Source organism: Rhamphochromis sp. 'chilingali' (assembly GCF_963969265.1).
Source record: "Rhamphochromis sp. 'chilingali' genome assembly, chromosome: 19".
Lineage (NCBI taxonomy): Eukaryota > Metazoa > Chordata > Actinopteri > Cichliformes > Cichlidae > Rhamphochromis > Rhamphochromis sp. 'chilingali'.
In genome coordinates, this window is record NC_137946.1 from 3,694,318 (window position 1) to 3,816,213 (window position 121,896).

At 40.3% G+C, this 121,896-nt stretch overlaps 6 protein-coding genes and 2 long non-coding RNA genes across 11 annotated transcripts in view; all 8 read right to left on the reverse strand.

Moving 5' to 3' along the window:
• The window catches only part of mark4a (MAP/microtubule affinity-regulating kinase 4a), a 34,986-nt gene extending 12,689 nt beyond the window's left edge, over window positions 1–22,297 (reverse strand). Inside the window, exons 1-8 of one of the 2 annotated variants that reach the window (XM_080867652.1) lie at window positions 21,404–22,295; window positions 18,835–19,032; window positions 17,393–17,446; window positions 13,571–13,619; window positions 13,256–13,321; window positions 4,176–4,246; window positions 4,026–4,082; window positions 3,359–3,595 (exon numbers count right to left, since the gene is read on the reverse strand). In XM_080867652.1, coding sequence (XP_080723778.1) covers window positions 3,359–3,595; window positions 4,026–4,082; window positions 4,176–4,246; window positions 13,256–13,321; window positions 13,571–13,619; window positions 17,393–17,446; window positions 18,835–19,032; window positions 21,404–21,457 — 786 coding nt within the window. In that variant the 5' untranslated portion in view covers window positions 21,458–22,295. Of the gene's footprint in view, window positions 1–3,358; window positions 3,596–4,025; window positions 4,083–4,175; window positions 4,247–13,255; window positions 13,322–13,570; window positions 13,620–17,392; window positions 17,447–18,834; window positions 19,033–21,403 lie in introns of both variants that reach the window. The other variant, XM_080867653.1, reaches the window with a different exon arrangement.
• Window positions 22,298–39,448: 17,151 nt separating this feature from the next.
• LOC308387300 lies at window positions 39,449–43,044 on the reverse strand. Its single transcript, XR_013969919.1, has 4 exons — window positions 42,853–43,044; window positions 41,854–42,048; window positions 41,689–41,765; window positions 39,449–41,432 (listed from the first exon to the last, which is right to left on the reverse strand). It is a non-coding gene; the product is annotated as an uncharacterized lncRNA (long non-coding RNA).
• Window positions 43,045–53,718: 10,674 nt separating this feature from the next.
• On the reverse strand, window positions 53,719–70,163 carry exoc3l2a (exocyst complex component 3-like 2a). The gene is made up of 13 exons (XM_080866693.1): window positions 69,983–70,163; window positions 67,030–67,601; window positions 64,967–65,190; window positions 63,783–64,530; window positions 63,581–63,695; window positions 63,386–63,496; window positions 63,206–63,306; window positions 62,976–63,086; window positions 62,746–62,881; window positions 59,481–59,603; window positions 59,222–59,377; window positions 57,756–57,877; window positions 53,719–55,052 (listed from the first exon to the last, which is right to left on the reverse strand). The coding sequence occupies exons 2-13, from the start codon at window positions 67,575–67,577 to the stop codon at window positions 54,737–54,739; spliced, it is 2,811 nt and encodes a 936-aa protein (XP_080722819.1). The 5' UTR covers window positions 67,578–67,601; window positions 69,983–70,163; the 3' UTR covers window positions 53,719–54,736.
• A 2,498-nt stretch (window positions 70,164–72,661) lies between these two features.
• Window positions 72,662–81,778, reverse strand: ppp1r14aa (protein phosphatase 1, regulatory (inhibitor) subunit 14Aa). The gene is made up of 4 exons (XM_080867804.1): window positions 81,517–81,778; window positions 78,709–78,789; window positions 78,247–78,279; window positions 72,662–73,876 (listed from the first exon to the last, which is right to left on the reverse strand). Exons 1-4 carry the CDS (start codon window positions 81,751–81,753, stop codon window positions 73,694–73,696), a joined length of 534 nt encoding a protein of 177 aa, XP_080723930.1. The 5' UTR covers window positions 81,754–81,778; the 3' UTR covers window positions 72,662–73,693.
• Window positions 81,779–84,518: 2,740 nt separating this feature from the next.
• Window positions 84,519–89,975, reverse strand: dlb (deltaB). The gene is made up of 7 exons (XM_080866146.1): window positions 89,700–89,975; window positions 89,374–89,613; window positions 89,169–89,226; window positions 88,819–89,076; window positions 87,168–87,529; window positions 86,559–86,775; window positions 84,519–86,367 (listed from the first exon to the last, which is right to left on the reverse strand). The coding sequence occupies exons 1-7, from the start codon at window positions 89,748–89,750 to the stop codon at window positions 85,670–85,672; spliced, it is 1,884 nt and encodes a 627-aa protein (XP_080722272.1). The 5' UTR covers window positions 89,751–89,975; the 3' UTR covers window positions 84,519–85,669.
• Window positions 89,976–98,545: 8,570 nt separating this feature from the next.
• LOC308386699 (uncharacterized protein) lies at window positions 98,546–101,577 on the reverse strand. 3 transcript variants are annotated; one of them, XM_080866424.1, is made up of 5 exons: window positions 101,460–101,577; window positions 100,602–100,819; window positions 99,915–100,343; window positions 99,671–99,724; window positions 98,546–99,596 (listed from the first exon to the last, which is right to left on the reverse strand). In XM_080866424.1, the coding sequence occupies exons 2-5, from the start codon at window positions 100,726–100,728 to the stop codon at window positions 99,154–99,156; spliced, it is 1,053 nt and encodes a 350-aa protein (XP_080722550.1). In that variant the 5' UTR covers window positions 100,729–100,819; window positions 101,460–101,577; the 3' UTR covers window positions 98,546–99,153. The 3 variants fall into 3 exon arrangements, with proteins under 3 accessions (XP_080722550.1, XP_080722549.1, XP_080722551.1); XM_080866423.1 differs by having other exon boundaries at window positions 101,408–101,564; XM_080866425.1 differs by having other exon boundaries at window positions 100,602–101,537.
• Window positions 101,578–107,635: 6,058 nt separating this feature from the next.
• LOC308387610 lies at window positions 107,636–112,873 on the reverse strand. Its single transcript, XR_013969974.1, has 7 exons — window positions 109,693–112,873; window positions 109,066–109,161; window positions 108,876–108,969; window positions 108,674–108,785; window positions 108,428–108,581; window positions 108,183–108,310; window positions 107,636–108,069 (listed from the first exon to the last, which is right to left on the reverse strand). It is a non-coding gene; the product is annotated as an uncharacterized lncRNA (long non-coding RNA).
• A 370-nt stretch (window positions 112,874–113,243) lies between these two features.
• capns1a (calpain, small subunit 1 a) lies at window positions 113,244–121,368 on the reverse strand. The gene is made up of 11 exons (XM_080866915.1): window positions 121,236–121,368; window positions 120,213–120,269; window positions 120,078–120,114; window positions 119,886–119,978; window positions 118,499–118,556; window positions 118,301–118,365; window positions 117,199–117,267; window positions 116,674–116,752; window positions 115,537–115,653; window positions 115,380–115,438; window positions 113,244–115,271 (listed from the first exon to the last, which is right to left on the reverse strand). Exons 2-11 carry the CDS (start codon window positions 120,257–120,259, stop codon window positions 115,245–115,247), a joined length of 651 nt encoding a protein of 216 aa, XP_080723041.1. The 5' UTR covers window positions 120,260–120,269; window positions 121,236–121,368; the 3' UTR covers window positions 113,244–115,244.
• Between the last annotated feature and the right edge of the window lie 528 nt (window positions 121,369–121,896).

Here is a 121,896-nt window from a genome sequence, read left to right on the forward strand (position 1 = left end):
CCAGGTCATTCATGTTCATTACCAATAGTGACATATGTGACAAATGAAATATACATCGGTCTCTACCATTCCTTTAGTGGAGCTCTGGGAGGAGGGAGGCATTCATTCATTGCCAACTATTAAATTTGAGATAAAAGTTCTATTCTTCATTTTTTATTCAGCATGGCCGACTGCACGGAGTAATGATATTACAAACAGAAGACTGATGATGATGCCTTAGTGAACAAACCATCTGAATGGAGTCCTTCCATGCTGCCGAAAGTCTAGCTACATTTGCCACATCCTTTCCTCTGACAGCTGTTTACTTTGATTCTCCAGGCATTATGGTATGTCAAAAAAGATGTTGCTGAAACGGTAATGGCTGTGAACGGCTAAAATCTGCAAACATACACTAAATGAAACAGTAGATAAAAATCACATAAATGAGAAGAATTTTGAACAGCAGTCTTGAACTCAGCAACTTTGTACTATTGTTCAAACTCTTTTTAATTTTAGCAGTATGTACATATTTTTGGACATATTAAATAACTAGCCTGCTTTCTGAGAAATGCATCACCAACAAGAAGCACTCTGAGAGCCCAAACCTCCACCAAGGCAGCTCTCTGTCTGGGCAGTATTTTAATGAAATGGAAATAGAAATGGAATTGGTGAGGTCAGAGGTCAAATGTGACATCATATTTGGATGCAAACTACAAGGTGAAGGCCTGTTGAAATCATGTGTGACATCTCCAGAACATAATGTCAGCATAAGCAAATATGCACATTTGTTTTAACATTTATGATTCTTTTATTTTTATCACTTAGAGAAATTAGAAAACGTCTGAAATGCAAAACGCAAGAAAGATAATCGTGTGCTTGTTGTTGCTGCAATGTGGAAACTGCACAGAGTACAGCGCTCCACTTGCTGCATGATGGACAGACCAGATATCTACAACAGTTGTCAGCATTTTACAGCATGCAACAGTTTTTAGAGGCCTCAGTAGCTGAATGGCAACATTTATATTTGTCTATTAGCTGATTAAATATGGCCTGAATACACCACCATTTTAAATCCTATCAGTTCAGTAGTGTGATGGCTTCCTAATCAATCCTAACTCTTGTAATTAAATGCATTTTGACTGTTTTGGCATTTATGTCTGATATGTATGTGCCACCCACACTGTCTACATTTTAATAAACATGCACCAATCAGCCACAACACGGCTGACTGGTGTGCCTTGTGCTGCCAAAACCTCTGACATGTCAGGGGATGGATACAGGACCTCTGCGGGAGTCCTTTGGTTTCTGGCACTGGAATGCTACTTGGGCATCCTTTGTGGATCCTCCAAACAAGCATCTGTGGTTCAGGATTATTTGGTGCATTCAGAGGATGCTTGGCCAAATTTGAATCAGAGGATATTGCATGTTCAGTCAGCAGCTAATTGTCCTGTTTTTGAGTTATGTTTGAGGTATGGGAGGTGGTGTGGGATTTGGAAGTGCCAGGAGGGCTGTTTGGTCTGCAAATAACCCACTTCCTACCCATTTAGGTGGGTGGTACTAGTCAAAGTTACTTTCACATAAAGATAAGATAAGATAAGATAAGATAGAACTTTATTAATCCCTCGGGTGGGTTCCTCTGGGAAATTCGACTTCCAAAAAGCACAGCAACGACCGAAGTTACAGTTACATACAGAAGACGTTACAGGTCTGTGAGAGCCAGAGATTTTCCATGTTTGAGGTGACCAAATACTTATTTTCCACCCTGATTTACGAATAAATTCTTTACAAATCCTACCATGTGAATTCATGGATTTTTTTTTCACATTCTGTCTCTCACAGTTGAAGTGTACCTCTGGTCCAAATTACTGACCTCTGTCATTATTTTAAGTGGGGGAACTTGCACAATCGGTGGCTGACTAAATACTTTTTTGCCCCACTGTATATGCATCAATCTATCAATCGTTTGTAGGAAGATTCAGATAATTATTTTTTTAAAAGCTAGACATTTTAAATGAGAATAAGAAAGAAAAGTATTTCTTTGTGCCCCCCTTTCCCTGTTAATGCCCTACCGGCCCCCCTGGCAACACTTTGCTAGACCCGCCCCTGCACAGTTACCAGCTGTCAGCTGCTTAGAAAAGGATCCTGGGGTTATTTGTCTCTCAGAAACAGTTCATAACTTCCCTTCAACTCATTCATGTCACCTAAAAGGTACCCTGTTTCTCCATCACCTGTTCAGCTCTGATGATTCAGTAAGGACATCTCCTGGTTTTATCTTCATGTTTCTCTCTCACCAGATAACCAAACCGACATCATGACCAGCAGCTTTACAGCTGTGGCTCCAGCAAACATCAGCTGATACTAGAAATTAATATTAAATAAATTCTAACAACAGCTGATCAAGCTTAAACGTGCTGCTGTTGTTTAACGCGACCTCCGCTGGTTTCCTCTTTCTGGCGCAAGGTGGGCGATAAATAAACAAGAGAGCCGATCAGCTGATCATTGATCAGTTTCATGACTGAAGTAGAAACAGGAGAGGGAGGGGGGAGAATGAGAGAAGAAGAGGCAGCTGTGCAGCACAGACACAGAATAACTCCAGCTTTGTGTCTTTTTCCATTCTAGCTGAAGTCTGGGACAAACTGTTCCTTTTCACCTCAATACGAAACGCATGATATTTTCCCTGGATACGAGACGATTCTGTTTTTTTACGGGATGGTTGGCAACTCTACTAACTAACCTTATGAATAAAATAAAGTTCAACATCAGTAACATCATAGCACCCGCCCAGCTGTATATAAACTCTGTCAAGCTAGCTAGTACGCAGTACGAGTTATTGTAACTGACTGTAAAAAGTCAGCACAACGAAAATAAACTCCACCTAAACTTGGTTTATATCTGACCCAGATAGACTGCAGGTCATAACTTCTTACCTGAAGTTCAGTTCACCTGACACTCGGACCGGCGGCCGCCTCGGGTCTCTCCTCCTCCTGCGTCCCCTTTCCCTCATCCACCTGCTGGCCTCCACCACTTGCTAATGTTACTGAATCTGTGGAAGCTCCGCGATAGCCACCACACGAAGTAACGAATAACGAGCCTATCTAAATCCCAGTAACGATTAACGCGTTCCTGATTTTGGCATAATAACTAGTTACCGTGCTCGTTACCACAATAATAACGTAGTTACTGTAACGTGTTACTTAATAACGCGTTAGTCCCAACACTGGTAACTAGAAGATCAAAGCTATTGAATAAATCAGTGATTTTAATGTTGTTGCGTACTAATGCATGAAAACCTATTGCTGCTACAATAAACCACCAAGGAAAACTCAAGTATCCCCAGACAGACAAACAGACGGATAGTTTCCTCCAGCCTTCCACTTGCCTTCAGATTCTGCCCATCAAAGGGCAGCGAGCCGCTGACCAGCGTGTAGAGGATGACTCCCAGACTCCAGACGTCTACCTCAGGCCCGTCATACTTCTTTCCTTGGAAAAGCTCAGGCGCAGCATAGGGCGGTGAGCCACAGAACGTGTCCAGCTTGTTGCCCAGGGTGAACTCATTGCTGAAGCCGAAGTCGGCAATCTTGATGTTGGCATCGGCATCCAGCAGGAGGTTCTCTGCCTGACTCACACATCCATTCACGCAGAGGAGGAAGCAGAGACGGACAGCAGGATGGAAAGGACAAGGAAGAACAGGAAAGATGGATGGGAGAGAAAAGAGAGTACAATGAGAATAAAGTTGTACTGAATACAAAGAGTGCAAACAAGGAGAGGGAAGTTGCACTTGTGTGTTATCCACTAATGCACAAGTTCAACTGGGCATGACTTATAGTGTATATATGTCACTGTGCCCACTGTGCATTTGCACATTCTACCCTCCCATACACTCATCAGTGTGATTAAAAACCCTTTACAGAGACATAGATTAAGACTTGTCAGAGATTACAACTTTGAGTTCAGGGTAATCTGTCAGTGAAATAAATTTTCTAGTCCTAGACTAGCCTTAATCCCCCTCTGAAAGTTGCCCCAGACATTCCTCTGAGGTTCCTCACCTTCAAATCTCTATGGACAATGTTCTTCGTGTGGCAGTAGTGGACAGCAGAAACAATCTGTGGACATAGAAAGACAGACACCCTTAAAGTACCGACAAGAAAATGCAACAACTGGTGTAACGTTGACACCGAGAGGTAACGTATTCATACTTGTCGAAATTTGGCTCTTGCTTCAACTTCCTTCATTCTCCCATGAGACACGAGGTAGTCAAAAACTTCACCTGTGAGGAGCATATCAGCACATCAGTCAGGTAACAAAGCCAGAAGCTTTATGCTGTTAGCTAAGTAAACACTGCTGACGTACACAGTCAATTTTAATCACATCAGCAGCTTTTAATATTTAATAAGATGCAAGCACTGTAAGTTAATTTTAATATCCACAAATCATGTAATTGCATGAAAACATATAATAAACAAATAATACATGCAGACCAAAGGAACAGTTTGATATTTTAGGAAATGAACGACTGAGGCATAACAGAAGAGGGTAGCAGCGACCTTGGCTCCATCCGAAGGTGATGAAAATCCATGTGAGAATAGTTTTAAGGTTTATCTTGTTTGATAAGACCAGACTACAACTTTGGAAAGACTAAATAATACTTCCTTCTGTATGCTGAGGCGTTGCGATGCTACAGTACTAATAGGCCTGGTATGCACATTAGCTTAAAGTGGCTAAAATTAGCACATCCTCCTAAAAAGATGGCTGTCTGTAACAATGACTGGATATTTCTCAAAGATATTTTAAAATATAAAATGCATATACGTGTCTTGTTTCATGGTCAAACTGACACAAATTCACTGAAATGTATTTAATATTTCTGTTAGGCGTTCCCATTTGCTTGTGTGACCTGTATTCACATGGCTGCCATCTATGGCAGCCTCCAACTACTAACAACACGAAGGAACATCCATAACTACTGAAGCCATACAGGTCTGGTTATGTGGGCCATAAAAACTTGATAAAAGTCTTTTCTGCACCCTACTTCAATATCACAATTATCTCACTTCCCTTTTTTAGAGACAGAATACCTCCTGACGCCTTCTAACATATAATGAAATAACATAACAAACTGCTTAATCCTCAAAACAATCAAAACATTCAGTTTTAATACTTTCTAAGCTCTTTTGTGTGTGACCACATCTATGAAAGCAGAAGGTTTGGCCACTTTTTACGTGATATAAAAATGCCACATCGTGATATCATTGCTATAGTTAACACCATGTGTATATCTTCAGTAGTGTGCATGGTAACAAGGTAAATCTGGGAATATCTTTTTAATACCTAAAAAAAGGAGCTACTTCAACAAATCTGAAAGAAAGCACAGTACTTGGCAAAATATCCAAGAAAACTGTCCCTGCAGTGGAAAAAAACAAACATATTTTACCACTTGAGGCAAAAACACACCATAAAGTACAACCAGGCTATGAAGGAGGAAATACTAGCAGCTGGTGATGTGTCACCCAAAGTAAACATATGACTCCACTGAGCGTCCCTGGAGCACTCTCTAGGTGCGCCCCATACGACAGGAAGAGCAAACAGTGGATGGAAATTACTGATGCGGTGAGATGGAGGAAAAACAGGGCTTTATGCAAATTGTTAAAAAGCTTGACCGAGGATACAACATCAGCTGGCAGACAATACTTGTCAGTTCTATTAGGTGACAAAATTAAGCAACTCCTGAGGAGTTACAGGGTTTACTTGTTAAGTGTTAAGCAGTTATTTTATCATTTTTTACACATTTTACTAAGGAAAAATCATTTGACGGAACTGAACGTGCTTTATTGATGCACAGAATTCAATGAAGCTATTTGCCGATTAGACTGATGAAATCCCAGCGGTGACAGGGATTAGGGCCCCGTTCCCTGGAGTCTACACGCTGGTGGTGGAAATGAAGATGGATGCTTTGATAGAGTCTGAGTAACATGGGAGATGCAGAGATGGCAAGAAAGGTGAATTGCATGAAGGCCTCTGCGAGGGAGAACGATCGGTGAGATTTAAAGTAAGCAGAGCGGAGGCTGATTCGGCTGAAGAAGGCAGGCAGAAAGATGATTGGACTGGACCACAGCTGCTGCAATGAGCTTGAAAGCGTGGGAAAGTGGAAGTGATGCAATGCTTAGATTAGCCACCAAACACCTGGGAAGCAGACAGATGTGTGACTACAGAGCTTCCTTACTGAACGCATAAGCTTCATTTCTATTGGAAACACCACTTTTACACTTCCATTTGACTTATGCTGTGTCACAGGCAATAATACTATGTTACTACTATTACATTGCTCCTGCTGCAGTATTTCAGTAGATTTACACTTAAAATGAGTAATTATGTAATCAATGTCAGCAGGGAAAGGATGGAAAATGGATTGCTAGATGCAAGCAACAAAAATGTTCACCGTTTTCTTTCAATATTGTAAAAAAAAAAAAAAAAATCTGATCATATATTTTATTGACATACTGTGATATCATTTTGAATTTATATCATCTACCCCTTTTCCCAGGAGTGCATGCCCCAGCAAATTCCCCACCAGTGTTAGACAGTACAAGGCTGAGAGAAATGTGAAAAACAAGACCAACAGATTCTACAGGACTCAGTTAGCATTTTAAATGTTAAAGTTCAGTCCCAAAAAGAATGAACGCATGGCTTGTTTGGAAGGGTTGGCAAGAGAAAGCCTCTTTATTATAAAAAGACCATAGGACTTCTGGAACAATGTCCTTTGTACAGATGAGACCAAAGTGAAGATGTTTGGCCTGTCGCTACATTTGGAGAAAACCAAACAGCATATCAGCAAAAACACACTGCATCAGCTGTTAAGCCTGATGGTGGAGGGTTGATGATCTGTGCTTGTTCTGCAGCCACAGGACCTGAACAACTTGCAGTCACCAAGTCAACCACGAAATCCTCTGAATGCCAGAATTTTAGAGTCAAAGGTCAGTTTGTCTGACAGTTAACGTTAAAAGTGAGTCATGCAACAGAATAATGATCTCAAGCAGAAAATCTACAAAAGATTCAAAATGTTGCAATGGCTCAAAGTTCAGATCACAACCTGACTGAAATGCCCGAAAAAATCCAACATTTTTAAGAAGCGTGCACCAAAAATCCTCCACAAACATGTAAGAGATTTATAAAAAAGTCCTGCAGACAATGATTCATGAGAATTATTGCAGCAAAAATTGATTCTACAAGCTACTGAATCATGGGGTTTATCATGGGTTTTTCACAGGACTCCACATCTGCTTTCCTATATCTGCTCGAAAAACTAGCTGTAAATCTGTAAATATGCATCATAAAAATACTGAAAAACATAACCCAAGTCTGACCACTAATATTTCTCTACAGTAGCTTAGCTGTTGTTTTAATACTATCGTGTTTGTGCACTATTATGTACTCTTAAACATGCTGCAGGAAAAAGCATATTATGGCCTTCACAGGCATTTTACACCACTACGACTCCGTAATACTTGTTTTTTACCCCCTGACTTAAAGGCTTGTAAAAAAAACAAAACAAAACCCCACAATGCCTCTGACATTCGCCAAGGTCACAGTAAAAAAATGATATGGTCTCAGACACAACACAGAAAAATGGGATTGGTGACGAGAAATTGACACAAATAGAAACCAATGGACGCAAACAGGAAAGGGATAGTGTACAGATACGTGTGCTGGCGGGTATTAATGTGTCTAAAGTCTGTTTAAAAGCAACATTATTACTGCACTGAGGCTGCTCACTTATTTATGTTGAGGTCCCATATGCTATTAACTTTAAATACAGAGCAGCTATTAGCGCATAGCCCACAGCCATCTTTTTAAAGAGTCTGTCTATCACATATAGCCATAAAAAGGTTTAGGCACACTATATTCCAATATGTCATAGTGCCTGAACATGACATATGCATTTCTGGACAGCTATCACTTGAGTTCAATCGCCCACCAAAATTATTATATTTCACAATTTTAGATTAAAAGATGTGATACTGTAGTTTTGGTTATTTAGATGTTATTTAGGCTTCTTTAAATTAGCTTTGTTACAGAAGGAACGTTTCCTTTCATTTCTTTTGAGTTCAAGATCGACAACACTGCCATTTGTACTATACGTATAAGGTTACAGCCTTATAGAATAGGCTGCTTTGTTCTGCTAAGGTAAGCTAACTGACAACTGGGTCTCATAAGATACTGTGGAGATGAGAGTGGAACAGATTTTCTCACCCTAAGAATAACATCTGTTTTCAATTTTTTGAGGGTGTTAATGCAATAGCATTGAGGCACATTATTTATTGCTCATCAGATGTATTATTCTTATTGGGTGTGCCAGTGCATCAGCATGAAGGCACACTATTATTAGTCAGATTTACTGTTGAGTATGTCAGAACACTGAAACACTGAGGCACATTAGATATTAATAAGTCAGACTTATTTTTATTATTCTCCTTCTTCAGCCTAACTTTTTTTATGCGCGTCTCTATATCAGGATGGGAATGTAACGACAAATTTTTGCAAATTTGATAATAATAATTATTATCATTATAATGGGAGAGGATACTGAAAACGCAGAAACCCAGGCCCAGTAGTTTAAGTTTATAAACAATTTTGATTTTTTTCTGGTGTTTTCCTGCCACAGTGTGATGATGCCATCCACTGTAAATAAATAACCAGAAAAAAATGCTTTCTTTCTTTCTTTTTATTATACTTATATAAAATATTTTTTAATGTGAAGGTGTTTTTGTCCTCTTTTATCTAGTGTTTTTCCCATTATGGTTGGACTTCTCTGGTTCTCCCACCAAAGTCCAGCCTCCTGCAACTGCCTTGCTCATTAAGAGCGATTCGATTAATAGCAAATTCTAGCTGAAAACTCGGAAGTGCAGGGTGTCTTTAATCATAACTAAACATAAGCAAACATGCACTTTCATTGAATTTCTGCATGTAGCGACATTTTTCTAGTCAGGAATTTATTTTCTTTTAATATGACACCAATGCAGAGAGTGTCTACCAGGCACTGGAAATACCCCAGGAGCTATTGATTATTTTGTACATATTTTTACATATGTAGTGTACATAAATTCTCTGAATGATGAGAGACAACGTCAAAGCGATTTTTCAAATAGTGAAGAACAAATCCAGCCGAAGTGAATGAGTGTTTGGAAGGACTTAAACCCCTTGACACTGTGTTTCTATAATGGATCAATTAACTGAGTCTGACAGATCTCAGTCTTGCTATTGATATTTCTCAATGACCAACTTCAACTACATCCCAACAACATTTTTATCAAAAATACAACATAACATTGCCAAAACACAAGGTTATGATTTACTCTTTCTATTGTGAAAATGTATTATCGGCTTTCATGTTTGTAAAATTGGTTGTGCGCAAGCAAGAAAACAACAACTGTGTGGATGTAGCGCGCCACATAATATTAAAGCAAACCAGGAAGCTATTGTTTTCAGACTCATAAGGCATGAAAGCAGTTCTCACAGATGGAAAAAGTATAAATATTCCTCAATTAAGTAGAAGTACAAATACTTGTAAAGTTAAAGTAGCAATTGAACTTAAAAAGTGAAAAAGTAAAAGCTCTGAAATGTACTTGAAGTATAAAAGAAGGCGCACTGACATTTCATACTATGAAGCATCATAATAGCTACAGATCCATGGATTGCACTAGTGTGTTGCTAAAAAAAAACCTAAAACCTAAAAAGTTCAGCAGTGCCCGCACCAAGACTGAAGCTATTGTCAATGGTGTGATACTGCTACATTCAGTGGAAGTCACTCTTGAAGCTCTTAATGAAATCCAGTACGGTGGCATTTCTCCGACTTAAGTAACCATGGAACAGGGAAAATATTCCCAATCATACTTTGACTGGAAGAATGGTGGCGTGCAAACAAAATTAACTGAGGTTAGAAACGCCAAATGAGACAGCAGAAACCATTGCACAATACCTCCCTGGTACCTCACTATAATTTTTCTTATACAGATGAGACATTATTTCTGTAACATTATTTAATTCCAGAGGTTTTTAAGTTATTTTTTTTGCATTTGTTGACTTGTAAAAGCCTATATGACATTTTCTATTTCACCATTCATTAATCGCACAAAGAAGGCATCTTTTAAATATGTTAAAATTTTCTTTAAACAAACAGTATTATTAAAATTCTTCATGACTGGGCCAAATGTCCTCTTTTTTGGAAATCAAAATATGGTCACCCTACACTACTGACACACCTGAATCAACAAGACATAAGTTATTGATATTACATGAGCTATCAAGGATGATTACGGTCAATGAATCTAATCAACATTCTCATCTTAAATTGAATTTGATGTCTGATACCTGCGATATAACCTAACATTGACCATGAACACTAGCTGCTCCAGTCCAATATGGTACATTACTATAAACCTCACCACAGTTAGCAGCTAGCTTCAAGTTTCCAGTCTATAAAATGTCACTGAGCACTCCTTATCTTTAAAAATATTCTCTCTTCTTCCTCTCCTGCCCTGTCATTGTTACACATTTTTCTGTCTCTGCGTAAAGTTGTTTCACATTCTGTCTTTCCTGGGAAATACAGCCTCTGTACCGTTAGCTAACACACACCCTGTGTGACTAGCCAAACAGACACACAGAAAGCTAGCTTAGCTTTGTGTAAATACTAGAAAGGGGAAAGAGCCACTCTGGCTCTGTAGAACATACCAGCCATTGATTATATCTTTGAGAAAAATCCCTTTTTTGTGCATATATTAGATACATCAAGTCAAATAAGAAGGAAAACCAGGGTATTCTTTCAATTCCATCTGCTAAATAAGGCTAACTGGCTGCTACCACTTATATATATATTAGGGGTGCAACGATATTCGTATCGATATTGAACCGTTCGATACAGTGCTTTCGGTTCGGTACGCATATGTATTGAACAATACAATTTTTTTCAAATTTTTTTTTTTTTCAATTTTTTTTTTTTTTTTTTTTTTTTTTGTGTCCCGTTTGGATCTATAGCCATCAGAATTGTTGTCTTGAGGCCAAGAAAGATGCCAAGAGGATTTATTTTAAGTGGATCATCATATTGGTCCATTTGGTCCAAGCATTTCACTACATATCGTACTGTGTATGACTGTGTACGTGACAAATAAAATTTGAATTTGAATTTGAATTTGATTGACCTTTATTATAATTATGAATTTATTTTATTTTCAGTTGCAAACGGGACAGACATGACTGTGGGATAGGACAGGGGGAAAGAATGAAAGAAAGAGGGGGAGAGAAAGAAAGAAAACCAAAGGGGAGAAAAAAAAAGAACAATACAAAATTTGTAATTTATTTTATCAACTTTCCTTCTGACGATGCTGTCTGTGTTGAGCGCTCAGTGAATCTGCATTTGACTACTCCGCCTAGGCTCGAGAGTGCAGCCTAGGCGGAGTAGTCGAACGCAGATTCACTGAGCACTCAACACAGACAGCATGGTCAGAAGGAAGAGCGCAGGGCAAGCTAGCGAGACAGAAGTTGACCTCCCCACCCTCATTCAGATCTGGCGTTTGGAATTATTTTGGTTTTCATGTGATGTATGACCCTGAAGGTAAGCGAGTCATGGACTAAAGTAAAACAGTATGTTGGATGTGCCATGCAATGCTCAATTACATGGGTGGGAGCTAGTGTGTTAGCGCAGTTAGCTCGTTAATGTGTTGGCCGTCTAGCCCCTCTGTATAGGGTAGCTCGTTAACGGAGATTTGCCGTGTTGTGGCGTTAAGGTTATTTCAACGAGATTAACCTGAAAGCACTAGTGGGAACACAACGAATATGACTGCACATTTACACCGACATCATCCTAGTGCAAAGACAAAAACAACAAGCATGCTACAAACTTTAGCCGAGTCATTTAGACAGCTGTTAGCACAGGATTCTCCTTATGGAGACCTGATATGTTTAATATGCTGCTGAGAATATAGCCCAGAAGAAGCGGATAGTATAGCTTTTATTTTGGAAAGAGCCATTTCTCTGTAATAAACTCTCTTTTCCAAAGATGAGTGATTCCTCAATCAGATACAGGGCTCGCAATATCGCTAGCCCGACGTCCCGGAGCTATCTCTGCCCTGCCTGTCGGGCTATTGTAGGAAGGAAAAATATATGTCAATGCTTTTGCATTCTTTCAGAAATGTAGCTGGGTAATTATGTCATTGGGTGAGCCACTGTCAATATGTGACATATTGAAATCGTGTTTGAATTTGCGCTTGTTTTTTTGCTTTCACTTTGCAATCGCGCGAACTGTGTATAGAGAGCGACAGCACTGATCTGTGAGTGATGATAATTTGTGCACCAATTCCTCTGACATCGTCTTATTAATTGTTAGCTTACTATGCAAACATGACAAGTGAAATCTCCCGCAGCTTAAACATGTGAGAGGTTGATTGCGCAGAGAATCGCTGAGCTTATGTGAGTGCGGCAGGATATACATTTCACTACGATGACCTGGATGATTGAGAACCTTCACAGACAGATATATATTTTAGTTCTGCTGAGCCAAATAAGACAGGTCAGGGTGAAGAAGTGACAGCCAAAGAAAAACTTACCACAAAACGGAGAAGTTATGACAAATCAGACTATAAGGCAAAAAGAAAGTGCAGCTTTATGGTTTCATGGACAAAAGAATTTCTGTGGCTGCAATATGACGAGCTAAAAAACAACACGCACAAGGGTTAGGGTTAAATTTAAAAACTGTACTTTTGTGTTAAAATATATATTTATAATTTTAATAAATGACAAATTAAAAAGGCATGAACATTTTTTTTGTATCGAAAAAATATCGAACCGTGACACCAAAGTATCGAACCGAACCGTGAATTTTGTGTATCGTTGCACCCCTAATATATATATATATATATATATATATATATATATATATATATATATATATATATGTATATATATATATATATATATATGTATATATATATATTTCCTCTATTTACATGAGAGTGAAAATCAATCTTATTAAGCTAATATTAAACTGAACCCTTTTTTAACCTGTTCTGTGGATATGGATGAAAAAAGGAATCAGTGTTTTTAAAAAATTGTACCACTTTTATTTTGTTTTATTGCACATCCTAAAGAAAGACCGCATCTGTAAAATCAGCCACATAGTGCTCTCACAAACAGTTTTCATTTTGGAGCTTAGATGCCAAATCTGCAACCCTATACATCATTTGGGCTCCATCATAGCTTTCCTGGACATGATGGTTGATGTACCTACCTCCACTGGCATATTCCATGACTAGGTAAAGGGTCTTATCCGTCTCAATCACCTCGAAAAGCTGCACTGTAGCCCAAAACAGAACCAGATCAACATCAAAACACAAAACAAAAGCTGTTAATGTTATAAAAAATGCACAGGTATCTGTCTGGCTCTCTTAATATGGAGGAAAGTCATTAGTGCAATGGGAGGTATTGATACATGTGAGATGTCACTCTGCACTTCAGTCAGTGACTGCTTAAGAGCTCAAACCTTTTTACTACTGGCTGCGCCCACACCTTGTGACAAAGTATGGTAATGTGTACATTAACTTACCTATGTTTGGGTGATTTAAGCCTTTCATTATCCGTACCTCCCGAAAAAGCTGGAAGAAGAAACAAAATTTACATTTCATGATAAATAAAACCTCAGTGGAATTAGGTGCTCAGGATAACTGGTTTCAACTATGGAACCAGTCTCTATACAGTGGTGGAGAGGGCATTTCTGCATTCACTTTGTAGAGATCCATGTCAGTTAAACTAGAGTTTCCCAGAAGTTTTATGATCCCAGAGAACCATGAAAATGTCAAGCAATTATAAGTAGGCTGAGCTTCTCATTTGAAGCATGTTGCTGTTAATTCCCACATGTGACACTGAATACTAAAATAGTTGAAATGTCAGTAGAAACTGAGCACAGTTAAACACTTCATGTAAACTATTTTCTCCATTTCATTTAATTCACTTTTAAATTAAAATAACAAATCTGTCATTTTCTAATTGCACAATTTAGAACTTTTTAAAGATAAATTCCAGTTAGGGGCTCACATTTGTCCATTGCATGTTGCTCTTTGTATATACATATACATATCATGCTCATTTCCAGCCATACACTTTATTCTTGGACATCTCTAAAGTAGCTCATCATGATTCACATTAACAAATTTTTTTTTTTTAATCTAATACTGTATGTTATGAAGGTGAGGCTCTCCCTAAAGTGTGCAATATTAGCTGCATACATCTTAATGACCCCTACCTAAAACCACGATTTCGTTTCACATGCAGATTTAGTAAGTCTGTCGAAGGGCAGCATCCAGTGCTTGCGAGCACTTGCCTTGACAATTCGCCAGTTTAAAGGTTCCAGAAAATTTAAAGTAACATCATTGTCAGGAGAGCCCGAGACAAACCTTTCTCAACAAACGGGGAGCAAGTGAAGCAACTACAAATGAGATAGCAAGATACTGTAGAACTGTTGACTGACATATTACCTGGTAGTGAATACATTGATGGGTTATCTAGGTAATCACAAACAGGCAGGAGTTAGCTTTAAAGCAACAGGCAATGAGTGTGAGCGTTAGAAATGTGTTTACTGAGAACTCAGCATCTATGCAACCAGAAACCCTTTATAAAACAGAGGTGCTGCCCAGCTGGTCAGTGGCATGAAAAAAATTGCCTCACTTTTCAAAATTGGAAATTATAGCCCTTTTGTACAGTACATGTACAGTCTGTGATGTAAATAACGGTGTGCCCTATAATGCCCACAACGCTTTTATAACAAAGAATTTATAACTTATCTTGTAATGCATCTCTTCTGACGTGAACAGAGTACACATATAGTCATTCGTCTTTATAGTACAGTAATGTGCAATTCATTTTACCACAAAAAACCAAAGAGGAGCAGACAAATGTATAACAATCCTGATAATAAAATGATTTTCATTTTAAGAGCAAGCAAAGCCCACACAGCAGTGTGATGAATGGAGCCAAATTCAGACCAACATCTACTCTGACCCCCCCTCCTGTCTGTGATACTGTGAGGCACATATTTGTACACTTCAGTCAGGGGCTTTAAAATTGATGCCAGCTCTCCCAGTTCCATGAACATACAGTAACAGTACCACTGTCATAACAAAAGGCAGTTGGTGGCAACTCTCTTCCATGATGTCAACTACAAAAAAAAGGAAGAAGAAAAAAACGATGGTGCGATAAGCAATTCTATTCTTTTTTTCTCACTCCCCTTTCCCACATCTCCCTCCATCCCCTCCTCCTCCTTCTCCATTCAATTCCTTCAGCAGTGCCCCAATATCACTGTTGCCATAGCAACCTAGGTATTAAGACCAAGCTCCTTCCCAGCTTCTCCAGCTGTGCTAGAGGGAATCTTGGGATGCGTAGCGCTTAAGTGTCTTATCATCCAGGCCATCCCATTAATTCCTTGCTCATCACAACGAGGCTGAGAAGAGTCAGATCCATCAAAACAATAAACAAACCCCCAACACTGCAAAGAAACAGCAGGTCTATGTCAGGATGCATGTGAACAGTGGTTATAAGCTTCCTGGCCGTAGCTAGGACAGAGCAGAAACGCGCTGAAATAGAAATTTCTGCTTGGATGTGATGTGTCTTTAACACACACTTCATTTCAGACAGGACTGTCGTATAAAGAGAAGACAATTACTTCCATCTGCAGCAATTTATATTTGGCGGCAAGGCTCTGTTCTGTGGCCTCTCCACCAATTCTATGCACATGTATGGAAGGCAGGGAGAGCAATAAGACCCCATAGCATTGTAAAGTAGACGATGGATGGCACTGATGAAGTCAGAAATAGCCAGAACAAGAGGAACTGGAATGGTGGTGAGCTGCAAAGTGGCACGCACCTGTAGCAAGTGCGGACAGGTTGAAGCAGCTCGAATATCTAAACGAGATTGACCAGTTACATACATACAAAGGTGTCAATGATGTGGGATGTCACTGTTAGCTTTTGTATTCTGCCTGAATTAACATGCTTAAGTTCGGACTTTGTTATCTTTCAACTAATCTCTACAAAACCATCCACATTGTGTTAATATGGCCTCTTTTGTGTGTTTAAATCTAAGGACTTTCACTAGCCCACAGGTATGTGAAAAACTATAACCAGTGGCCAGGTGTTGAGTTTTCTCCCTAATTGGTGAAAATTCCTTCACCTCTCTCGTCTCCCACAATCCAATCCAAAAAAAGGTGCACCCAGGAAGATGGCATGACATGGAAGTTAGGATTACAGCTCCTGAACCGGATGCCATGAAATAAGCACCAGAAATATGATTTTAAGAATGAGGATTGCAGGAAGTCAGTGATCAAAATCTTCCAGGACATTTTTGCAATGGTGTTACCCTCCACATTAATGTAAACAAGGGGTCCTATCCTATAGAAGTAGTGTCTTGTTGACTGCATCAAGCCAGACATGCAGATGTCTTCAGTCAAATGAAATCACACACATACTACACACAAATAAAACTGGATTATTTCGCCCCTGATTTGATTTTCCCTGGTCTGTTCACGTCTTGTGCACAGGCAGAGGAGCTTGTGCATGTTGTGATGTTGAGACTTTGGCATTATGTGGATATTATAGGATGCAGCACATGTCACATGCATTTTCTGAGCTTCTATAGACATTTTATTTTTCTACATCACACAGCTACATGAGGCGCACATTTTGAGACACAACAGCTTTTAATTAATAAAATAATGAAATCTTCAATCCATGTCTCCAGCTCCAAGTGTCTATAAACCCAGCTCCTGCTCCATCTATACCAGACATCCATGTATAACAAGCCATACAAGTATCTACAGTTCAGACTCACATCTCAACATTCTGCCCAGCAGGAACAAGAAACCAGACTGTGCCATGCACCCGACAGACACCAAGGACAGCTGATTTTGTTCCAGTCCACCTCTGAACTGCTACAAAATCTTCTGTTTTCTTTGTTATGCATAGAAACAAGCTTTTCATGGCAATCTAAGAAGGTATAGGTTGTGTGACTGTGGTTTATGAAATAACTCAGTCCCTCTCAGGCCGGTGATTAGCCCGGAGAGAGACAAGAGTTGATCTCTGGAACAGAGGTCTCCTCTCACTCCCATCCAGTCCCTAGCACCTGTCAAACAGCATCACATCCCATGAGCCCTCTCTCTATCAGATGCTGTCTCATTCCTGTCCCTTGTGAGAGGGTGGAAGCAGCTGAGGACAAACCTGACCAGCCTCTAAACCCCCAACAGAATCCGCCTAACTTGAATGCTTTGTTTCTGCTTATGAAGACAAATAACATCAAACCAGTGTGCGTTTCTATTTTGTACCTGAGCACATAACACATATATTCCCTCGTCTCATTAGTATCAAAAGGAAAAACTCACCTTTTGTAGGCTGGTTGGGTTCAACTGAGTTTTGTCAATGATTTTTATTGCAACCTGGAAGAGACATCAAGGAATTTTTGATGAGTGAAAAAAAGATAGCACCACTCTTATATGATGCTGTGAAGCCTTTCCTACTGATATAACTGACTCATATCTAAGAATTCTTTTCTCAGCACTCAAGAAATGCAGAAAAATCTCATTTTGAGAGGCATATTTAAATCGTCTTCTACAGCAAGTAAACATGGACTGAGGCCACTCGGAACATTTACTTCCACAAGCTGTTGTCACGCGAATTTGAGCGGATTTAATCCCTACTGACTAGAACTGGTGCTGCTAAACCAGGCGCTGCTAAGTAGATGATGAAAGTTCTTTCCGAGCTTTGTTAAATACATAATTAATCATAAAGTGTCATAAAGAAAACATGTACTACAAATTATAAAAACATGTATTAAAAGTTATTATTCTCTGTCTCTCTTCCACAGCATGTCTTTATCCTGTCTTCTTTCTCTCACCCCAACCGGTCGCAGCAGATGGCCCCTCCCCTCCCTGAGCCTGGTTCTGCCGGAGGTTTCTTCCTGTTAAAAGGGAGTTTTTCCTTCCCACTGTCGCCAAAGTGCTTGCTCATAGGAGGTCATATGATTGTTGGGTTTTTCTCTGTATGTATTATTTTAGGGTCTACCTTACAATATAAAGCGCCTTGAGGTGACTGTTGTTGCTGTATAAATAAAATGGAACTGAATTGAAAAACTTGTTAACTCTTATCTTATTAGACGTAATGCAATTATTTAGTCGTGTGTTTAGATTAGGTTGTTTTTACACCCACAGTTTGAAATAATTTCACTTCATAGTTTCCCAGTTTCCCTTAAAAGGACCTCGTATGTGTTTCCTTATTTCCTGTCATACATGTAGTATTGCAGTGGTGCATGCTCATGTTAAACATGGCTATAGTTTAATATAATGAGTCCACTGTATCCACAACTAACGCCTTGTGAGCACATTAGCCCCTCCTCTCTGTTTGTGAGTGGCAGCCGATGAGAAGAAAGGTGGCTTAAACTGAAGGACTTCGCTGAGGCACATGCAGTATATATGGACTATTTTGAACTTTGAGTCATCCAAAGAAATTCTACTTGAGTCCAAGAATAAAATATGGAGCTTGAAGCTCAGCATTAAAGATACAGAAGATAAGTCAATCTATTTGTGTTAAAATAGCTGGCTCAAAGAAAAGTACACAAATACATTTTAGAGAAGGACTAATTAGGAGGCAAGGAAAATTTACTTTTTAGAAAATATAATTAAAAGGAGGGCTCTCATGAAGACATACTACTGGATTCTTAAGATAATATTAAGGACACCAGCACATCGGCCAAGTGTTAGCTTTCATTTTTTACAGTTATATCCATCACTCACTCCCACCTTTGATGTCTGTTTCTCTTGTAACTCACCTCCCTGCCCGTCAAAATGTGGCGGGCCAGCTTGACCTTGGCAAAGTTTCCTTTGCCGATGGTCTTGAGCAGGCGGTAGTTGCCTATGTGCGGCTGTTCGTCAGAGCAAGAGGCAATCGAGTTCCTGCACCGGGCACCCAGAGAGCGGCTGGACTGGCTGGTGGCCTTATCTGAGCGGCTGGCCCCCAGTGACACATGCTGGAGGAAAATGAAGGGGAAGAGGTTAGGTCACTGTGCCAACAGCAATATCACACAGAGCAGCAGCAGCAGGCTGGAAAAGGACTTAAAGGATGATCTACAACCTCAAACGACTGATGGGCCTCCAGAAGTAAAATAGCATGCATTAGTTAGTGCCTGCAGCCTCTTCAAGCTACTCATAAACCCTGTCTCCAAACAATAAGACACCTCTCTCTTTTAGTAGCTAAAGTGTTTGTCACATTGATCGCTGCACAGTGTAACACATACTGTGTAAGTGACAAAAAACACATTGGTGACAACACTTACAATAACCAACCCAGCTTTGTATATCAAATACTGCTAAGCTCATAATGACAAGTTGGTGCCATATCCCATAATCATTCCAACAGATGTTTGACCCGTAATGACAAAGAGCAACAACCTGGAGCTGATCTGCATGTGACTACATGTCCCTCGTTCCTGGGCTAACAGCTGTATTCCAACACAACATACTGTTTCCATTTTGGGCTCAGCATCATCTTCTTCAGAGGTCTGCTACTTCACTGCTGAGAGATGTCTTCATCCATTTTGACAGGGGATACAGGTAACGCTGTTGCTAGAATATGTGGTGGCCCTGAAGCTTTCACAACCCTGTAAACAGTTGATCCTGGACCCCAACACTTTAGAGCATTGCTGTGCAGTTCTGATAGTCTCAAGCTTGAGTCACAGATAATTTTCAAGCGGAAAACGACAACATGCAATCACACAAGCAAAGCCTGATGCAGCACAGTATGAAACAGCTACTTGTCATGTGACAAACAAAGGGAAGATATTAAAGAGGGAAACATAAGAACAGGTGGTAGTGAGTGGGGCAATAAAGAGGTATCACCTTTCACTGTTTGTAAGAGGAAGAAGTAAAAAAACAACAACACAAAAACAAAAAAATAGGGAGCAGATGCCGACACAGTGGTCCCTGGCCAGCCCTGGGCCCTGAGGCATCACACTTCCATTCCCCCCCAGCATGTCATCTTGCTCTTAGTTTCACACGCAAACACAACCACTCATAGCCTTAACCCCCACCTTCCGTTATTCCTTCTCTTGCTTCCAGTCATGTTCCTATGCCCCACCTTGGTGCCAGTCGGGATCCAAACTCCACAATCAAACATCTCCAACCAATACCACGGGCAGCACAAACATGCATGCGTGGCGAGCAAGCGAGTGCATTAATCCCCCTGCGCTGTTCGTTGCACATCAAGCCAAGCCTCACCTGTGACTGCCAATATGGCAAGACACCGCTTCATCCGCTCCATCCACTCATCTGTCATCATCGTATAATCGAGATGCAACAGTAACAGCTCCAGATCACTTCTAATAGATGAATCTCCATTCACAATCAATCATACACCTCGTAAAGTCACACACTCCTGCACATTCACTTCCACACACACACATCCACACATCTATTGGCTTACCCATCCTTCTGTGCTGAAAGCTCTGCTAACAAACAGATGGGGTTGGGGTGGGGGGAGGGGGTGCAAAAGTGTTGAGGGCAATGAAATGACATAATGCAACATAAATCAGTCATGCGCCCATTTAGATATTAGATGGATGGATTCCACATATGCAGAACCTGTTCGGTGTCAGCTTGCTTCTTTTCTGCAGGCCGTTTCTGTTTTCCACAGCATACAATGTATGGCGCTGTCTGACACCCACTGGCTCTGGGGTTGATCGCTTTGTAGGCTGCGCAGCAATGGACTGCACATCATTTTACGCAGTAATCCCCTGGCTTCAGCCGAACAGTCCAGATATTCTCTCTACGTTTATTTTGGCCTCTTGTGCTGCTCTCGTCCCACCCATCCAATTTCTAGGGAACACACACACACACACACACACACACACACACACACACACACACACACACACACACACACACACACACACACACACACACACAACAGCAGCAGCAGCAGCAGCAGCAAGGAGTATAATGTGACATCACTATCTCTCCAAGCCTTATAATAAGAGGTGACGGCTGGTCTTCAGGCTTTCTGCGCATATCCGCTGAGCGTTATCGTATGCGGATGGACTCATTCCGGGCTGTTTGCCTGCCATCAGCTCTTTCCCTGCACAGACACCCAAGGTTAGCCTTTTTTTTTTCAAAGAGCCTGCTCTGTTTAAATATCCGTCCAATATCAGGACAGCAGAGCCTCAAACGGGAAAAACATCACCATCTACGACCCCCCTCCCCTCAACCACCCGCACAATGAATAAAACCACAAACTGCCCAAAGCCACACATATGCAGATATCTTTTTTTCTTCTTTTTTTAAGGGATGCACGATCTATCGTCTGCAGGCACACAAACACAGGCTGCAGACTGGAATTGCACTTACATGGTCTCCACTACTCCTGTCGTTTCCAGACGGTAATGCAGATCGAGAAGACATGTTGTTTTCTTTCTCCTTTTTTTCCCTGAGTAAGAATCACGGTGTGCGCGCGCGGATGAGATTTACAGGCTCCACAGACGGAATAACATCCGCAGATATGACCCACCGTCCCAAATCAATCTGCCTCTTCTCCAACCGGCCGAGCCACGGTCGAGAGGAGACCTCTGCCTATCATGGCAGCAATGGGTATGTGGAAGGGGGGTGTCCTCAAACAAGCTGCATGTTCCACCATGCACTGTCAAGAAAGGGAAAAAATGAGCGGTGCAGCAGATGCCGTGTAACGCAAATCCCGAGCACTGAAGAAGTGCTAAAATGCGGTGATGTTTGGACGGAACCCAGCGTCTCTGTGGCGACTCTCCACCCCCTGCCTCATCCTCATTTCGCCATACAAAACAAACACAGCTCCCTCTGGATGTGTGTCATCTCCCTCTGTCATAATACCGACCGACAGAGCCCGTCCTTAACCCCACAACGCCAATGCAAGCCGCAGCACGAAAACGCGGCTTTACGGTGCAGCGGAGGGAAAAGGCCGAAATGTTCGGAAATCGGTATTCCAGGTCGGTGAGATGCGCACCACCGTAAAGTCAGGAAGAAGACACAGGGACGAGACTTCCGGTCGGTTTGGGGGACTGACAATATGAAAGTTATGTTTGATGTTCGAGACAAAACGACTCAAATATCTATTATCTGATCTATCAGGTGATCACTTTCAGCCTTTGTGTATGAGGGTAAGAACCAGGGCCCCTCCCTCCGGGGGCTTTAATCTGAATGCACACTAAACCTATATTGTGGTCAGTTGTTACGCTCCATTAAATACCTTTGTGTTGTGTCTTTATGTAAAGGAACACACAAAACAGCATCAACATAAGGAACATATGCTATAATGCAGTAATGCTCTCATATTGTGTATCGTTTCCAAACAATTATCTCCTCCTAATGTTAATGATGGTGAGATTAAAATAACAATGATGACGATAAAAGAGGTTGCTTGGGTCAGGCGGAGGCCGATGATTCCCTAAAACATGTTGTTACATATTTACATTTTTCTTTTTGCTTTCTTCTGGCACCTGGATGTTGTTTTTACTCAGAGTTTCAATGAGTGGTTAATTCATTTTAAACCTTTTTTATTTTCACGTGTGTATCTTAATCGGTCTCCATAAAGAGCATTAATGTAGCTACAAATTAACCAATAATAAAGCAGGCCGTAGAAGTATCACCCTCTCGTTGTGCTAACTGGGGGTCAGACCGAAGCGCTCCACACATCGACCAACTTCACCATTTTATTTTGGAAACTCAATTTCCTAACTTCCTGCCTGAGCTGTCTAACCGTATTGCGTTTGATGCGACTTAGATGCGCCACATCAAAGATGCTGACAGGTCCAGCACAACACAACCCACTACCGGTTATACCAGCGTAGTTTTGTGCGTAAATGAGCATAAACTATCCAAAGATGGCCGAAGTGCAAGGCTTCTCCATCCAAAACAGTGATTCATAAAGCGGTTCTCTGCCTTTATAAGACCTGGTGTCTGGCTGGGGCCTGCACAGGGAGAGAGATAGTGTTTGCTGTGGGAGCTGAGGCTCTTCTCTCTGTTAGAGCGAATGCCTTAAAAGGCAGAGGCATCACAGAGTTAAAACGTGAATCCCTTTGTGTATAATGTAATGAAATCCCCTGAAACTTAACATAATGGGTGGAAAACTGTTTTGAAATTGTAACCAGGCAAATGTTGTCCCCCCCCCCCCCCAATAAACCTCTACACAACACTCCTAAAATTACACATTCTAAACATTTTAGGGATCCAGAAATAAAAGTGCCAAGCTACTTCATATCCACTCATCAACTCTGGAATAATGATACTTTATTCTTCACATTGTCAGTGAGGTGCTTCCTGGTTCCCTCTAGGCTACTGGCTTCATATGAGCACGTGTGTATATGTGAGTGTCTGCACACACACACACATATACATGCTTTGCATTCTGTCTGATGGCCAGCAGGAGGTGACATTTATGGTTGCAGAACATGTCTGACTATATAGAAGTCTGTGATTAAATGGCCCTCAGCTCCCTTCATCTATCACCTCAGTCAAAGCTTTTCTGACTAGTTTTTTGGTCTCAGTTGCTGGTTTCAGTTCTTACTGAATACAGTATGATGTTTATTTTGTAAATTATTGCCTCCATTAATTTCCAGAAGGATGATAAAGAAGAATACATTTTGCCTGCTGTGTGAACAGAGTGCCTCAGTTTAACACTTGCTCACGACACACTGTTTCAAAACATATGGAATATAACGACGATGCTCCACTCAAGGCTTTAAAAAAAGAAGTTCACAAAGCAGCAATGTTTAATGTCTATTCTATGGTCCACACTGGGTTTGTGGAACACACCAACACACAGTCATGACACTACGACCTGTGCAGAGGTACTGTGACTGATGCCTTATCTATCTGTCTGTTTTGTCTTGCACTTAGTAAAAGATGCACATGTGCATGTCTACAGCTCCCTAAAACTAGGAATTAAGAAGCTATGGCTAGTTAGCCTGATTGTCTCTTTTGCTGTGCTTTAATGGCATTCTGTTATTTGCTTAGGTAGAGATGCCTTTTCTGTACTCACCAAAGAACTCTATAATAAGTAACTTTTGCATCCGTTGTCATTCAAACGATCTCCTTGTCGTTACTCAAATTCCAGCTTTATTTAAGTGTGAGGCAAAATCAGGTTTTCTGAAACACAAGGCTTTGCCCTCTATTTCCTCCACCTCAGATGCTTTATTACACATCTGTCAAGTTGTTTTTTGTGTGGCTCATGCCTGATGGCTTATCTTATGTTTCTAAGAATGAAGGCCCCTGTTAAAGGTGCCATCCAGACTTTAATTAAATTGTGCTTGCCCTATTTTTGTTAAGCATATAGCCATTCCTGAGAAACCAATTTATGTCGTTTCCACTGACCCTCCTACAACTACACTGCGATCTTCCTAATAGTAGGCTACTTTCACAAGATGACTTCTTACACACTCTCCCCAGACTTCCAACAGAGACAGTAATCTGTCATCCATCATGTTTTCATAGCCCTCCTGTCTGCTGTCTTCTAGGAGAACTGTCCTCCAGTTCATACTTCCATCACAGCGCTCAGGTTTGTAAAATGTAAATGAGTACAAAGTATATATTTTCTCAGTGATAATATGTGAAGTTGCTACAACAAAACCAGATTCCAGCATCACCAGCAGTCCTTGCTGGTTCATAAGTAAATAGCTCAATAGTCTGACAATTGCTAAGAATTTAGGGATTTCATCCTCTGCTGTACACGATATCATTAACATTCTGAAAAGTAGACTGAAAGCCAGTAATGAATCAATCTTTGGGTCTTCATGCAGCATTGCATTAGGTTTAAACTTTAGGGAAAAATGTCAGTGTTGAACAAGTGCTGCTGGTTTCTCCAGGTGTAAATTCATTTAAGATGGAGCGATGCAAAGGAGAAAAATGTACTAGATAATCAGTTTTTTCTATCTGTGCAGTCATATCGTTATAAAATATCAGACTGAAGCACTTAAATGAGCTTTGAAAATTTTGTCTGTGAATCTGCCACTTCTGGCATCAGTTTCCCTCTACTTTCTTTGAACTTGATTCACAGCGATAGGAGCTCATTGTTAAATTAAAAGGTAAATGTTACTGTGGACTACACTGATTTAAGAATGTGAACACCTAACCGCTGTGCTAGGACCTGTATGAGACTGTAATTGGACACAAGACTGCTTGGAACTCAGTGCTAATGTCAGCATGCTAACAGTGAAAATGCTGAAATGCTGATCAGTCTAATGTCTAATGTTTGTGTGTTGTGCCATCTAAGATTAGTATGTTAGCATACTAACACTGGCCCATGTACACATGTAGATGCTACACTGGTCACTGGAATTATGTCAATGCAGCCACCATGTTGTTACAGAGCCTTGTAATGCATGCTAATCTAGAGAGGCAGAAATGTGTAATTAAAATTATTATAACTCACTCACTGAATTTTCAAACAAATTTCAAGCATTGTTTTTCTTTTTAAATATTAAAAAATGCTTATATTATGTTGATAGTAATCATAATGGTTCTTTAGTGTAATGTTTAAAATAAACATTACAGTTCTTCCCAATTTATAACTGAGCAACAGGCAGTATTAATCCATCATTTAAATGGCTTTATGGTCCAGTCCTGTCAAAGTTTAGCTTAAACGAGAGCTCCAGACAAATCATTCAGTCTCCTTTCCTCAGTGGCTCTTTCAATCTGTGTCTTTTTGGGAACCTGCACACAAAATAAATCCAGTCTGTGCTGCGCTGCATGTTTTGCTTGAAACAATCTACAGGGTGGGCCATTTATATGGATACACCGTAATAACATGGGAATGGTTGGTGATATTAAAGTCCTGTCTGTGGCACATTAGTATATGTGAGGGGCAAACTCCTCAAGATGGGTGGTGACCATGGTGACCATTTAGAAGTCGGCCATCTTGGATACAACTTTTGTTTTTTCAATAGGAAGAGGGCCATGTGACGCATCAAACTTATTGGTAATGTCACAAGAAAAACAATGGTGTGCTTGGTTTCAACGTAACTTTATTCTTTCATGAGTTATTTACAAGTTTCTGAACACTTATAAAATGTGTTCAATGTGCTGCCCATTGTGTTGGATTGTCAATGCAACCCTCTTCTCCCACTCTTCACACACTCATAGCAACACCGCAGGAGAAATGCCAGCACAGGCATCCAGTATCCGTAGTTTCAGGTGCTGCACATCTCGCATCTTCACACCATAGACAACTGCCTTCAGATGACCCCAAAGATAAAAGTCTATGGGGGTCAGATCGGGAGACCTTGGGGGCCATTCAACTGGCCCACGACGACCAATCCACTTTCCAGGAAACTGTTCATCTAGGAATGCTCAGACCTGGCACCCATAATGAGGTGGTGCACCATCTTGCTGGAAAAACTCAGGGAACGTGCCAGCTTCAGTGCACAAAGAGGGAAACACATCATCATGTAGCAGTTTCAAATATCCAGTGGCCTTGAGGTTTCCATTGATGAAGAATGGACCCACTATCATTCTACCCCATATGCCACACCAAACCATCACTTTTGCTGTTCCAACTGTCTTGGAGGGATCCGTCCAATGTGGGTTAGTGTCAGACCAAGAGCGGTGGTTTTGTTTGTTAACTTCACCATTCACATAAAAGTTTGCCTCATCACTGAACAAAATCTTCTGCGTGAACTGAGGGTCCTGTTCCAATTTTTTCGTTTTGCCCATTCTGCAAATTCCATGGTCACCACCCATCTTAAGGAGTTTGCCCCCTCACATATACTAATGTGCCACAAACAGGACTTTAATATCACCAACCATTCCCATGTTATTACGCTGTATCCATATAAATGGCCCACCCTGTAGGTATAGGTATATATAGGTATATATAGGTATATATATATATATATATATATATATATATATATATATATATAGGTATATATATATATATATATATATATATATATATATATATATATATATATATATATATATATATATATATATATATACCTATATATATATATATATATATATATATAGGTATATATATATATATATATATATATATATATATATATATATATATATATATATATATATATATATAGGTATATATATATATATATATATATATATATATATATATATTTTTTTTAAATGTTAACTGTCACTGCACGCTGTGTTAGTGCCATAAAAAGATAATAAAACATAAAAACAGATAGCAGGATAGTGTCCTAACAAACACCATTTTCACATCTTATTATTAATGTAGCACTTTAATTAAAATATTCATTTTTTTTTTATACTTTACCCATGATAACTAACTTTAGCTTGATTTAATGTCAGGACAGTCACTTAATATTAGGTCAGAGTAAAAGAAGTTATTATATATTCTATTATATTAAGTTGAACAAACTAAATTACACATGTTCATAATCATAAAATGTTATAAACAACTTCCCCTCTAAGAAACCTGCTTAATTTAGTCAGTTTTGTCACCTGAACAATAGAACAAACTTTTATATAATCCAAAGACATGCATGTTAGGTTAAACTGGTGATTCTAAACTCCATGGTGATGTAGACAGAGTTGATAAAGTGCATAGAATAAAGCCCTGCAAGAATTTGTGGTTAAATGGGACTTATTTCACTCTAAAATTCAGTTTTTAAATTATAATTTCTTTGTTTCTGGGGAAAACAAACTACAAGTTGTTGTGTTTAGATCGCTGTCTTGCCTCTCACTCTATGGTAGCTGGGATAGGCTGAAGCTATCCTGGTATAGGTACCACATGAAGTAAGGACTAACAGACAGTATCACAAGTCATCATGTTTTCATCAAGTTTCATGGTACTCACCATGAGTTGTAATTTTGCATCTGTACACTGCAACAGTGAATCAAACAATCAGAAAAAATGAAAAGTGCAGGCTTTCAGCTTTAATACAAGGAGTTTAACAAAACTTTACATTAACTAATATATCCATTTATACATAGCAGCCTATTTCGTTATTTTGTTCTACTGAGTTGAGATCAGGTGACTGACTTGACCATTTAAAAATATCCCATTTGTTTCCTTAAAAAACTCTTAGATTACTTTTGCAGTGTGCTTTAAGTAATTATCTGTTTGTGCTGTTAATTAGTGCCTGACCTGTTTTTACAGTAGCTGATTGAATCTGCACAGAAAGCAAGTCTCACTTCAGCGTTCATACTCCTTCTATTCACAGTAACATCATCAATAAACACCAGTGACCCAACTCCACTGGCAGCCATACATGCTATAACACTGCCTCTACCGTATCTGACAGATGAGCGGTTGAACATGGTCAAACATGAGCTGTTTCTCTGCTTCAATCATGACTTTTTATCATTACCAGTTCATCTGGATTTCATCGGTACAAAGAATTTGTTTTCAGAACTGTGCAGATGCTTTCTGCAAAGTTTTCTGTTGAACTCTAATCTGCTCTTCCTGTTCTTGAGTGTAACCAGTGGTTTTCAGCTTGGCTTGGTTAAATATTGTGGAGTTCACCATGGAAATAATTCTGTTTTCATGTCCTTTATTTGCCTTTTGTAGGCTTCCATCCGTTTGGTATTGCTGGTCTGGCCAAAGCATTCTTTCTTTTTAAGAATGTTCACAATTTTTGATTTGACCACTCTGAAAGTTTTTGCTGTCTCTCAGATTGTATTTTTCTTAATGGTGGTCTCCTGGGCTTGCACTGGCATCTCCTTGGGCTTCATAATTAAAATTACAGTTCAAAGCTATAAAATTCAAATTCGATGCGTCAGATATTATGTTATTAGGAGGCTTAGATAAATGTCACTAGAATGAATGCTTTAGGGACTAGTTATTTTAATTGTCAAGAAATAACAAGGGAACTGGTCTTACCTGTCCATCAAAGTGCTTGTAAATCAGTTCTCCCATCACTTTTGAATCTCTCAAAATAGGGGATTATGTATGAAAATGTCAGTAATTAACAGTTAACACTTGTTTTTGTACCATCCTTTGAATTAAGGCTGAAAGTCTGCACTTCAATCACATATTGACTGATTGATTAAAAATACGTTTGGTGGTGCAGAGAAGCAAAAGTACTACAATTATCCAGGAAATTCTGAGCCTAAATGTGTTTGACTCAAAATCACAAAATCTCATGACACTGCAGGAAAAGTGAGGGGATTATAGACGTCTCTAGAATGAATAATCTGGGGGAACTTTGACTGTTTATACAAAATTACAAGAGAGTCAAGCCAAGTGTGGACAGATGACTGGTGGAACAAGCTTGGCATCCTCAGAGCTTTGCCACTAGCTTGGCTAAAATTCAAGATGAATTGTGTAAATCCATTAGGTATACCCAATATACTCACTCACATTGAAGGAAAGAATACATTTAGATAAACACTATAGAGTGCTTGACTCATCATGGAATGATATCCAGATCGCCCAGTCCTGGGAATGCAGATGGCACAGAATAGCACAGCTATGACCTCTGTAAAGACCATTAAGTTCACAGGCTCATTTGGACTGATGACAGATATTACTGTTTGATATTAGTCCATCACAGCTATATCAATAGTGATGCATACGATCCCCAATATAATCCAACATGAAAACTGTTTTTCTTACAGAGCATCATGAATAAAAAGATGTGTGAGGTACTTTAGAAATGTTTCCAGAGTTTGTCCAGCTGTCTTAAACTTGAAATGTCTCCATGTTCAAAATGTGCCATAGATTAAAAAAAAAAAAGTCACATCAGCTTTGTGAAGTCTTCTAGTTTGGTCAGGCGATGCTTTGCAATAGCCACCAGAGGGAGACAATGTGTAGCTAATGTTGTTGCCAATAGCATGATATGATACACTGTAAAAAAAATCCTAATATAAAAGTATTTTACTGTGTATTTTACAGTTTTGTACTGTTCTTCTAGAATATCATTAAATTCACATCAATAGACTGTGATTTCACATTTCAAATGTAAATTAACGTAAAATCACTGTAATGTAATAAAACATAATTTTCTTGTTTTTTAAATGTATCTGTCTTAGATTGTTAAAATACTTTCACAAATGCATCATGATTTCACAAATATTTGTTCGTTATTTGAAAGATTGAACTGTTAAATTCAAATGTAATGCTATGGAAAAATATATAAAATAATTCTCATAAACTTTTTTTACATCAAATAATTATTATCATTTTCATTATTTAGGGTGATCGTGGCTCAAGAGTTGGCAGTTCGCCTTGTAATCCGAAGGTTGCCGGTTCGAGCCCCAGCTCGGACACTCTCGGTCGTTGTGTCCTTGGGCAAGACACTTCACCTACTGGTGATGGCCAGACGGGAATTATAAAGAGGAATTGTAAAGCGCTTTGAGGGTCTCAAAGAGCGCTATATGAATGCAATCTGTTATTATTTAAGTTAACTGTATATTTCTGTGCATTTAAGTATTATTATTCATATTGCCGCATTCATTGACCTTGTTTATAGGTAATTTCATTGTTTAATCACATTAAATTGTTCCTAATTTAATGTTTAAAAGCACTTGAAAAAGGCAAAATCCCATGTAAAATTAGGGCAACAAATTGTATTTTCATTACTGGAAATAACCATATTTTTATGAGTAAGTTATTTTCTGTTATTTTACGGTATTATTTTGGTGCCCCAGCTGCCGGAATATTACTGTTTTTTTAAGATGTTTTTTCTAACAGTGTATGGCTGTTAAAAGATATATAACAATATGTGGACAAATCAGTTTAAACTTAATGACAATGATGTTTCATGATTCACTGATATTTAATATATGCTTTAGAATAATCATTAGTTAGAATTGCTGAGGTTATGACATAAGATTTATAGGTATGGAGTCAAGAACTGTTGAACATATTTAACTTAACATCATTCTGCTGACTGGACACAAGAAACATACAAAGTTATAATCAAACTGTGTCCACAGGGTTCACACATGGTATCTATGCTAACCTGGCATCTGTCTCGCTCCCCCTCAACTGTTTTTTTCTTTTCTTTTCCAAGATCCACAGACAGCGACCTGTTGTGCAACAATGACGTTGTTACACAACAGATTTACTGATGAGCATGAAAAAGATATGGTTCTTATGTCAGAGGTCACAAGTGCGAGTGGGAAGGGAGAAGCAGCGTCAGCAGGAGACAGGAGAGGATGTGGAATCATTAGACTCAAGTTTTACGTCTCTGTTGATGAATGATGGTGCTGAGTGAGGTCAGGAAGAGGTGACGCTGGCTGATATAGCCTCATGTGCACTCACAAGACACCCGGATTTTTTATTTTATTTTATTTTTTTAATTTAAGGTGCTTAATTTTTAAACATGTGTTTGGGATGTGTATTACTGGAGCTGACAAGTATAAAGGATACTTACTCATATTCAGAGTAACCACATTACTGTTGACCCGTATGCTCAGAGAAGAACTTCTACAGGCCAAAAACTGCTACTGATCGAGAGTAGGACGCAGCCTTATTATGAGTCAGGCAAACAATGATGATACTTGGATAAAAAACAAACAAACAAACAAACAAACAAACAAACAAACAAACAAACAAACAAACAAACAAACAAACAAACAAACAAAACAAAACTGCAGCCCCACCAAAAAGCCCTTAAGATAGTTTAGGTAACATCATGCACACGGACTTGCCTCGCTCTTCTCATGTCATATACCACAAGCCTTCTCAGCTTGGTTGTATTGTTAAGCATCTCTGCCTGCTCTTTCAAGCCCATCATCCTACTAGAATCAGATCATCATGAAGTCAGGATATAAGGTCCTATGTATAGGGACATAAAAGTGATCTAGTCCTTACCGGGTCTTAAAATTAGGCAAAAAAGCTAAATAAGCTGAGATGAGCACAATTAGATGCAATACCTTGAAGTATTTGTTTACTGTATAACTTTATCAGCGTCTCACATTATTGTTGAAGAATTTAGACTCACTCTTTTTTTTAATATTATTTCAATTTGTTGAGGTTTTACAGGCATTTGTTTATGTACAACTCTCTTAAGGACTTTGGCTGGACCATTGCAGCATGTTGACTCTTTTTCAGCTATTCTGTTATTGCTGTGCTTGGAATCTTTAGTCTTTGGAAAGACGTTCCCACATTCGACTCTAGAATACTTTGGTATTCAGAGAAATTGATGGTTGAATCAGTGAGTGAAAGCTCCTATAGCTGCAAAACAAGCCCAAATCATCATCCCTTCACCACCATGCTTTATAGCCATCAAGGTGTTTGTGCTGATATGCTGTGTTTGGTTTTTAGTAAGCGTGGCTCTGTGCACTATGGCCACACATCTCTACTTTGGTGTAGTCTGCCCAAAGGACACTGTTCCTGAAATCTTCTGGGTTGTTCAGATTTAAGTTACAATTGTAAGATCAGTGCTGATGTCTTTCATCCTTGACACTGTGTTAACACACACCTTAATATTCCAGACCAACAAACTGCCAAAACATCTGTTTTTATAGAGGTGCTCACACATGCTCATAATCTGTTAATCAATAAGCAGTAGATCCTATTCTCTTAAGTTTCTCACACATTGCTTTTGCATTTTCACTCAGTTTTTGCTTTGTTGCAGTCTCCTAATTTTAAGCCCTGAGAATGGGCAGAGCTTCTGGGGTGGAGCCAGGAGACAGGGTACGCCCTGGACACGTCGCCAGTGGAGACAGTCAACCATTTGCATTTACATCCACAATTTAGACTTACTAACTGACCTAACCGCATGTCTTTGGAATGTGGGAGAAGGCCGGAGTATCCGGAGAGAACCCACGCAGACTCAGGGAGGACATGCAAACTCCACCCAGAAAGGGTGGAACTCAGGACCTTCTTGCTGTGAGTCAACAGTGCTAATCACCGCACCACCGTGCTGCTTCTTTTGACCATGACTGCATTTATGAAATGAGCTGTTCAAATGTAACCTGCTTTATTTTCAGCATACTTCATTGTCTTTTCAATGCTCTGCAAGGGACATTGGAGGGAAAAAAATGAAGATGTTTTGTGAGATCCTGCAGAGAAAGACTTTTCCCTGCATTTACCAAACTTTCATTGGTACCTGTGAAGCTGTCCAGAGTACTGCAGTTGGTTGTTAGTGGATTCAACTAACATTGCACTAAGAACTCTCTTCAGATGTCTCTCACTTGCATAAAAACTGTGTCTGCAGCCAAGCACAGGTTTAATTTCATAGTTCAGGCAAAATCTATGAATCTCTCCCACGGGTGTGTGTCCTCCATTACTGTGATTGTATCCAAGGTTTCAATACTGACATGGAAGTGCATGGACTTCAATCAAAGGCTTTTGCAGGATCTTCAGGGGTATTCTTTTCTTTTTTTTCTCCAATTTAATTTTGTTTGTTTTTAGTTAAAGTCCACGTCTATTTTATAGCATTTTTATTGTTTTGTCACTGGAGCTGAAAAGCTTTTCATATTTCAATCATTTTAATGATTTAATTAAATCTGACATGTGTAGCCTCACCAATCAAATTAACATTTAAAATGTGCTTGAAAAAAAGTTCAGACTTTTTAAACTGTCTTTTGGAAACATTGTTTTTTTTTAAAAAGGCCGTCATTTAATTTAGTGAAAATAAACATTGTGCATGCAGAAATCTTGGTAACATTAATTTCTTCTTTAAATGTTTCTGAAATGTTCTTGTTTCATTCTTCTTTGGGTTATCACATTTTTAGCTTCTGCTTTTCAAAGTTTATTGTGCACCAAAAAAACATCTTAATGATAATCAGTATTGCTGGAATCAAATACAATGAACAGGTTGGACTATAAGTCAACATAAATAACTCCCCATGAATGTGAAAACATTACACCCAGTGAGTTCTGGTGCACAGGTCACGCTCATGTTTACCCTTTTTTTCCACCTCCATCTGGGATCAGATAAGCTGTCTTTTGGGGTCTAATGTTGTGAGTTTGCGCTAATTCCTACCTCAGTTTTGGGTTTCCTGCAACACCTCTTCCTGATGGGGTACAGGACACAACGTGCTTACGTAAATAAGCCGGGGGAGAAGGCACAAGGAGCCAAAGGTGAGACCCTGTTGCCATATTTCACAAGAGTAACCATTGTTTAGTTCCAGAGTTACTCCTCGCCATGTAAAGCAGTTTCCGTTGTTGCAAATGGCCCGAGCCAATAAATTTGTTGTTAACAGCAGGAACAGGCAACTTACTGGCAGGTACAGGACAAAACAAACTGGGAGTCTATCACCTCTGTTTGTGGGCAGAAACACCAGCAGACACAAACAAGCCTTCATCGGGAAACTGCTCCAGAATGTGTTAAAGTTTAAGTGACCGTTTCAGTTTTTTGATGTTTCCCAAATGGTGAATTTGGAGCAGAACATAACAGAAACACAAACACTCCAAACATTTGAATTTCTTACAGTTGTGTGTTATGTTTCCAGAGACTAAAGGTGAGGCTTTCCTCATAAATACAGCCTTTAAGGATGTCCGTTTGTCCACCCTGTTTTCCATGAAAAGAGCCTCACAGTCACTCACTGTCATATCCACTCTCTCTTCTATCTTTTGCCTTCCACCTATTTTTACCCTCTTGTGAGTGTCAAGTTCCAAAATCGCTGCAAATGTCAACTAGCAGATAACAAGGGAGAAGGCTAATGAGTAATTCTGCCAAGGAATAATTAACACATGAAAACAATCGTTATTTTTATGAGAGTTTTGTGTCTGAGAAAAACTAAATGTGCATGGTACCTCGGGGGAATGTTTCGGATCATCAGTCTAAATGTTTCTCTAAATTAAACAGTGCATTTGAATTATTTTAAGCTTGCCCTTTAATTTTACTTCCTTACACTGACTTTTCTGCACTTTTTAATATATCCTTGCGTGTAGAGACTCCGGGTACTGTTATTGCCTAAGCTGAAATCATTAGTTCATATTGCAGGACTACAGACGTTGATTTTGCCATGGCTGTGTGATGTGGGTTTCCACCACACTGACTGAGACTCTTGTAATGTTTAATAACTTCCGGCCAGTGTTCACGACTGAGGCTGTTCTATAAATGTGAAATAAGCTGGTGCAGCTGTGAAGTGTACAGCTCTCAGCCTCCTGACAGGTAATGTTGTGTACAAGCAGAGCAGAATTTATGGAAAAATATCTGATTAATAAAAGAAATACAGCTGGAGATTGGCTGCTAACATGGAGGGTGCATGTACTTGTGCGTTTATTGGTATTTCAGTCTCCTGTGAACTTCCAGATACAGATTGGGTCTATAAGCAGTGGTTGAGCCTAACTTTTATCACAGGCGTGGTGAGTCTGAGACCATTAATTACATTTGCATGGCACAGAAGCAAAATCATTATTATATTCGTTTTATTTTCTGCATGGCAAATCACTGCATGCTGAACAGTCAGCTAATCTTGTACAGGGTTGATTGCAATGTAAAGGTACACTATGAGGACTCACAGTGAAACAGCTGTGACTGTCAGTGGACTATAAAACATGGAATGAGTGTAAATGTGTTTCATCAGCCTGTCAATATGTTATGTTATATATATTCAATTTAATTCAATTTTATTTATACAGCGCCAAATCACAACAGCAGTCGCCTCAAGGTGCTTTATATTGTAAGGCAGACCCTAAAATAATACATACAGAGAAAAACCCAACAATCATATGACCCCCTATGAGCAAGCACTTTGGCGACAGTGGGAAGGAAAAACTCCCTTTTAACAGGAAGAAACCTCCAGCAGAACCAGGCTCAGGGAGGGGCGGGGCCATCTGCTGCGATATGTATATATATACAAATTTAACAGTTTATTTTCATATGCCCTCTTTGCATCTCAGTGCAACATTTTCTTATTGATGCTAGTCACAGAACAGACTAGCAGAGGTAGCTGGAGGCTGTTTTCCAGATCTCTTCATCCACCTGCAAAGTCCTTCTGCAAGTTAGTCTTGCCATTCTGTGGCCACTTTGAATATCCATCCATCCATCCATCCATTCGCTTCCGCTTATCCTTTTCAGGGTCGCAGGGGGCGCTGGAGCCTATCCCAGCTGTCATAGGGCGAGAGGCGGGGTACACCCTGGACAGGTCGCCAGTCTGTCGCAGGGCTAACACATAGGGACAGACAACCATTCACACTCACATTCACTCGCACATTCACACCTAGTGGCAATTTGGATTATCCAATTAACCTATCCCCACAAGCTGCAAGTCTTTGGACGGTGGGAGGAAGCCGGAGTACCCGGAGAGAACCCACGCAAACACGGGGAGAACATGCAAACTCCACACAGAAAGACCCCGGCCTGATGGTGGAATTGAACTCAGGACCTTCTTGCTGTGCGGCAACAGTGCTAACCACCGTGCCACCGTGCTGCCCACTTTGAATAATCATTTTTAAATACACTATCATTTCTATGGTCTCCCTCTTAGGCATAAGATCTGTATTTTTTTAGATGCACTTGTGAAATATGAAAAAAGAAAAAGTTTGGGAAGATAATGTTTAAGTTGAAAAAAAAAAAGCTTTTGAAAATGCTCTTTTTTGCTGTTTGCACAATTCTCCCATAGATCACAATTTGGGATTTTTGGACTTATTACACAGCAAGCAGCTGTGCGCTCTTTGTTTTTTACACCTTACCTTTTTATGCCAATTGTTTTTGGAAGACATACCGACACATATTAGAGCGGAGGAATATCCCAACTTTGGGATAAATAAAAGTTGACACTTCCAACCACCATTTGTCGACACGTTTTGCCTGTGCATCTGTAACTAGTCAGACAAAACAATACACATCTAGAGCCGCACTTATAGCACTGCCAAAACACAGTCTCGTAGTTTTTGAGGCTTATAATTCACTTTCATTACTTCTGTTATTATGATCATTACCTGGAGGGCAGAGGTCTTCCTTCTGCTTATTTACTCAAGTATCACTGCTCGACTGGCGGTGATGCTGAGCATCCTGCCAGGTCTGTGAGGTTAGGGGATGTGCTTGCATAAATACAGACAATCGGGGCGAAAAAAGCATCCCCTTGTTTTTTTTTCTCACTATTATATGGACGTCAAAATGGTTTAAACAAAGGAAAACAAATAACTCTACAGGTTGGGATGTTTACAGTGTAAGTGGCTTCAGGCCAAAGCTAAATATTTATATCCATGGATCCACCCAGTGTCACTTTTAACACTGATCACATGGCTCAAGAGTAAACGGAATGAATTCTCATGCTTGTGTAAGGACTGTTGACTAATTTTAAGAAAAATACTTTAAGATATAGTCAGAGTTTATTTTAGATAACGTCCCCGCTTTGAACAAAGGTGAACTTCCTCTGAGTCCTGAGAACGATGATTTAATATGACCGCTGCGAAACAAACAGGCTGGTGTGCCGCTTCAGCGCAGCGTGGATTGAACGGGCACACACAGGCAGGGTCCTGCATTCCCCCCATCGCTAAATAAAGATCCACTTGATGGATAAACTCTGATAACATAAATCAGGATATCCCAAGAGGAGTGACGAAGTGCACCATTGTTTTGGTTCAAGTGGGCAGCCATCCTGACAGACGGTGTACACTGGACACGGGAGAGGACAGGAGGTTCTCTCTATTGAGTTTTCCTTGATGGGTCAGGTCAGAGGCAGTTTTTCACACGTAGTTATGAAATCTTCTGACGACAGAACTGTCTTTTGTGTTCCGTTTGAAGGAACAGATGTTTTATAATCTTCATAAACAGGTATATGAATATGCAGAATGTGTAGGCGCTGGGTAAGGTAAATGTTTGCGTTTGCAGGCCGCATCTCACTGACACTCGAGCAGACTTTGTTTGCGCAAACGGTCTGAATGCAGAGCAGTCTTTACATTTTTGGATGTGATCATGATATTTAGATTGAAATATAGAAAGCTTGTTTAGAAGTAAAAGTGACTGAATTCACATTTTTACACCCAAATTTGAGAAATTAGTCGAGCATAACATTTGCACAATAAAACAGATTTTTCTGTTCAGGGATGCAAGTAAATATATGTATTTTTGGCAGCTTAACGAAAAATGAGCAAACCAGTAAACATAGAATTATTTCTAAATAATTAAATATGATTAATAAATATGATTATTGATAATAAATATGATTATTTGTCCACACTGATGGATTAAATACTACAGAAACATTAAAAAAGGATTTCTTTGTTTTTGTTTTTGTAAAATGACACCCGGGAGTTTTTGAAAGTTTGTCTTCTCACCACAAACAAGAGAATTTCCTAAATGTTGAACTATTCCTGTTAATTGTTGACTAAATGTTGAAGAAAAGTATGATTTTTGTGTGCTGCTATACAATATCACCTACATCCATCTGCTGTTGGTTCATTCCATGTCTGGCTCATTTGGCCAGTGTTAAACATGATAACTTGACAATTTCTTAAATAGTGCTTTTCTACCCCTGCATGATTTCTCATTTTGCAAATCGAGCTCAACACTGCCCCTAGCGTCCTGGAGCACCTCTGTTGTGTTTGTATGTGCTTTGTCTCCAGGGGCCACTGCAGACAGTAAATAACTACTTGTTACAACAAAGTCATGCAGAAGAGCAACTGTGATTGACCCTTGAAGCAGACAACCACATCAGGTGCTGCTACAAACAGGAAACTGAGGCTACGATTTGCACAGGCTCGCCTAACTGCACCATCTCAATCATCATGTCAACATGGACCAAATCTCTGAGCAGTGTTTCCAGCGTGTTGAATCTATGCCCCGAAGAACTCAGAGAGTTCTGAGAAATGGGTCGAAGTGACCGAGAGAAACTACAGTGGTGCCTTGGAGTTGGTGCAAGTAGAACTTTACTGCCATCGCCTGCTTTTTTACAGCGTTCAGAAAGAATGACACCAATAAAGGAAAACAAAGTGGAGCTTTCTTCTCTTTAATCCTTTTTAGACTCTAGTTCCTGAGGGCCGAGAGCAGGAAATGTAATAAAAAGTCACCTGATGACGGATTCAAGGATGATCTGACACTCGAGAGTTGACCATTTTCTGCGGAAATTCATGAGATTCTTGAGATGTTCTGTTGAACAGTCAAATCCAGAGTACACACTATAAATTGACATGGCTATAGACTACTTGCACTAGGGCATGTGACGTATTTCCGTTTCCAAATAGTACCGCTTGTGCGTTTCTGGTACGTTTGCTTATCTATCGGTAGCTATGCTAATGTCGCTTCAGAATGAGTATAAAAAGGAAAGTATTTAAAACAGAATATTTTCAAAAACAGGAGAAGAAATACTCCGAGCATTGCTGTGTCCCACTTTGTTCAGCTTCAGCCAAATTTAACGGCATACTAAGTTTTCATGCCTTTCCGACCCATTCCGACTTGAGAAGACAATGGCCGGTAAACATACGCCGGGATCATTTCACGATCACCTCTCACACCAGGGTCTGCTGCAGACACTTTGCCAGTGATCAACTCATAGAGCCAACAACCCTCGATGGTCGAAGGAGCCCTGGTTGGCATAGCTCCACATGGTCCAGTGACATTCATCTCTAATCTGTATGCTGGTTCGGTTAGTGACAAGGAACTATTCAAACAATCAGGCATTGCTGAGAAGTTGACTGAAGACATGGCAGTGATGGTAGATAAGGGCTTCCTAATCACTGATTGTTGTAAATGCAAAGTGTACTGCCCACCTTTTCTATCTAAGCAGAAGCAGATGCCAGCATACCAGGTTAAGGAGACGCAGGCCATAGCCAGACTCAGGGTACATGTGGAGCGAGTCATTAGGAGGATCAAACAGAACAAACTTTTTGATAGCATCATTACCATGTCACATGTTTATAATATCAACCAACTGTTTGCAGTGGCATGTATGCTGTCAAATTACCAGAACACAGCATTAGTTAAAAAATGGGTTAAGTGAGACAAGATGGATTTTTCCCAAGACACCAGTGCCAGTAACTTATGGAAAATGACCTGCAGCTGAGGCCACTACAGTTGAATTTCTTCCTTCTCAGCTGACAATACTTGATTACAGAACTGGTACTTGAGTGCTGATAGTTGAGTTTCAGTTATTGATAATTCAAATTCATTGCAAATGTTTAATGTTAATAATACTGTTTAATTATATTACTATATTACTATTCAGATTCAACAAAACTGTTTATCAAAATTATAAAGTAAATCACTAAATCGTTTTAAAACCATAAGTGACATTGAACTTTTGGAACATCAAAAATACCATTTATCAATTTCTACAGTTCAGTTGTGTTATTGTCTAAATGTATATCAGTATGCTAGGCATGGAGTTTTAAATACTTACCATGTAAATAAGTTCTGCACAAATTCAACGTTTTAATGTGTGTTTTTAAAAATTAAATTGATGCCATTGCTTAAATAACAGTTTATTGATGTCACATAAAGGTAACATGTAACAACAAAAGAATTCATGAAATATATTGAAAATAAAACATCAGTTATTTTGTTCCAGCCAGCCTGAAGGATCTGTTTTTCTTTTTGCTATGTTTTCACTGTTCATTTTTTCAAACACAGGTATCTTGGCATATATATGTAAAAAAAGAAATAGTCTGCCTTTTCTCTGATTGCATTGTGCACATCTGTATCCATGTATATTCTTTGCACTAGGTAGTCCTCTTGTGCCCACACAACAAAGTCACACCACTGCATCCCACTGATGAGCAGTTGTCCTTGCACTTGCCAGTAATATGCGTGGCTCTTTTTTAGTTTAGGGGTACCACATTCCATCTGCACATATTTGCAGTCAAAGTTTTGTACATTGGGACATTTGAATTCGACGAAGCCAAACTGGGGGTATTCATTGGGGTCAAAAACAACACCATCAGGAGATGCAGCAAGCAATGGGGTGAATGACCAGACCACAGGGTGAGTAGTTAACATTCATTAGCCTACTATACTCTGCTGCTATTGCAGGCTCCATCTCAGTTCCTCTCCTCATGTCTGCTGTCTGCCTTGTTCCCTTCAATATACGCTCTGCTAGTGACTCGGCCGAGCTCTGGCCTCTGACGTGACACACCTCCCGAAACCTAGAGGCAGTCACTCTGGGCCTGCGGAGCTGATGCCACTCAGACGAAGAGCTTTGCTCACGTGTAGCTTCCTCTATTTTGTGAGCCATTTCCAGAGTTACAGACAAGCTTTTCAGATGCAGAAGCTCTTCTTCTGAGCACACAAACACACAATCTGATGGCAAGATGTCATACCCCTCCAGAGGCAAGTGCGGTGTTGGTGGTGCATCGCGGTGTAGTGTGATGTACCGGGTTGTCAAAACCGGCTGCTGATATGACAGAACACTGCCCTCCTGCACCAGCCCAAAGGCACTTTCCACAAGGGGCTTGTCAGGTCTCATGTTCATTGTGGTCACAAGTGGCCTGTCCTCAATATTAAATTTTGCATATGCCTCCGTTATTCTGAACAAGCAGGGATCTGGTAACGGACCCACCATGCCTCTGTAGAAGCCACTCCTAAAGAAAACATCAATGACAATAATGTAAGGGAGAAGGTTATTATACTGAACAACAACTAAACTAAAAACTAAAAGGTGTAAAACAGTGGTGCATAAGTTAGAGACTGGGATGTATATGTACATGACTGAGTTAGCCGTCTTCAGAAAGTGTAATGTTGTATGTAAATTAATACCTATTCTGACACATGTATGTATGAAAAAAATAGCAACATACATTTGTAACACGTGAAACCAAATTTTACAAATGTAATTACCGTACTCCAGTCTGGGCCATTCTATTTGGTACCGGCTTAGTGAAGATCATGGAGTTGATGGGTCCTGGCTTCACACCCTAACAGAAGACACATTTACTATGGATGGTGTTGCTGTTCATATGTAAACATGGACTAATTCAAAAACTTTAACCTCATTTAAATTACCACTGTCCGTGGCTTGTGCCATTGCTGTTCAGATTCCGTGCAGCTATGCACAGGGGGGACAACCGGCACTCTGAGTTGTGAGTAGTGTGCTGTTTGGAAGAGCAGTGCCACTGTGTGATTGCACATAACAGCGCCTGCCACACAGGAGCACTGGCTATGTGTCAGAAGCTTAATCTAAGAATCCAGAAGCTTAATCTAAGAAGAAAGAACGAAAATTAAAAATGTAACATCTTCATGGAAGAGCCGAACAGGAACATAGTTCAGTGTTATGGTTACACACCCTCCTGAATGCTTAGTGTTTCCTTCTCTCCCTATTAAAACAACTTAACCATGCTTGATAACTGTAATAACTTAGATTGTGTATATTTGCAGTATTAACTTGTTGTCAAATATTTCTGATCACCCAAACACACGTTGATTTAACTATCTGACTAGTCAAATTAGGAGTGATAAAGCAGGGAGACAAGGAAAACATTCAAGTTGATGGGCCTTTAGGAATGAACTTAACTAATGCTTAAATGAACTGAACCCCACTGAACGGGGATTAACAACTTTACACAGCTTCCTGCCTACACTTAGTCTGTGTGGTGCCTCACTCTTCCTCATCGACCTGTAGCACAGGGCTCTCACACCGACCTCCCCTGACAACCTGTCTTTATTGGACACTGAATAAAGATACAAGTACCATTAGCATTATTTCTGTATTACTCATTTCAGCATGTCTTAAACATATATATTTTACACTTAGCAAGAGTAGCATTAGGTAGTTAACTACCTCCATAGTTAGCCAACTACCTAACGCCATTATAACAGTGTCTAACTACAAAAGTGACATTAGTTAAGAAAACCTCAACTATAGTTTAGGACGACATAAAACACCGTTTAAGAAAACATGTAATGTAGAGAACTGACATCAAATGAAGGACATAGCGGAGTAACGTAGTGTTTGCATTTGACGTTAGCTAGCGTTTCTTTGTCGGTTAATTTACGTTTTCTTACCTTCGTAGTTGTGTATATATGATGCAGCATATAACTTAAATCCTTTATCTAATTTGCTGGCGGGGGTAGTCATCACTCTGCAAATCCGATGAACATCGGTGATGTTCAATTTTGGGAGCTCTTGTAGGCAGCGAGTGTAGAACGTCGCCATGGTTTAACCGCACCGGAAGCACTGGGGCAGGACTACATAGAACGCGGAAGTGTTAGTGCAAGTAGTCCATTGTAAAACGGTCTGTGTTAATTCAGTTGTTTCCTGCGTTTAAAGGATGCTGTTTGCACAAGTGCATTAGCACGTGTCAAGGAGAAAGTCTGCATCTACAACAGCAGGAAAAAAAAACCCCAGTACTTCACGGTTAAGGCTGCCCCAAATTCTGTTCCTGAAAGTTCATTTAAAGCTTTCTGAAAGCTAAATAATATCTATGGAAGCTATTTGGTTTCGTGTTAAACATGCTGTTAAAACTTTTGCCCTCTGAGCAGAAACAAATCAAGATTTATTTCCGCGGATCAGACCAGCACTTCAGTAAGCAGTCATATCAGTCCAGACTGAGTTATGAGCACTCATTTAGAGAGGAAAAAACAAACACTGGAATGAATTGTCTAGACTAAACCAAACCCAGTGCCCGGAGCTGAGCCAAAACAAATGCCATTCTTGACATCAACACAATCTTAAGGGGTGTTTTTTCTTCTTTTGCTTCTTTTTTAATAGAAACCAAACAGAGTGCTGCTTGAGAAACAAAAAGAAAAACTTCTAACTGTCAAAAGTGCATGACAGTGTGAACAAAGACAGGGTACAGCTTGCTTCCAAAAACAAACAGCAAATACAGCCAGATGGATTTTCCATTGCAGAGCTGTGTTAATGAGAGGAAGCAGAGGAGTGCTTCCCAGGGATTGCATTGTGAACCCGTGCACCACTCCACCTTAACTGCTTGATCGAGGGAAACCTCCTAGAGTTTGGCCCTCATTTTTACCTGCCCTTCTCAGTCAGAGATGGTAATCCCCACATGGGATCACTTGAAAACAGCCGTCCAGCATCCGCTTTCAGCCTGCTATATAATAGGATGTCTGATAATGCTCTTAGGTATATGTATGACTCAAAAGCTGAACTGCCAAACTTAACAGTTAGTTGATGCCAACTCCACTTAATGTTCTTCCTGTTCTGGCCTACAAATTCGTGGAACATATTTAAAAAAAAAATGCACAGTGCAGTCCAAGGTCAGAAATATCCGAGAGCTATTGTGGGTAAACATCTTGAAGAAATATTTAGATATGTCTGAAATCTTTTTTTAACACATGTATGAGTCTTTGTTGCATTCGCAGTCTTGGAACTGATCATACAAAGTCTTAAATCAAACACATGTCGTTAGCTTGAAGGTGGTACACCTCTCTCCGGCTGGTCATGATGGAAACCAATAAAAGTGGGGCAAAGGAGATAAACAGCCCACTGTTTATCTTCCATCTGCAATAGAGTCTGTTGTCTATCCCAACTCTTATGAACGCAGAGGCGGGGTACACCCTGGAGAAGTTTGCTAGTGTGTCAGAGGGATAATGCATACAGACACACAACCGTTTGTGCTCACAGTTACACTGACAGCAAATTTAGAATCATCATTTAAACTCACATTCATGTCTTTGAAATGCGGGAGGAAGCTAGAATGTCCGCAGGGCTCTCTCCTAAAGACCAATAACAGGAAGAAAAAAGGACCGCATCCAAAACTTGTTCGCACTTTGACTCTGTTTTGATAGAAAGGTGAAAACCCAGTGAAATCCTAACTCTAACAGGTTGTCTAAAGAAATAAAAAGGACAAAGACGTGTGTTCAGAGTTTCATTTTTGCATTTGTTAACTGATGGGGAACATTTCTCTAGACTCACCTTTAATCGGGATTTCTTTGTTTTTTTGACATAGCTGCTTTGCAATCCAGTGATGATGTTTCTTTCGTAAATTCTATGTGTAAAAGACATTCTGCATATGAAAAAAAGTATCTCTGGCTCTCTTCCACAGTTTGTCTTTCTTCCCATTTCCCTCCTCTCATCCTCAGCAGGTCGTAACCAGGGTCTGGTTATGCTGGAGGTTTCTTCCTGTTAAAAAGGAGTTTTTCCTTCCCATTGTCGCTAAGTGAGTGCTCGGAGGAGGTCATGGGATTGTTGGGCTTTTCTCTGTATTATAGTAGAGTCTTTACCATATAAAGCGTCCTGGGGAGACAGTTTTTGTGTTTGGAAAAGCACAAAAACTGTGCTATAGAAATTGAATTGAATTTGATTGACCTGAAAAATTTCTAGTAAAACTTAAACAATACTTTAGTTAAACCACTTGTATTAAAGCTGAAAGTCTAATCACAGTACCACAGTGGCTGCGGTACTGTAGGAAAGCTACAAAAAAACCCCCAATTTCATCAGACTACCACCCAGTAGCGTTTTTTGATACGGGCGACACGGGCGGTTGCCCGGGGCGGCATCACGCCCATTTACTCGTACTCATGCTGCCCGACGTCATGCCAGCGCATATTGGGAAAGTCATAGGCACCAATCGGTTTTCTATCGCCCATTTGCTGGGAGTAAAGGCGCCCTTGCGACGTGCGCCTGCTGCTTGCGGTGCAGGTAGGAGAGGGCAGGGCGGCGGGGGATTCTCTGGCTGGCTGGAGCAGCATCTAATAACCAACTCGCAAAATAAAACAAGATAAAAACAAACCAAACACGAAAACAACAGACATTATAAGACAGACTTATAATTTGCACCGCTGTTTTTTCAAAATGCCGCGAAAAGTGAGCGTGAGAGCCCTCGGTGCGCCCGCTTCAGGGGCGATTTTGTTGACAATATTTGCTGTTTGTGTGACACACTACTAAAAATATAAAAGCATACAGTACTTGGTTGAGACGTAACACTTTAACAACAAAAGTATAGATAACCTCCCCCCCTCCCAAAGTGGTTTGTTCCAGCTCGCCTCTCCCCTGCTCTGGCTCTAGCGCCCTTTCTGCCAGAGCGATGGTGGCTGAGACACAGCAGAGCGGAGTTGTAAGTGCCTGGCTTAAAACAGGACATGTTGGCTGCATTTAACCTTCAGTTACTCTTTATATAGTTAGGTAGGAGTCAGACCATGTTTCTTTTTAGCTGAAAAACATTACACCAGGTAACCTGCAGTGTTGAAAACGTGTTTTCCCAACTACGGTTGCCACCCTACAATCCGTCCTGCTCTGTAGTAAAATCAGCGACCGTCCTGTTGCTCCCATTGAAATGTATACAGCCTATTTAAAATCTAAAACTTATAATTGTCCGTAGCCTACTGTTGTTACCACTGTCCTGTTTGAAATCTAATGAGAGAAACTGGTTATTTTCTCATATGTGCATGTGCTGATATTGAACCCAAGGTACTAACTAGCTAACTGACTGGATGCCCATTAACCTTATAACTCCTGTTTTGTGTGTGTGTGTGTGTGTGTGTGTGTGTGTGTGTGTGTGTGTGTGTGTGTGTGTACAGAGAGACAGCCAAGTTAATAATGGATATGAGGAGTTTTTTTCAAAAAAAGGAGCCACATTCAGGTAAAAGTGTAAAATCAAATGATCCATCGATAAAGGATAATGTTGGATCAGTGTTTCAATATTTATATCTTTTATTAGATGTTCATGTGGTTTGGTTATTTGCCTTTTGGTTTAAAGTACACTGAGAGAGGACTTTTTTATTAGTGATCTTAATAGTTTTTGTTTTTTTTATCTAATTGAATACAATCTATTTGTGTATGATTGTCAGTCCAAAGAGGGAGAGAGGAGAACATGAGGAGAAAGTACAAGGTCAGGAAGAACCAGGTAAGAAAACAGGCAGGAAATACTAACAGGCACAACACAAACTGTTAAACTGGAAAAGAAAAAAAAACTAATTTTACTCGTACAATCTGGAAGTTGTGTTCTCCCTATATTAAAGCTGCTATACAGAATCTGCTAAACAAACTGGGTTGTCAGCCCTGGCACTGCATTACCATATTGAGCTTCAGTCAGAGGAAGTCACGGTTGCCAAAAACTTTTTGAAGCTCAAGAGTGAGGCTGGTGCCATCCCAGATATGTTTAACATTGTGCAATCTTCTGGATAATCAGATCTTCCCCACACTGAAAACTGCTATTCAGGTTGCCCTAACAAACCCAGTTAGCAGCTGTAGCTGTGAGAGGTCTTTTAGTGTCTTGAGTCAGCTCCATACAGTACCTGGCTGAGAAGGACCATGGGTCAAAGCTGACTCCAGCAACTGGCTGTGATGTCAGTTGAGAAAGATGCTTGAGAGACTTGACCACCAAAATGTGATAGACAGATTTGCCAACCTCAAGCTGAGGCGACATAGGTTAAAAGAAAAGATCTGCAGAGCAATAGTAGCATCTGCAGTAAAGATCTTTTCATACATTGTATACATTGTACCGTAGGCCAAGGTGTCTCAATTTTTCTAATTTTTTAATAATATTTTGTACATTTCAAGGACTCTATTTTTGGAGTGCATTTTTATGTATCTGTATTGTATTATACATACACTTTAAAAGTGAGTCTCTGTCCAAAATATGCACTCAGTTTACTTCTTACTCACTGTGAGCATCATTCATTAGTCTCCTGCAGTAATTAAGGTTAGGATTTTTTTTTTTAAAAATTCCAGTCCATTCTTCATTAGCAGCATTTAAATAACCTTTATCAAATTTGATGGTTTTGTTACAAACTTTTCAAAAAAGTGTTTTGCTTTTCTTTCACAAATGTGGGGATTAAATTGTGTTAAAATGTACAAAACAGTGATGTCATGTTTTGTGACGAGGACCTAGGCACAGAGAGACTTGATGAATTTAAGAATGTTATGATTTAATAAAGAAATTTGCAGACTTGCACAGAGATGGTAAAATTATGATGACTGATGACGGAGACGAAGAGGGAGGAATAGAGGTTTAAATGCACCAAGGAGACAGTCAGAGGGAACTCAGGACAACTGGAGACATTTAAGGATGCAGGGACTGACAGAGACAGGGAAGAAGTCTCATTGTGACGAATAAAGTTTATCTTGCCTGGATGGGCAGCTCTCTGGGTGCTCAGCACCCCCAAACCTGTGATTCTAGAATCGCCCCTGGCCTGCTTGCGGCTGAAGTCAAAGTAAACTTTATTGTCATCTCCGCTACATACAGTCCAGTATATAGAGAGACGAGACGACGAGGCTCCAGTTACAACAGTGCAAGTAAACAAACAATAAATATAATTAGAGTAAGAAAATAAATATACACTTTAGGACGAGGGGTGAAGGGATCAATAACAATTTAAAATTTATATTTGATGATTTAAAGTCTCACACACAACCCATCGAAAGGGGAAGGGGGCCGGCTGCTTCCAAACAGAGCACATTTCATTTATAATATTGTAAATCCAAGCCCATTATGTATTCATGATTTGAATCCTGGGTTGTGCGAAATCTCAGAAATAAACACTAGACAAAGTGATTCTGTGAACTAAGGTGTAGGTCTATGAGGTTATGTTGTGGTGATCCTCAGGTTGGGGGGTGATTGTTCATACTGGAGTGCAAAATTAAAACCAATGGAGGTTTGGACAAGAAAAGTTCAAAGCCATCAGGTGCTCAGTTTAGAAAAAAGAGAAAGGAAGAGGAGAAGAAAAGAGCAAAAGATGCAGGTAAGCAGATGTGTCATTGGATAATGGCAGCTCATCCTGAAACAATCAGAATCAGAATACTTAACAGTAACAGACTAAACTCCAAACATTATGTAACATTATGTTACAGATTTTACACATTTAAGAAATAGCATTAAGATATATATGCTATATATATATATATATATATATATATATATATATATATATATATATATATATATATATATATATTAGGGGTGCAACGATACACAAAATTCACGGTTCGGTTCGATACTTTGGTGTCACGGTTCGATATTTTTTCGATACAAAAAAAATGTTCATGCATTTTTAATTTGTCATTTATTAAAATTATAAATATATATTTTAACTCAAAAGTACAGTTTTTAAATTTAACCCTAACCCTTGTGCGTGTTTTTTATTTTGACAGCGAATGCGCACCTGCGGACCACTTATGTGCAGCCCTGGTTATTTAGCTCGTCATATTGCAGCCACAGAAATTATTTTGTCCATGAAACCATAAAGCTGCACTTTCTTTTTGCCTTATAGTCTCATTTGTCATAACTTCTCCGTTTTGTGGTAAGCTTTTCTTTGGCTGTCACTTCTTCACCCTGACCTGTCTTATTTGGCTCAGCAGAACTGAAATGCTTTTACACACTCACTCACATAAGCTCAGCGATTCTCTGCGCGATCAACCTCTCACATGTTTAAGCTTGCTGCGGGAGATTTCACTTGTCATGTTTGCATAGTAAGCTAACGATTAATAAGACGATGTCAGAGGAATTGGTGCGCAAATTATCATCACTCACCAATCAGTACTGTCACTCTCTATACACAGTTCGCACGATTGCAAAGTGAAAGCAAAAAAACAAGCGCAAATTCAAACGCAACTTCAATATGTCACATATTGACAGTGGCTCACCGATGCCAATGACATAATTACCCAGCTACATTTCTGAAAGAATGCAAAAGCATTGACATATATTTTTCCTTCCTACAATAGCCCGACGGGCAGGGCAGAGATAGATTTTGGTAGCCCGACTGAAAAAATTGCTAGCTCCGGGACGTTGGGCTAGCGATATTGCGAGCCCTGTATCTGATTGAGGAATCACTCATCTTTGGAAAAGAGAGTTTATTACAGAGAAATGTCTCTTTCCAAAATAAAAGCTATACTATCCGCTTCTTCTGGGCTATATTCTCAGCAGCATAAGGAGAATCATGTGCTAACAGCTGTCTAAATGACTTGGCTAAAGTTAGTAGCATGCTTGCTTTTTTTTGTCTGCTTCCACTTGTCTTTGCACTAGGATGATGTCGGCGTAAATGTGCAGTCATATTCGTTGTGTTCCCGCTAGTGCTTTCAGGTTAATCTCGTTGAAATGACCTTAACGCCACAACACGGCAAATCTCCGTTAACGAGCTACCGCCGATCGCTCCGTGCATGGGGCTAGACGGCCAACACGTTAACGAGCTAACTGCGCTAACACACTAGTTCACACCAATGTAATTGAGCATTGCATGGCACATCCAACATACTGTTTTACTTTAGTCCATGACTCGCTTACCTTCAGGGTCATACGTCACATGAAAACCAAAATAATTCCAAACGCCAGATCTGAATGAGGTTCAATTTGCCTGTTGCAGGGAGAGCTTAACTTCTGTCTCGCTAGCTTGCCCTGTGCTCTTCCTTCTGACTATGCTGTCTGTGTTGAGCGCTCAGGGGATCTGCGCTCGACAGTGCAGCCTAGGCAGAGTAGTCGAACACAGATCCACTGAGCGCTCAACACAGACAGCATCGTCAGAAGGAAAATTGATAAAATAAATTACAAATGTTGTATTGTTCGATACATATGCGTACCGAACCGAAAGCACTGTATCGAACGGTTCAATATCGATACGAATATCGTTGCACCCCTAATATATATATATATATATATATATATTGACAAGAAAATTGACAAGAATATTCCAGAGTAGAAAAGAGCGTGTATAAAAAGGGTGTAACTATTGCAGTGTTCACAGTGTGTTAGATGGAGGAGTTGTACAGGGAGATGGCCACAGGCAGGAATGATGGTGCTTTTTGGTAATCTCAGTCTCTCACTGAACGTTCTCCTGTGATTGGCCAGCATATCCAACAATGTAGCTGCCCTAAATTAAATATCCATTTTAGTGGAGCAGGTTGAGTTTTATAACAGCTACAGTGTGTCCCAGGATGGTGACTCAGATCTTTGTCAGTGTCATGTAGTGTGGGGTTTCTGCTGAATTTTGAGTTTTGTCCTTAATTTTGGATTCCTGTGTTTATGATGTTTTGAGATTTGTATTCTGTTCATGTACTTGTTATTTCCTCGTTAGTTTCTTAGTTTTAGTTTTGCTATTGTCTGCGGTCTTGTCTCAGTTTGGGGTTAGAGTTAAAGTTTATATTCAGTTCATTGAGTTTCAGTTTATCCTGCCTCCTCTGCGTCCCCATGTCTTGTTGTTTAGTCTCTGGCTCTGTGTTATATTACTTCCTGTTTTATTTTGGCAGTCTTCTGTCCCTTATATCTTGCCTTTAGAGTTTTTTTTTTTCCTTTATCCCCTTATCCCTTGCTGTGTGTTTACCCACCTGTTCCTCAGTCCCCTAATTAGCCTTTTGTGTGTATATATAGCTTTTGCCCTCCCTTTGTCCTTCTTATGTCATACTGTTGTCTTTACTCTGTCTATTTGTAATTCCTCATTCCTAGTATTTTTCATGGAGCTCTAGTGTTTAGTTGAACATTGTTTTGCCACCATCTACTTATACTAGCCTTAATAAATGGCCCAGTATTTATTTACTAATGCTCCTTCTCTCTCCACCTCTACATTTGTGTCCTTGCTTCATCACACTCCAACATGACTGTCAGACGGGCAGTAGTAATAGTGCTGTTACTATTTTCTATATTATCATTTTAGAGTTATTTGGTTTTATAATAAAACCACTGTTTTAAGACTTTTTATTTTTTTACTATACTTACAGATCAGAAAACAGAAAAGGCAAATGTATGCAATCGGAGAGCATACCACTAACTACTGTACAGTCCAATAAAGTCACACTGCACACATTCAGCAGCCACTTTATTACTTACACCTGTCAAAACAAGCTGCTGATGTTCAAACTGAACATCAGGAAGAAAGGTGAGTGAAAGTGGCATGGTTGTTGGTCTGAGTGCTGATCTACTTGACTCTAATGGATTTTCCCACACAATGAGGCAATGGTACAAAAATGACCAAATATCTTATGAGCCACAGTTGTCTGGTTGAAAATACCTTTTTGAAAATGCGCAACAAATCAACACAGTAAGAAATATCTTTACCACTGATCAATACATGGAAACCATAGCAGGGAGTATAAAAAGCTGATTTGAGAGCTGCATTAATAGTAGTGACAAAGACTGTTCTACTGTGAGGTTAGTGGCAGAGTGGAGAGGATTCTTACTTTTTATCTGAAAACATGTCTGCAGGACTAAATGTGTTGTTTTCTGTCAATATTTCCAAATGGAATACATGGTTATTATTGAATAATTACTAATAATTTCTAATGATCAGAAATTGAAATGAATCAATGTGAAGCAGCAAGCTTATATGTGAATGTAAATTTACCAAAAGCACTTAAAATAAACTTGCTGGATCGTGTCGTGTGACCACCCTTTACTACACTGACCTTACTGCGGTAAGGGGACATGGAGATGGCCAAACATCTGCAGTTCCATGCTTTTCAAATAAATATATCCCACCACCTGCTGTGAAATCCCACACGCTCACGGCAAACCTCCCGAGTTATTTCAAAGCACACGGCCACTCATTCAGAATTCAAATACAGATCCTCTGAGAGGTCGGCATGTAGAATGACCCCTGCTGGGGCTGGCCAACTTTGTTATGGTAAGCCCACGAGCAGCTCAGACATGAAAAAGCTCAGCGGCAGCAGCAGAAGGGAAGTTCCCTCCTAGTGCATAACGTAAACTTGGCTCCAATAAAAGCATCCGTTGGCACCTCAGCGGACAACAGGAAATCTTTGTTTAGTAAAAAACATCCCGTTGTTGGCCCCGGGTTGGATGACCCTTCTTGTTGCAAGACAGTGCAGTCGTTGTTCTTGAGCTCCATATTTAAAGCTCTGTTTACTGAACAAAGCAGCCTTACTCTTAAGATAAACAACAAAGACTTTATGTGTAGGTGGGCGTATATGCGTTGGCTACATAGATTGTGTGTCGGTCCAGTGCCTGTTTGTCAGAGTACCACTTGGTATGTATTGTTTAACATAGTGCTAGACAGCATGTCTGACCCTCCGGTGATCAGGGGTCACAGCACCTAAAGTTAGAAGCTGGCAGAGTAACTGACTAAAAGCATATCCATTCTAACAGTTACTCAATTTCTATTGGATTTCTCAGACTTTTTAAAGTCTAACTTAGTGCTCTGTTATGATAAATGATGATATTTTATTAGACCAATCCAAGAACAAGCTAACTTCAATCATTTCTTCCTAAAAACCATCATTGTGTCTTTTAGACCCCATCCCTGCTGCTTAATAAAGTTCCACCATTAATTAATCCTTCAATTGTAAACATGATTAACTCATCTTTATTATCAGGCCATGTACCACGGGTTTTTGAGGTGCCAGTAAATAACCTTCTAGGCACGACTCCTCTGCTTCCTTAATACCAGATCACTCTAACAGGTCCCTGAAAAGTCTTCAGTTAATCCAGAATTGGAGCTATAAAAAGAAACCATGTGTTTCCCATATTAGCTTCTTTTCATTGGCTCTCTGTTAAATTCACAGGTGAATTTGAAACCTTTCCCCGCACACTCAGGCTCTGAAAGGTCACACAACACCTTATTTTCCTAACAGAGCACCTTGTTCTCAGACTGGTGGCTTACGTGCGGTTCCTAGATTTGATAAAAGTTTAGTCAGAAGCCGAGCATTATTAAGCCGTCTGTGGGACCGGCTCCCGGTTTGGATTCAGAAAATTCACCGTCACTGCTTTTGAAACTTTTGTTTTTGATCAAACCGATAGTTAGTGATGGATCAGGTGATTCTGAACCATTCCTTAGTGACGCTGCAATAGGCTTAGGCTGCCGTGGGGTTTCCCATGATGCAGCGAGGGTTCCTTCTACACTATTTTTTGCACTCTCTGTATGTTTATACAGTACTGCTGATTTTTTACCTGAAATGCAAAACAGAATTTGAACCCACAATGACAGAGCTGCTGAATCACTTTACTCGACCCAGTCAATGGGCTTTTATTATGTTTCCAGCAATAGATCCATTTCATTCACAGTGACACAACAGATTTCCATAAAATTAATATGCAGTACTAAGAAAACATTGTAAAAGTAAAATGCAAATGGAGGATGTTTTGAAGAAAATAAAGCAATTTTGCATTTTTCTGTATTAGTTTAATTCAAAGTGCAGTCATGAAAAAACACCAATAAAACTGCACCACTTTTGTTTGATCAAAGGATCTTGGAGACCTTGCCACAGTTATTTTATGACTTCTTTCATGTTATATATAGCAATGAATGTTTGGCCCAAATCTGACCCACCTCATTGGATTTGGTGCAAATGTGACTTCTGCAGCTCAGCCACAGGTCCACTTTATCTTATATCCACATTTGTAACACTCACAACATTTGCCAGTTATATCGGTAAGTGTCAGAATGATCCCAGATTAGGTCCAAATGTTCAGGACCCTTTGTTTTTCTTATCACTAAAGCCAGCATCATATTGGCCTAATTGCACGCAGCAGAATGACTTTTTAACAGATCAGGTATCTGGATAAGAAGCAAACAGCTAAACAACAGCAAGTGTCTTTAACTTTTTATGCACAGTACTGTACATCCATATGCTCTATATACCAGAGAAAGGGTATATATCATTGGGTAAATATATGCTGAAGAGCAGACATTGTAAATCATATTGAAGTTTTTTGTGCAATGACAATTAAGAAATAAAGGCTGAAAAACTAATGAACATGATGTTACATTCAGAGGATATATTCTTTTTTGTTTACTTCTGTAGAGGTGTAAATAAACAGCAAAGTACTGTAAATCATGGTGAGTTATTAAAATACACAGTTTGTTTCATCGTTAAAGCAAAAGCGAACACGAGGAAATGGAGAATTGTCACTGAGGATGTACAGTATGTGCAGTACCTGAGGTTTTTTTTAAGTGGCTGGTGACAAAATCAGTTTTGGTCAAGGTGCATGTACATCTCATCTTCGCAGTATGCCTGTGACTACTCTCCTAGCACAAACACTAGTGGCTAGTCTTCTCTGTGAAGTTTAGTCGCATCTTCCTTATTCTCTGCAGGCTGAGGTGTAGCGTTCCTGATGCTTACTCTGCCTCTCCGTCTTGGCCGGTGCTCTGAGAACCAGTTGGAGACGGTCATGGCGAGGCGGAGGAAACCCAGGCTGATGCAGTGCACCTCTGAGGTGATGGGAATATCGGAAAAGAGGGCGTGGTCCCGGCACATGAGGGCGCTGCTGCATTCAAAATCTTTGACGACATTGAGGATCTCCTGTCGCTCTGCCTGCCGCATCATCCCTCGAACATTCAGCAGGGTGGAGACATGCTTCTTCCTGCAAAGAGGAAGGATACAGGGAGGACGAAGGATAAATGGGTATGAATCGGAAATTAGATCTGTGTGGTGTTGTTAAGAAGTGCCATGACGCCGAGTAACGGTCATTTTCTCTGAGTCACTGTGTTCACTTCTGGGAAGGACAGAAAATTCAGTGCCCGTCTAAAATTTTGCATGGCGATGGTTTTAAATCATATTGGGCCTACTTAAATTTACAAGCTTCATTTAAACTTAAACTAACACTGAATAAGGTAAAAACAAGAAGCACTTGTGTATGTAAACATTACAGAATAAAAAACTACAGTGGGGCAAAAAAGTATTTAGTCAGCCACCGATTGTGCAAGTTCCCCCACTTAAAATGATGACAGAGGTCAGTAATTTGCACCAGGGGTACACTTCAACTGTGAGAGACAGAATGTGAAAAAAAAAATCCATGAATCCACATGGTAGGATTTGTAAAGAATTTATTCGTAAATCAGGGTGGAAAATAAGTATTTGGTCACCTCAAACAAGGAAAATCTCTGGCTCTCACAGACCTGTAACGTCTTCTGTAAGAAGCTTTTCTGTCCCCCACTCGTTACCTGTATGAATGGGACCTGTTTGAACTCATCGTCTGTATAAAAGACACCTGTCCACAGCCTCAAACAGTCAGACTCCAAACTCCGCCATGGCCAAGACCAAAGAGCTTTCGAAGGACACCAGGAAAAGTATTGTAGACCTGCACCAGACTGGGAAGAGTGAATCTACAATAGGCAAGCAGCTTGGTGTGAAAAAATCAACTGTGGGAGCAATCATCAGAAAATGGAAGACATACAAGACCACTGATAATCTCCCTCGATCTGGGGCTCCACGCAAGATCTCATCCCGTGGGGTCAAAATGATCATGAGAACGGTGAGCAAAGATCCCAGAACCACACGGGGGGACCTGGTGAATGACCTGCAGAGAGCTGGGACCAAAGTAACAAAGGTCACCATCAGTAACACACTACAATGGCAGGGAATCAAATCCCGCAGTGCCAGACGTGTTCCGCTGCTGAAGCCAGTGCATGTCCAGGCCCGTCTGAAGTTTGCCAGAGAGCACATGGATGATACAGCAGAGGATTGGGAGAATGTCATGTGGTCAGATGAAACCAAAGTAGGACTTTTTGGTATAAACTCAACTCGTCGTGTTTGGAGGAAGAAGAATACTGAGTTGCATCCCAAGAACACCATACCTACTGTGAAGCATGGGGGTGGAAACATCATGCTATGGGGCTGTTTTTCTGCCAAGGGGACAGGACGACTGATCCGTGTTAAGGACAGAATGAATGGGGCCATGTATCGTGAGATTTTGAGCCAAAACCTCCTTCCATCAGTGAGAACTTTGAAGATGAAATGAGGCTGGGTCTTCCAACATGACAATGATCCAAAACACACCGCCCGGGCAACAAAGGAGTGGCTCCGTAAGAAGCATTTGAAAGTCCTGGAGTGGCCTAGCCAGTCTCCAGACCTCAACCCCATAGAAAATCTGTGGCGGGAGTTGAAAGTCCGTGTTGCTCGGCGACAGCCCCAAAACATCACTGCTCTCGAGAAGATCTGCATGGAGGAATGGGCCAAAATACCAGCTACTGTGTGTGCAAACCTGGTAAAGACCTATAGTAAACGTTTGACCTCTGTTATTGCCAACAAAGGTTATGTTACAAAGTATTGAGTTGTATTTTTGTTATTGACCAAATACTTATTTTCCACCCTAATTTACGAATAAATTCTTTACAAATCCTACCATGTGGATTCATGGATTTTTTTTTTCACATTCTGTCTCTCACAGTTGAAGTGTACCTCTGGTGCAAATTACTGACCTCTGTCATCATTTTAGGTGGGGGAACTTGCACAATCGGTGGCTGACTAAATACTTTTTTGCCCCACTGTAAATGAGAAAATGATTTTGATAACTACCAGCAGCTGTGGCATAAACCTTACATTGGGTGGTGATCTAATAAAATTGTTAAGCACTGTATTTTATTTATCATTGGATTTTTTCATACTTTTTATCCACAATATGTAGACACAGCCGTATGTGCACAATGTGACTCTTAAGGTAGATAAATAAAAGACTCGGGAAATCCTGCATTTGATCTCCTGAAAGACTTGCGGGTCTGTCATAAGGTACAAAGAAATGCAGCAAGTTAATGTGTCTCTAGGTCTGAACTGCTACTTTTTCTCTTCTCTTCCACACCTTTCTCTCTCTGACTCAAAGAGTGGCACCAGTCTGTCTCCTGCAGGATGGCAGGAACAGGAAGTATTCGGCAGCAGCTTCCTGTCTGTTCCTTGGAGGGTTATGCGTCACGTGCATTAGGTCGAAAACCGTCACTAATGTGAGTCTTAATCTGTGCACAAACAGGCTGGAACTCCCCCCCAGAGGCTTGTCTGCTTCATCCATTCTCAAAACAGACCCGCACCGCTCCAAAAATAGCAAAGTTAATGTAGATATGTTTCCGCGCTCCTTTTCCTTGTTTTGATCCATTGCAACAAAACAACATATGCAGGCTTACATTTTTCTTGTTTTAGCGCAGTGCCAAAAACAACACAGCGAATGTGTAGCCGTAAGCATAAAAGAATATAGGACCTTTGGGAGGGACCAGTGCAGAGAGCATCTGTCTTATAGATGTTTCCTGGTTGTAACATTTCAAGACTGTTCATTTGTGAGGGGGGGGGAAATCCTTACCGTATATCTGGAAATTCTTTCACCAGGACAGCCACCTCCATTTGGATGGAGGGCGTGTCCTCCAGGAGAATGATGTCAGCAAGGTGACAGATGATGCTGTCCAACCAGGAGGAGCTCGATTCCTGAGGCAGAGAAGAGGCGACAATTCATTCACAGGAAACTCAGGACTACAAGATAAATCAAGTACTTTGAACGTCAGTAAGACTACAAAAGTAGCATATAAATGCAAGCACGCTACATAAATAAATATAAATCTGTCAAGTTGGACAGCTGTGCTTTTGTTTGAACTTATAATGTCGTTTGGGCACTTAGTTCTGGTGATTACACCTAAAATACCTCAAATACAGTGGATGAAATTTCAAAACACATAAAAGGCTAAAGGCTGGCATCCTTGCACATCTAATGGTAATGTATTGTTAGATATAAAAGTCATAAAAGATTCTGCAGACATCTTTGGTCACTGTTTACAAGACACATGCACTTGAATGTGCAAAAGTTTCAAAGAAAAACAGTGAGCGAGAGACGAGACATTGGATGGACAGAATGAGAAGAAATGGACTGCAAGAAGACGCGAGTTCCACTTATTTATTATCATTGCCCATCCAAATGACCTCTTCTTAAGTCTTAATGTGTTTTTCAGGCAAGAAGTGACAAGCAGTTTAGTGAACAATGAAACCCACAGAGGAAGCACAGGTTAATGCCTCTGGAGGCCAAACACTTAGGAATTTGATTAGTGAATACCAGACCTCAACCTCTGCTTTCCCAGTTCTTGTTTTTTTCTCAGGAACACTGAGGAAAAGAGAGGTTGCTTGCCACTCACTAAAAATAACAACGTCTTTTTTTGGTGGTCGTTAAAAACTCATCCTCCCCCCAATGCTCCTAAGTTCCCAGTTTCCACAGAAACTTCATCCCACTCCTCAGCGAAAAAGGCCATCAAGGCCATTCCAGAGCCACATCAAAGTGCGCCAGCTGACAGGAACAGGAAGTTTCCTCCGAACACAGCAGCTTCCTGTTGTCAGCTGAGGTGACGGACACTTGTTTGAACTTGTAGATAGAAAGGGGGCAAATGCCATGCCGTCAGGCCTCGTTGTTTGACTCCCTCTTCCCCACTTTGGCAAGTGCTAACGTAAGCCCGGTTCATCCATCTCCATTTTACTGACGGCAGCCATTTTTCAGAGCTCAGTCCTGTATCAACACTGTCTGAGTTATTCCTGACCTAGGAAATTCCAGGGTCAGGCTCCAGTCACAGCCGGCACACTCTTTCCCCCTCCCCATTCCAAGTTTTTGAGAATCAGCACTTTGGATCGGTTTGTGCTCCCCGGAAACATAACCACTACTTGTGTCTTGGACTCTGTAAATTTCCTTCTCCATATTTGGAGACCATTAGCACTCTAAAATATAATTTTCTTTTCCACACTAACACAGTCTAATAAAAAAAATGTTTTGTGTCTGCAGACCAGACTTACCAGATCCTTAAAGAGTCCTTTGAGCTGCTTGGCCTCATCTTGCAGGCGGAAAGCCATCCTCTTCCTCATCTTGGAGGATGTGCACATGAGGCGTCCCCTCATAATGGCTCTCACATACTCCACTAGGACCCGCCGGTGCACCTCACCCACCAGTGTCTGTCAGTCATAACAGCAATTGTAGATTAGCTATAGTTTTATATAGCTTCATACCTTTATACATTGAAAATGTTATCGACTACCATTTCAAACGTGTATTGACCTGATAGGGTGGAGAGTCCATCCTTCTAAATTTCTTGAAATGCTGTTTAATACTGGCTTCAATAGCCTCGAAGGCCTCTGTGTTGTTCAGCCACTTTCTCTTCATCAGTTTGTCAAAGAAGGGCTAGAAAGGCAACAGACAAAGTACAGATTAAGAACAGATTTAGGTTTGGTAAACCTAACCAAGGAAGGAAAACAGCAGATTAGCCTGGGTAAAAGACTGAAAGTGAGCACACAACGACGTGGGCTGCTGGCAAAGTTTCTGGGCTGCCTTTCCTCATAACAGCCATCCCTAGGGTTGCCAACCGTCCCTTAAAATACGGAATCGTCCCGTATTTCGAAACAAAAGTACACGTCCCGTATTGAGCTAATAAGGGACGCACTTTGTCCCGTAATACAGTGAGAATCAAAAGTAGTCTATAAATGTTTATGGAATTAACACTTTGTTTGAAAACATAATTCCCAGCCCCTCTCCTGCTTTGTGACCAATGAGCTGACAGCACACTTATGACAATTCGAGTATGACAATTCAGATTACCGCTCATCTCATTGGTCGAGGAAAGGTCGCTTACGGAGAAAATACCGGAAGACAACAGATGACCACAACAAGAAGCATGGCCAACAGGGGAACAAACGCCGACTCTGCGGTGCAAGTCTCGGACGACAGTACACCTAAAGCTGGGCAAACACTGTGCGAATTTTTCAGTCACGTTATTCAGCTCCTGCTCAAACTGTACGGTTGACTCGCAGGGGTTAGAAGTTGGTAGGTCACGATGCAGGTCTCACACTATACCGCCCGATGCTCTGATGCGACCTGAGTGCTCACACTGTGCGTCCATAACATGAAGGTTATAACAGAAAATCTGTCGCGCTCTCTCTCTCTCTCTGTCTTTCACTCACACAGACACACCACCACCATCAACTTTGCTAAATTGCTAATGAAAAACACTCATCAGGCAGCTGTGATTGAGCAGCAGTGTAAATCCAACTGTTTTCACGGTTGTTGTGGTCGTGATAATTTTGTGATGCCACATCGAAAAGGCTCGGATGAGCTTTCCAAAGTTCTACAAGTTGTGCCTCCATCACTTGTGTCCAGATCACACGCTGCACAGCCGTGCTGCTCCATCTTTTACACCAACGTTTACGTGTTTGCGCGTGAGCAGTGTGAGCGGCTGTGGTGAGAACCTCACGAGCGATTGATGATCGGGAGCTGGTCGTGAGGTGTTAATCACTTCTCGTTACCCCACGTATACTACACGATGCACGATGAAGGCCAAAATCGGTCCGATCACTCAAAAATCGGCTCAAAATGGGCCTAAAACCGCACGGTGTAAGCCCAGCGTTAGAGCAGCAATGTTTGTTCCCCTCAGAGAAAGGGAAGAATGGGAAAAGGAAAACACCTGGCTGGAAAAAGTTAATATGGGCATGTGCAGTGAATATCAGCGCTATGTGGCCAGAAGTGTGATAATATAATTTATTTTGTGTAATAAACAACTGCAAGGATAGATGATTACAACAAATAGATGACTAATACATAAAAGTAATACATAGATGAATAATGATGATGAGTTAAGATGCGTAATCATGGGAACAAGCGGGTTTACAAACAGGAGCAGCTGATTAGCATTAGAAAAGCTGAAATAATATTTCAACTGAAGCCGATTGTACTAAATGCACTAAATGTGCACTGTTACAAGAATGTTTTTCTTTCTATTGTTTTCTATTATTTTAAGTTAAGCAGGACAGAGTGCTTTTAAAGAAAGATTTACTTATATTCTCAAAAGTTAAGCATGACAGGCTTCTGTTTAAGAAGGAGACCTGTTTTATTGTGTTAATGTTGTCATTTTGAGCTAAAAATAAATGGCTAAATGATCATTTGTTTCACATGTGTTCATATCACAAAGAATACACATCTACTTAAATCAAATTCAAGTCAAAGGGTTAAAAAAATAATTTCACACACAAAAAAAGAGCTAGAAAATTCACCACACTGGGAAGGGTGAAGACAACTGGGTCGCCCGGCCCTGGCCACGAGGTGTCCCTTATTTATTTTTCAGGGAGTTGGCAACCCTAGCCATCCCTCAAGAGTCTCTCCATCAAAAACAATGCATTATCAGGGGCTGTAACATCTAGTCCTTTTAACTGAATTAGTGTGGATGGTTTTATTACTTGAAATTTCAGATATAGGAATGAGGTAAAGACTGTACTTTATACTCATTGTTTATTATTATTATCATTATTATCATCATCACGTTGGACAGTTGTATTTATTAGCTGTTTTTGTCGAAACAGCTAACGAAACAGCTAACGAAACAGCTAATGATACAGCTAACGATACAGCTAACGAAACAGCTAATGATACACTAAACAGCTGTGTGTACACAAAACACTTCTGCCCAAATACTGACTTTTCATGTATTACATGTAAGTTCTCCATATAATTCGGTGTATTATCAAAATAATAAAAGACACAAGTATGTGACCAGAAACTTAGCTACAAAAAAATACTGTTTTGTTTTAGCTTACCTGTCATGAACACAAATCTGCCAGAAACTTGTTCAGAACTAATAATAAGTAAACTTAATGAAATGAATTTGTGCTTTGTACCAAAAGCATAACCTTCAACCACTAAAACTATTTTTCTGTTCAGGAATGCAAGTAAATAACTGTAATTTTGTATCTTAACCTGATAAATAATAATGTGCTTTAATGTTTTTTTCTTTTTGTACAGTAAATTGAAAAATTCTTTGATAAGAAAAATAATTATATTTTAGCATTAAAATATAATTTTATTGAAGAGCTTGTGCATACTGGAGCAACCATTGCAGTGACACACACAATAATTTTGCCGATTACCATTACAGTACTGTTAATTTAGGGTAGCTGTGGAACATTATTAGTTCATTCCCTCTTTTTAAGTCCACCCTCAAAACTCATCTGTTTAAAATTGCTTATGTTTAAACCTCTGTATGCTCTTAACTTTTATCTGTTATTCTTATTATTGTGTATATTTCCAGTTTTTGTGTTTTTATCTGTTGTACAGTGTCCTTGGGTGCTTTGAAAGGCGCTATTTTTAAATAAAATGTATTATTATTATTATTATTATTATTATTATTATTATTATTATTATTATTATTATTATTATTATTATTGGGTGATGCTCTCATAAATTTGTTAAGCACAGCACATCTGGGTCATGATCGTAATTATGTTTCCAGAAAACCATCTTTAATGGCTCAGATGAATCTTGCCACTGTCCTACTCACTCTGATGTGGTCAAATAGCCTGTCAGTCAGCACCCTCACTGACTGGTTGATGATCCTGTCCAATGAGGAGTTGGCTTTCTGCGCAGATTCCTCACTGCCCTGTGGGTCACACTGCCTGCAGCGGTCCACAAAGGATCTACACATTACACAAGAAATATGACATGTCAGTTTAGTTTCTGTAGCTCTTTTAGAAAATGTTCAGATATGAAGTTTCACTGATCTTTGCCAACCTGAGAGGAGGGCAGCAGTTAACCAGAGCTATAGTCCTTGACACATATCCATCTCCTCGGTCTCCAAATTCTGCCTGACTGTCATGAAACATCTCCACCTTCCTCTGGAAACTGAATGCATAGAGGTTTTATGAGAACACTTTGAATGCAAATACTCTCTCTCTCTTTCTCAGTAGATAGATATATAGATATGATTTAACAGCTATAACCTTAAACTACTGTCCACACACCTGTAAATGAAGTCAGCCAATCCAATGAGACTGCAGCGAGCCACTCTTGCTCCTAGAAACTGGTTCACAGATGTAGATCTGTCCAAATCCACCTTTACCCTCTGAAATTTTAAAAGACATGAGTGATAAGACAGAGGTTTCATTCAAGGAAAATGTTACTGAAATAGTACGGCTTTGTACCTGGATTACTGAGCATGCTAGGTGAGACTGATACTCCTCTATGTGCAAAGTCTGGGCCCACCGCCTCTCCTCTTCATCAAGCACATGGATCAGCTCTGTTGTCACCTTATCCTGAAAATTGAAAAAGCAGGAAATTTAAATGCATCGCTTATCCACATTTTCCCAGCAACAGACATTCAAACACTCTTTTCTCACCCTGACTACACTAATGCAGTCTTGTTCCAGCCTATCCACTGTCTCTTGAGGCAGAATACCATCCAGTGTGCTGTAGTTGATGGGTGTGGTGGTCCCGATTGTTCCTAGGACATCCCTGGTGGGAAAGAATTAATGTAAAAATTTAACTAGGAATAAAAGCTTGTTGTGTGTGTCGTTATTGGAGCAGGCAATCATTACCAACCTGTTGTAGATGTTGTAGAACCAGTCAAGTAGTGAGTATACGTCTGTGATCTGCAGTGGGCCACTGGTAATAGTGCGAAGACGTTTGGCCACAGCTCGATGGTAACTTTCCACATACACCTGGAAGGCTGCAAACTCCTCTGGGTAAATGGATATAGCGTTCCTTCTCGCTGCATCCAGATCATCCACCATTCGACACTTCAGGCGCTCCAGGTATGAGGCCAACTGGCCTGCTTGGGTGTCTACCTGATGTGGCAGGCTCCAGTCTGCAGCCTCCGCTACAGCCTGCCTCCACTTCATCTTCAGTCGCCGGGGACGCTGGCTGGGCTGGATGCGGGGGACCTCTTGCTCTGGCTTAGTCTCCTCCCTCAGAGCCCAGGCAGCATCAGCATGCTCCTCCTGCTGGATTACCAGCACCACCAGACCAAGGTTGGGGCCAGCACTAGGCTGACGGAGTGACTCCCGCACCACATCCCACATCTCCTTCTGAAGGGCTTCATACAGGAGCTCCACATCCTTAGCTTTTCTCCGGCTTGAGTCCAAAGTCGCATTAGAGCTGAGGGACTCATCAAAGGAAGAGGACAAACACAACATGCTGGGTGGAGTACTGGGACACAGGGTAGGAGTAAGGGTAGGAGGAGTTGTGTTTGGCAGGAGAGACAGGAGCTCACACTCTCGCTCCAGTTCCTGAATGTGTGTGTCAGCCAGGAGAAGGTCCCTGTGATTGACCAGCTGTAAGATCTCCAGAACTGTGGGAAACCAGAAGAGAAACACAAGTTTAGAGGTAATAGGTTTAGTGACAAATATGTTAATGCACGTATCTCATTCAGCAGCTGTGCATGTACCTGGCTGACAAACTCGCCTGTTTTTTGCAGGTTTGTCTGCACATTCCTCTGTTCCTGATAAAATTCCCTGCCGGAGTCTCCAAACAGTAGCTGGACTGAATTATCTAGAGGAAGCTGGGGAACATTTCTGACCCTACTTCCTCTCCTTTTCAGCCTGATGGTAAGTGAGCGCAGTGGCTCCCAAGTGAAAAGTTTTAACCTCATCAGAGGGTTGTCTAGGTTTCAACAACTGCTGTTGAAATTTGACCTGAAATATTAACTAATGTAATGTAGATTCTTTGCTAAAGTCTACAGGGTCACTTGGAAAGTAATTTTTTTTTATCGACTTCTTAATTATTACCTGAGAGGGGCTCTCTGGTTTTCACTACTGGATCCTCTGCCTCCTCCTCCATTTCCTCCTCCGCCTCTTGGGATGCCTTGTCTGACATGGATTCCCTCTTTAGCTTGCCCAGACTGACCATCCTGAGGAAGGATGATCGCCTGGAAGTCTCTACCTCGTTGCCTACGCTCAGGTCTCCACAGGGCAGGCTTTCTCTGCGCTCCTCCTTCCGTCGACCAGTGAAGCTGCAGAACATCCACAGCAATGACAAAGAGCATAAATCATGGCCCTAAATGATGCAAGGACTTTAATGAGTGCATGAGGTTTGTATTGTCCTGTACGGAGTTCCTAGGAAAACCTGTGCTTTGAGTGCCACACATTCACAGTGTTGCTGCCGTGTGTGGCTACCTCGTCTAAAAATAGTCCCATTGAGTGAGGACAGCAAGTACACAACATGCCACTGAAAAACAAAAGAGGTTCCTTAGATCAACAAGTTACCACAGCAAATTACACAACCGCTTAGGAAATAAGGGCACTATATGTTATTCTGTCACTGACCAGTAAACAGGACTTTTATTCTCAGTCGCTGAAAAACAATTTTTTAATGCAATCAAAAGCATCATATGAGTCCAATGAGCATAGAGTTGCTTCACATAAGTGACATACAGTTGTCATCAGAATTTACATGGCTGTGAATATCACGGTAATTTGGGGGCTTGATTTCTTTGAAATGTTCTTTTTCCAGTCCTACATCTTCAATGACTTAAAAATTAACCAAAAATTGTTTGCACAAATTTTCTTTCGTTTTGGATTTTCTCTAATCCACACAGGGTCAAAGGTATATACAGGCTTAAAGAAATACAGATGCCCCCACTAATATTTGTTGCTTAGATAGTTGCGCCTGAACTTCTGATCACCGACAAGCTCCTGGCATAATTCTTGCTGGATATTTGACCTGTACTCTTGGCAGAATTAGTAAAAATTTTATTTAAATTGGTTGGTTTCCTGGCACAAATCCAGCATAGTCCAGAATTTTTCAACGGGGTTGAGGTCTGGGATTTGGGAAGGCCATGCCAGAAGCTTAATATTAGCCTATTCCAGAACCATTTTAATGTGCGTTTTTACATTATTGCCCCATTGGATCACCCAGTTATGTCAAGGTTTAAAGCGTCTGCCTAATTTGGTAGATGGTAAATGGACTGGTTCTTATGTAGTGGTTTTCTACTCTACTCGAGCACTCAAAGCAAACAGTAGCTTACCAATGCTGAACGCTGAACACTGGCACAGGTTTGAAAGCCTCTTCCAAACGTACCTCTTTTAACTGTGACTCAGTCTTGTCTCGTCTGACAATAAAACTTTCCCACAAGGCATTTGGCTCGTCCACATAGGGAGCTACAAATTTCTACAAATGGATTAACCCTGAAATGTAAAACTTGCTTCACTGACAGTTATGCCAGCAGTTTTTCTGGGTTATGGTTAGGGATGTTTCTGAATATTCTAGCCAATTTTTATTTTTAGAACTTGTGCTTGGGTATAACTCCTTCAAATGATGAGCTCAGAATCTGCAGTTTTGTGGAAATGACTAAGACACCTTCCCAGCTTAAATTTACGTAAATTTAGAGTTCTTATTAATCATCTTTTCCCACAGACTTCTCTGGATTTTCCCATTGTTATGAGTATTAGTTAATCCCATGTGTGCTGTGAGCTGTGAAACACATCCTTTTTGTGCTGACAAAGATAAAGTACCAGTTGTAGTCAATGGTGATCACTAATGAGAAGTTAGTAGGCCTCGGCAAGTTAAAAGACATTCAGTGGACCTTCAGTGTCACCTATTAAAAGATTCAAGTGAGTGTATGAATATATTTTAGCCTATATGTATACGTTTGGCCCTGTGTGGATGTGACAAAATCCAATGTCAATTCAAACTTGTATACTCAAAGTGCAAAAGCATGCTGCACAATGATTACACCTGGAAAAAAGAACATTTAGGTCAATGATGAGTGAATGTAAACGTCAAACCACAACTGTACCACAGGTTAAATTGTTTAAAAACTGCTTTCTTTCTACTCCAAATCTCTCCTCACCGAAGCAGGGTCATTATTCCCTCTGAGCTCCTGCGTAGTCCTTTTCTTTTCTCTTTCTCTGCTGGTAGTGTATTTGAATCTCCAGGGCTGTAGTGTGGGGTGCTGTTCCCCCATACACTCCGTCCTGATATGCGAAGCCCCTTTCCCAATTTTCCAAGGGTCTTAAGGGGAGACACTCCACAGATCCGCTCAAGGGTCCCCCGCAGTGGCTTCACTTTAGGATTCCCTGCCCCGTGTTTCCCAGCATTTACCTCGTTCTCCTCCTCTTCACCATCACAGGACGACTTCAGCTGGAGGTTACCCTTGACCTCCCCCATAATGAGGCCCATGTCACCTCTGTTCCTGTCATCATCATCATCCAGGTCCACATCCTCAAAGGGGTTCAGGTTCTTGTTTAGATCCTTCAGTTCATTAAGCTCCTTCAGGTCCTTGAGCTCGTTCAAGTCCCTGATGTCTAAGTCTAGGCGAGGCAGAATCAGTTCACCGTTCACTCTGGGGAACTCGTGGCAGCTCTTGGATCTTCCCGGGAGTTTCTTCAGAATGGGCATGGTTGCATTTAATACGTTAACAAACTGCAAAACAAAGATAATGTGTAAGATCTAGGAAAAATGTTTCTTTTCTTTTTCTTTTAATTTAGATTTTTGTTTGTAATTCTATGGAAATACTTAGGATGAAACAACTGGGATAAAACACAACCTACAGAGATCTGTCAACATTACCCACAGTTAACATTAACTAGGACATGAGTACCAGACATACCCGGGCTTTAACCTACCAAGATAAGAGCAAAATAATATAATTTCATACCCCAAAGAATTCAGAAACAGTCCTGGATCAGAGGTTTCATTTCAAACTACTTATAAGTGAACTCATTTTAAACTGAAAGTTAAAATAACTTTTAATGACATTTTTTATATAAGAGTTGGTTTGTGACGTTTTTTCAGTTCTAATATAAGGTGATGAAACTGAGTTTTTGCTGTTCTTCTTGGCCCCGATTTACACCTTAGTGACAAAACAGTTTCCAGGGAAACACAAATAGTCAGTTTCATACCGAGAATCCAGGTGGTGTCACATTAGTTTCAAATATACGAGTATGTGACAAATTAAAGGAAAAAAGTAGAACTTTTGATCCTTAAAGTGATGGGATCTGGTGACTCTGCGGTGGGCAAGTTATTGACAAAGTTCTGGAGCCACTCGTCGCCTTGTAGGGAATTGTCACTGCACATCAGAGCAAAATGTTCACCTTTATCCCTCTATGAAACATTTCTGTCCTGGTGGGAGTGACAAAAAGCCAAAGCGACAACAATAGGGCATTAGAGCTCCCTGAATACTTTCATGTGAAATATATTTGACCTTCATAGTAAGAAGAACGCAACACAATGGGTAGTGTATATCCTATAGCAGTGCTGTTATTGTGCTCTCTAGTGCTGGAATATCCTTTTGAAGAATGCCGTTTCATCCCCCGAACAAGACTTAGAGAAAACAAGCTAAGGTGCTGTTCAGGTGATATGTATTGGCTAATATATGCAAGACTGCACACAGCCCTGGGTGGGATATCGGTGAGAAACAGGACAGCTAGTTCTTAAGTGCTTAAGTAACTTTACTACCTATTAAAGGTATCTAAAGATTGTTTTTCCACTTCCAGTTTTAAAAAAAAATCAAGTCATTGTGCTGTTATACGTAGAAAACATAAAATTGTCTGCTCTCATGCGTTGCATATTCAATGAGCAAATTTTTACAGAATCTTAAAAAGTACTGAAGGCAAAAAGCACCCCCTGCTGACTCAACATTATATTAACACCAGGCCTACAGTAGATTGCTGTTTTTGTCTGACTCTCCATTTTTTCTGCTTTGGCTGTTTTTCATTATTGTGTTTTTTTGCCTTATGATGTGGTCATAATATTTCATATGATTACTTGTGGTCAGATGTGGTGGTTACTTTTTTGGAACCCAGGAGTATGTTTTTCTTTCATTTGTACTTTTTCATTAATTCAGTAAGTATACTTTGTTTCACTTCCACTATAATGAGAGGCTACTGCTTCATGATCAAGAACAAGAAACAGTGTTTAGTTTCATACCGCATGCGATGCTGAAAAAATACTTTAGGTGCTTTAATAGTGATTAAAGTTTGTACGGTATCATGCCAAGCTCATTTCAGTCAGTTTCTACTCGTTATATGGACTTCATTTTTAAATAATGACATTGAATAGAACAAATAGTAGCAGGGGAACAATTTTTATTTTTTTTTTTGCTTTGATGGCAGTGAAAGAGAGTTCTCCTTTTGTTTGTTCATCTTTGTTCCTGCCAACAGAAACAGCCAAACTCCAGACAGTGACAACAATTGATCTTTTGTTAGTAAAAATTCAGAACAGTGACTCGAGTTGAGATGGTTACTGTGATGCTTTGGCATTTGAATCCTTTAGTGTCTAGATGGAAAAATAATACTGAATGTTCCTGATGAAGAAAGTAGACGAGCAGGGATGGTATTTATCAGTTGTGTCTTTTTTAAGAAGATGACCTCAAAGTTCATAAAATCAGTGTGACTGGCAAACGCTCAAAAGCCAGACATCAGCATTGTATTACACTTAGCAACTGGTGGGTTGATCAAATATGAACTGTGTATGATTTTTTTTCCTTGATATTCTTTCTTGATTTTTCTAAGCTGTTTATTTGTTTGTTTGTTTGTTTGTTTGTTTGTTTGTGTAATTAGCCAGGATAGGGAAACTCTTCCAAAAATGAAAAAAGTAAAGGAGGAACGGTGAATCAGTTTGGGGTTTTTTTCTAAACACAAAAATGACTACCCAACATTAAGTATATATGTTACAGACAGAGGTGGTGAAAAACAGCCAAACACAATGATTTCCACATAAAAACAATCATTTGAACTTAAATCTCTATCACAACGGAAACACTCAGTATGAAATAATAGATGATTGCAGAGGATCAGACTTACCTGATGACGATGCCTTGCTGTGTTTCAGTCCAATGTCATCCTGGAGTGTGTTGGCTAAATGAGCTGCCCGGCTGTAGAGTGTCTGTGATGAGTGTGAGAGCGTGTCTGAAAGTCCTCACTGACTCAAGAGAGCAATGTTGCTGCCTGCGGTTTCCTGATTTCCTGCGGTTTACCCTATTGTGGTTGAAGGTGATATGTTTTCCTGAGGAAAGGCTTGTCCCGTCCTTTCTGCCCCCCCCACACACACCACAGACCCCCACCCCACCACCACCCTGTCCTGATCAGCCCCCGCACCTTGGGCCCCAAGTGTAATTAATTACACTAATTGTATTGACCTTAAGGTGAAGGAGGACAACACATCCCCATGTTTTGTTCTACGGTTGTGAATATCTCTACATTCTCTCTGTGTTTGTGAGTGTGGCTTCAGTAGAAAACGTAAAATGCGGATTATTCATTGTCAACAGCCATGAGGGAAAAGTCCCGTTCTTGCACTCTTACTTGAACGTCTTTGCATTACTGCAAAGTTTTACGTTCATCATAGCCGCGACAGAAGTCTAATGCAGGACAGAACAATTGAAGAATGCAGTGAGTTTGTAGAGTTTGAGCACGTGGACGGTTCAAAGTATTGTGAGTTAAAAAAAAAAAAAAGCAACATGTCAACAAGATGCAGTAACACATGAAGGGCCTTTATTCACGCTGGCTCCCTCCTGCCACCCAGTGTGCAGAGAGGTGTAGTGCAAAGGGTTGCGTTCTGCGTTTAGTCCAGTTCAGACATGATGACTGATGGAATTTTCTCATTTCTACTCATGTTTTCCATTATGAATGTCTCTCATCATGACAGTGGTTGGGTGAATTTCCGTTGTGTTTTGTGTGCTTTCGCAGCGTTTTTCTTATTGCTGGTGTTGCAGTCCGTTTGGCCTCTCAGGGCCACCGTATCATACAGTCAGGGATGCTGTCCAGCATTGACTTGTTTTCTTTACAATAGGCTAGGCTGGTAGCTGAAATCAACTATGCTGCAAACACAAAGTACAATTTAATGTAACCTAGGTCAAATATAAATACAAATTTGATTAAATGCACTCATAAAACTTCAAACCTAAAGAGGTTTTGCTCTAAAACATCTAAATTTTAGAGCAAATAAGATAAAAGTAACAGCTTTGTCAGCCACTGAAAAGATACACACAGTGTATCATAAGTGACATGAAAACGACTGTGTCGTCAATGTCACGTTTCAGATATGTTTTTATAATGTGCTATTTCCAAGGACGCATGGCTAATATGATATGAATATGTTGTGTTCCAAAAAGCTCATAAAGATGTAGTGGTGAATATGTTGAACTTCAATTATCAAGATTCCTTTTGATTTGATTACAAACACAACAGCTTGTTAAAGATGAGCCCAGTCGCTAGCATTCATTAATCATTCACAACTTTCAGATGTCTAAAAGTTGTTAACAGCTTCACCAGATTGTAGTTTTAGTGGGTATGTTTAGAGTCATAGAATGTGCATTTATAATAGTAAAATGAGTCCAGTCAGCTGGAGTCTTTGAAACCATTAAAAGGTCAAAAGGTCAATACAGTTTAAATGTGTGTTTCCTAAAATGTGTTAAATATACAAACAGAGCCAGCAGGCTCTCAGTTTGAGGCCGAATTCTTGCTGTGATGAATACGTTCCCACAAAGGTCAGGATGAGCCAGGATGTTCGCCACACAAAAGACCCCTGCTGGGGCACCAGGTAAATGTCACACGTTAGTGTATACATTAACATCGTAACATATTTGCAGTGCCTCTATGAGTACAAATAAACACATCCTACAGCTGAATTATCTTACATTGCTTAAAGAGATCTTTTATTTGCGGAGATGGAGATTGGTATGTCATCTCGCTTCACCTAGCTAGAATTTGTATCGAATACTGCTACAAGACTCCATACCAGAGCCTCCAGACATCCTCATGTCAAACCTATGCTGATCTCACTGCACTGGCTCCCCGTTTAAATTCAATTCCAAGGTCTGGTGTTCATTTTTAGGGCTCTGGATAACCCACCCACCTACACAAGCAAACTTTTGCAGCCATGTCACCAGCAGGGGCCTCGGTTCTTCTGATCAGGGCTTTTTGTCAATTCCCAAAGCTCTCATAGAAATGATCTATGAGCTCACTGGACTCTTTTTAAAATGGCATGTCTTTCTTCTGAGCCTGAAGAAGTCACTTGGATGAAACGTTCCTCCCACTGGAAATCCTACGTCCAGATAAACAGTATAAACACTGGGAAAAGGAGTAAGTGGCCACCCTTACTCTCCCTGAAATTAAGTTTACTTCCAGAAGTATTAGTCCAAGGGTTTCTTCAAGTTAATGACTGCCTGTGTTTCCACAGTGGTCTATGTTTTTCTGCCTCCTGTCAAAATGTTATTTACTGCAAGCCTCACCCACATAGTTCCTCTACTTTTGAAATACTGCCCTTCAGTAGGGACTGCAGCACAAACTGCAAATTATATTTCCCCAAGCAGCTGGTGAGCTTTAGTAGTCCTGGTTGAGGAATGTTGTGGCCTTTGACACAAGCTGTTTTTTTTTAAAGTTCATAATTCACCATTGAACTTATGTGTCCCACATCCAGCTGTATATTAGACTACACATCTCAGCGGATTAGTGCAACCTCCTCCTGAAAACAAACATTATAACTGAGCAAAATTATTTTATTAGACATTTCTTCAGGAGACTTCGGTTATTTTGCACAACTACAATTTAGTGAATATATCGACATAACTCACAACGTAGCAACACCAAAACTCAAACACAATATGAATAACAATGAAATATTAAAAAGCTACAGTGGATAAGCAATGCAACAGGATTATTTCCAGTGTTACATCATACCAGTATGTTAGATCCTTATCCTTTTTCTGTAATCATGACAATAAATAACCACTGGAATTTACCAGCTGTTAAATAAGTCACACGTATGTGCATGTGATTGAGCGGTGTTATTTCTAAACCCATGTTCATGTGCTCTGTGACACAGTTCTGTTCACACAGTGAATTTGTTGACCTAGAAGCCACCCTTGGATGTCACTTCAAAATCTGCTGTCAGTCCTGTTTTCCTTCATATACATTCATCCGTTACCACAACAGTTTCTGACACCAACTATATTTACGTAAGGAAAGTGACAAAGAGTACAAGTTAAGCGGTGTTTTGTTTTGTTTTTCCAGTAAAGTAAACCTACATGTTTGTTTGTGTTTTAAGGTATAGTACGACGTTAAGGGACATATAGAACTGGCTAGACATAAAGACCAAAAATAGGGGGCAAAGCAAAGCTTCTTCTGTCTGAAAGTCACTCTCTCTCTCAACATGTACATCTCCTTTTTGAACCAACGTTTGTTGGCTGTGAGCTGAAACCAGAGCTGTGAGCAAGTGAGCTTCGGTGGTGCCGCTGGGTCAATGTGGGCTTCAGAGTGAGCCAAGAAGCTAATCTATATTTTCCTTTATGAATACTGTATTGGGTTTTAAAATTGAGTGAGATACAGAGGGACTTCAAGAGAAATCTATATTTAATAATTTTGTTGTTGTTTTCAACAATGTATCCAATGCTTCACCGACTTTGCCTTCTGTAATCCAGGACGACTGACTTCATTTCACAATAGTATCTGTGTGTGTGTGTGTGTGTGTGTGTGTGTGTGTGTGCGCGCGCGCGCGCGCACATGTTTATTGGGCCATCAGAGGGTCTGATTTTGCTCTTGGTTGTGGTGAAAGTGGTGGTGGTGCTGTGGGTTGTTGAAGTGATAAGGCTCATGGCGATAGTGGCCATGACAGATGACAGGATGCTCGATGCCTTCACTCTGCAGCTCATCCTTCCTGTGAACTCCTTGTAGCTTGACCACCAGCTCCTTGATGAAGGTCTGAGGGTGAAACAGAAACCCAGTCCGTTAAGAGATCTTTCACACTTAACAGCACAACCTAAATCTAATCATTTCTGTCTATAATACACAAGATCTAGTATTTAAAAAGTATTCCATGACTCTGCCCACAAAACAAACAAAAAACTAAACAAAAATGGAATTTGAATCAAATCGATTGACAATGGGGTTAATCCTACCCACAGCACTCAGGCTTACTGCAGTTTACTTTGGTCTTTTTTTGTTTAAAATAAAAGATGACAGTAATAGCACCTCCTTATGGCTCACTGACTGAAGCAACACTGGACAATAGTAGAATATAATATAGCTAGAAAGTAAAATGAAGTTACAATGAGCTCAATATAATTACACGTATGTACTGTGTAACAACTGCAACCTCTTCAGGAACTCAGTTATGCCTTTGCCAGTTGTAGCCCTGATTAGATACGCGAGATTGGTAATACATTAAAGATGGGAACTTTTTTAATCAGATATTTGGGGTTTGTTTTTTTATAGATTTTATTTATAGGAGACCATAGTTGTGTCGGTTGCAACATACTTTATATGTGGAACCATCTGGAAGCATCTGAATCTACTATTACAACCCTGCAGCCCTTATCAGACAATCAAAAAAAAAAAAAAAACAGCTTCTTATTTGATAACAATTAATTGTTGTGAGGCACGAAGCAGAACCAAATGTAGCGTTTAATCATTTTTCCACACATTCTTGTTTAAGAGTATTCAGTGTTCATATGTCCATAGATGGAAGAATGTCTCGAAGAGCACCAGAGTCCCGGGAGAATGACCTCAAGGCTGCGACGAGGGAGGTCCCCCCCCCCCCTCCATGTTGTGATGTGGTGTAAATGTCCTCATGAGTAACTACTTAATCTGGAGTTAGATAAAAGTTTAAATGGTCAAAGTAAGGTCTAGTCCATGTGTATAGAGGTTTAAACACAGAGTCATCATCTTTTTCTTAAAAAAAAAAAAAGAAAAAAAAAATGGGGAATACATGTCATCACAGCAGATATCTTTCTGAAAGTGCTACAGCTACTGTTATATTCTTCAATGTCATACGCCAGGGGTAGGGGAACTCCAGGCCTCAAGGCCCAGTGTCCTGCAGGTTTTAGATGTGTCCTTGATCGAAAACAGCTGATTTAAATGGCTACATGACCTCCTCAACATGTCTTGAAGTTCTCCAGAGGCCTGCTAATGACTATGTCATTAGATTCAGGTGTGTTGGCCCAGGGCGATATCTAAAACCTGCAGGACACCGACACTTGAGGCCTGGAGTTCCCCCACCCCTGCTATACACCAACACAATACAGAGCAGCTACAGGAACTACCAACATAGAAGTCGATTATGTTGTTAATAATCTTATTTCTTCACTGCACACGACTCTGGATACTGTAGCTCATCTAAAAAAAGAAAGCCTCAAACCAGAGGTACTTGACTCACCAGTATAATTCTTAAATGCGAACCTTAAAGCAGACAACTTGTAAGCTGGAGAGGAAATGGTGCCTCAGTAATTTAGAAGATCATCATTTAACCTTGAAAAATAAATTGTTGCTATATTTTTTTAAGTCCTCTGTAAAGCTAGAGCTACTTATTATTCATCACTGACTGATGAAAGTAAGAACAATACCAGGTTTCTTTTCAGCACCGTAGCCAGGCTGACAAAAACTCAAAGCTCTGTTGAGTAAAGCCTGAGGAAGTCAACTTCAGTAATAATTTTCTCCAAGCCATCAACGTGTCTTTTAGACCCCGTTTCTACAAACCTGCATAAAGAAGTGCTGCCATTAATTAATGTTTCAATCTCTAATAACCAGCTATGTACCACAGGCCTTCAACCTGGTAGTTGTTAAACTGTTACCAGCAGTCTTCACTAATTACATGCCAATCTCCAACCTTCCTTTCATATCAAACATCCTTGAAAGAGTAGTTGTCAAACAGCTAACAGATCATCTGCAGAGGTTTATTTGAAGAGTTTCAGTCAGGTTTCAGAGTTCATCACAGCACAGAAACAGCTTTAGTGAAGGTTACAAATGATCTTCTTATGGCCTCTGACAGTGGACTCATCTCTGTGCTTGTCCTGCTAGACCTCAGTGCAGCGTTTGATACTGTCGACCATAATATCCTATTAGAGCGATTAGAACATGCTGTAGGTATTACAGGTACTGCACTGCAGTGGTTTGTATCATATCTATCTAATAGACTCCAGTTTGTGCATGTAAATGGAGAGTCCTCTTCACACACTGAGGTTAATTATGGAGTTCCACAGGGTTCAGTGCTAGGACCAATTCTGTTTACATTATACATGCTTCCCTTAGGCAGCATCATTAGAAGACATAGTGCACATTTTCATTGCTATGCAGATGACACCCAGCTCTATCTGTCCATGAAGCCAGATAACACACACACCAATTAGTTAAACTGCAGGAATGTCTTAAAGACATAAAGACCTGGATGGCCGCTAACTTTCTGCTTCTTAATTCAGATAAAACTGAGGTTATTGTACTCGGCCCTGAAAATCTTAGAAATATGGTATCTAAGCAGATTCTTACCCTGGATGGCATTACCTTGGCCTCCAGTAACGCTGTGAGGAACCCGAGTGGTTTTTAACAGGATATGTCCTTCAATGCACATATTAAACAAACATGTAGGACTGCTTTCCTCCATTTGCATAATATCTCTAAAATCTGAAATATCCTGTTGCCGAGTGATGATAGAAAGCCTAGTTCATTCATTTATTACTTCAGGCTGGAAGTCATTATCAGGAAGTCCTAAAAACTCACTGAAAAGCCTTCAGTTAATCCAAAATGCTGCAGCAAGAGTCCTGACAGGCCCTAGAAAGAGAGAACATATTACTCCTATATTGGGTTCCCTTCATTGGCTTCCTGTTAAATCCAGAATTGAATTCAAAATCCTGCTCTTCACATACAAGGTCTTAAATAATCAGGCCAGTAATATTATCACCCCAATACTCTAGTTTCTAGAGTCTCCTCCAAGCGGTCGAAGCAGATGGCCGTCCCTCCCTATGACTGAGTGTGTCTGCGGTTTCTTCCTGTTAAACTGGATATTTTTCTTTTCACGGTTGCCAAAGCACTTGGTCATAGGGGGTTATCACATTGTTGAGGCTCTCCTGTATTATTGTTGGGTCTTTACCTTACAATATAAAGCACCTTGAGGACACTGTTGTTGTGATTTGTGAGTTGTTGGTAGCATGTGATCGTGATGCCTTTAATTTTATGTTTAGCATTACACTTGGTTAAGCTTTTCGCTGCTTTAGCTACTTGAGCCCTATAGTTTGTTGAGACATGCAATACCCAGATATATTGTGTTATGTAACAGTCTACGTGCAGGTGAAAAAACCAGATGCCCCTGCCATGTAGAAATACTCCCTGTCCACATTTGTTTACTATGAACATTCATAAACATTCATCAGAAGTACTAAATCTCTGTGTTAGTATCAGCTGTAGCTGTTGCAGGTGTTTTACATTCATTCATTACCTTCATTAATTGAACCTATTTTAAAACAATATTCACCTAGTCATACGTGCACTAACTGTTGAATATTGTATGTGTGCTTGCTTCAGTCATCACCGATGCAAACGTCACATCCATCCACAGCTGTCCAGCATGGAAACTTTAGACTTGGACTGCTCACGTTTATTTAAGATAAACTTTGCAATCGATTTCTGCACAAACAGGAGTGTGGTTTTTGTCCCTTCCACTGTTAGTAGTGCAGACTGTACAGAAAAGATGGATGCAGCAACCGTGAAACCATTAACCGAGTTATGGACTAACATTTTGAAGCCTCAACAGCATTTCGGCTGCCCCCATGTTAATCTTTGTCGATCTTGTCAGGCACAAAGGCATCCACTGCCAAAACAATACTCTGCTTCAACATCTATTTTTCTTTAAATGAGATCATCAGTGACTAAATGCTAACAACTGAGATCATCAACTCATTAGGAAAGTGTTTATTGAAGTCGTACTGAAAACTTTACTTTTTAGGGCATATAGTCCATGGTGAGGAGAGGATATAGAAGGGAAGAAAAAAATGTTTCAGTGCTTGGATAAAAGTGAATCAGTTTAATCTAATCCATATCCAAAAAGTCTAATAAATTAAGTCTGAGTTAAAAAAATAAAAAATAAACAAAAAAAATGAAAATGCAGCTCCTACACTGACTCTGTTTGTTCCAGAGAGCCTCATTGTTTCAATCACTGAACTGGGAAAAAAAAAAAAAAAAAAAAGAGCTGTTGCTGAGGAATGTGGAAGGACCGCAGGAAGAAAGACGGACTGTAGCTTTAGTTTAGCTCACGTGCATGTTTGCATCAGTGCTTGTAAATGCAACTTGCAGTTTTAACTTACCTCTGTGCTGCTTCTGCACTTTTGAAGAAGTTCCTGTTTTTTAAAAAAAGGACAGTGTTAAAACAAACCTTAAGTTCACACAACTGTATAAAAAAAAAAAAAAAAAAAAAATGTTTGTATGAAGATGATTTGACTTATCAAACTTATCGTTTTGACTCCGTTTTGCTGATTTCTAACTACTATTTTCCATTATTATTGTTATGTGGACATATCTATACCTAATGAGAACGTAGCAACCTGTATACAATTTAATTTGTAAATTTCTTTGTTCGTTGTTACATAAGGGGGTTTGTCTTGAAGAGTGTCTACGTCTACCTGCTCAATTTTGGACTTGTATACCAACCTCATTAATGCACCTTGTGTTTTTTACTTTATTTATTTTGTCAGAAATAAAAAACAAAATGTCCATTTATCTCATGCCAAAATTGAAAAGATAGCGATAAATGCAACAGGTCACATTACCTGCAACTTTTTGACACGCTCCTCTTCATTCGGAAGGTCGAGCAAATCGTCAATGTTAACCTCCTCTGGCATGTCACTCTCCTGAGGGCAACACATGGACATGGAAGTAATGAAAACACACATGTGGAACGCTTCAGCGAGTCATCGTAGAAGGCATACACACGTCACAAGAATGTGACAGATGCATGCTACAATACTGATTTTGTTATCAGTTGAAAAATCAAGTATCGTCCGTTTTCCTGCAGTTGGCATGCACTCAGCTTTAAATGCTTTGTTCATCTGTTTCTTTGTTTAAGGGGCAACCTATGGCGTTGAAAAACTAGGCCAATGCGGAGGTTTCAAAGACTGCTGTTTGTCTAGATAGCAACTGAAGCTGGGTTCAAGAGTTAGTCATTCCCCATAGAATCACATATTAATATGCCCAGCTTTATAGCACTAAAAAGCATGTTTACAGCTTGGTACAAAGAACTGTTTCAGCCTCTGTGGATAGTTTCCCCCTTCATAATTATTTTGAATGAAATTCACTTGGATACAAAAGTTTGGGGGGTGGCCGCTTTGATTGCCAGGTGGCCAGAAATAGGCAGCTGGAGCTGGTTTAAATCTGCCTCAGATTAGACCTTATCTACTACTTTAAGTCATTACACTGGATCTTTACTGTGTTTGTGTTGTCGGTGCCTTTTGGAGCAGGTACTAACTCATAACTTAAGACTTTGTCCTTTCAGTTGTCAGTGGATCCAAAGTAACTATGATCATGTGAACAAAACACATCCGTCAAACTGGCGATCACTACTGCAAACCAACCACCAGCTTTATCTGTCTGTAGTTACTATTACTACTTTCTTCATTCGTAAGTTCTTTAAAGTAGTTATTTCATTTTCTCAGCACTCTTTATTAATTAGTACATTTTCATGTCTATCCTTGATCACCCTGACCTGCTGCACATCCTTTCCAGTTCAAGCCCTCTGCCAAGCTAGTGCAAGTCCTTCTCTCCTTCAGTGTCCAAGCTAGCATAAGCTCACTATAAGCCTTTTCTTTTACTTCGTCTGTCTTTGCTGTATGTCTAGCCTACCCCAATCCACTTTCTTCATCTATGTACCGATCTCAATTTTTCTGTGCCAGCTTCCTCCTTTGAATATTTTTGTGTACTTGCTCATTCCACTGCTGAGTCTCCTGGTCTTCTTTCATTTGTCCAGACGATACAGCAAATACTTCAACACGTCAGCTGTACTTTCCCAGTTATCTGGTAACTCTTCCCTACCACCTAGAGCCTGTCTCAACTCTTCCACTTCAACTGGCTAATAAAAACCATAAAAAGGAATAGGCTGAGATTAGGAGAGGATTCACTCCCTGGGAATGATAATTTTTGGAACACAAACAGCTGATAAATTAAAATTAAATCTAACAGAAAGTCACCATTGGATGGGGACTTTCACCATTTGGATGAACATTTTCTAATATGATGGTCTAAAACATCTTCATACACACCACACCATTCAGAGAGTCCTCACACCCTCAAGACTGAGCTTAAAATAAAAAAAAAGTTTCATCCCAGGATAAACTGATCACACAAAACAACTTTTGCACAACTTTACAGTAATATTCTTACCAGATGTCTGTTAGTCAGCACATACACAGTATGCATACTTACAGGGACTTTCTGAATACCCAAGTTCTAAAGGTAGGCTACCTTTATGCTGAGAAAAGAGATTCAGCCATGTGCAAATGTCCATTTTAACAGTCACTAAGTTAAAAAGACTTCCTGAAACATTTAACCTCCATGTCCAAATAATACTTTAAGCTTTAATAGTAGCTGGAATATTTACATTCAGCCTGCAAACATTAATTGCATTGTTTAGGCTGTGGGGACCGAATGTTAACAGTGTTCATGTAATAGGCTACAGTAAGAGTGACGTGTTCTGTTTGAACAAACAGCCATTGTACAAGCTGAGTGAAGGGCCAGTCCACCCACCCATGCACACCAGTGCACTGCACTGCCTTTGTGATCAGGCCCCTGGCACTTATAGGACTGCAACTCTATGCACTATAACAGCAACTCCTGTTTTTAGGCTTGTTTTATTTTTGAAAACAATGAAATGCTGTTCTTGAGTGTGACATGACCTTATGTTGCATAATCATACTTGGTTGAGTAAGGTCGGTTCACTGTAAAGGACCATTTTACAAAAAAAAAGCATTTGTCTCACTCAGAATCTTCTGGGTATGGGGATGATGAGAAAATTGGTATGTTCGCTCCTTTTTATTTGGAGAGATGACTTATCATTGTAACCATCTGAATTCTGCCATTTTAAAAATCAAACCAGACTTTCATTATAACTCTTAAGTCCAAAAACAAGAAACTTTCCCTGAAACTCCTGTTGAGGGATTCTAACATCTTGTCAGCTGCTTCCCAGATGTAGTGTTTACCCCCTCCTGGGACATAAAACCAGCATTCTCCCTCCTACCCCCTCTTCCTTTTCTCCCAGTTCCACACTGCCCATGTAAGGCAGAAAGCTCCAAGACAAATACAGATTTGTGAGACAGGAACAGCAGCAGATCTCACATCTACAGGATGTTTGGCCTTGTAAGGACAACATAGTGCCCCACCCCTCATTCCCTAAACACCTCATAAATCAACAGAGACCTGAAGATGAGTCTCAGGAAAGTGTCTTCACGCAACATTCTTGTTTAAATATAATATTTTCCATTTCGCATTTCAACTTCTTCTCAACTCGAAAGCTTTTAAACGTGTTGGACACGCAGACAGTACTGTGCAGTATCCTAAATCAGTTCACTTCTCTCAGAGACACCCACCTGCCCCGCGTACAGTCTATCCAGGCTCTCGTCGATCCACTTCTCTACGTCGAGGCGTCGCTGCAGCTCCTTCCTGTTGTACTTCACCGTAACCCGGGCATGTCTCTTCGGGATGCTACGACTGCACTCTTCGCCGGCGTTTTCTTCGAGCGCTGCGTCTGTCCACTCGGCTGCCATCTCTGCTGCCATCTCTGCTGTGGACTGGTCGGGCTGGTTTCTCGCCTTTTTGACGCGCATGGACGGGAGAGGAGCTGGGAGGCGACACAGCTCCCACCTTTTTTTTTCCTTGTTCCTCTTGAGATTGATTGATTGATTGGTAATTTATTTCAACATGTGAACAATATACAAGTACATTTAGAAAAGAAATGAGAGATGTTTTTGTGATTTGATAAAAACTGAATTGAATTGAATCTTTGGCTTCTCTGGAACATAGAGCAAGTCACTGAACCATTCTGTAAAACCTTTAATAAAAACAAGAAAAGAATAAATAAATACATGAAAATAAAAGAAGAGATATTTTCACTTTCTAATTATTCAGCTGTGCCTGGTTAACCGATTGCGTCACTTAAGCTCATGATGTCACAGGCGCAACGTGTGTAAGCGTTCACGGGGGGCACATGGCATGCACACCTACCACCACCTCAGGCACTTAGCGAGACCTCTGAAAGGAGTGGGTCCTTTCTCTTCAACAACTAATCTTTTTACGCTGCGTTACGCGGATGCATCCATCGGTGTGCATTTAAATAGAATGTTAGTAAGTGTTTACTATCTAACACTATGTGCTTGGAAAGTACACTTACATAAAAAGAGCATAGGAAAAAGTGCTGGAGTGACTCCTAATGGGATGAGCCATGAGAAGAAGAAGAAGAAGATTTGATTGAGAAGCACTGAGCTGCTACTTACCCTTTAAATTCTGTGGAAGCACCAAGAGTGTACTTTGTTTAGGAATCTTCCCAATAACACATAGTAAAACTTTCTTTCTTACAACTATACTCATTTTCCATTACCTTTCACAGCTTGACAAATGGGTTAAGGTTGGGTGGTTGTAGTGGTGATTGGATCTTATTCACCACTCAATATTCTTGGTCTAGAAGCCATAAAAGAGGGAATGCACCCCCCCTTCAACCCTTAGGGAACATACCATCTGTCAGCCTCTCTCTGCCACAATGACATGGCAGCTGGAATCAAGCATCTCATATTTAGATTTATCAGACCAAGTTCAAATATCTTCTGGCCAAATGTCCATGATTCTTTGTTCTCATCTTGTTGGTGAACCTCATCAGTGGTTTATTTTCTTTGAAAGCCTGATAAACACCTGATTCTGAGACATGGCTGCAAAGCACTGAGCTGAGCTCTGATCTGAGCTGCTGTTAACTGTTGATTTCTCAGGCTAGTGACTCCAATCCACTTTTGTTTAGTATCAAAGGGAATTGTTGGAGATCTGGAGAAGTTTCATCACAGCGTTTGGTGGTTATTATTGTAGGTGCAACTGACACTTTAAACATTCTTGTGGGGCGATCGTGGCTCAAGAGTTGGGAGTTCGCCTTGTAATCGGAAGGTTGCCGGTTCGAGCCCCGGCTTGGACAGTCTCGGTCGTTGTGTCCTTGGGCAAGACACCTCACCCGTTGCCTACTGGTGGTGGTCAGAGGGCCCGGTGGCGCCAGTGTCCGGCAGCCTCGCCTCTGTCAGTGCGCCCCAGGATGGCTGTGGCTACAATGTAGCTGCCATCACCAGTGTGTGAATGTGTGTGTGAATGGGTGGATGACTGGATATGTAAAGCGCTTTGGGGTCCTTAGGGACTAGTAAAGCGCTATATAAATACAGGCCATTTACCATTCTTGAAGACTGGATGAACTATAATTTCTCTTTACTCAGCTGAGCATTTCTAATATGGATTACTGCAGCAGTTGAATGAAGCTGTTTGCTGTATTTCAGCACAGCCGAATGTCTGATTAGAAGATAGAAATTAATGTATTTTTTGTTTTATTTTGCAGTTGTCTCAAGGCAGTTTATACTGTTTGGTAAAGACCCTTCAACATTAGAGTAAGAACTCCAGCGATCATCCCCTATGAGCAAACACATGACAGCTATTAGGAGCAAGAATGCCCTTTTAAAAGGGAGGAGCAGATATTTTCCCCCACAATTTAGGAAATTGGCAAATTAATAATTCCCATTAGTGGCATATATGAATGCATTGGGAGAGAAATAGGGGGTTAAGGGGAGGCATTCAGTGCATCATGAGTCTGTCATCATAGCTACAGTAAGGGGCTAACTGTAAGCTTTATCAAACCAAGTTTTAGAGAAGGTTTCTGTCTCCTTAATCTAAACTGCGAGCTGATTCCACGTGAGAGGGTCCTGAAGGCTTAAAGCTGTCTCTGATTTTAGTTATTTTCTCATTCCAGATGTATTTACACCAGTAACATGCAGAGCTTTTATCAAGAAAAACCATGGAGGAAATCTATAATATTAATTAATAAACAAACATGTGATACAGTTTCCTCACACTTTTTAGATAGCTGTAAAAACACCGTCCTGCATATTGTCTTTTAACTATGTCGCAGCGTTTATACATAAATTCTGTCCTGCAGCTGTTGTAGTTAGTACTTTCCGTCTCACTTTAACATAAAAATCCAGAAGTGTTTTGAGCTACCCTATCATTTCTTTACATTTTGCCTCCAAGGAGACAGAATCACTTCTATTGTAATTGCCAATTTAGTTACTTTCTTACAAAAACACCTCATTTGTTCTGATTTCTTTAGTTGAATCTATGAAAAGTGCCAAACAGAACATAGTTTGATGGGTATAAAATAGCATCGGCGAGTTCATTCCTGAAGAGCTATAAACTAAAAACTTGCTGTATCTCAGCAAAGTGTGCAGTGTGTTCCTGGAAAAGAAATCTGAGGAAGCAGAAAAATTGGAAGGCAAAATAGGTTTAATAAACTGAACAGCATCTGTTCAGTTAACAGAAGCCTCATCAGGAATGGTCACAGCGGTAGGGTGGCTGCTAAGAAGCCATTCTTAAGGAAGAGAAACAGGGAGAAAGATCTGAGGTCAGCCAAAGTACACAAGAACCGGACTGATAGTCACTGGTTCGAAATTTCCGTGTGTGAGTGCAATGAAGATGCATTTTTCAGCATCTTGACCTTTTTTTTTGAGCGAATTAGTAAATAGTTAAACTAGTTTATTTAAAAATATATATTTGAGCTCTGAAGTCATTGCCTCCTAGATCAACCAGAATATAAATCACCACTGATACCATGTAAAACAGGACTGTTCAAGCCTGTGGAACAGAATCCTAAAATCTCGGATCGCTTTAAAGCAAAGTTTTATTTCACATCACAACCATGACATAATGAACTTACAAATAAATAATATGAATGAAAAGATGCAACATAAAACAAACTTTGGCATGAACTCAAAATGGCACATGAACAGCAGTACTATATTATATATATTTATATAAATTACAGTGATGGCTGACGTTATGTGAAAAAGCACATTCTCATTATATCCCTGCCCATCATATCTTTGGGATATCTCACACAGCCTACAAAACATCCATGCACAGCATCAAGCATCGGTCTTCATTTAGCATCATATAAATATATCTCTACATCTGTGACAAAGTGAAACCATAAACACGAGTTTTCAAATAAATAAATAATAATTAATAATAAAAGGATAAAAAAAAATGATGGTACGCACAACAAGGAAATAATGGCAAAAGGAAGATTGAAAAGCAAAAGAAAATTTGAGTGTTAAAAAAAAACAACAACAAAGTGAACATATTCAAAAGAATAACCCAGCAAAACACATCTGGGCCAGTTTTCCAAAAGAGGCCTGGATATCGGATCTTCCTGTATTTGGTTTTGTGTTTTAGGTCCTATGAACAGTGGATCATATTATTTGTCTCTTTGGGTCTTACACATGGAAGAGCTTGGCCCCGGATACCTTCTCAGTAATAAATCATCTATATCAGAATAGTTTATTTGTCACAATTTTGCTTTTTTCAGTGATGTTTATATTGGTTTGTGAGCACGAGTGGTTTCCACCTCGTGGATTTACTCCTTCCCTCACTGTACATATCGAAAGAGGAGCAACAAGTGCTAATGTGTTTCTTTCCCTGTTTTTCAAATCTGTGCTTTGTCGCTTTTCATCTCAGTCCTGCCTCATCTCTCCACATGAAGTCCTGACGCTCCCCTCTGGAAAGGCTGTTCTCCACAGGGTTGTGCCTGTAGCCCGGTCTGCCATCTGGGCAGAGGGAGAGGCTGAGACGGGCTGTGCTGTTGCTGATCTTGAAGAGGCCATTGGGGCCGAGGAAGGCGTCTCTTTCGCTTCCACCCAGGTTGTTGACTGTCTCCAAGTCGTTATAAACTGCAGTGTCTCTTAGCTGCTTCCTTCCCTGCATTCTCCTCCTCCTCCTCAAGTAGAGGATCCCTGCAACCAGGACTAGTACCAGAATAGCCAGAGCGCAGGAGAGGGTGAGGGTAGTAGATGAGGGTTGGGAGGTTTGGCGCAAAGCTGGCTTGAAACTGGGCTGAAGCGTGAACTCACAACTGGGACCCATAAAGCCCTTGGGGCACTGGCACACGGGCCCAGTGAAGTGGGTGAAACAAGTGCCACCGTTCTGACAGGGATGGGCACCACAGGCATCTGAGCGCACGCTGCAGTTCTTGCCAGTGTATCCCAGAGTACAGGAGCAGGTGTAGTCATTTACACCATCTTGGCAGGTTCCAGCATTCTGGCAGGGACTTGAGGCACAGTCGTCAATGTTAACCTGGCAGTTGGCACCTGTGAAGCCTGCCTGACAACGACACAAGATGCTCTGGCCGAGATCCAGACACTCACCGCCTGCAGAAGAGAGAAACACTCTGTTCAGCATCCATTAAATCAGAAGGTGGCCAGTCGTTTAAAGAAGGAGTGTTAATTGGATTACATTTGGTACAAGTGCATTCATGCAGAAGTGCTGAGAGTCACACTTCACCACTGACGAAGAGCCAAGGTTGGTTGATTTGTACTTCAGCCACAAGATGTACACTCACCATTTAGACAGGGCCTGTTGCTGCAGCGGTCCAGCTTCTTCTCACAGTTGGAGCCAGTGTAGCTGGGAGGGCAGCGGCAGGTGTAGCCTCCGGTCATTGTCTCCACACAGGTGCCGCCATTGAAGCAGGGACCATCTGCACAAGTCATGGCAATGATCTCACAGTTCTTCCCATAGAATCCCTGAGGACAGGTGCAGGAGTAGTCGTTCTCCAGGTCCTGTGGAAGGAAAGAAAACCTTCAGCTCACAGAGCAAAGATCTAGAAAATAAGACGTAAGCAGCCGATCTATTTCGCTGCCAAGAACTATTCTGTATGCATTGTGTCAAATCTTCTGTAGACCAGTAGAGAGCAATCATCTAGTTCTACTCCCTCAAGTGCAATTTTGACTTTTCTTTTATTTCTTTCTTTCTTTCTTTCTTTTTTTGTTAGCACAATTTATAATCCATCCATTCATTTTCTTCTGTTGTTTGCAGTATATTGCTGCACATGGCCTATCCTATCTCCTGCTGTTGTGAAACTTAAACTTGCCTGCATGGGATCAGTTTTTCTTATCTTATCTTGCTCTTATTGCATCGTTATAATAAGCAGACAAACTGATTGTTGACTCACATTGCAGCTGCCTCCGTTCTTGCAGGGGTTGCTGTCACACTCGTTGGTCTCCAGCTCGCAGTTGGTACCTCCAAAGCCGGGCCGGCAGTTGCAGGTGTAGCTGCCCTGGCCTGTGTTGGTGCAAGTGGCACCATTGGTGCATGGCTTGTGGTTAGTACAATAGTTCAGGTCCTGGTCGCAGAAGAGGCCCCCCCAACCCTCCTGACAGTTACACTGCCACGGCTGGCTGCATGTCCCATGGAGGCAGCCTGGGTAGCGGACGCATTCATTGCAGGAAGGGCCCTGCCAGCCCATGCGGCACGTACAGCCCCCTGGGGCCTCGCAGTAGCCATGCCTCTCACTGCATTCCGCCGAGCAGATGGCTGGGGGGGAGAGGGAGGGGAGGGTGTGTGATTACAATGGGCACCCCTTCTCATACATCTCACACACAAACACATACAGGGCCCCATGTCTGACCCCAGCCCTGTTCCAGACTTCACTATTGGTTAAGCATTAAGCCAAGCAGCTGGTAGGCACACTGCCGGAGAAAATGCTTTCTTTTATCTCTTCCCGATTACATGCACACAAGTACACACACACGTGCACACACACACACACACGTAGCCTGATCACCTTGAAAAATGTGTATGTCTAACAATGGTCACAGCTCTTTGTCACATTGTAACACAACAAAAGGTAGATGGAATACCAAACCCCGCCTTATTAAAAAAAAAAAACTCTACAGGATATCTGCTGATGAGCATCTGTGTAATGTTTTTATAAATCTTGCTCATCATATTTTTTTTATACATACATATCTATCTATCTATCTATCTATCTATCTATCTATCTATCTATCTATCTATCTATCTATCTATCTATCTATCTATCTATCTATCTATCTATCTATCTATCTATCTATCTATCTATCTCAGTCCTTACATTTCTTATATTTGTGCATTTATTCAACGTTTTTATTGATTTTTTAGGAACATTTTTTATTTGATTTAATTCTATTTAATTGTTTTCTCTACATTTATTTAACATTTTTGATCAAACTATAGTGAGAAAATTTGAATTTCCGTTTTATCAGCGTTGTAAGTTTGTTTTAAAAGATGCTATATTGTACACAGCAAAATCTCCAGTGTTAAATTAACACTGGAGAGTGTCTATATGGGTCCACACCTCTGAGTGTTAAATACAACACTGTTGAGTGTTAAATTAACACTTTTGACAGTGTTATATGTTTAAAAGTAACCTAGTCAGTTTTGAAGATTAACAAAGACTAACACTGAGCAGTGCTGATTTTCTAACACTGGAATATTTCTAACATTTTGAGTTATTTTCCAGTGTTAGAAAATCAGCACTGCTCAGTGTTAGTCTTTGTTAATCTTCAAAACTGACTAGGTTACTTTTAAACATATAACACTGTCAAAAGTGTTAATTTAACACTCAACAGTGTTGTATTTAACACTCAGAGGTGTGGACCCATATAGACACTCTCTAGTGTTAATTTAACACTGGAGATTTTGCTGTGTATAAATAGGTGAACTAACTTAAGTAGACGTATTTGTTATACACTATATGATAAAGCCACCGCAACATAAAAGAGTATGGCAAACTCAAGTGCCTTTCTCATGGACACTTCAAGTCATCAATCATGAACGCTTACGCTCAGAGCAGTAGTTTCCTTTCCAGCCCTCCAGGCAGATGCGGTTGCCCTCCTCGTCGCAGGTGTAGTGGCCCAGCGTGTCATCCCTCGGCCTGCAATAGTCAGCGCAGCCGTCTCCAAAGTAGTACTCGTCACAGAAGACGTGGTAGGAGTAGCGCAGCTCGCTCTGTTCTCCAAAATGCACGTCCTGGGACCAGTCTTCTCCAATGGCAAGTCTCCTTCTGGTCGCCAAACGGCTCACGAGGTTGTTCTGGTTGTCTGCAAGGGTTACAGAAAGTTGTAAAACAAATACCCTTCCGCAAGATATGTTGGTTTGGCTTAAATAGGGTCAGTTATTTAAAACAACCTACCTGTGTATTCAGTGGGAGATTCAGCGTTCCAGGCTTCAATGATCAACGAAAATGTTCCCTAAAAACAGGAGGGGGAAAGCGCATCAGTACTTGGTAAGTTCGAGATCAGGGATGTGTAGCGGACGTAAACTATGAATATTTTAAACGGGTATATGAACTCCAGCACCACTGTTTGTGTAACTGATATTCTTTTTTATTTATTTACCGGCCACTTGAAGTGGAAAGGCACCCTGATGGGAGCGCTGCTGGAGATCGAGGTGTGATCGGCTCTGATGACGTTGGTCTGTCCGGTACCAAAGGTGCAGGGCGGCTCTGCGGAGATGACATCCTCCGGGTGTTTCAGGCAAATTCTGAAAAAAATGTGACAGTCCCTGTGTCTTCGACAGATCCGCTGCGCGGTGTGGAAGGAATGAATCTTCAGCTCAAACACACCAGAGGACAAAACCTGTAATGAGAAATAAATAAAATAAGATATCACGGCGTAAAGACGTCTTCGGGGTGTTATTTGAGCATAAACTGAAGACAACTTACAACGTGCACTAAGGCCAGAGCCAATAGGCATCTCAGATGCAAATGTGCCATTTTTCCTGAAGTTTGCTTTTCCAAGTTTAAAGCTTGGAGCTCCTCATTCGCCGTGCGTCACAATGCCAGACAGATAGATCACTTCAGGATGCTGTCACAGTGGAGGGGAAATCTCTCAAATATTTTTCATCACTCTTAAGTCTGTTATCTTTTCAGGGTATCCTGAGACCTCTTGGTAGTCCTCTCCTTTGTCCTCTCACCTCTTATTGGCACTCGTCTTGTTTGGGTTCTGGTGCGTAAAGGCGCAGAGCGGTTTTATACCCTCTGATCTGCGCGTCACAGGCAAAGAGGTGGAGCCGTGGCAGACCTCAGGGGAGTAGATTTGCATCCAGACACAAGGGGCCTGCTTAGGGATTTAGGGAACACTCGTTACATCTGGACAAAGTTCTTTGGAATATGCATTAGAAGCTGGTACATGAAGATACGTTTATCAAGTTTGTACGATTCTTGATCAGCCAGGAAAAAAAGCAAGCCGATGCAGGTGATGGGACTAGATTGTCACAAATAGACAATAAAGTCAGTTTGATAGTAAACGATCCAACTTTTATTGATGGGCGTTGAAGCGTGTTTGGAGTTAGTTTTAAATCAGAACTTCTTTTCTCTCTGAAAGGATTTTTTTCTTCTGTATTTAGAATTTTGTTGCAGTTTTAATCAAACGCACTCCAAAGCATTCAAGACCTCCCACATGAATCATGACAGTGGGCTCTTCGCCATTTTCCTAGCTGTATATCATAGTTTAGAAAGTGTTTTATACATACACTAAAGATCAGAAGGGAGCAAAGAATAGTATTCAACCTTCTAATTGCTGTGGCGCGTGTGAGGTGACAAAGAGTGGGCAGGTTCCGGATAAGCGCGCATTGTGTGTGTAGCGGTCATTCAGACTTCTGTTGTGCTCTTGTGTCACAAGAAAGAAGGCGGCGCGCGCGCACGCGTGTGTGTGCAGGCGTAACCAGGGAGTCGTTGAGACTCTCTGTTGCCTTTGTCTGAACCTCATCCGAACAGCTGTATGATAATCAGCGGCACATGATCCGCCTTGGGGGGTTCCAAACCCGGCTATTGTCTCCTCAAAGCGTCTTCTTCCACTGCGCGGGCGCGCACAAACCACTAACCCCTTATTGATTTAAGAAAAAACTCCGGTCTGTTGCCGAGTCCCGCACCTGTCGCAGGAGAGTAAACACACCTAAACTGTTAGCTTTAGACCTTGAACTGATCCTACCATTGCCACCGACCTTTGTTGTTATCCATTTTAGTAGCCAGTTAATGTTTTAGTTCAAGTAAGTGTTAATGCTATCGAAGCTGTAGAGAAGCACAAAATAAAAATGTGGCAGCTTGACTGTTTATTAATATAAATACTTGTTTGAAGGTGAGTTAACCAATTCTTCATCCCAGTGCTTCAGTTCCAAAATCCCTGTCACTACAGTGGATTGATGAGTCACTGTAGCACAAATTAACAATATTAATACTGAATAAATAATATAATATATAAAATCTGACACATGATTCCACCATGGTAACCCCAAGGCATTTCAGCTACGTTCATTATTTTTTTCATTTTACAGACATGTCAGTTGGTATATGTGTGCTGTGACGGGGGCTGGACGACGGGAGGATACCTATTGATATTAAAATGAGAAAGGGGAACGCGTGCCTGAAGTGGCCCCCTGAATATCCTGGCACGCTTCTCTGCAGATAACGAGCACAATACGGAAAGGAAACATTCTAAAAGCGCAACAAAAGTCCTCCTTTAAAATATCGACAGCTTTGGAAAAAAGGACGATTTAGCAATAGTTTGATTGGGCAGGTGTAACCGTATGCCTGTAGGCCAAATAAATCCTGCTTGGACAGGAGAGGAGTTGTTGTGTCTTCTTTAACTTTCTTGTCTGTTTGAATTGTTATCTGTTGCATCCATCCATCAACTTAAACCATCTGAGTTTTATGGGGGAAAAAATCTCGTTTCAGTTAACTGAGGAGTACCCATGAGGAGGAGGTTTGTAGGTTTATCGTTTTTGTAATCTGTGTTGTTTTTAAAGTTGGCACTATGTGCTCTCCCGACTTGGCCCTGATTGCCAGCTATCACCTCATTACAAACTTTTCAACTGTTTGTTTTGTTTTGTTTCTAACACAAAAAATAAACACATTTATGGTGAGAATAACAATGTATTTATGATACATTGAGAAAAACATCATGTACCGCACAGTGGAAACTTCTGCTGTGGACCTGGCTGCACATAGAAATGTCCTTTCAGCCCCATCACTTTGAGATCAGACTCAGTGTAATGCAGTCACCTGTATGTTATATATATTTTACTGATCACTGAAAAGTACAAATCCATATAAATCCTTGGTTCTGCACATGTTTGCTACCTAAATTGTAGAATCATCAGGACCAAACACTCATGTTTGTGGACTGTGGGTAGAGACCAGATTTGACCTGCGGGTGTTGATTTTGACTCGTGCTGTTAACAATTTTGTAATTGTTCTTTTTGTATAAACTTTTATTTTAGGTCGAATTCATTTGCCCAAAAAGGAGAGACAATAAAGTTTGAAATCAGTTTAACTTCTTGATACTTTCAAAAAATCCCCATTGATATAGCAATTATTTTGTTTTTTATTTTTTTACCATGATGATCACAATGTGAGAATACAAAACGGCAGAGAAAATGATCAAATATCTGTGCTTCAACTGGTTAACTGAAAAAAAAATAGCCATCCATCTGCTGATGTGTGTTAGAAGTTAGAGCCCATAAATAATGCAAAACATCAGAGCTGCAGTTGTTTGTTTTTGTGCACGTATCAGATGCTCTGTGTGGTTTTATGTCATGAAGCAAAGGATGTGTGGAACACCTGTTCCTGTACATCAGATCATATGTCCATCCTACAGCCCTCGTGTCACACAGACATGACAATTACCTTATCTGTTGTTCCTCTGGGTGAGACAGCAATGTTCTTTAATGTGTGCACTCTGAGCGTATACAGTATCTGCATCCTCCTGCAGATGCTGCAGGAGGATGCCTGTGTCTTTGTGTGGGGAGCAGATGGACAGTGCACCCTCACTGCTGTTGTCATCTGTATTACTTGCGAGGGTGTGACATGAACGTGCCACAGGGCATGGGAACCAAAGAAGAGTTATGTAAGCCCCCACCCCGGCCGCCGCGGACCTCCCATTAGTTTGAGTGGTCGGCATCTGCTTCGTCTATGGCCCCGCAGCAGCTTGGAGATCCTTCTCCCTGAGGACTCTTGAAGGGAGGGTAGCTGCTGCAAATCTGACTCGCGCAGGCTCTCAGGGGAGAAGTCAGCCGGTTGTGGCCACTTCTGGAGTCCCGTCCTGTTGTCTGACTGCACAACAATGGGAGGTACGGGATGGATGTGTACTGGGTTGTGATGTTCTGTTTGTGTGCGCCCATATGCAGGCAGCCTCTAATTTTATGCATGCCATGTGACTTATTGGTTTATCTCATTAAGATGCTGGATGCACTGCTGGGTACCAGAAAAGCCTTGCCACCTCCCCACTGAATAAATTTATGAGTCAAAGAGGTGTGAGATAGCTGGAAGTGTATTATGAGGCAAGTCACTGGCTAAAACTAACAAATATACAGTATCTTCTCATCTTTACAGCCTCCAGCCACATGTCATGAAATGACCTTCTTAAAGTTTTTTAGGAAATTTACTTCTCATCTGCTCAGGACATCTGTATCTGCTTACTTCCTCCAGGCTGTGCTTGTAATCCTTCTAGGCCCCAAACTTCTCCTTTCAAAGCTGCCACAACATTCAATTATTTCCTTTGTGCTGATCTACATTTCTTAATATCATTCCAGGCAAGTCATATTAAACAAAGATTTTTATTTATTTATTTATTTATTTATTTTTACAAAAATACTTCATAATCATTTAGATGTTTAAAATAAAAATGGAAAGGGCTGGCATAGTTACATTAATTCATACAGTTTGGTAATGAAAAACACTTGTTTGAATGGGTATTTGCAGTGCACGCTCAGTTTAATTATTTGGTTCACAGTAGTTTAGTTCTGCTTCTGCAGCAATCACGGTGACCATCCTGAGTGAGGAGGACCCTGAGCAGGTGGCTCTATGCAGGTCAGACTTTGGGAAGTGCAGCTCATGTCTCCTTGAAACTAAAAGAGGTCATTCATCAGCTCATGCAGCTTTAAAGCATAACCCTGCTTCAAAATTGCAAAACAAATGAAAACAGGATATTCTGTCCTAGTGTGTGGTGAGTTGATCAATCCACTTCTGCACCCAGAAAAAAAAATCTCTCCTGTTTTCTCCATGAGTATACTATTTGTAAAGGGTTTTTGATTTTGGTTCATTTTCAGTTTTTTGGTTTTCCTGAGTAGCACAGTGACTTGAGTTGAATGCCCTCCTGTGAAAGTTGGTTACTCATCCAGTTCATATGGTCTGCTGTGGGCCTTCATGTAATTGCAAATAATAATAAAATATTTCTACAAACAGCTGGAAGAGAAATGGAAGACTCAGTGAGTGCTTTTTAAAAATATATGTATGTGCAAAACTGAGAAAGATTCACTGAGAAAATATTTAAACAAAACAAAGTATATTTAAATTATTACATTATAAAAAATACAGCAAAATAAAAAAAACAGATTATATAGATAATCCATCACAAGGTCAGCTGTAAATATTGTCTGTAAAAAGAAAAATACCTTATGTGGAGAATTTATCAAATATAGAACTAAAGAAGCACAAAATAGATGTAAAAGTACAAGAATAAGAATAAGTTACCGTCTGTTACGAAGTTTTCTAAATAGAAATATTGCAGTAAATTGTTGGTTAGGGTTTAATATGCTGATGATAAGTACTTGTGGCAATATCAGGAACAAAGCATGTTTATGCACGTTTTCATGTGTTAGAGCCCGGACTTCAGTTCAGGCTCTGAGGTGAGGAGGAAAGGAGGGAGGAAACAGAGCAGCAGCGGAGGAAGGAATAGACATAATCAGAAAGAGATTATGAAAATAGTTTAACATTTGGTTAAACGTTGTACATTCATTCCACCCATTTATTTCTAAGAGATGCTAATGTGAAAATGCAGTCCGAGTGTGCTCCGGTTCATCTTGCCTGTTTCATGAAAGTGCACGTGGCAGGAGCCGACCTCTGCACTCTATCATCAGGGTTTTCTTTGCTAACGTGCTAAAGCAGTTATTAAGAATTTCTTCACACTGCACTCTAGCTCCTCTACATCAAACATGTTGCCCAATATGGTCAGCAAGAGAAAACTTTTCTGCTTAATGATGCTATTTCTGTTCAAAAACGAGCAACTGTTAATCTCAGAGCAGGGAAATTGGAGCCAGCAGCAGCTTGTCCAGCACCCTGATCTCTAACCAGTCTCCCATCAAGGACCTGAAGTTTATCCACAATGAGCATGCACAAACCTGAAGCAAAGCTGCTGCTTTCTCAGTCTGACAAGCTCAAGCCTTTTCAAATAGGACACAGACACGTCCATGAAATTGAGAATTGAGTGGAATTAAAGGCAAGCCTGTTTCCTCTGATAATGCCTAATTTCCAAAGGATGAAAGTAATATAAAGAATAGATGGGAAGAATTATGACAGAATGGTTTCACTTTGGTCTAATTGATATCAGCTTGTCCTCACAAAATGACCACTGGTTGAGGCTACGGTCATACTACCTTGATTACACCCAATCACATCTAATCTCAGAAGCCAAGCAGGGTCAGGCCTGGTTAGTACTTGGATGGGGGTACCAGGTGCTATAGGAGTTGGGTGTGGCTCAAGAGGTACAGCAGTTACCTCAGCTAAAGGTGAGTAATGAACGTTTTTCATTGGGAGTGACTACAATGGACAGGATAGACATATCAGAGCAACAGGCTGGGATGAGAGGTTTGGAGGCTAAGTTATAGTAGAAGCAAGTTTAGGTGGTTTCTACATGTACAGAGAAGTTAAAGTTGATATATTGGACAAAGGATGTTGAATATGGAGCTGCCAAGCAGGAAGACCACAGAGTGGGTTCATAGATGTAATAAAGGAGGGTATGCAGATGGTTGGTGTGACAGAGGAGAATGCTAGGGACCTGGGTGCAACTGCAATGGTAAAACCAAATCCTTCACCCATAATATGGAATAATTTGATACTGAAGTAATATCACACAAGAGTAGACTCTCTTCTCTTATATTCTATAATTTCTCTCTGATCATTTATTTTATTCTCGTTCTTTTTATTAATAACATCTTATTCATATTCATCTTTCTAACACTTTCACAATTCCACAGACAACAACAGCAATAATACTGCAGCAGCTAGTATTTACTGACACTTGTTCCCTCCTCTGCAGGTTGTGTGTCCATGGTAGTGTTCATAATGCTGGTAAATTAAGTCCTGGGGACATGCAGGCTAAACAGGTTAATATGAGGATGACTGTCTTCAAAGTTCTTCTAGAAAGAAATCTGCCCACTCTGTGAGAAAAATTAAGAGTTTGATCAAAAAAAGGGAAGCAGATAAAAAACTGCCCGAGTTCCTTTTAATGGGTGCAACCTGTTATTGTCTTTGTATAACTTCACAGATCCAGTTTATGACTATAAACCTTTTATATGGTTTTAAAGAAATTTTTAAAAATTGCTTTAATATATGGAAGGAAGAAATCTGTGTCTCCGATCAAGTCCCAAATCCTTCCCGAAACAACGGCCGCGATGAAGTAAATAAAAGTGAAGTCTTTGGCTTAGCAGCAGATGCATAATTATGCTTTTGTTAGAGCACAAAAGAAATCATGATAATTATCTAAACCCGTCCAAGCTGAGCAGCAGCTCTGGCTTCCTCCAGTCCTACCTTTCCATACTTAGCCCTGCAGCAGCTTCAGTGGCAGATGGGAGATGAAAGGGGGAGCTGGATGAACGAGGGAATGAAAACAGGTGTTGGTGAAAACTGAAGAAAAGGAAAGGCCAAGGGGTCAACTGGGGCATTAGAAAGGGGGAGGAAACTTACATATAGACTTGCAGACGGACAGATCGATGGATAGATTTTTTTCTTTTTACCCTTTTCAATGTGCCTCTTGAAATCTGTTGTCTTGCCAAATGGTGAGCGGCTCTGCAGAAATGTGAACATTTACACTATAGCTAGAAAGAGTGTGTTTCACTAACTATTTTAACTAAAGACTGTTACAGTGTTTCAGCAGCTATACTGTTCAAAGGAAGTAGTTCTCATATTCTAAAATATAAAGTCTAGTATATTATTTGATCCAACCTTGTTTGTTTTAATCTACCTTTTTTATTATATGGGTCACAGCATTTTTTACCTTTGACATTCATTCTTCTGACCATAATGCACCATGTCATGTGGAATAGTACAGAGAAATCCAGCCTATGAAGGTATTTAACAACTGAATGGAATCGTGTGTAGATTTAGTGTACCCTCCAATAAGTCATACTTTATTCTCAAAGAAGAAGAGGGGGGGTTGGAATCTGGCAGAATACAGTTTTATAGGCACTCAAAGTGAATAAGGTCTTTTCAGAAAGGCTTAAGTCTCAGTTTTAAGGGCTCCGTAAGGAACTGAAGGTGAAAGACCCGCTCACAATGTGAATACAGCTGCCTATTCAGGACCCCAGCCCCCATCCAGACACAATAATGCTGCCCCCTACCACTCAGCGATGGAGGAAATGGCATCAGATTGTTGAACTCCTGCTGGATCCCGCCCTCCTCCCCTCCCTGCTGCGGCACGCCGGCCCAGCCCTGGCAGCTGTTTAACCAACTGAGGCAGAAGGGCTGCAGGAGAACAATGCAGTTCGACTTAACCATTCCTCTTTCTCTCTCTATGTGTGTGTCAGTATCTGTCACTGCATTTAATTAGGAGAAGCTCTCTATAAATGAGGCTACCACCACCCCAACATCTGACAATGCTAGGCTGCATATTTATGCCAAAAGACAGAAACTTCATTACGCTCATTAAATCTGTCAGCGGAGAGACGGAAATTCATGTTTTAGTCTACAGTAAACAACAGAGCGTGGATTTATTGGGATACATTCAGTTTATTTCTGTCAATCCCAAAAGAGAGTTTGGAGCACAGCCACAACAATGCAGTACATGTGCACTGACTTATAAACTGTTTGTGTTCTATCTTGTCTTCTGTAAAGGTTTCAAGAGGTGTCGTGTACATAAAGTTAACATTCTTCTTATTGTTGTTGGAATGATCCACAAACTAACAAGCTATTCTGATAGCTTCACACAGTTGTTTCCATATAAGATGCATTTGCACATTGATGTAGAGAATGCTTATACAAAAAAAGCAAATTGTCATCATCTCAGCACAGACCATCCTGGACAATCAGTGCAGCAGAGCCCCCTGCTGCTACATCTGTACTCCTGCAACACTTGCTGGGTGTTTCTGTTGACACCGCTGGTCTGTACTGTCAGGATTTAGTGAGAGCTATTTAAAGATAACACAATCTTGGGTGATAAAATATTACACATAAATGATAAATCTTTAAATGTATTTCTAAGATATTTAAGCTACTATGTGCAACAGCACTACTGTAATCTCCTGAGGGAAGCACATTCAGTAGAAATGACCCATATTCGCTAGATGTGCCTCTCTGACTTAACCTTCTTTCTCAAAGTCAAACACAACATGACGTTTCCCATTTGACACACTGCAAGAGATCAACCAAGCATCTCAGATGTGCTAGTCATCAGAATAGGACTTTCAGGGTGTAATTTAAAGATGGTAGCTTCACCGGAAGCACTTAGTTCCTGCACAAAAGGACACTTGGAAATTGTAGAATGTTTGCATGTTATAGATCACAGCTCAGAGGTTGGCTTATGTTCTGTTTAAATACACCAGTTTATTATATTTTTAAAAGAACTTAGTGAAATTTTCATATTCAAGTGTTCATGTTTGCAATGTAAAAAACCAAAATCAATCACAAATAATATACTTACTTGTATTTTAAAAGTATCTAACACACACCACAGTTAGCGCTCAGACATAAAGACCATATAATGGTCAAGTGCAGACATCCACTCACCATTACAGTACACGTGATAATCTCCAGACATAAAGTAAGGGAAACGTACAACATAAGGACACAAACGCATTCTGAGAACTTTTCAGAGGCTTTAAACAAGTTGTTTTATCAATAGAAAATGTGGTGGAGTCTCACTGTCAGTAGCAAAACGAAAAACTCTCCAGGTTCTTTCTTTATGGCTAATATTGGTTGTTTTTGCAATCCACTTTCATATAACCACACAAACAGTAATTCCAACGATACAATGAGTCTACCAATAGTTTTAAAATATAACCACAGAAAATCTGCTGATTTAAAAACCACAGGTGAAGTCCAAAAGAACCGAGAAGTTCCTGCACCTGAAGGTCATGTGTGACGTCAGTGAGATAACAGACCCTCACACCTCCATGTGTCACTGCTGTTATAATGCCGGCCGTCCATTCAGTTTGTCATGCATGAGTGCGATGGCTCCACCTGTGAAGTCTCTGAGCACCTGCACCGTCTCCCGCTGGAGCTGCAGCGACTCGCGCACAAACTCCTGCTGAGTCTCTGCCAGCTGCTGCACTGACTCCGACAGAAGCTCCAGGGAGCGCGACACAGTCTCCAGCAGGATGTTGGTGGCGTGCTGCTCCTGAAGGCTCAGCGATGCACTGTGCAGCATGCTGTCTCTCGTGCTCTGCGAGGACTGACCGGGCGACGGAAACGCAGCCGCAGATGCCGGCAGTCCAGTAGACGTGTGAGGTTGCGCTTGTTTCTGGGTGCTGCTGTTAGCTTGGTGATCATCTTTTGGCTTTGCTGTCTGAGTTGAAGGAAGCATATCGTCTCTTTGTTCATCGTCCGAGTCTCCAAATGCATTTTCAGTATCTGAGAAAAATAAGACACATCAGCATTTTCTAAGTACTAACATAAACCAGAAAAGCAATTTCTTGACAGCTCACCTTCTGCTGGAGGCACCTCATATTGCACATCAAAAGATGGCTGTGATGAGTCCCCTGCAACATTAACAGTTCAAATCAAATCAAATCAAATCACTTTTATTGTCACTTTTACAGTTCATATAAAACTAATTGCAGGAATGTGAAAAACGACACTGCATGCAATAATTTATAGGACATGTGTGTGTGTTCACAATGCACTCATGTTTAGACTGAAATGAGGTCAATATGTGACCCCCTTTGCTACCTGACTGTCCTATCTTGTAGGAAGAAGGTGGAGGCATAGGTGTCATGTCCAACCCGCCATTAGGAGAGCTCTGCATTGCAATCATATCATCCTCGTCCAATTCTTCTTCCTCCTCTGGCACATCGTCGTCTTCCCCCAGCAGGCCGAAGTCACCGGAGCTCTGCTCCTCATCGTCCATCTCCAGTATCTGGAGGACTATTTTCTCTGTCTGGTTAAGATCCCGGGAAAGGCGTGAGTTGAGGCCTCTGTTGGGCACTGTCCCCGACCTCATAGCAGCCACTTTCCGTTTTGTGTCACACTTTAGGTCAGACCACTTCTTGATGACTTCTATGACCTCACGTTGGCACTCTCCAATCTCATTGACCCGTGCAGTAATCTCTGCCCATGTGCGCTTTTTCATGTCTGTTGGCACACCACGATTGAATTTGCCTTTGGGAATGAAAAAAAGAAATCCTGTCACTGTCAGTGACTGCATAAGATTAAAGTTATTATAATACAGAAATTCGCACTCAGTTCTTGCATACTTTGCACATTTAAATGTTTCAATTACCTCTGCTGGTAACGTTTTCATGACCAGCCACATCACACTCATTTATTCATTCTCCAGACACAATCTTTTCAGAAAGAGCTGAATTAAAAAAAATAAAAATCCTAAATGCTGTAAGCAACTGATAAGCTAATACATACCCACAACAACCATACGGTGCTTCCTAACTTCATCCAGCAATATGTGGACTTCACTGAAAGAGAAACGAGCCTTTCTTTTCTTGAAGCGTGTCACACTGTCTTGATTGTAGTATATGGGTGAAGACATTCTTCACACACTGTGTCGGTAGGTATCAAGCTGCTCTGAGGTCTCTGCTGTGCTTCAGCTCCTCCAGGTGTCTGATAGGAGGCTCAACAGTCTGATTAACAACAAAGTGTGGACGGTAAATCGTGTCTTGTCTCTCTGATGTGAGTTTAATGTTAGATTAACGGTTATACAAAAACAACTGGCATGATGAAACGTCAGATTAGTAGTATTCATAATCTGTTATTCTCCTGCATGTTTAAAAGAGCCACGGACACCTCTGGAGCTCGAGTTAGTCGATAAGTTAAACTCATAATAAACTAATATAATTAAAATTTAAGTTGTAACATACACAGCTTTCAAGGTTAAGCAGGAAAATAGCTCAGGCTCAGCTTTACACTATCAGCTCTGGAGGAGTGAATGAACAATGGAGGATGCTGTGCTCACTTCACACATGCGATAGCATAGTTAGCTTGATACATTTAGAAGCCACTCGTAGCTACTTGCTAAGGATACCTTTACATATCGCTCGTTATTCTATTGAGTGATGGCTCTGTCATCTCCCATTACAGTACGCTGAACACTTAGCTAGCCTAAAGTAAAATTACAAAATACCCACTATGCTAGCTATATGCACCAAGGCAACGTTAGCTAACGCTACGCTTGTTTGGCTAACAAACACGTTGTTAAAACGCAACCTCACCTCAAGAGGTACATGCCGATAGCAGAAATAGCTAATGAGATTATGAACATACCCCCGAGTTAAATAAATTGGGATTTAGTCCGGAAACGTGAAGATAAACTTCCTTATCGCCAAGATAGCAATTGTCAAGTTACCCGCTGTGACGCCATCACTTCACAATTTGTGTCCGGTTAATATTAACTACATAGCTAAGTAAAGCTTGTTGACGAAAACAGGGGCATTAGAGTGGGAATTCAACCTTACCTATGAGTGTTTGGTTCACATCTAACATATAGCGACGACAATCATTTATCTGGCCATTTAACTGCTGAGTTTTATAATCTATTTTAGAGCTGTGCGACTTTTATTTTGAAGGCTCTAGCCGGATTTCGGTATCGTTTGCCATGGATGGATAGCGGAACTATGGATGTGTGTCCCAGAGCAACGTGATCTCAGCAGAGGTAGCAAAAGTACATACAGTCTGTACTTAAGTAGAAGTACAGATACTTGTGTTAGAAAATACTCCAGTAAACGCTGAAGTACTGATTCCACTTCTTTACTCAAGTGAAAGTAAAAAAGCACAATCTCTGAAATGTACTCAAAGTCCGAAAATAAAAAGTAGCTCCTTGAAAGACAATTATACCATCTATTTTTATGGACAGGTAACTCTGCTCTATTAATGTCATACAAATACAATATTGTAGCAGTCAAACACAGTGTTTTACTGTGAATTTACCATTTTAATGCAAACTAACCTTTTTATCCTTCACAAACTACAGAGTATTTTCATGTAACCCATAAAACACATCATCTGGTTGTAATGTTTTCAGTCAATCACCCAAGTGACTTCCTGAGTCTCAGATCAATGCAGGTTTCCCCATCCTTATAAAAAGTACATATTCACTGAAACTAGCACCATGGGCAAACAATGAGATCAGTTTCTTGATCATTAATATGCAAATTGACATGACCCTTGATCAATGGGCAGTTGGGAAATGGCTGCAATCACAACATTGTAAGATGGTGAAAGATGTACCCTTAGGCCCCCTCCTCGATTCAGAGATGGTCTTTCCTTTTTCACCTAAGTGGCCTCCTTGACTCCCCACTCAAACCAGCGTTCCTCCCTGTCCAGGATGTGTACATCCTTCTCCTTTATGTCAAGTCATGACATTTTGCATATTAATGACCAAGAAACTGACCTCACAGCCCATTGTTCAGCAGTGTGTTTGCTGATTTTGTTGAGCTGATAGAAATGTTATGTCGAGTAGAAACGCTACTCCCTTCATGCTTACTCCTCATCTGTAGTGCTAGCTAGAAGCTGACTACAACATATGCCTACTAAAGTAGGCCTACGAGTATAAACACTGTAAATGATACCACTGAGCCTAAAGCACTAAGCCTGTTTTGAAAATGGAAGTAGTTGAAAGTACAGATATTTGTGTTAAAATGAAGGGAGTAAAAGTAAAAAGTTATCAGAAAAATACTCAAGTAAAGTACAGATACCTTGAAATTGTACAGCAAGAAAGAATTCGCACTTTGTTACTTCCCACCTGTTTCTCAATCATATATTTCTGACTCCTTAAAGTAGGCGGCATTAGTACTTAAGCATCCCATCATGCAAAGTGTTTATTCCGAGCTTTGCAGAATCATTAATTTATTTTAATTTTAATAAGGTTTGCACAAAACTTCAAGGAAACATTTGACAAGTCTCAGTTTCACCAGTTTGTTTTTGCCATGACAACCTTGTGGATCTAGAGCAGGGGTGGGCAATTCCAGGCCTCGAGGGCTGGTGTCCTGCAGGTTTTAGATCTCACCTTGGGTCAACACACCTGAATCACATGATTAGTTCGTTACCAGGCCTCTGGAGAACTGCGGGACATGTTGGCTGTGTCCCAATTCAGGGTCTGCACGCTTGAAGTACGCGCACTACGGGTACTACGTACGGTGCGTACTATAAGTACGAGAAGTGCGGAAGTGAGAGGCTTGTGAAATGGGACGGTATACGCTTCGTCGCGCTGTTCAGGTTGCCTAGCAACCATGATACTAACCGCGAGACACGTTACATACAGCTTTGTTTGACAGAAATGAAGGAGAAAAATGTTTTGTTGGTCATTCATTTTTGACATCACTTTGATTAGTTGAGTATCTGAGGCTGAGACCACGGGACTGTAAAACATGATTGTTGGGCTTCATTTCTGTGCTGAACAGTCATTTAAGATTAGTTAGTAAATAACAATTAGTTGTTCATGAGACTAAAGTCATCTCACTGTGGTAATGTAAATATAATATGGCCAATTTTATAGTATTGTCAGATTATTATGATATATATATATTAGGGGTGCAACGATACACAAAATTCACGGTTCGGTTCGGTTCGATACTTTGGTGTCACGGTTCGATATTTTTTCGATACAAAATAAAATGTTCATGCCTTTTTAATTTGTCATTTATTAAAATTATAAATATATATTTTAACTCAAAAGTACAGTTTTTAAATTTAACCCTAACCCTTGTGCGTGTTTTTTATTTTGACAGCGAATGCGCACCTGCGGACCACTTATGTGCAGCCCTGGTTATTTAGCTCATCATATCGCAGCCACAGAAATTCTTTTGTCCATGAAACCATAAAGCTGCACTTTCTTTTTGCCTTATAGTCTGATTTGTCATAACTTTTCCGTTTTGTGGTAAGCTTTTCTTTGGCTGTCACTTCTTCACCCTGACCTGTCTTATTTGGCTCAGCAGAACTGAAATGCTTTTACACGCTCACTCACTCAGCGATTCTCTGCGCGATCAACCTCTCACATGTGTAAGCTGCGGGAGATTTCACTTGTCATGTTTGCATAGTAAGCTAACGATTAATAAGACGATGTCAGAGGAATTGGTGCACAAATTATCATCACTCACCAATCAGTACTGTCACTCTCTATACACAGTTCGCACGATTGCAAAGTGAAAGCAAAAAAACAAGCGCAAATTCAAACGCGACTTCAATATGTCACATATTGACAGTGGCTCACCGATGCCAATGACATAATTACCCAGCTACATTTCTGAAAGAATGCAAAAGCATTGACATATATTTTTCCTACAATAGCCCGACGGGCAGGGAAGAGAAAGATTTTGGTAGCCCGACTGAAAAAAATCGCTAGCTCCAGGACGTCGGGCTAGCGATATTGCAAGCCCTGTATCTGATTGAGGAATCACTCATCTTTGGAAAAGAGAGTTTATTACAGAGAAATGGCTCTTTCCAAAATAAAAGCTATACTATCCGCTTCTTCTGGGCTATATTCTCAGCAGCATAAGGAGAATCATGTGCTAACAGCTGTCTAAATGACTCGGCTAAAGTTAGTAGCATGCTTGCTTTTTTTTTGTCTGCTTCCACTTGTCTTTGCACTAGGATGATGTCGGCGTAAATGTGCAGTCATATTCGTTGTGTTCCCGCTAGTGCTTTCAGGTTAATCTCGTTGAAATGACCTTAACGCCACAACACGGCAAATCTCCGTTAACGAGCTACCGCCGATCGCTCCGTGCATGGGGCTAGACGGCCAACACGTTAACGAGCTAACACACTAGTTCACACCAATGTAATTGAGCATTGCGTGGCACATCCAACATACTGTTTTACTTTAGTCCATGACTCGCTTACCTTCAGGGTCATACGTCACATGAAAACCAAAATAATTCCAAACGCCAGATCTGAATGAGGTTCAATTTGCCTGTTGCAGGGAGAGCTTAACTTCTGTCTCGCTAGCTTGCCCTGCGCTCTTCCTTCTGACGATGCTGTCTGTGTTGAGCGCTCAGTGGATCTGCGCTCGACAGTGCAGCCTAGGCGGAGTAGTCGAACACAGATCCACTGAGCGCTCCACACAGACAGCATCGTCAGAAGGAAAATTGATAAAATAAATTACAAATGTTGTATTGTTCGATACATATGCGTACCGAACCGAAAGCACTGTATCGAACGGTTCAATATCGATACGAATATCGTTGCACCCCTAATATACAGTGGGGCAAAAAAGTATTTAGTCAGCCAACGATTGTGCAAGTTCCCCCACCTAAAATGATGACAGAGGTCAGTAATTTGCACCAGAGGTACACTTCAACTGTGAGAGACAGAATGTGAAAAAAAAATCCATGAATCCACATGGTAGGATTTGTAAAGAATTTATTCGTAAATTAGGGTGGAAAATAAGTATTTGGTCAATAACAAAAATACAACTCAATACTTTGTAACATAACCTTTGTTGGCAATAACAGAGGTCAAACGTTTACTATAGGTCTTTACCAGGTTTGCACACACAGTAGCTGGTATTTTGGCCCATTCCTCCATGCAGATCTTCTCGAGAGCAGTGATGTTTTGGGGCTGTCGCCGAGCAACACGGACTTTCAACTCCCGCCACAGATTTTCTATGGGGTTGAGGTCTGGAGACTGGCTAGGCCACTCCAGGACTTTCAAATGCTTCTTACAGAGCCACTCCTTTGTTGCCCGGGCGGTGTGTTTTGGATCATTGTCATGTTGGAAGACCCAGCCTTGTTTCATCTTCAAAGTTCTCACTGATGGAAGGAGGTTTTGGCTCAAAATCTCACGATACATGGCCCCATTCATTCTGTCCTTAACACGGATCAGTGGTCCTGTCCCCTTGGCAGAAAAACAGCCCCATAGCATGATGTTTCCACCCCCATGCTTCACAGTAAGTATGGTGTTCTTGGGATGCAACTCAGTATTCTTCGTCCTCCAAACACGACGAGTTGAGTTTATACCAAAAAGTTCTACTTTGGTTTCATCTGACCACATGACATTCTCCCAATCCTCTGCTGTATCATCCATGTGCTCTCTGGCAAACTTCAGACGGGCCTGGACATGCACTGGCTTCAGCAGCGGAACACGTCTGGCACTGCGGGATTTGATTCCCTGCCGTTGTAGTGTGTTACTGATGGTGACCTTTGTTACTTTGGTCCCAGCTCTCTGCAGGTCATTCACCAGGTCCCCCCGTGTGGTTCTGGGATCTTTGCTCACCGTTCTCATGATCATTTTGACCCCACGGGATGAGATCTTGCGTGGAGCCCCAGATCGAGGGAGATTATCAGTGGTCTTGTATGTCTTCCATTTTCTGATGATTGCTCCCACAGTTGATTTTTTCACACCAAGCTGCTTGCCTATTGTAGATTCACTCTTCCCAGTCTGGTGCAGGTCTACAATACTTTTCCTGGTGTCCTTCGAAAGCTCTTTGGTCTTGGCCATGGCGGAGTTTGGAGTCTGACTGTTTGAGGCTGTGGACAGGTGTCTTTTATACAGATGATGAGTTCAAACAGGTGCCATTCATACAGGTAACGAGTGGGGGACAGAAAAGCGTCTTACAGAAGACGTTACAGGTCTGTGAGAGCCAGAGATTTTCCATGTTTGAGGTGACCAAATACTTATTTTCCACCCTGATTTACCAATAAATTCTTTACAAATCCTACCATGTGAATTCATGGATTTTTTTTTTCACATTCTGTCTCTCACAGTTGAAGTGTACCTCTGGTGCAAATTACTGACCTCTGTCATCATTTTAAGTGGGGGAACTTGCACAATCGGTGGCTGACTAAATACTTTTTTGCCCCACTGTATATATATATATATAAAATCACTCACTTTCAGCTTGTTGTGTTTGTGGATATATGACTGACTTTAATTATTAAGCTTATTCATAAATAAGTGACGTCATGTTCAGTACTTTTGACAGTTCACTTTTCGGCCGCTCCATCTTATTAGGGAAATTCCACATACATAAATGTAAATTCCAAAACTCAACCCCATCATTTAATTTGTTTTTGATTGAAATAGAATATTACTTAAACTCTATTAAATTAACTTCCAATAAAAAAGGTTTATCATTGATTGAAATTCATTCAGAAATGTTTAACGAATGAGCTGTCACAACTTTCAAGTACACAGTAAAAAACCAAGTGTCAATTTTACACTTACAGAGTTGATTTTAACTCTGCTTCAGATAACATTTGGTCCCACTCAAAATTAGTTAAATTTACTCTATGGCCAGTGTTAACTTTTCAGTGTTAATTGTACTCAATTTAGTGTCAAAATTAACAACAAAATGTGTAAAAATATTTAACACTGAGGGTTATTCACACTGTTCAGAGTAATTTGATTACACTTTATAGAGCTATTTTTACTCCAAATTTAGTTTAATAATAACACTCTGATGTGTAATAATATATCATTTTTATTTCTCTGTAGTGTGATTCTTTTCATATTCATCTTATGATGCTATATTACTAAATAACTGATCTATCCTACATTATGGAAATAACAAATATACAGGTTAAAGTAACAGCATTTATTATGTTTCTCAATTCAGTGTCATTTAATTAACGTAACAAACCTTTACAATTCACAGTTCTATGATGCTCACTAGAGAAAGCAATATGACATTTCCCCAATGTCGTAGTTGCAGAAAAGTAACAAAGTTGGTCAGGGATGAACTGTATGATGTACCAAAGACATAATGGGCCCTAAAGAGTTCATCAAGGGCTCCTACAGAACCTGTCGCATTACATGGAAGTGCATGCTTCTCAATCACAATGAAGCTGTGAATGCTGCTTCTTGTGGATCCCTGAGTAAGATGGTAGGGCTGACTGCTTCGGGTGATGTTGTCTAGATGCTGCTGTACACTGGTTCCAGCCTACAACAACACATTAAACAACAGTATTAAGTGACTATCCTCTGACAGTAGATTAGCTCAACTCACTGTCCATGAAAATAGAGGTGATGGAAAGTATATTTTAAACAACATACCTTTGGGAATTTGATGAGGTTATTGACAGCTTGAGATGCAGACATCTTTCCTGGTCTCTTTCGCCCTTGTGCAGATGGTAGTAGCAGATGTAGCAGCAGCAAGATAGTAGACAAGTCACTGTCCCAGCCTACAGACGAATAAACAAAGAATTATTCCAAAAATACATTGAATTGACAGAATTACCTATATAACCAACAATGGCAAATAAAAACAGTCACAATCATACCATTCTCAACTTCAGTACCTGACTCAGCATTGCACATTAACTCCAAGAGCTCTGAGGTGGGGACAAGTCCATGACTTTCCTTTACAACCTTTGCTTTGAGATTGGTGAGCCACCTCTCCAAGAATTTGCTCCCAGTGACCTCACAAAACAGGAGTCAGAAATCTTGTTCTATCTGTAATGCAAAAATACAGAACATAGAGAGGTGTATGATTGAATCCTGCCTACAAATTACATCAGTATCATTTAAATGATAAGTGAACTTACTTTTGGGAGATTTGCAAACTGAGACGCTTCTTTCCTCCACAGCTTTTCTTTGAATGGTCTTCAACCGCCATGCAATGTATCCTGAACTGTTCTCTGGATCGTAGTAATGTTTCTATGTAATTAAATAAACGAAGAAGGACTATGTTATCAACATTTCTGAGGGCAATTATGTATGTAATGTTGAAAAGTTCCCTTTACTTACATATCCATGTTGTGAATATGGGTCTTCCAGATATGGAGACAGAGCAACAATGCCCTGCGCATACATCACTCTTACACTTTTAGGGGGAGATGTCCTAATGTATAAATTCAATAATTGGCATTAAACATCACAATTAAAAATAATACAATGTTTAAAATGTTTCTTTATATCTTACATTTTTGATTCTTACCCATGTCATTCTGTCATCTCAGCCTCAAGTATGTTTCTCATCCGTCTTCTGGTTGCATCTCTCAGAGATTTGGTTTTTGCATACTCTTAAACCTTTCTATAAAATAGGAACATTACTTAATATTACTTAACATGTCATTAACATTGCTATCAGTTAATTTACACAAAATACATATTTCTTACTAAATAATGAGCAAAACTCTAAAGTAGTGTATGCCTTTGGCATTTGCTTAAAATAATATAAACCAGTAAAGTTAACTTTATGGTAATGTTACCCACTTTTTCTGAAAGTATGTTCGCTTATGTAAGCTAATTAGCGATTATTAGCTTACTGATAAACGGTAATTTAGTTGTTCAAACTGTGCGATTTGACATGTGACAATGATATTATTTAGACAGCAGAAATACATAGTTAAAATGTTTTAGGTTCATATTAACGCAGTGAGAAGATAACGAACATCTTAACTTTTAGCAACTGCTAGCATGTAGCTACTGGAATGCCATTAAACCTATGGGTAAATGCTGCTAACATGTCCTCACTCGACATCAGTGAAACTATAAAGAGCTACTTAGTTTAAAAATACCTTTTAAACAATGTTACCAATATGGGAATGTTAACTTCACTTACCTGACTGTGGCAGCTCTTCGGAGAAAATTCCATGCGCATTAGAGCTCTGAGGCCACACACGCCTGCGGACTGGTAATAATCAACACTGTGTGGAGTGAAGTCTTCACTGCGTGACTAACAAACTTTACACTGACTTTTAACTCTGATGTTAGAGCTGGTTTACTCCTCATAGAGTTGTAAATACTCTATCTAGGTTAAAATAGGTTTACTCTGAAATATTGACACTCCATTTTTTACTGTGTACAAAGTTGTTATGAAGTCTGTCACATTCCCCCCCCCCCCCCCTTTTTTTCTTTTTTTATCCTTTATTTATTTATCCTTCCTATTTCATTGTACTGTATATTGTTACTCTTATTTGCCTTGTATGTACTGGAATGACTGACTGTTCGCTTTATAATTTCAATAAAGTTTGGAGAAAAGAAAAAAGAAACCTCTTCGGCAGCTCCTTTCTGCGGCAAACTTATCCACACCCACCGCCGCGCTATGAATTGTGGGATATATGGGACCACGAAGCATGCACCGGACCACGCTTGGTATTTTGGGAAATCGACGGCGCATTTGGAGTATGTATTTGAAGCACACTTCGAATTGGGACAGCCGTCGTCGCGTGGCGGTGACGTAACCGCACTTAAAATGCGTACTTCAAGCGTGCAGACCCTGAATTGGGACACAGCCGTTGAGGAGCTAATTTAGCCATTTAAATCAGCTGTGTTGGTTCAAGGACACATCTAAAACCTGCAGGGACACCGGCCCTCGAGGCCTGGAGTTGCCCACCCCTGATCTAGAGAAAGCATATGATAGGATGCCAAGAAAGGAAATGTGGTACTACGTAGGTCAGCAGTGGCAGGGTAGTAGTAACGGACATGTGTGAAGTCAGTGAAACAGTATTGAGTGCATTATGAGCTGGGATCAAGATGGGGGTGGGATTTCATCAGGGATCTGCTCTGAGCCCCATCTTGTATACAATGGTGATTGACCTCTGACGAGGTCAGGTAGGAATCTCCATGGACTCTGATGCTTCCAGATAATATTGTTATGAGCATAGTAAGCAGGTGGAAGAGAATCTGAAGAGGCAGAGGTATGCCCTGGAAAGAAGAAGAGTGAAAGTCAGTAGAAGCAAGACAGAATACTTGTGGGAACGAGAGAAAACAGCTGGAAATGTGAACATGCAAGGAGTAGAGGTAGTGAAGGTAGATGAGTTTAAATACCTGAAGTCAACTATCCAAAGCAACAGACAGTGCACAGGTGAGGTGAAAATTAGACTACAGGCAGGATGGAGTTGATGGAGATGAGTGTGACAGGAGCTCAGGTGCAAGAGTGAAAAGGAAGGTTTATAAGATGTTGCTGAGAAGGTGGAGAAGGAGGCTGAGCAGTAGGTGGCAGAGATGAATATGTAAAGGTTTTCACTGGGAGTGACTAGGATGAACAAGATTAGACATGAGTACTTTACATCAGAGGTACAGCTCGAGTTGAGTACTTTGGAGACAAAGTTAGAGAGGCAATGCTGAGATGGTTTAAACACGTGCAGAGGGAGAGTGGAGATAGTGAACAAAAGGTGGTGAATATAGAGCTGCCAGGAGGGAGGAAAAAGTAAGATCTCAGAGGTTTATAGATGAATGAACGCAGTAAAGTACAGCATGCAGAGGGTCGGTGTGACAGAAGAGGATGTTGGAGACAGAGTGAGATGGAGTCAGACTGTATGCTATGGCAACATCTAAAAGGAGCTACATAAAGAAGATTTTTGCCATGCTAACATTTCATCCTTGTGGTCTGTATCCAAACCAAACATCAGACTGTGGAAGAAAGGTGACGTAAGTGACTGTCAATGTTGGTGCCAAACAGGCTGGTCTGAGTATTTTAGAAACTTCTTAACTACAGAGATTTTTCCACACAGCCATTGTCAGACGTTGTCAGATCTAATGAGTCTCAATTACGAGAGGGTCAGAATTTGGCATAAATGACTGCATAGATCCATCCTGCCTCGTGTTCCTTAAATGACCACGATGTGCTCATCTTCTGATCACTGTCAGCAGGATACTGGTCCATGCTTTAACATGACATTGAGTTCACTGTTTTCTAACTGCCTCTGCAGACACCGGATCTCAAACCAATTTGGGATGTGGTGGGATGTGTGATGCTGTCAAGTCAAATCTCTCAGAAATATTCTCAGCACCATTAAGAATAAAGGCAAAAGGTGGCCCAAGCCAGTAATAGAGACTGAATATGAGTAAATAGCATAACTATACGCTTTAGAATTCCTTCAACTGCTTCTGTCCTCTGTCACATTATCGAGAAGTGCTAATGAAGTCATCCATGTTCATGGATTACTCTGTATCAACTCTCGTGCAGATATATTTTATCTTCATGTGTTCAAAAAAATACAGTTCCAGAACAGGTTTGTCTTTTTTTTTTTTTTTTTTTTTTTTACTTCATTCTAATTCATCTTCTTTTTTCTTTTAAATGCAGATGGATGGTGTGCAGCTTGTTAGTCTTTTGTCTTTATGGCAGCCTTGAAGAAAGTGAATGATGTTAAGGGGCCGATTTACTAAACGATCCTGCAATTACCCACCACACTTGTCTTTGAAGATATCAGCGTTTTGTTTTATATTGCCAAAAACCATTGTTGGTCTTCCCAGAACATCCTAAACCACTGATGTGACCACTCCAAATACTCATGCTCTCTCTGATTAAACAGTTTTGATTTTGCAGCTTAAGGAATGGCCTCTCTCATCTGCATAAAGAGCTCCTTTGACCACATATTGTGGATTCACACAAAACAGCTTTCAAATTCCCCTTGTATGTTTTATTCAGTGACATGTTAATTACTTAAATGTAAAAAAAAAGATCAATTTAGGATGGGTCTGACAAATCTGTTTGTGTGTGTGTATTAGTAGGAGTGTCAAACGTAAGGCACAGGGGCCGGAAATAGCCCGGCAAAGACTTCAATCCAGCCAAATAGAAGGCTTTGGAAAATAACTAGCACATCAATTTTTGGACTTTCAACTGTATCTGTAGAAGTCGTGCAAGTTTTTGGGCTGATAAAGACCTCCCACATAGCCATTCAAAAATACCAAAGTATTATTAGATAATCAATGAAATGACAGAAAAGTTCCTGTTTTTTCACCATCTACTAGAAATTGATATTTTCATTAATCAATAAAAACTACAGAAAGGTTTGGGCAATAACTTACCAGAATGTTTTCTGCAATTTTACGCATTCATCATATAGGAAACTGAGACATTAAGATCAAAGTGAGTGAGTCTGACAGCTCTGCCTTAGAGTAAATGCATTTTAAACACTTTTCCAAACAAGAAGCGTCTTTGTTTAAAAGTGATAAGATGCACATGAAAACCAGAAGATGTGCCACGCACAGTATACAGAAGGATGTTTTTACAGAACTTTGTTTCAACTTTCAGAGTCTATGATCATATTGAAGCCGTTTACAAAACATCCATCACTGATCATCTTCTGCTTTAAACTGACCAAGGCGTCACTCTTTAATAACCCACGCAGAGTATTTGTCAGCAGTACACCAATAATAAGACTGACATATTTAACATGATGTTTTTATTCCAAATGCAGTACAGGTCATTTATCAAGCAAATCCAATAACAGTTTAATGGCTGTGGCATAAAGAGTTACAGGATTAAAACCCCTTAATTATGGCATTTCACTTTGGGCTTCATGCATTAGTGGCATACAGCATCAGCTCACACACTATGCTGGCATCATCTAATGGAGGCATAAGTGATCAGAAAGCTGAGACACACAAAGCTATGGCAGACTTTCACTTCAAACAGAAAACATGGCACATTAGCCTTTCGAGCAAAGCTCACACCTTTCACACTTTAATGTACATTACTACTATAGATGGAAGATAAAGTCAGCTATGTTGGGTCGTTGCATCAACTTACCATTAAGTGCAGGACCCAGAAAGTACAGGATATATATGTTTAAAAACCAAGTAGCCATCTAGTGGCCGTAAAAGGCATTCTGATAGTGATAAGATGCAATAACAGTCTATGATGTAAAAGAATGGAGTGTAGAAATCAATAATTCATGCTGTGTGTTCCTACAGTGCTGTAACTCACCAGCAAACACAAGTCTGTGAGCCAGTACAGTCTCAGTGAGCACAAATCTACAGTCAGAGGAGCTGGGGCTGGTTTCACAAACGCTGAATATAGGGTTGAAAAGTTTAACATCAGCGGTCTCTTCCATGGCAGAGTCTCAGCAAGGATATGGTGCTCATACCTGTTTTATAAAATGAAACCTCTTCCTCTGAGCTGCATGGGTGTGCACAGACTGACAGCCTGTTTATCCTGTTGCTCATGCTTGCTTAGACACACCCATAACATTTAGAACTGCAAGAGATGTGGCCACATGTTACACTGTATGGGCTCACTCTTCAGCCACAACACCTGAAAACAGCTCTTGGTATCACTGCATGAGTGACAGCCATGATAAGAGGAGGTCAATGGAAATGTGTTTATTTGTTAATAATAATAATAATAATGTCTCTACATAATTTCTTCTGGAAGGAATATTCAGAGTGACACATCATTCAGTTAGGTGTGAGCTGCCTTTGGGGGGGGTTTGCTGCAACTATGCTTTGTCCTCTGCTCAGGATGAAACTGGGTGGAACTACTGAGAATTTATGAAATTCTAAGGACCTACATGTTTACTGATGAAATAGGCTACCTGCCCCAACAGGTGTAATAGAACTAATAGCAGCCACAAAGAGTTGTCAACACAGCAATCAGCGCTCACACACCCACACAATTCCTAGAAAGATCTAAGCTAGTAGAACGGGTGGAAAGAGGTGTGCGATGCCTAGTCTACCACATCACAGCTGACCTGTGCTCAGAGAATAGAAGTCACATCTTTAATAAAGTGACACCTGAAGGAGGTTTGTGTGTCTTTTACAACACTTGTGCAGCGCACAGGTGCATTCCCAGCAAAGTTTGGAGTTAAAAGGCAGAAAAAGAAGAAAAAAAAAAAGCCAGCTGACAATCAGGTTTTAGGATAAAAACAACCAATGAGCAAAAACATGTTTCTACCAATTCTCTAAGACATGGTGATTGTCAAATCAGCCCCAGACAAAGAGCAATACTGTTTTCACATTAGATTTTAAATTACAAATCCCAGGGCGGCAGAAGCAGGATCTTCTTGTGCCATTTAGAAATTTGGGGTGTGAGGAAGATCAAAAGAAAATGCCAAAAAATGGCAGCAATTCAACATACTATCACTTTTACACAACTATGTGATTTCACAGCTGTCCAAAGCGTTTATTAGCATTCACCTTTGATCATCGTCAGCTACGGCAGCATTCTGCATGCAGCTTTGTTAACAGTGTTTTCCAATCTTTCGTGTAAGTTTTAAGAGCTGTGAAGAATACCACATGTTTCCATTAACATGCAATTGTGAAAATAAGCCTGCACACACAAGGGATTTGCTAACACAGGAAGTTATTGGGATGATGATTAAAATATCTCGAATTGTGTATATAAACAAAGTGGTTCCATGAAACAAGCCGGAGAAACATGATCTGGACTTAAGAGTACATGGTGAGCTGGAGCCACTGAAAAGACACAAAGAAGAGCAAAGAACAAAACAACCAGTCAAATACTTTAAAACGGTCTGAACTGAAGTCAAAACCCACTGATACAAACAACAAAGATTACTTTACCTCTTGAACATTAACTTTGATGGTCCCGTTGTTATCCTTATCCAAGGTTTTGAAGGCACCTGATTCAGAACAGGTATTAAACTTCCGAGTCAATCATTCCTATCACACTAAACTATAAAGAATTAATTTAGTGATTGGTCTTTAAAATGAAACTTACGGCACATTGCATCCAGCCTTACGAGACAGCCAATGTAGTTGTCAAAATCCATGTTTCCACTTTCATCGCTGTATCTGCGAATGATCATCTGGTACAGCTGACCACTGAGAGGGAAGCCTAACGAAGAGACGCACAACTGTGTGTTACAATTAAGCAGTACAACAACAGGTACATGTGCATTATGTCTGGATAAGGCTGTGCTGCTTATATCTAGGGATGGGTATCGTTTAGGTTTTATCCGATACCGGTGCCAAACCTGTACTTTTGAAACGGTGCCGGTGCTTAAAGAATCAAGAACACAAACTTTGTCCTAAAACCTCTCATGTTTAACGGTTTTCCAATTTTTCTTTGGTCATTTTAGCCTTTTTGGCCAGGGTGAAGGGAGTATCTGCCATCAAACAAGAAGACAGCTGCATGTAACTACGACAGTGTTTGCTAGTTCACCTTACATGCATTGATGTAATAACGTGGTTAGCCTACTCAACGTAAATTACACACGAACAACATTGAGCTACTCATGCAGAGAAGAACGGCTGCTGCTGCCGTCATCATCCGTCATCATTTCTGCTACACTGGCAGGGCTAGGGGCCAGGACTCTCCTCTTCGGGTTCTTGGGGGATGTTGCTAACTCCGGGTCCGATAACAAGCACCACACCCGCAGTAGGTACGGTGCATTTCTCGGCTTTAAAAATAAACCCGCTATGCGTCGCCAGGTGTTTCATCAGATTCTAGGAGTTACCTACTTTGCACAGTATCACCTTAAAGCACTTGTTGCAGGCTGCTGAGTTTGCATTGCAAGTGAAACAATGTGTCTACATACTGTATCCATTCCATTGACATTTTCAATCTTCTATTGTGAACATGCCGTTTTCTGTTTTTCATTACATTTCATACAGTGTCCTAAATTTTTCAGACCTGGGGTTGTAAATGACTAATTATTAAACCAAGCCTCAAATTTTTTCTGGCTTATTAAACTAAACACAAACCTTAACATCATGTACATACAACAGTTATTGTATGTATAGGTATTGTTTTTCCAGTGTCTCTTCTTAGAGGATTAAGTAAATCTTTTCCCTTCATTCTTGTGAAGTGCTGTGGAACCATTTGAACAATGCAGAAGAACAAAAAAATTCTCACCAGCAGCTCTGAAAGCCTCAGGCAGCTCATTTGCTCCAATGACACCGGAGTGATCGGAGTCGTGGGCCTTGTACACTCCCTAAGTAAGAACAATAGAAACATTTAAAACATTTGTGGCAACCCAGGTTTCCTGGTAAGATCACTGACAACCTAAAAAGGGTAAAAGGAAAAAAGGAAAAAGAGCTGCTTTCACAACTCCCAAGCCATAAAGGTTTAAATTCAATCACCACCATATACAAGTTACAACTTGTATCTCCTTCAGCCAAAAAAAAAAAAAAAAAAATTATACAGATCACATTTCTATGTTGTAAAAACATGGCGGCTAACCAAATTAGGGAGAAGTTTGGCACAGTGTGTATTCAAATCAGCCCGCCTAAGCAGCTGATGCTGTAAAATCTTTAAGCCACTTATTCTTCTGTGACCCCCCCCCCCTGCTGTAAATGGTTAAGCCTGACCACAGTAATGCCTTAGACTATGCAACAGAGAAACAGATGTGCAGGATAAATAAAATGAAACTGTACTTGCCTGCCATCTTTTTATATTGTCCCAGAGGTGTTTGAATTCATGAAAGCCAAGTTTTCCAGTGCTGTCAGACTGAAAAAGCGTTAAGGCCAAAAGACAACAACTTCTCTAGTTAAGCAAACAGTTGCGAAGTTACTTGCACAGTGTTTGCACAATGGGTTTCACATGCCTTTTCAGTAGGGAATCCACCACATATTACAAATTTCTCATTTAACTTTTCTTTTCATAAACATGCAAATAAGACTGTCAGCTGAAACTTTGTGGTCCTCTCAGTGTTCAACTTCCCAAACATTTTAATGTGATTAATCCTCCCCATCCACTGCTACAATATTATGTTGGCTCAGGAGAAAAAAAGTCTTTAAGTTTGAGTCCATCACATGTTTTCTAAATCCACAGCTTAGCAACACATGAAGGGCTAGCTAAAGCGTTTTGTTATTGTTCAATTAGGACAATGAACAGAATTACAGAATATATACCCCTGTCAAACAGCCAACTGCGGACAGCAGAGATGATATACATACTACAACAACCCAGTGAACTATAACGTGCCTATAAGTGTGTCACCCATAGTGCTACGTACGGTGCTATATTACCAGACCACCTTGAACTGTTAAAAATGAACTAAAATGAATCGTTTCGTTGCCTTTCAATAGGCCATTCAGATTTTAACTAACACACTTCTGTATATACAATTTAACAGTGCTCAAGTCGTTTTCAAAAGACATATTTAGACATGTTCAAAGCAACATCCATTTCTGCATTTTGTAAAGTCGCCGTTCTAAATTATATAATTGCTTAGTGTCATTTTTTACTTTTACCCAGATATGAACTGTGTGATGGGAGGAGCCTAGAACAGAGAGGGTAAAAGAAAATGTGTATGAAGACTTCAGTTGTTTTTGGTTTTCTCTGGATTTCAGTCCACTGCAGCTTTAAGGTTTTAGTAAGCCACAGGTATGAATGGGCCTGTTAAGCCAACATATCCCCACTTTAGTTGTCTGTTTCTATTTGTTCTGCATCATTTTTTAAACTTTTGCTGTCAGTGACAGTTCAATACTGTCACCCAGGTTATATAAAACACACAGAGTACTAATGAAGGAAAAGATACATCCATGACTGCCACCATGCTCCTGCAAGACTCAATGCTGAAACCATCTGTCTTCAGATCATGATCTAAAACATAACAAAAAAATCTATTAGTAAAAAAGAGAAAGAAAGAAAAGAAACCCTAAAATGTATATGTATTCTGAAGAATTGAATCATAAGCATAATGAAAATAAGTATGACAAATGCAGACACATCTTACGCTTTGCAATGATTCTGTTCAGGATGTTCATCAGCTCGTTTGGGCTCACTTCCATATCCTACATGAAAAATATGGAACATCATTAAAAAACATGAAGAAACCTGCAGAGACACAGCTGTATGGTTTAGCTAAATGATCAAAACAATATCCATATTACTGCTGGGTCATACACCTGATGTATAGGTTTGATTTTATTTATTTTAATGAGATGAGTTTTTCAAAAGAAGCATAACATGGTATACTCTTTTAACCACTGGGAAGGGCTCGGGGGCCACATTCAGCAACAGTATAACAGATGTTCCAAAACAACCCATGACTGTTTAACAGTTAACAGGTTAACAGGCATTGTGGGTGGAGCTCAAGCAGCTCCTCCACAATGACAGACGGGTTTATTGTGAACACAGTCAGGCTTTTTTTTTTTTTTTTTTTTGCCTTAGCTGGCCCAGCAAAACCTAAAACTCCAGCTGGGGATTGAATTTAATTAAATTTAAAGTTGTCTCCTCACATACAAAGTCTTGGATAATCTCGCCCCATCATATCTTAAAGAGATTGTAGTATCATACTGTCCCAACAGAGCACTTCACTCTCAGACTACTTGTGGTTCCTAGAGTTTAAAAGTAGAATGGGAGGGAGAGCCTTCAGCTTTAAGGCCTGCAGTGCCAGCTGCCCATTAGAGCGCTGCAACTTAAAAATGTTTAAATGTATCCAGTTTAATTAGCCTATTGGATAGTGACCTAAAGAGTTATATTTTTTAGCTTTATTATGTCAGTAGATCAAAGTGAAATCATTTTTTCTAACTAAACCAGTATTCTTGGTTTGTGTCCGTAGCAGCAGATTAGAGTCACATATAAAAACATTGATATATTTTTCTGCATCAGAGTAATATATTTACATTCCTGTGGCAATAAAATGCACGGTGGGCCAGGTTACGTGTTTGGCATGAATTACTACAGTGAATTATCCAGATAACAAGAGAGCCGCTTTTAGGACACAGAAAACTCTTTAAGCTCAACTCAGTTTGCGAAGCCATAAACTTAGCTTCATAGTACACCCGTCAGAAGAGGAAAAGGTAATTATTCAGTCAATGAAAAATAAATAAAACAGGTGTGAAAAATGGAATAGTCTAAGTTCAAACTGAGTTTTTTAAGCTGCATTTGACAGTTCTGCTGGACACATTAATATTAATGTCAACAAAAAGCAAACAGGGAATCCCAGAAGTTAGAAAAACCAAACCAAAACACCATAATACAATCGCTTGGCCATACCTCTTAGCACTAAATTACAATTGTATGTTTTCACATTAAAAATGAAACAGATCACTGCAAAAAAAAAGCAAAAAAAAAAAGCAACAGATTTAAAGAGAAGCATAACTAGGCATTGCACTTACATCTCCAGCAATCTGTTGGAAAACTCTGCGGAACTGCTTTTCTTCTTCACTCTCATTTTGTGCTGCATACGTAACTGGCATGCGTGGTGGAGGCTGTGGGACAGATGCCCGAGAAAATATTAGAAATGCTATCACCAATCACCAATCTAGAAATTAGAAGTGATGGGCAGTGATGAAACGATGTAAACTCACGGGTTGAGAAGGCACAAACTGGTTTGGGTCGATGTTGCTACAAAGGTAGGAGCAGAGATCAAAAGCAGATGTTAGACCAACAGACCGACCAAATTTTTGCCTACCTGGTACTTGGTACTTATTTCAAAATCTCACCCAGCAGCATCAATGATGCCTCCAATAATCGCTTTGACAAAATTCATCTTCTGTCAACTGTGAATGCAAAATGCAAATATTTATTTGTTTTTTCTTGAATAAATATATAAACACACGGTAAAATGCGTGACACCCTTCACAAACACTGAATCACACGTATCACACTCTTGATCAGTGGTTGTTGATCAATGATTATGAGAATTTGCATAATTATGATGAAGGAACTGACCTCCCAGCCCACTGTTCCTTCAGTGGGCTGGTTTCAGTCATTATGCAAATGTAGTGTTTATAAGATTGGGGAAACCTGCAGTCAGCTGAGACTGAAAAAGTCATTTGGATGAGTGAGGAAACGTTTCTCCCACTGAAAACGCCCCGTCCAGATGAACAGAATCAACTTTTGGAGATTGAATTACCTGAATGATTGAGCATGCATCAAGACGCACAAACACTGTAGTTTTTAAACACACTGTTTGTTTTCTTCATAGACTCATTAATTAACGACACACCCAAAAGACCCTGTTAAAATGTTTCCTGATATGGAAGAAAATCCATGACGCACCCAGACTGAAACGGGATGAGATTTGAAAAGTTATCTTTGTTCTTCGCAAATCGATAATGACATCTCTGAACATATATGAGGGGGTCTAGTCAGTAAAACGTCCCCCTCTAAACAGCACTGCTAGATTGTGTGGTTAGGTAACGACGCAAACTGAATATATATCCGCATGCTATGTAGCGTTATGCTTCAAAACTAGCACTGTTTCAGGTCAGCTTGTTATTCGCCCTGCAGCTGCTCAGTGGCGTTAAAATACCGTATGAAAACGAAAAACTCGTAACGTCGCAGCACGCACTTAAACTAACGATATACTGGAAAGCAGCTGATTTACACTTGCTATCTTAGCTCTGAGCTAATTCAGCTACACGAGTAAACATAGCCGTCATATTTAGTAAAACTTGACACTTAACTAAACCCGAACTGTTTTCATTTGTTCTATGAAATCGCTACGTTTAATGTATATTTACCTGTAACGCAGCAAGCTTTGTAAAGTTGACCGCAGGATATTTGGGGAGGCTTGCGTGACTTCCACTAACTCAGCTGGTAGGAGGAGCTCTTCAACACGCCCCAACTGACGACCACACATCGGAGGAAGGAGGAGGGCTGGTGGTTTATTTCCGCCTGTGCTCCGGGCTCCTATCTTTACCAAATTCAGTATGATGGAATACAAATGATTTCTGTCTTTATACTACTCGGTGATACTAACAGCGTTTTATGACGTACCTTCAAATCGTTACCTTGTGTTTGTTATCAGACACGCATAATATCATAAGCATGAAAATACCACTTCCCTTGTATTAGCTACTTGTATTTACAAAGAAACACATTTTTCCATAAATTAGCTCTGTTTGTATACTCTTGTTGATGGAATTTAGATCTCAGTCAAAAATAATTCAAGACACTGAGCATCAACGCTAAGACAGATAAACTATGATACATTAATGCCAGGATTTTTTTCCCCCTGCAAAGCTCTAACTGTAAAATCACATGATCAACATTGCCGCTTCTCATTTGTGAAGTGGGTGGGGCGGGAATCGAAAAAGGTTTGATGAAGTATTTTTTTTTATAAGGTCTAAAGACTTCCAACAGATTGTTGTAATTATTGTTGTATGTGGTTCCCAAACTGCA

Coding starts and splice junctions, on each gene's coding strand:
- exoc3l2a (XM_080866693.1), bottom strand. CDS start 67,577: ATGCCCATTCTGAAGAAACTCCCGGGAAGATCCAAGAGCTGCCACGAG. Junction 63,497..63,580: donor ACTGCATTAGTGTAGTCAGG/GTGAGAAAAGAG, acceptor TTCAATTTTCAG/GATAAGGTGACAACAGAGCT. Junction 59,604..62,745: donor GGCTATTTGACCACATCAGA/GTGAGTAGGACA, acceptor TTGCCTTTCTAG/CCCTTCTTTGACAAACTGAT.
- ppp1r14aa (XM_080867804.1), bottom strand. CDS start 81,753: ATGCGCGTCAAAAAGGCGAGAAACCAGCCCGACCAGTCCACAGCAGAG. Junction 78,280..78,708: donor AGCGTGTCAAAAAGTTGCAG/GTAATGTGACCT, acceptor TTTAAAAAACAG/GAACTTCTTCAAAAGTGCAG. Junction 73,877..78,246: donor AGTGCAGAAGCAGCACAGAG/GTAAGTTAAAAC, acceptor TTTCACCCTCAG/ACCTTCATCAAGGAGCTGGT.
- capns1a (XM_080866915.1), bottom strand. CDS start 120,259: ATGAATTTTGTCAAAGCGATTATTGGAGGCATCATTGATGCTGCTGG. Junction 118,557..119,885: donor TCCAACAGATTGCTGGAGAT/GTAAGTGCAATG, acceptor TTTTTCATGTAG/GATATGGAAGTGAGCCCAAA. Junction 115,272..115,379: donor TCAAAGTTAATGTTCAAGAG/GTAAAGTAATCT, acceptor GTGTCTTTTCAG/TGGCTCCAGCTCACCATGTA.
- LOC308386699 (XM_080866424.1), bottom strand. CDS start 100,728: ATGTCTTCACCCATATACTACAATCAAGACAGTGTGACACGCTTCAAG. Junction 100,344..100,601: donor GCACCGTATGGTTGTTGTGG/GTATGTATTAGC, acceptor TCATTCCCAAAG/GCAAATTCAATCGTGGTGTG. Junction 99,725..99,914: donor CTACAAGATAGGACAGTCAG/GTAGCAAAGGGG, acceptor TTAATGTTGCAG/GGGACTCATCACAGCCATCT.
- dlb (XM_080866146.1), bottom strand. CDS start 89,750: ATGGCACATTTGCATCTGAGATGCCTATTGGCTCTGGCCTTAGTGCAC. Junction 89,614..89,699: donor CTCTGGCCTTAGTGCACGTT/GTAAGTTGTCTT, acceptor TTCTCATTACAG/GTTTTGTCCTCTGGTGTGTT. Junction 86,368..86,558: donor CAACAGGCCCTGTCTAAATG/GTGAGTGTACAT, acceptor TCTCTTCTGCAG/GCGGTGAGTGTCTGGATCTC.